The sequence below is a fragment of the Diceros bicornis genome, chromosome 2 (assembly GCF_020826845.1).
Source record: "Diceros bicornis minor isolate mBicDic1 chromosome 2, mDicBic1.mat.cur, whole genome shotgun sequence".
Taxonomy (NCBI): domain Eukaryota; kingdom Metazoa; phylum Chordata; class Mammalia; order Perissodactyla; family Rhinocerotidae; genus Diceros; species Diceros bicornis.
In genome coordinates this window covers 90,656,293-90,781,169 of record NC_080741.1, presented here as the reverse complement: position 1 = coordinate 90,781,169, position 124,877 = coordinate 90,656,293, and the positions used below count along the sequence as shown (strand labels likewise).

Below are 124,877 nucleotides of genomic sequence, written 5' to 3'. Positions count from 1 at the left end.
GCAGAGAGTGAGGAGAAAGACCCCAAAGAGAGCCCTGCCCCCTGGCTGCAGAGGAGGGCATGCTGGGGGGGGGACGTTTGTCTTCTTTGGCTCAAGCAGTGGGACCCAGGCCAAACCCTTTGCCTTCCCCAGAACAAGCCCCTTTGGGGACAGGTCTTCAGCTCCCTGCTCCAATCCAGGACAGATCTGGCACCACCCTGCTGTGGGACCAGGCCTGGAAGCCCTGTGGGGCGGGGGGGGACTGGGGTTCCTGCTTCCCTGTCCTTAGCCACCAATGAGGTGGGCCTTTCCCTTGTAATTAATTAATTAGGCTTTAGAAATGAAACACCAAGGCTCTGGTAAAACTTTGATTTACTTAAGTCCTATACTAATGAAGAATGATTATGGAGGCCAAAACTTGCTTCCTGGAATCTCAGTGTGTGAGTGTGTGTTTCTCTATAAAATGAGGCTTTCTCCTAAATCAAGAGGTGGATGTGGGGGCCAGGCAGGCCTTAGCTTTCTCCTACGCCTGACTGCCAGGACCTCCCAGGGGCCTTGACCTTTCTGAGCCTCAGCTGCACGACAGTAACAACACCAGCGTCACAGTCTAGGGGTGACGTGACTCTGCTTTACTCTCCAAGTTATTAAAAGGGGCCAGATGGAGAGGTGAGTTCCTGCCCGTTTTCTTCTAGCCTTCCCATCTGATGTTGGGACCCGCTCCCTTCCCTGCAAACATGCAGGGCCACGCGGGGAATCAGGCAGAGCCTCCCCTGGAGCAGGACCCTCGGTAGCCCCACCACACTTGCTCGCTGTCCATGCTAAGAGACCCCCTGACCTCACTGTGTAAAGCAGGGCAGTTGTGACCATGCACCCTGTTCTCACTAGTTCCTGGCCTTAGCTCAGCCCCAGGCTGGGCCCACGACAGACTTAAAAATGACTCATCCTAAAGAAAGAATTGAGAAAGAGATGGGGGGACAGGTCTCCCAGGAGCCACGGAAAGCCTGACACATAACCCCTGTCCATGTCTGCAGAGTGGTGGCCAGTCTAGCTGGCTTCTCAGTCCTCAGCTGCTCCACACTGTTCATCTTCCCCCCGGTGCCCATTCTCCCCTTTTCCCATACAAACAAAATCCCTAATCTGTCTGGGCAGCAATGCACCTCATAAAAATGGTCGATTTTCCAGGCTTCCTTGCAATTAGGAGTGACCATCGGCCTACTTCCGGCCTATGAGATGAGGTGGAAGTCTGCTGGGTAGGACTTCTGGGAAAGCTGTTGTTTTCCTAATAAAAATGGACAGATGTGGCTGGATTGCTTTTTGCTTTCGCTGCTTCTTCCTGCTAGAACCTCAGGTGTGATGCCTGGAAGCACAGCAACCACACGAATTTTGTTGAGCGCTAGACGAGGCAACTTGGGGCGGGGCCTGCTTGCCTGGCTTGCATGGCTGACCTTATAAGGCCGCAGGTCCTGTTTTCTGGGGTCAGGTGAGTTTGCTAAAGCTGAGCTGGAGGACTGTGATTGGTGTACGTTAGGTTTCCTTGACAGGCTGACTTAGGTTTAGATTTGCGACATAGGCCAAGCCACTGGGGTGGCCTCCATGTTGTGGGGCCCAATATAGGAATTACATTTATCACCTGTTAAAGCCACCCCAGCCACCAGTGTCTAAATGACCATATCATGGAAAGCACCCTGGTGCATATGTCTGTCTGAACATTCCCTGTTCCTAGGGAGAAACAAAGAAGGTATGTTCAATTTGAAGACGAGGCCCTCCCGTTATCCTCTTCCCATCCAGCACTTTCCATTATTAAGGACAGGCCGGGCTTGAAGCCAGGTTCTGCCCAAGGTCTCAGGTGGCTTCCAGCCATGTGCAGGGGCCTCAGACACCCTCTTGGCTCAGTCATGCCAGTGGGCAGGCTACTTCTCTGGGCCACAGCGCCTCAGCCTGTTGCCAGCTGCCAGCAGAGAGAAGGGACGACTGACACCCAGAGTGGGGGCCCCATGAGGCTCGCTGGGGAGTCGGGCAGCTGACCATGGCCTCAGTAGCCACAGGGTAGATGGAACAGCGTGGCTGTTTGGTGTGTCCAGTTCAGTCTTACTTTTCAGAAAGCAAAGATGTGTGGACCACTTAGAAATGTTTTCATCAAAATGATTAAAATAAGAACCAATTGGCCATCAGGGGCGTGGGCTTCAATTGCCTTGAACGTTTGGGGTTGTGAATGTCTCAGGGCCTCTCCCTGGGTGTCCTCTGCACTCTGTGGACCTGGAGCTCCTGGGCTGCTGACGCTTTCCCTGCTGGCCAGCCCAGGCCATTCAGGAGGGCTCAGCCGGGTGAGGCGCTCTCCCGCGCTGGGCTTTCGGCGTGGGTTCCTGCACTGGGGGCTGCAGACTGGACTAGACCTGCTGTTGCATTTTGTTTGGCCTACCCTCTTTAGACACGTTTTGACTTTGTCACCAATTTTTACAAATTGGAAGATTTCATTTAAAAATCTAGATTTTGAGTTTATTTAAAGAAATCAAAAGATCAGGCAACACTGTGCCCTCACCGTCTCTGTGGCAGCAATCAGCTGGAGGCCTCTTGGAGCTGGGCATGTTTTTTCCAATTTGCCACAGTCCCTACCAGTCTCTACTGTCCAATGTCAAGGCCAAGTCTGTTGTTTATTCTTGGGCATGAGCTGCTGATTCCTTACACCTGCCTGCTTCCCACATTTGTGTTACCTCATGGTCTCTCATGGGATTGGAGTCTGTGTCTATAGACACAGAGGACCCTAGAGAAACAGAACCATTAAGAGATACATCCATACATCTATACACATATAATATAGATATCTATAGATAGATAGATAAAGAGAGATACTATATGTAGAGAGAGGCAGTCCCACGATCTGCCATCTGCAAGCTAGAGACCTAGAAAAGCTGGTGGTGTAATTCAGTCCGAGTCAGAAGGCCTGATGGTGTAAATCCCAGCGCAGGGGCAGGAGAAGATGAGAGAGGTCCCGGCTCAATCTGGAGGCAGGACAAAAGTGGCAAATTCCTCCTTCCTCTGCCTTTTGTTCTATTCAGGCTCTCAACAGATTGCATGATGCCCACCTGCTTTGGGGAGGGCATCTCCTTTACTGAGTCCACCCATTCACATGCTAACCTCATCTGGAAACACTTTCAGAGACACACCAAGAAACAGTGTTTAAAAAAACCCACTCAAAGTAAAACGTAAAATTAACCATCACAGGGATCCCTGCCCAAGAAGTTTCCTCTCACTCTGTGGTACTGTGATTTAGAATAAGAAATATAGGGGCCAGCCCCGTAGCGTAGCGGTTAAGTGCGAGTGCTCCGCTGCTGGCAGCCCAGGTTCGGATCCTGGGCGTGCACTGACGCACTGCTTGTCAGGCCACGCTATGGGTCCCACATAAAGTGGAGGAAGATAGGTACAGATATTAGCTCGGGGCCAGTCTTCCTCAGCAAAAAGGAGAGGATTGGCATGGATGTTAGCTCAAGGCTGATCTTCCTCACACACACACAAAAATAGAATAAGAAATACATATTTTAATCTTCTTCTCGGTTTCTGGTACGGATCCCCTAAAACCCTTGGAATTTCCTAAGTGATAAGAGTGATCACTTAGGATCACTTAGTGATCAAAAGATAAACATCTTTTGATATTCGTAACAAACTCCATTCCATCACACCTGAGTTTATGTTAATGAGGTGACATTTGGAAAGGACCTAAGGATGGGGCTGGTTGCCAGGGGAACCAACCACCTGATTAGAGGGTTGAACTTTCAGTGCCATCCCCTGAACTCCAGGGAGGGGAGAGGGGCTGGAGGTTGAATCAATCACCAATGGCCAGTGAGTTAATCAATCATGCCTGTGTAATGAAGCCTCCATAAAAACCCAAAACCCAAAAGGCATTCGGAGAGCTTCCAGGTTGGTGAACACATGGAGATTTGGGGAGAATGGCACACTCAAAGAGCATGGAATCTCCACACCCTTTCCCCATACCTTGCCCTATGCATCTCTTCCATCTGGCTGTTCCTGAGTTATATCCTTTTATAAACTGGTGATCTAGTGGGTAAAATGTTCCCCTGAGTTCTGTGAGCTGCTCTAACAAATTAATCAAACCCAAGGAGGGGGTTATGGGAACCTCCCATCTATTGCCACTCACTCAGAAGCGCAGGTGACAACCTGAACTTACAACTGGTGTCTGAATCGGGCATGGGGGTGGGGGGGAGCAGTCTTGCAGGACTGAGCCTGTGGGATCTGAAGCTATCTCCAGGCAGACAATGTCAGAATTGAGGTAATTGCTTGGTGATGTTGGGGAAAAGCCACATGGTAGGACTCCCAACCCCAGCCCATGCCCACTCCTGCAAGAGCTTGGGAAGTCCTGCACACTTACGTGGGCAACTCAAAGTCCACTATGATGCCTTTCAGCCCATCAGCAGTGCTGGACATCCACCAACATCGGGCTGGTGGGATTTCTCCCCAAATGCAAACAAGCATGACAAGAGCACGTGTGTTATCTGCTTCTCTTCCCCTGGCTGCCCCAAAACACGTTCTACACACCCCTGCTTGGAGAGTACGGGGTCTGGGTGATTGGGGGTTAACAGGCAGTGCTCTGTGGCCCTCCCAATGTGGGAGGAATCTCTTTAGAATATGGAGTTCCTGTCTCTGCCTGAGACACCACCGGACAATGACAGCAACCCTTCAAGCCCAGCATGCAAGTGAGCACATCTGCCCCTCACTGTAAACCCTGTCATTTGTTGCAGCAACAGAGAACCGAGGGTGGTAGGAAGAGCAAGACAAGTCCTTTCCAAACATTCAATAAGGCCAATTTCACTCATTTAAAATTTTTTAAAAATACATAAGTCACTCTTGAAAAGCTGAAAAACAGAAGAGGAGAAACTCATCCACATTGCCACCAAATGTTTTTCATTAAATTTTTTTTCTTTTTTCTTTTATTGTGGTAAAATACATGACATAAAATTTACCATTTTAACCATTTTTAAGCATGCAGTTCAAAGTGTCATTAAGTAGATTCACGTTACTGTTCAACTATCACCACCATCCATCTCCAGAACTCTTTTCATCTTCCCAAAGTGAAACTCTGTACTAATTAAACACTAACTCCCCGTTGCCCTCCCCCAGCCCGTCAACCCCCATTCTACTTTCTGTCCCTATGAATCTGACTCCTCTAGATACCTCATGTAAGTGAGATCATATAATATTTGTTCTTTTGTGACTGGCTTATTCCACCTGGCATAGTGTCCTCAAGGTTCATCCATGTTGTCACATGTGTTAGAATTTCCTTCCTTTTTAAGGCTGAACAATATTCCACTGTATAGATAGACCACATTTTATTTATCCAGTAATCCTTCAATGGACACTTGGGTTGCTTCCACCTCTTGGCTACCATGAATAACGCTGCTGTGAGCACGGGTGTATGGATATATGCCCAGAAGTGGGATTGCTGGGTCATGTGGTAATTCTATGTTTAGTTTTCTGAGGAACTGCCATTATGCTTCCATAGTGGAAGAAATATTTAATCATAAAAATTACTTTAACAGCACTCATGATCTTTAGATCCCCCCTTACTTCAGAAACAGACACAGGGACTAGCACTATCTTGTGTATCTTTCCAGAAACTTTCTAAGATATGCAAGTATGTGAACATATGTGTAATTTTCCCTCCTATACAATTGGGATCCTCCTAAACAATGTTCTGCATTGATTTTTCCTAACAATATATTTTTAGTGGAGACATATAGAGCATAAAAGTCATCATTTCAGTGGTTTTTAGTCTACTCACTGTTTGTGTACCCATCACTACTGTCTAACTCCAGGACATTTCCATCGTCCCAAAAAGAAACCTCGCAGCTATTAGCAGTCACTCCTAATTCCCGCCCCCTCTCTCTATCACCTGGCAACCATCAATCTCCTTCTGCCTCTAGGGATTTGCCTCTTCTGGACATTTCATGTGGATGGAATCGTACAATATGTGGTCTTTTGTGTCTGGCTTCTTTCCCTTAGCATGTTTTCAAGGTTCATCCATGATATAGCATGTATTGGTACTTATTCCTTTTTGTGGCTGAATAATTTTCCATTGTATGGATATGCCACACTTTGTTTACCCATTCATCTGTTGACGGACGCTTGGTTGTTTCCATTTTTATTATGTAGTATTATGAATAATGCTTCTATGAACATTCATAAGCAAGTTTTTGTGTGGATGTGTTGTCATTTCTCTTGGGTATATGCCTAGGAGTGGAGTTGCTGGGTCATATGGAAATTCTATATTTAATTTTTTGAGGAACTGCCAAGCTTTTTTCCACAGCAGCGTCACCATTTTACTTTCCCACTAGAAATGTATGAGGGTTCCATTTTTTCCACATTCTCACGGACACTTATTCTTTTCCATTTTAGAAAATAGCTATGTTAGTGGGTATGAAGTGTTATCTCATTATGGTTTTGATTTGCATTTCCCTAATGACTAGTGATGTTGAGCATCTTTTTGTGTGCTTACTGACAATTTGTATTTCTTTTTTGGAGAAATGCCCATTGAAATCCTTTGCCTGTTTTTAAATTGGGTTGTCTCTTCGTTGTTGAGTTGTAAGAGTTTTTATGTTTTTAAATATATTCTGGATAGATCATTATCAGATATATGATTTGCAGATTTTTCTCCCATTCTACGGGTCGTCTTTTCACTCTCTTGTTGGTGTTGACCTAAAAGAGTTTTTAATTTTGACAAAGCCCAATTTGTTTCTTTCATTGCTTTTGGTTTCATATCTAAGAAACCATTCCCTAATCCAAGGTCACACAGATTTACACCTGTTTACTCCTAATGATTTTTTAGTTTTTGATCTTACATTTAGGCGTTTGATCCATTTTGAGTTACTTTTCGTGTCTAGTGTGAGGTATGGGTCCAACTTCATTCTTTTGTACGTGGATATCCAGTTGTCCCAGCACTATTTGTTAAAAAGGTTATTCTTTCCTCCATTGAATGGTCTTGGAAAAATATATTTTTGGCATAAATTCATAAAGATGTTTCCCATTTTTTTTTCAATATTATTGATGTACCTTATTTTTAAAGTACTTTTAATAATAAAACATTCATCTATTCAATAAATATTTACTGAGAGTCTTCGACGCTGGTCTCTGGGCATACAGCTGTGAATGAGACCCTGTCCTCGAGGAGGCTATATTCTAGAGGAGCGCACAGTGAATTAGTAGGGAAAGGGACAAATAAAGCAATTGCAACTGGGAGCTATGCGAGGAAACAAGGGGGGAGGAGGCGAGGAGAAGGAGCTGGATGAGGACGTACTTTGGACGAGAAGGCCACCTAAGTCTTCCCAGGGGAATCGGAGACCAGCGGGCAAGGTGCGTGAGGCACAGCCAGTTGGCCCTGTTGGAGAAACTGGGAAACAGATGGGGCAGAGGGGCGAGAAACGCGGGCAAAAAGGCGCGCACTGAGGGAAGACTAGCGAGGCAAGAGCCCCGGGGCGCACGGAGGAGGGGCATAGTTCAGAAGGTCACCAAGTCGGCCTCGGGAGAGAGGACTGGCAGCAGTGAGGCAGGCCGACGACCAGCTGCGAGAACCAGGAGTGACACAGAGGTTTGCGTCCGGTTGCGGGAACAGGAGGAGAAACGCAGGGACAGGCTCAGGGCCCTGCAGGCCAGGTCCGGAGCCGGCGCGGGGCTAGAGCGCAGCAAGCTCGCGGGGGCAGGCGTCCAGCCGGCCGGCAGAAACTAAGTGTCGGAACCCCGGTCCCCTGCTCCCGGCTCTGCGCTCTCCGTGACTCGCTTTCCTCACAGCCGTGAGGGCGAGGACCGCTGGCTGCTACGATTGCTTCCCTACCAAGACAACGGCCAGGACTGACAGGGAACCCGCACAAGCTCTCGAGGGCCCGACCCGCGGAGCGCCGGCGGGGCCGCGCCGGAGCGCCTGACGTCACGAGGCCCAGCAGGCCTCGCGCGACGCACCGCCCCCCGGCTCCCGCGCACGCGCAGCACCTCCCCCCGCCGCCGCCGCCGCCGCCGCCGCCTCCCGCGCACGCGCAGCTCGGGGCCGGACTCCGCGCCGCGCTCCGAGCCGGGCCTTGGCACCGCCCACCGGGGCCACACGGCGTCGCGCACGCCTGGGAGGGGCGGGGCGCGCTTCCTCCGAGGCGGCGGGGCGACGGTGCTGCTGGGCCCAAGATGGAGCTCCCGGCGCTGCTCGCCGCCCCGGCCCCGCGCGGAGCCCAACATGGCGACGGCGGCGGCCCCGGCCAGCAGCGCAGAGGTCCTGCGCCGCCCGGCCCCGGCCCCGCGCGCCGCCGCCTGCTGCTGCTGCGGGGCCCCGAGGACGGCGCGCCGGGGCCGCGGCGCGGGGAGGCCGGGGCGGCGGCGGCGGGCCCCGCGCCCAGCCCGCCCCACGAGGACGGCGGCGACTCCTTCGTGGTGCTGCTGGAGGTGGCGCGCGCCGGCTCGGACGAGGTCCCCGGGCGGCGGGAGCCCGTTCCCGGCGTCGCCGCGAGCCCCGCCCGCCGCCCGCCGCAGGGCCCCACCGGCGCGGCCGCCTCCCCCGGGCCGGGCGGCGACCCCTCGCACGGCCGGGACCTGCTCGTGCGCCTCGACCGCGGCGTCTTCACGCTGGCCGCGCCGCCCGCGCCGCCGCCCCAGGGCCCGCCCGCGCCGCCCAGCGAGGAGGCCGCGAGCCCGGACGCGCGCCGCCGCGGGCCCCCGGGCCCTGGCTACCGCTGCCCCGAGCCGCAGTGCGCGCTCTCCTTCGCCAAGAAGCACCAGCTCAAGGTGCACCTGCTCACGCACGGCGGCAGCCAGGGCCGGCGGCCCTTCAAGTGCCCCCTGGACGGCTGCGGCTGGGCTTTCACCACCTCCTACAAGCTCAAGCGGCACCTGCAGTCGCACGACAAGCTGCGGCCCTTCGGCTGCCCCGTGGGCGGCTGCGGCAAGAAGTTCACCACCGTGTACAACCTCAAGGCGCACATGAAGGGCCACGAGCAGGAGAGCCTGTTCAAGTGCGAGGTGTGCGCCGAGCGCTTCCCCACGCACGCCAAGCTCAGCTCCCACCAGCGCAGCCACTTCGAGCCCGAGCGGCCCTACAAGTGCGACTTTCCCGGTAACCGCGCGCCGCGGGCTGCGGGGGGCCCCGGGGGATCGGGTCCGAGTGGAGTCGCTCGGTTGGGTGCGGCGGCGCCCGCCCCCGGCTGCTCTGCTGGGCAGGATCGGAACTCGGTGGGCCAGGTGTGAGGAGCGGGAACGGAGCACGCTGGTGTTTGTGCTCTTGGTGTTTCCAGCTGATTCGATTTGACACCTTAACCCTGCGGGGGTTTCGACAGCGAGGTAGCACGAATAATCACAGCCGTCCTTCCCCACGGTGAGGACAACAGAGCTCTGAAGGGGCCTCCGGTTAATGAAAGTGATAGCGCATCTTCCCAGTGATTTGAGTTATGAGTCAGGTCTTTCCCTCTGTCTTGTCATTTAAAAATATTCAGTCGTCAGACGCTTACGGGGTGCACACCCCCTCACCCCCGCGAACACGGGAACCCGGGTGAATCTGGCCAGATGCAAGACTGTTAGGCGCTGAGGGCATAATCGCAGGTGCATGGTTCGTCACAGTTTTCTGCTTGTTATACTTTTATTTCCTTTGGACTTCACACTTCTGTGAAGTTCTAAAAATTATCCTGATTTTACAGATGAAGAGACCAATACTGAGCAACGTGGAAAAAATCCAGTGGAGGGTTCTTGCTCCATTGTGATCGCCCCCAGTGTGGGGAATGTGAGGCTCCACACAGAGAGCTCTTCACCAGGATAGGCAGGTGTAGGTGCTCTAAGAGGGAGAGTGTGCCTTCGGAGGAGGAAGAGGAGATTCCTGCCTGGGAAAGAGTTGGTTTGGGGGACTAGGGTGGAAGGCAGTGCTGGTGGGTGAAACCACAGAGCCAAGGCAGGGCATGTGGGCTGTGCTGAGGGCCTGTGGGAAGTGAAGTTGGAAGGGCCAAGTAGAGGGTGAAGGACTTTCCACATCCCGTACATTACAACAGAAACTCAAGTGTGCCCAGCATGCGCCCAACGTGCATATTGATTTGTTACATATATGCAGTTCTGTCCTAATGATGTGTTATGAAATATACTCAAATGTGGGGATTTTGAAAGGGTGAAATGAAAAATATCAACGAGATTTAATATTTTCTTCCTACATGCCCATGCACTGTCTTGTGCGTTCCTCTTTGTGGAGAGCGTGGGTTTAGGCCACTGATTCAAAACCTTTCTTGGTCATATGCTCTGGGAATCTGATGGTGGCTTATAGGCCGCTCCCTAGTAAAATGCACGAAGAGCGTCATTCTGAGTATAATACTGGGAGTCCAGCCTGGTCTAGGGCTTGAGGTCCCCCTGAGGGTTTTGAGTTGGATGGTGAGTGGGGCATCAGCGTTGGAGATGGTAGAAGCAGGAGAGGGACCAGTGAAGCCCACATTAAGTGTTCCAAACCTGAGTTTCCTGAAGGCAGATGTAGGTAGAGGCAGTGGCAATGGTGAGGAGGCAGCATTGAAGGCTGTGATGGTCCATTGTGCGGAGGGTGGTTCTTGCTAAGGCAGAGAGATTTAGCCTGTTCAGATTTACCTGACAGACTGTGTGAATACACCAAAACCCAAAATGGGAGGGGAGGGCGGGCAGATTTATGCAAAAGGGGAGGATTTTAGGGTGTTTAGGAAGGTCAGCATTTCCCAGTTGAGTGTTGCTCGGAAGAGCAGGGCTGCTTGGGCTAGTACTTTTATGCGGTGCTGTGCAGAGTGTGGTTACAGATGCGATGGTAGCATGTTAAAGGCTCTGAGAAGAGCTGTGACAAAGACATCTGATAAACATCTTGTAACGTGACGTTTTCCACCCGATTTGAGCACTGAACCTTTGGGTCAAAGGAGAACTACTGATGTGGGAAGTCTGGAAATTGCTGAGGTAGGCCCCTTTCTGGTGGCTCAGCTGGGGGTTGAAGGTGCAGGTGATGGGAAAGGCCATGTGAGGAAAGATGACCTCGGAAACCTCCTTTGACAGGGCAGGGAACCCTGAGGAAAGGGGCAAGAAGAGAGAGAAGCCCGATGACAGAGGTGGGGCCGCCAGTTGCGGAAGGTGTCAGGGAGGACATTTGTAAGTGTGGGGGATGCAGCATCGCCCCCAGGGGTGGGTGAAAAAGTCTCAGCCTCGCAGTGGTTTGTGGCCCTTCCACACTGAACCCGACCAGACAAAATCTTGTTCCTTAGGATCTGATTTCTCTCATTGCATTTTCATGGGTCTCACGTGGGCAGCGTTGACATTTGAGTTCACAGAACGTATGCAAGATCTGTGCTACAAAATCTGTGCTACGGAACTGGGAGCAGATGGCTGTGATTGGGGGACTTTCTTTTGATCAGTTGCTTCATCTCTAAGTCACATCACAACAGGTGGCCTGAATGTGCCTCTTGGCTGCCCGTAGTCTCTCCTGCTTTAGCCATTACAAAGGCAGACGTCAGTGGTTGTGACTTTCCAGAGGTGTGCTTCTCAGTCATTGTCGTCTTATTGTTCTGCTTCTTGTTGTTCTGCTTCAGTGGCAGCAGTGTCCTGGGGTGGTGACTAGTTGAGCTGTGTTGTGTGATTCTTGTCACTAGTGAGCAGAGTTTGTGTTTTCTTTGTTCAGGCTGCGAGAAGACTTTCATCACAGTGAGTGCTCTGTTTTCCCATAACCGAGCCCACTTCAGGGAACAAGAACTCTTTTCTTGCTCATTTCCTGGATGCAGCAAACAGTATGACAAAGCCTGTCGCCTGAAAATTCACCTGAGAAGTCATACAGGTAATGGCCCGAGGAGGCAATGTCGTTTGGAACCGAGATTTGACTTTATGGTAGCTTGCATTTATAATGATGTGGTGTGATTTTATTTATTTATTTTTTTCCTAAGGTGAAAGACCTTTTATTTGCGACTCGGACAGTTGTGGCTGGACCTTCACTAGCATGTCTAAACTCCTAAGGCACAAAAGGTAATCTTTACATTTTGGTTGAATTGTCAGTTTTGGAAATGAATGAATGGTTTCTCAGTAGCAGAAGCCTATAGATAAGATATCTGTAGATTTTTTTTAAGTTATAGAAAAAGGAGCCCAATGTAATTTGGAAAATTCAGAAAGCTGTTAGAAGAAAACCACTCAGACTCTGATTACCTAAAGGCAGTTTTTCTATATACTTGTTCTTAAACTTAACTGGTATACTTTATATGCAATTCAGTATTTTAAAACGTTGCCGTTGTAGGACAAGCTTTCCTCCTGTCATCACAATCTTTCCATGTGACATGGTGACCTTGGGCTTGGCCTGTGTGCAGGCGATGTTCAGCACTTCTCAAGTATATCTCATTTAATCTTCACGACAACTCTGACTTGGATGTTCTTATTCTCCTGGTTTTGCATTGGGCCTCAGAGAGGTTGAGTGGTTTGTCCCTGCTTACACAGCTGGGGTTTGCTTTAAAAACGTTACTTAGGAAAAGACTGTGTTTATGTATGGGATTGAGAGGGTCTTTTTAGCACTGCAGTCGATTTCCTGTGCACACTTCTCGTTGCCCTCAGTGGCTCGGAAAGCTTGTTTATTATCGGGATTTCTAGACAGTGGAAATAGCTTCATCAATATGTTTGGGATTCAACTGTTCCTCAATTAAAGCAGCACTAATTGTTCTGTATTGGACTCTGGGGTCAGCTTAGGCATTAAGATAGAATTTCTAATTATAGGGTAGCTAACTTGTAAATCTGCCCACATGGGCTAGAGACAGAATTGGGATTTTCTGAAATGTACTGATCATTTTTTTTTAATGTGAAGAATTTGTAGTTTGGTATATTTTGTAGAGTTTTAAACAAAAGAGTCACCTCCGAAGCCTGGTGCCTCCGGGTTGTGTGAGTAATTGCTGTTCCATGTTGTGTTCCGGCAGGAAGCACGACGACGACCGGAGGTTTACCTGCTCTGTGGAGGGCTGTGGGAAGTCGTTCACGAGAGCGGAGCATCTGAAAGGCCACAGCATCACACACCTGGGCACAAAGCCTTTTGAGTGTCCTGTGGAAGGTAGATTTTAGTACATTACTGTGAGCTATAAACTAGCACCACATCCACGTTGATGTTGTAAGTTGAAGTTGTAAGTTGAAGTTGTTTAAAGGTGAGTTTTAGTTGCTTAAAGACAAGGCGAGTGTGAGTTGCAGCACTAGATTTCCTTGGCTGGTTTTTAGGTCAGTGCTTTATCTGGGAGCAGTGTATCGAGAAGAACAGACTTCAGAAGCAGACCTGATTTGACTCGTGGCCCTGCGGTGCACTCGCTAGATCTGTGGCTCTACTTAGTTCCCTGTTTAATTTGGTGCCTGTAAGGATTAGGTGAAATAACATGGCGAAATGCCTCTTTTGCATCTGGCACGTATCACGGACTCAGTAAATGGTAGCTGCTCATGCTGCAATTGGACGGCAGTAAAGCTAGGCTGGCTTTTTTAAAAGGATATTGGGGAGTTTTTTCCTCTAAAACACCGAAGGCCTGATTTATTCACCAAAAGTCTGTCCGTGGCCTGTTCGTGCTGGCCCTGCTCTAGTGCAGCAGATGCACTGGGGTGGTGGATGCAGGTCAGTCTAGGGCTGTGAATTGTGTCCTGGCTCCAGCCCTCCTTAAGTTGGTGACCTCAGGCAAGCCTCTGTGGGCCTCAGTTTCCTTCTCTGGAAAAGGGGATAATAAAGACCCATTTGAAGCTGAGACCACTTCCTGGAATGTAATGAATGTAACACAGATGGTATGACCGAGACACAGTTCCTCCTCTCATCAGAGCTCCAAGTGGGGAGCGACAGGTAGACAGATAACATGCTGCGTGCTGTGGGGCACAGAGGAGGTCACCCAGCTGTTCCGCAGGCATGGAGGCATGGGAATGGCCTCCCAGTCAGTCGAAGAGTGAGAAGAGCTAGCCGGGGGTGGTGGAGACAAAAAGGCCAGCATGGGGACATCTCCCAGAGCTGCAAGAGCAGCAGGCTGAGTGCTGGAGGCAGAGGAGTCATGGGATCCTATTTGCATTTAGGCTCAGTCTGGTTTCCTGGTGCCTGGGCTGGGGTTTGGCGGTGGCAAGGCAGAGAAGGCATAGACGAGAGAGAGGAGTTAGGATTAACTGTGTTTGGTGACAGATTTGGAAGATGGGCCTTGTGGGAGAGGCAGTGGTTGGGGTCAGTATCTCAGTTGAGACCGGGACACAGGGCAGGTGGTTGGAAAAAGAGGCGTTTGGCTTGGACATGCTGCACTTTACGTGTCCACGGGCTTGCTAAGTTCAGATGCTCAGAAGGTGGGGCATATACTGCTGGGGCGGGGTGAGCAGGTGTGCTAGGAGCACACCAGTGATGGGTTAAGCCGTGGCAGGGGAAGTCCTTCTCGAGAAACACTGTCAGCTGGAGAGAGGCAGTGTGGTGTAGTGAATAAAGGCGTGAATGCTCGAGTCAGACTGCCTGGGTTCCGATTTCAAGTCTGCCACTGAAGCAGCTCTGAGAGCTTGGACGAGCAGCTCAAGCTCTGTGCCTCTTTTCCTCGTCTGCAAAGTGGTAATAAAACCTCATAGGGCTGTTGTGAGGGTTCGATTACTGACTAAGTTTAATTAAGGCGTATAAAAACATCAGTAAATGTTCCCTACTGCTGCTGTTACAATTATAAATAAAAAGGCGTAGAACCAAACCCTGGGGACTGTCACACATTCAGGGGGAAAAGTAGCAGGGGAACCCTGGGAGGGGCTGAGAAGGAACGTCGAGAGGTAGAGCTGGTGGCACTGAAGCCCAGAGGAGGATGTTTGGGAAAGGAGGGGAGTCAGTCCCCAGTGCTGGGGTGCTGTGGGAGGGTGAGGGGTGTGCGTGGACTCCTCTGGAAGCTCATGGGGTCTTGCGGAGCGAGGTTCGAGCTTGGGTGGAGTAGCTTGGGCAAAGCCCTGCTCTAGTGCCCTGAGAGGTGGGTAAGGCGAGGCAGGGGGCAGCTGTGCTGACCCTTCTAGAGGTGATTGAAGGAAACAGGAAAGGGCAGAGCTGGCTACAGAGGAGGGACTGTTCGTTTTTGCCTTTTGATAACTACAACCTTGAGAACTTTGAGCAAGTCCAGGTGTTGAGGTGCTGGTAGAGAGATGCGGATAATGGGAGAGGGGTGATTGGGCAGTGATCTCTTGAGAGTGTTTTTCTCAAGGGAATGGAGGTGAAGGCAGGAGTCTGGTGGAGGGACCCCAGAACCCGTCTTTGGATTGGCTGAGAATTGATCATTCTTCAGTCTAGGTGATTATACTATTTTCTCTGCATTTGTAGATGTTTGAAATGTTCCATAATAAAAAGTTAAAAAACAACTACCATCCGCCTTTTCCATAGTAACAGGAGGAGAAGAGGAGGTGGGGCTGTATGGTAGCAGTGTATGTGAGGGAGGGCAGGATGGGGGACTGAGGACAGCCTGTGTGTGATGGGAGCTTCTCCAGGCACATGTGGGGGTATCTCTGCATGTCTAGAATGTCGTGGAGTGCCTCACATGGAGTCAAGGTTGGTAGATGTGTGGTCATCATGTAAATATGTGAGTTGAGCAGATTTCCGTGGAGTTGGGGTTTGGAGGGAAGTTTGTCACTGATGGGCTGCCTCTGCCCCTGGGTCGGGGTAACTTGGTATAAATGTGGGGTGCTGTTGATTAATATCTTTGATTTGTAAGGATCTGACACAAATCTCAGTTTATGTTGCAGTTAGGGAAAGACAGCCATTAACACACGTGGAAAAATAGCCACGCTCCTGGTCATCAAAGGAAATAAAAGTTAAAATGAAATAGATTTTGTTCCCTATTGAATTAGCAAATATTTTTTTAAATGGGAACTCATTGCTGGCAAGAGTGTGGTGGACGTCCCTATTGTGGTTGTTCCCTGTCCTTGCAAAAGCAGTTTGGTAAAAGGTACATTCAGCGCCTCTGCTCTGATTTGCCTCTAGAAATCCATGCTGAGGAGTCCTAGCTGAAAGAGGGAGTCAGGGACATTGCAGGTGCAGGGTGCTCCCACGCCCTGTGGACAGTGCACCTTGGGTGAGACTGCAGGTGTCTCCTCTCTCTCTTGTGTTTTCCAAATGTTCTGTCAGGAGCCTGACCTGGAAACAAGTTTGAAGCTTTGAAAACGAAATAAGTTCAGAACTCCTCTCAGAGGCAGCCAAAGCCCTTACTCATTTGGCCCTTTCCCGTGTATGTAGCCTTTTTTCCTAAAATAGCCCTCGTCCAGGCCCTGGACACCAGCACTGCCACCTTGCAGCCCCGAGAAGGTGCCATAAGCAGAACAATGCTCTTTTCCACTTTCTCAGGCGCTGTGCGAGTACTCTAGTTGATATTGTTCCATTTAGTCCTTGTAAGCCCTGTGAAGTCAGTGTCATTCCCACTTTATGAAAGAGAAAAAGGAGGTCCAGAGAGGATCAATAAGGCCACACAGCTAGGAGGGGGCTCAGCTGGAGTTGGGTCCAGTTACACTAGCTTCAGAGCCCAGGCTCTGCCCACCCTGCCCTGCTGTGCTCGTGGCTTCTGTGCCAGAGATTGGCAGCTCCCTTGGCCTGGACGCCCTTCTGCTCTGCTGTGGGTTGCTCTACCACTTGTCAAGGCCCCGTCACCTAAATGCTACCTGTCTCTTGAGACCTTTTTTGCTCTCAGGAGGTACCCTGTGTCCTCTGCTTCCAGAACACTTCACAGCACTAGCACTGGTTTATTCTGCCCTTTGCTATGACAGCTGGTGCTTGACATGTCCCTACCAGCTCACAGGCATGTAGCTGCCCAGAGCCCTGCTTCCCCTCTGCTGTCCCCACGTGGAGGGCTCCAAGAGTGGGGAATCAGGGTGTGAAGGAAGGGGGCTGTGCTTCTGAATTTGTCTTGTTTTCCTTCTGACACACACGTGCAGGTCTGTGGTCTCACTGACTGTGGCTGAGCAGTTCACTAGTCAGTCAGCAAGGCAGTGCCAGCTTCAGGCTCCACTCATGCCCCTCAGACTGTTTGCTTGGTCCCTCTGGGCATCAGTTTCTCAGTGGTGAAATGAGAGGAATTGGCTTTGGTGATCTCTTGAGATAGTTTCCAACTCTAAATGTCATAGGATTACAGTTGTCTTTATAGCAGTAGCGTAATACAGATGATTAGTATAAATTTTTAGTGCTTGAACGTTGAAGGAGTTGTTAAACACTTAATTTGTCTTCATCTTCCCAGCAGCCCTATGTAGTGAGTGAAGAAACAGGCTCCAAGTTAACTTGTCAAGGTTACGCGTCTTATACACAACCCATGTGGGACATCAAATATCCTTTTTTTTTTTTTTGTGAGGAAGATCAGCCCTGAGCTAACATCCGTGCTAATCCTCCTCTTTTTGCTGAGGAAGACTGGCTCTGAGCTAACATCTATTGCCAATCCTCCTCCTTTTTTTTTTTTTCTTCTCCCCAAAGCCCCAGTAGATAGTTGTATGTCATAGTTGCACATCCTTCTAGTTGCTCTATGTGGGATGCGGTCTCAGCATGGCCGGAGAAGTGGTGAGTCGGTGTGCGCCCGGGATCCGAACCCGGGCCGCCAGTAGTGGAGCGCACGCACTCAACCACTAAGCCATGGGGCCGGCCCTCAAATATCCTTTTAAAAACAGAGTTTGCTTTTGAATTTAATTCCTTGTCATCCTGCTCTGAGGGATATTTGGTGGATGTCCCTTGCCAGTGGCCAAAGCATTGGCCATGCAAAGCTGTAAGCCATGCCTTGTCTTACGATTCTGATGTCAGGAGGAAATGTTGACACTGGTTCCTTGGTAATCCTCAGGTTTAACATTCAGTATTGTTCCAGGGTGCTGTGCGAGATTCTCCGCTCGCAGCAGTCTCTACATCCACTCCAAGAAACACCTACAGGACGTGGGTGCTCCGAAGAGCCGCTGCCCGATCTCCAGCTGTAACCGACTCTTCACCTCCAAGCACAGCATGAAAGCGCATGTGGTCAGACAGCACAGCCGGCGCCCAGGTCTGCTCGATTTATGTCCCTCTTAGAGCGCTACAGAGATATGTAAGCTTAACACATGTCAGAGAAGCAAAAGCGTCGTGTTCCTTCCTTAGCACCTTTCAGAAGTTGTCCAGTTCATAGGTTAAATTAATCTAGTACAGTGAAGCCTTACTAGCCCGTGCACCATGGCTGCCAAGCCTAGTGTCCTGTCTTGGACTCTGTCCTGCCACTTCTTGCCTCTGACCGTCTGATACCTGCCTTGTCTTTGAAGTGCTTTCCTTAACTGATTGGGTGCCTGCCTCTGTCTCTACAGCTGATTCCCACTCTCCCCAGCCCTGAGCTGGTGCTCAGTAATGCCACATACCCGGACCTGCCCTTTGCTCTGCTGTTCCGCTTCCTAACCTGGCCTATTCAAGTCAGCAGCGGCATCGTTTATTCCACATGAGCTTTCCTTCATCTCCGACTGGGTGTGAAAACCTCTTAGATGCTTCTGTAGTGCCTCTGTCTCCTGTGCTTGCATTTATGATGTGACGTTGACTTACTTGTGTGTCGCTCTTCCCTGCCACTTATCAGGGTAGATGACCAGGTGTTGTTCCAGTGCTTGCCTCCTGAGACATAGGTGCTTGGGAGCGTCCATGTATCGTGGACCACCTGTCAGGGGCTCTGCCAGGCCCTGGATTGGCTGTTTGAGTTCCCCTCACAGTGGTCCTAGGGTGGGGGTGCTTACAGCTCTGTAACCGAGGTGGAGAGGAGAAGGACTTGCCCGAGGTCTTACAGGCAAGGAAGTGCTAGAGCGAGGCTCTGTTAATTAATGTTTATTTAATGGTTTTTGGCTATCTGGCCCTTGCGCTTAGCAGGTCTCCAGTAAATATTTGTGGAATTAATGAAATGCTAAATAGGAAATTTATGAGTGAACTGGTATCTCTATTTGCACTGAGATGTTTATTCTTAATCTTTTCATAGGGAACTGAATCTTCAAGATAGTCAAGGGAATTTTGGGGAAAGTTTTGGGAAAGTGACATAGTTTTCCATATTTCATTTCTACAAAGAATCACTGCCATTTTCTTTTGAAATGTTTCATTGGTACTAAGAGATACTTGTTGAAGAAGCAATAACATATTGATCCTATTTTTAAACTTTGAAGTAATGTGACAACTAAAGGTATATTCTGAATCTGGTTTTTTATTTTTGAGGGGTCTAGAATAGATTTCTTTCATAGGTTTGCATTAGAAATACAGTAGGCACTCTGACCAGGCATCCACCACTGGAAAGTATGAGTTTGGGATTATCTGACAGTTGGTATGGGTGGAGTAGAGCCAGAGACCTGCGAGAGCCTTTTCCCTTTGGGTGGGCACTGGCACATTCTAGAAGCTGCAGGTGAAGATTTTTGGGGAAAGACTAGCGTCAAGGCCTTGCTGGGCTCCTTTGCCTAAAGTCTTTGTGCTCCCATATTCCTGTTTGCTTGGTGCTTGAAGAGTCCTAGGGTTTGGGACGATTGGGTGTACTGGTGTATAAACCCCTAACTTGAGTACTCATTGAAATTTTTTTTAAGTATGTTAATGTACACTACTGTACATTAATGTACACCAAGGGTATTCTGATTATTAAATTACTTTATTGAATAACAGACATTTGAAGCGTGTTAAGGCCAACAATTAAAACTGAATGAATTATTTATACTGTAATCATTAACTGTTGCTTAAGAGCCAGGCACTGTACCTGGTGCTGAAGGACAAAGATGGGTCAGACAGTCTGTACCCTCAAGGTGGTCATGGCCTGGGGGAGGGGTGTATTAGAGGTTGGAAATACCACATTGGCGGGGAGGGGTTGCCTTCCAGAGAAGTGCCATGGAGGAAGGACACCACTCCAGAGCTGCTGGGGGCACCTGATGTCCAGTTGTCTGCGACTCCCTTGAGCTGGGGCCTTGATCCCCGTCCAGAGTCAGGCCCACAGGCCAGTTTTTCCCCACTGATCACTCCCAGATGACTCAAATCCATTGTGGAGTGGCAGCTAGTTGTGGAGTGGGGCATAGAGTTTGATGAGACACGAGCTGACACAAACTGATTCCAAAAATATCCCCAGAACCAGAGTTCAGCTTGTGTCCGACCTCTGAAGATTTGTATTCCATGGAAAGTTTTAGTCTTCTTAGGGGTAGCTATTGTGGTATAGCAGAAAACTTATAGGATTTGAAGCCAGAAAGACATGGATTCAAGTCTTGCTTCTTCCTGTTAACCAGTTAATGTGACTTTAAGAAATGTTATTTAGTTTCTTGAGTCATTTCTGTCTGGAGGAATCCCTGTCGTCTCAAGGGTTTAAGACAATGTGTGTAAAATGCCTCACAGTCATCAAGTAGTTCCTTCATTCAGTGTGCGGCGACCTTCCCCGTGCCAGGTGGCAGGTTTAGAAGAGGACAGTAGATGTTGCCTTGATGGGTCGCTTGCTAACATCATGAGCACACGCAAAACATGTTAGTCCTCTGAGGTCCTCGAATAACTAGACTGTTCATTCGTTTTTCAGATCTCTTCCCTCAGCTAGGAGCTCCGAGTTCTCTGACGCCCAGCAGTGAACTGGGCAGCCCAGGCCAAAGCGAGCTCAACAACATAGACCTGGCGGCGCTCTTCTCCGACGCACCTGGCGACGGGGGTAGTGCAGTGGGGGCCTCAGACGAGGCACTGAACTCCGGAATCCTGACTATCGACGTAACTTCTGTGAGCTCCTCTCTTGGGAGGCACCTCCCTGCTAATAATAGTTCCTTAGGGCCAGTGGACCCACTGGTCTTGGTGGCCCACAGTGACACTCCTCCAAGCCTGGACAGCCCTCTTGTTCTCGGGACAGCGTCCACAGTTCTTCAGCAAAGCAGCTTCAGTATGGAGGATGTGCAGACTGTAAGTGCAGGAGCACTAGGCTGTCTGGTAGCTCTGCCTGTGAAGAACTTGGGTCCGGACCCGGGGGCATTGACCTCCAGCAGTAATTTAGCAGCTAACTCCACCACACTGATCTCTTCAAGTGCTCCCCAGGGAAACACCGGTGTCCCAGAGCTGCTGGCTCCGATCAAAGTGGAGCCGGCCTGGCCTCCTGGCCCTGAGGCTGTCAGGCAGCAAGAATGCAGCAGAGGGGCGTCCCCGACTGTGCTCTCCAGCTCTGCGGAGAAGCCCTGTCCTCAGAGAGATGCGGGGCTCAGTGCAGGGACCGGCAACTTATATTTGGTATGAAGTGCTATGTTCGCTCACCACCGTGTAGCTCACTTCTTTTACACTCGATTTTGAGAATGTTCTGGATTAATCACTTAACGCGCAGACATTTCTTACTGGTTGCAAAAGGACGAGCCCTGGACTACAAGTCTGGAAGTCTGAATCCTGATCTTGAGTCGAACTGACTAATTTTTATAACCTTGAGCAAATCACTTACCCTGTCTGAGCCTTAAATTCTCATTTATTTCTAAAGTGAGGGGGTTTGGCTAGATGATTTCTAAAGTCCTTTTGAGTTATTTGATTCTGTGATAATGTGTTTCTTTTCTTGAAAAAAAATTGGGGTATTTCATACTGTTGAAATGTTCTGCCTTTGTGTTTTTCACATAATAACAAGTCCTTAAACTTACTAATGACCAGAGGAAGAGGAATCGTGACATCAACTGTCTTTAAAGGTTTAATGGAAACTTTAAAACCACACACACAAATTTTTTTTAAATTAGAATTAAGGAGAAAAAAGGGAGTGGTTTGTGAGCCTTTGTTTCTGGAGGGTTATAAGAATACTTCTCCAATTTTGAGGCTGACAGTTAATATACTTTAATGATATTTATGCCAGTTATACATTTAATATAATTTAATTTAAAATAATTTAATTGAAGAGTCTTAGGAAAGAGTCTGACTTTTTCCTCTGTCTCAGATGGGAATGATCAAATAGGTTTTTTCTTTGTGGTACAGGTTCAATTTGATGGTGATGTTCAAAATGTTAAATCTTATTTTACCACAATTTTTTTTAAAACATGAAATCCTTTGAATTAGAATCAGTTGTGAGGGAAGTGGTAACCCATTTACCATAGAGCCAGCTTTCATTTCTTTCAGTCTGAGAGAAGCGAGGTCTCTGGTGCATCTCTTCCGGCATCTCGCTTGGTGGCGGCATAGCTCCCCTTGCTAACCTTTGCTTAGGCTGCTGCAGAGGTTGCTAAGTGGGCAGGTGGCTGGGCCGGGAGGGGAGGTGGCCGAGGCTCAGAGATAAGTGGGGAGGCAGTGCCTGTGTGCAGGGCCTTGGTGCCTTGGGAAACTGTAGTTCTCTGGTGCCACCGCCTCTCCGGAGCCATAACGGGGGTGGAGGCAGGAGGAGCTGCCATGATGCCATGACCTTGATGCTGACCCCTTGTTCATTTTCTCGATAGCTGTGTGACGTTGGGCTGCCTCGATTCTCTGAGCACAGATGGTGTGTGGTGAATGGGTTACAGGTATGCCACGAGCTGTGGAGGGCTGTTCTTTTTGTAGTGATGAGTATTAAACTTTTCTTATAAAACATTCACAAATTGACAACAGTTGAAGTCCTGTTTGAGTACTCTTTGGCACCCTCAGTAAACTTCCTGAATTCAGGAACATAATTATTGTCTTGGTGTATGAGACTTTGAGTCGCACCCCTGCCGCCAGAGCGGCCTCTGCAGTGGGTGTGTGAGGTAGGACCTCCCCGGCTCTGCCTTATAAGGATTGTGTGGCATGTTCTGAAAAATGTGGGAAGTGCTGCAGTAAATTAGTCCTGAATTACTGGAGGAAGGCTGGTTATTTGTTTCAGACAGCAGAGAAGTATGTAATTCATTTTATAACAGTTTCTGTGTAAAATATTTTAATATGTTTTAGACTTTGGAGGAATAAACTTTGCTTCTCTGGATAATAAAATTATGTATATTGTTCCAACTCTGATTTCATTTAGCTGTCACTGTGATTGAATGTAGCATTTGATTCTCTGTGAGCCTTTTCTGGAGATCTCAGAGTACTGGACTCTGCCTGTTCAGGAAGCAGCCTTAGTACGTGTCACTAGCTCCCTTGCTACCCTTCCTTTGCTGTTTGCATCGCGTTACTGACACCCTTTTCTTTGGTCTCAGGAAAGTGGGGGCTCAGCAAGAACTGATTCCCGAGCCATTCAACTAGCCAAGAACAAAAAGCAGAAAGGAACTGGGAGCAACGCAGGTGAGGCTGTGTGTGCTGCAGTGCTGGGGAGCGAGGGAGCTGCCAGTCACCTTAGGTTACTTCAGGACAGAAGAAACACACAGAACAGTAGTGTTTCTGTGTGCTGTGTGTTCCTTTTATGCTAAGAACGCCCTTTTATCAACTCCTTGGTTTTATGTAAACTTAAGAAAAAAATCACTAGCAAAGTTCCCCACATCAGTGTGGATATATCTGTCTTACTTAAAAAAGCTGCGTGAAAGTTAGTCGTTGCAAACACCAGTGTCTGTTACCTGGCAGGCTGGTAAGGTAAAGAACAAATGCCAGGTGTCAGATGAGCGAAGGTGGGAACCTGGTCCTGAATGGCTGCTGGCCCCTGACTTTGGCATTGGGAAGACCTTGGGGACATGGCTACCACTGTCCCCAGCATTACATGGAGCCAGCCCCTGGTGGCATGTGTCATTATGGATACCCAGATCCGAGTTATGTTGAAATCTTCTAATTTTAAAATGTCAGCAACTTTTTTGAATTTTTAACACTGAGTGGGCCAGACCAGACCTGCTGGTTTGTCTCCTCATGCATCTGTCCGTCTGTCCTGAAAATGGAATAGTGGGCACAGTGCTTAAAGGAAACTTCGGTAAATCCTTTTGTAAAGGTAACAGTGAATTCTTTTATTGTTATTTTGAATGTTTCATTTCTCTTTTATATTTATCTAAAATTTATTTTAAAAATATCAAGGGGTATGTAGGATTAGTAATACAATTTTATATGTTTCTGTTCTTACAAATATCATGGCTTTTCATTTAGTATAATAATAAGTCTGTTTTCTGTTAATCAGTTTTCTTAAAGCAAATCCTGCCCTATGATAAATGTTGTGCATGTTGGTGTTCACTGTGACTGAGGAAGGGTCACCTCCACAGCTCACGAAGGGCCCAAATGGAACTTGCAGAGTTAATAAAAGAAAGGGTGGTGGTGGTGGTGATGCTGGCAGTTTATAGAATGAAAGAATTCAGCACGTATTAGGCAAAGTTAGCGAAGGAAACTAGATGCGTTTATTTAGCCTGATAGATAATCTCCAGCCTGAAGGAAAAAGAATATGCGAATATTTAGGTATATAATACCTATTATATCCATTGCATTGCTTCAGGTAGCACCTATAGAGGTAGTTTTATTTTATTATTGTTTTTATAAATTTTTCAACATTATCTTTAAAAAAAAATGACACTTAAAAAACATAGCCACTTACTATTATCACTTCTTTAAAAATTAACAGTATTTCCTGAATATGAGTATCTAGCAAGTGTTCAAGTTTTCACTTGTCTCCATGCCATAAATGTCTTTATAACTGTTCGAATCAGAATCCAAGTAAGGGTCACATATTATTATTGGTTGATGCGTTTCTTAGGTCTCTTTTATATCTGTGGGTTCCTCCTTCCGTCTCTCTCCCCTGTCTTTGTTGAAGAACCTGGTGGTTTGTCCTGTCGAGTCAGCAGTCTGGATTTTGCTGATTGCATCACTGTGGTGTAGTTTAATAGGTTCCTCTGTCTTCTGTGTTTCCTATAAATTAGTAATTACATCTAGAGGCTTGATCTGATGGAAATTTGATTCTGTGGGGGCAGGTGGGGGGTTTAGCAAACCAGCTTTGCAGGTGATGGGACTCTCTGATGTCTGGTGGTCAGTCTGTCCTGTGTTGTTAGCAGCCGTTGATAACCAGTGACTGGATCTAGTAATTCCTTAGGGGTTGCAGAAAGATGATATTCTGTCATTCCTTTTTCATTACTAGCTAGGATACAGTAGTCCCCCCTGGTCTGAGGGGGATACATTCCAAGACCCCCACTGGATGCCTGAAACCACAGATAGTACCGAACCCTATATTTACTATGTTTTTTCTATACATACATACCTATGATAAAGTTTAATTTATAAATTAGGCCTAGTAAGAGATTAACAACAATAATAATAAAATAGAACGATTATAACAATATATGTAACAGAAGTTATGTGAGTGTGGTCTTTTTCTCTTTCAAACCTATTCCTGAATCTGTATAACCATCCCTTACTTGCAGTAAATGCCTTGGTGTCACTCATTTTAGGGGATCCCTTGCTAAAGTCTTCGTATAGGCTCCAAGCTTTCTGGCGGACCATCTTGCCATCATTTGGGACACATTTTCTGTTCATGTCTTCCACCCACAAATTTAATGCCTTTTCCATCTTAACTAAGCACTTACCACGCACTGTGGCTGTAACTTTTGCAGTTTGAGGTGCAACTGCAAAACTAGCACGAATTTCTTTTTCCTTCTTCACAATTTCACGGAAAGAAGATTCATTGTTACCATAGATCTTCGCAACTTCAGCATACAATTTATTTTCTTTCCTTATGAAGTCAAGAACTTTCACCTTTTCACTTAAAGGAAGAACTTTACAGCTTCTCTTTGGCATATCTGAATTGCCAGCATCACTACTCCTGCGCTTGGGGGCATTTTTAAGTAAAATAAGGGTGACTTGAACACAAGCACTGTGATACTTCGATAGTCGATCTGATAACTGAGATGGCTACCAAGTCACTAACGGCCAGGTAGCGTTACACAGTGTGCATACGCTGGACAGAGGGATGATTCATGTCCTGGGCGAGACAGCATGAGATTTCATCACGCTACTCAGAACAGCGGGCAATTTAAAACTTATGAATTGTTTATTTCTGGAATTTTCCATTTAATATATTCAGACCAAGGTTGACCACAGGTAACTGAAACTGTGGATAAGGGGGACTACTGTACTTATGTAAAGAGCAGCTTCTCATCCACTCTTTACCCTGAGGTACAGTCCATACAGAAAAGTCAGGATAAATGTCTGTATCTTTCTCTTTATCAGTTTTCAAAATAGTAAGCTGGTTTCTTAGCATTCTCCAATGGTGGTCAGAGTATTTTTATACAGATATTGATTTAAATATTTTATAGACTTTTAAGGGAAACAGAAATCTAGAACCTGCCAAGTATCCAGCTTTCATTATGTGAAGGCAGTGGAAGAATTTTCTTGTAAGTGCAAAGGCTTACGTTTCGCCCCCCACATCTCCTCAAAAAGCCATCTTGAAGTATTGTAACCAGCCAAGAGATAGAGGAATATAAATAAGGCCCATAAGCCCTTTTCCAAAACCCTTGGGGCCAACAGAGTTTATCTACCTGACATTTTATTTTGCTAGAATTTTAGACTTGCAGAAAAAATTGCTTCCCTAGTAGGCAGCACTCTATGCATATTGTCACCTGTTTGTGACCTCCAGTTGTGGTGCCCTTCACCCAGCCTCCTCTCATGTTAACATCTCCCGCAGTCATGGTGCATTTACCAAAGCTAAAAAGGGATCCAGGCCACAGTCCTCTTCACAGTCCTGGTCTGCAGAGTTTATTGGGATTGGGCTGGTTTCCCACTAGTGTCCCTTATCTGTTCCAGGATACCAGGTTGCATTTGGTTATCACCACTCTTTAGTCTTCTGCAGTCTGTGTGGGCCCCTCAACCCTTCCATGATGCTTTTCAAGAGTGCCGGTCCATGAATCTGGAGTGTTCCTCCCTTTGGGTCTGTCTGTTGCTTTCTCTTGATTAGACTGAGGTTATGGACTTTTGGAGCCAGAGTGAGGTGCCCTTCTCATCGCCTCTTATGCAATCCACACATTACAGGTGATGCTAACCTTGATCACTGGGTTAAGGTGTTGTCTGCCAGGTTTCTCCATTGTGACGTTACTATTTTTCTCTTTGTAATTAGTATTTATTTTGAGGTGGATACCCTGAGATGGTGTGCAAATCTCAGGGTTCTACAAGATGACCCCTACTTGTGACACCAACTGCAAGTTCGAGTGTCTCCAAGACCACTCTTAAAGTTCTCTAATTCTCTAGAAGGGCTCAAAACTACGGTTATGGATTATTGCAGTGAAAAAATACAGAATAAAGTCAGCCAAGGGAAGAGGGGCCTAGGACAGGCTCCAGGAGAGTTCCTAGTGTGAAGCATCCAGTTGGCTTCTCCCTGGAGTTGTGGACAGTGCTAACTTCTCCCACCATGTGACGACATACACAGAGTATTGGCAATCAGGGGAGCTCACCCAACCAAGCCTTGCTGTCCAGACATTGATTAGGGCTTGATTGCAAAGACATGGCACCCTCTCCATGTGGCTGGCTTAGTCTCCAGCCCCTCCACAGGTTGAGCTGACACTGACTCAAAGCCTCCACCTAAGTCACATTGTTAGACTCTCTGGAGTGACCCAGGGCCCCAGGTAAACAGAGACACCCCTACCAGGCAGGACATCCCAAGGACCTTGAGATTACTTCCCAGGAGCTGGGGGCAAAGGCCAGACCTCTCCTTGGGCACAGTTAATCCATTCCCACACATTGTGCAAACATCCTGTTTCTCCTCAAACCTCCCACTAATTCAGCACTAAAGGGTGGATTTGCCTGTGGTATTACTGTGGTGTTCTAATGGTGATTTTCTGTTTCCCCCATTCTTGTACATTATTAATTAGAATTCTTCTGTGAGAAAGAGCTGTCACTTTTCTCATTTATTTATTCATTCCGTTATAGCAGTATGGACTCAAAGATATTTATTTATCCTTTAGGTTATTATAATCAATATTGAATTATAATCAATATTATCAGTATTTATTTTGCTGCTCAAATTGTTCCAGCTTTGGCCACTGGGAGCTCTTTTGGTTGGGTTCTTGTGCCCTTTCAACATGCCTCATCTGGTTTTTTGGGAGGACACGTCATTGCTTTCTGGCACCTCCAGGCTCATCTCGTATTATCCCTGCCGCAGCCCTAGAATCAACCACTTCTCCAAGGAGCCCTGTTCCTTTTATGGGAGAATGGTGTTAGGAACCACGGTCTGGGTGCTCAGTGTGCTTGTTGCTCATTGCTGTCAGGGTGTCATTGCGTCTAGGCTCGCTTCAGTGGACAGTGCTAGGAAATATATTTATGCATATTAACCCATGCTAGCTGTGTTTTGAATTCAGAATATTTCACATTTTAGAATGCTGATGTGGTACATATGTTCTTTATTTCTTAACACACCCAGTTATTGCATCGGCATTTTTCAGTGAAATATATTCCCGTGAGTGGGATCAACTGAGATTATAAATAGCTTCACATGAGTTCAGGTCAGGTGTTTACTGCTAAATTATTTTTGGCACTAAACTTAGGGGGAAAAATGTGGGTTTTGGGATTGTGGTGTAATAAGTCAAAGAACAGAGAAGTTGCAGGGTCACAGGACTGTTGGTAGAATTAAGTCATTTGTTTAAATGACACAGTCAAGACCTCATTGTTGTCAATGTAGTTAAGTGCCTTTAAAGTGCACATGTCGATTCTTAGAAAATGTGCAATCTGAATCATTTAAAAAATAAGATATAGGGTCTAAAATCCAAGACTGTTCCCATTGGGTTGCTACTGAGTGTAGAAAATAAAATTGTGCTGTTTTCTTTATCTTGAGTATTGAGGTTCTCCCTTTAGAGTAAACCAAGAATATTTTCTCAACATGAAACGTAAAGAGAAACTTATTCTTGAAGTTGATAGTTAGCAGAATAAGCTTTAAAAAAAATAAATTTAACCAACTGCAGAACTATGGATGGATGTGTTCTTTTTTGCTCTCTAAGGGCAGGGAAAGCAAAGAAAGTACAGTGCTCACCAGAAGAGACAGTAAGTGCCAAACCACGTGTCTCTGTGACGGTAAACATGGAAATATGTGCGACTCCCTGACTCTTTTTTGAATGAGTCAAAAAGCAAAATCCCAACTACATGTTGTCTAGAAGAGGCACATCCTGGAGGGAATATTTAGGATGGTTAAAATTAAGACAAGGTAAAACAAAACACAAAACAAACATCACAAAGCAGAGATTGATACTGATATCAGAAGTATAAAATTCAGAGAGAGACAGTTGGGACAGAGAAGATTTTCCCTGTTGTTAGCTGCTGTTCACATATAATCAATAGCAGAACTGTAATACTTGTGACCATCTATATGAATATTTATATGAGAACTTATAATATTAAACAATCTAAGGGAAAAACTGATGGAAATAGAGGAGAATCGGATAAATAAAAACCTAGCAATGTTGGAAGTGATTAATTTAACTCATTATTTTGCAGATCAAGCAGAGGAAATAGATACGAAAGATGCTATAGTGGGATTAATAGTTAACTTAATAGATCCTCCTCCATGATGATGGAATATTTAGATATTAAACTGAATCAGTTAGGCCATCAGGAAAACCTAACAGTCTTTAGGAAAAACAAAACAGCTTGGCAGTACCTGTTTTTGACCATAATGTGGTAAAATAGAACATAAAAGTTACTTGGAAAACAAAACCTACTAAACTCTTGGGTAGAAGAAATAATAAAGGCTGATTACAAATACTTGCAGAAAAATGAAAAGCTGTGTGGTTATAAGTTTGAGCTCTTGAGCAGGCAGCTTCTCTGTGCTCCAGTTTTCTCCTTTGTAAAATGGTAATAAAAGCACCTACTTAGGCGTCTTGTGGGGAATAGATGAGATGATACAGGGAAGTGCTTTGAAGCACTCAGAATGTCAGCTGATTGTTGTTGTGTATGGAAGGTAGGAGATGGGGGCAAAGCTACCCAGGTGCAAGTCTGTGTTGCAAATGACTTTATTAAATAAGAAGAAGGAAGCTGTTATTTCAAGATAGAAAAAGAACAAACCTAAGAAGAGTCAGAAATCCGGATTTTGATGCTTGTGTGTGACAGCCTGTTCAGATTTAAAAAAACATTCTGTGTGGGCCAAACGGAATATTTGTAAGTGGATATAGCCCTTAGTTTGCCTGTTTCTACCTGAGTCTGAGCAATTTTACCAACAAAAAAGAGAAAGCATAAGTGAATTCCACAGATTGAGTGGAAAGTATTAACTATATGATAATAAATTGGAGTACTTGCAACAAAATGCATAATTTTCCAGGAAAACAAATCACCATTATTCATAAATAAGAGTATAAACAGTTCAAGAACCGAGGGTGAAGTTAGTATTTCCGAGGCTCAAGCCTGTCCTGTGGTTACACAGACAGATTCCACTCCTCCATGGAATGTGTGTGGTGGACACTGTTCCAGAGCTTGGTGGAAAATGGGAACCTTCCTATGAGCTGCATACCAAAGCCTGATGAGGATACCCCCAAAAGGAGAGCTATGGATTGATGGCTTATGAAAACAGGTGGGAATGTTATCAATAAAACACACTTAGGATCTGGCAGTATATTTAATATTCTGACCAAATGGGGTTTAATCAGGTAGCCTGTGAATGATTTAATGTTAGCAAGTCTGTTACTCAGTTTATCACAATAATAGGGCAGTGGAGAACTTTGTTTTCTCAACAGAGTCTGTATTTTAAAAATTGATCTCCGTTACTGATGGAAATAGGAATGTAACAAAGAATTTGTAGTCCAGACCCAGAGCCAGCATCATACTTAGTGGTGAGTTACCAAAGGCGTTCATACGCACGCACGAGTTACTTCATTACCGTTATTAGTATTTAAGGTTGTTCTGGAGGTTCTTAACGTTGAAATTAAACTCCAAAAAAGAAATAAGATAGAACTATAGGGAGGAGACAGATGATAACTTACAGATGATTTGAATGTTTATTGGAAACCCTGAAGGAATCAACTGAAAAATGAGTAGAACATAGAAGATATTTAAGTGGCCAGTTATAAAATAAATGTATACCATCAGGAGTATGCTGTGTGGCAGCAGTAGCAAGTTAGGAAATACAATGGGAGACAATAACCTCATGCACAATAGCAACAAAAATTGTACAATATCCAGGAGGAAATTTCACAGGTGGGCAGAACTAAATGGAGGAGATGACCAAACGTGACTAAGAGACAGAGCTCGAGAGAATGCTCCCACATGGGGTGACTCCTTCCCTTTGATAGAGGGCCGTGCCAGCAGGGACATAGCAGTGAAGAGCACAGACACCACTGCTGGCATTCCTCCGGGGGTGGGCGGGGGCATTCGATAAACAAGGAAAACGGAATCAAATGGTAACTGTGAACACTACAAGGAAAGGGGTCTGTGGTGGTTTGTGCTCTTAAATGGGTAGACAGAGGCCTCACAGAGAAGGCGACACTGGCCGGGGGTGAGGAAGGGAGCCAGGAGCTGCGTGGACAGATCTGGGCGAAGGGACAGTCCTTGTGAGCTTCTGAGGGTGGAGGGTGCTGTCAGCAGAAAGGCCTTTGTTGCCAGAGTGAGAAGCTCAGGGGAGCGTTTTTGGGTGAGCGCTGAGAGAGCTGGTAGGAGGCCATGCTGTTGAGGGCCTCAAGGTCGTCCTCAGAACTTGGACTTTCATGCAGAGTCAGATGGGAAAATATCAGAGGCATAATTAGAAAAGTGACATTTTTTTAAAGGATCATTCCAGCTGCTCTTGGAAAATAAACCATAAGGGGCAAGGAGAGCAGGTAGGGGTTTCTCACGGTCCTCTGGTGAGAGACCAGAGTGGCTGAGCAGTGGGGAGAGTAGATCAGTCCTGGGCCTGTCTTGAAGATAGAGCCGACAAGATTTGCTGACGGCTGTGGGGTGTGAGAAAAGTCATTATTGCAGGCAGGTGAACTCTTCCCACAGAATGTTAGTCATTCCATTTAAAATTCCAGGGATTTCAGAGCACTTGTGTAAGAACCTGTGGGCAAGGATTCCTCAGGAAACAGAAAAACTAGCATAGAGGATTTGCACCGTCTCACAGGCTACAACAATTAAAATGGAACAATTAAAATGGTGGTGGTGCCGGTGCCCCATAGGCAGGCCAGGACACCAGAGTGACGCACACCGAAAGGCAGACCTAAGACCACGCGCCTTTGTGTTTGTATAAAGGTAGCTCTTCCAAGTATCGGCAAATGAGCGATGGCTTTTGGGGAAAAAATATTAAAATTCCATACAGGATAAAGAATGAAGATGAGAGGTTTAAGGTTTTTTAAAAGCGTGGAAACCTGTAATCATAGCCAACACTTAATCTGTTAGCTCCTGTTCGGTCCTCACAGTGACCCTAAGACAAAGCCCTTCTACAGCTGGCCGGCTGAGGCTCCTCTGCCCAGCTGGCTCACCGCTCAGGGGAGGTGGATGCCCAGAGGGGAGCAGAGGCACGGGCCTTGAAGATCGCTTGACGTTGAGAGGTTTCTAAATGAGCAGAAACAGTGTGAAATGATAGCAAGATGAATGTCCCTGAGGAGAATCGGGTACAGGACGTGAGCAAGCACTGCGGAAGGCGGCTGACCAGCACGAGGAAGGGTCTCGTCCACGGTCCGGGCAGCAGAGTGCCCTTGGGCCTCAGAGGCGAGGAGACGCGGAGCGGGCACAGGTGCACGGAGAGTGCGTGCTCGGGCTTTGCTGGGGACAGCCTCACTGGGGATGCAGTGTGACATTTCTGGAGGGTCACTTGGTAATGTTTTCAAGAGCCAAAAAATAGGCGTAATGTTCAGTCTTGCAATAACATTTTTAGAATTTATCTCAAGGAAATATCCAGAGATCTGTGAGAAGTTACCGTGTGCCAGCTGCTGCTCAGTGCGGAAAGATATATTCTTAAATATTTGTAACTCAAAAGTCCACCAATAAAGCTGCATACTCTGTGCATATTTTTGGTAAGTTCGTGTTTGTAAGAAAAGCCGGGTGTGTTGATAGACACATCTGTGTGTGAATTTGCATAGAAACAAAAATGGTAGAGTGTACATCAATGCATGGATAATGGTCTTTTCTGAGTGTTAGGATTATGGATTTTTGGTTATTCCGCCTGGGATGGAGCACCTGGAGGAGGTTTCTTGAGTTGGCCCTGTGGCACTTGGGAGGGCTCCTCAGGTCTCTCACCTGTATGCTGAGACATGTGGTCTAGAATCAGTTTCCCTTCCCAGAAGGGGGGACGCGAGCAGGAGGGAACAGGCAAGGGCCTGGCAGTATGGGGCAGGGGCCCCTGTGACCCCAGCACAGCCAGATTGTCCAGCACTGGGAGGTGGACATGTGGGCGGAGGGCGAGGGGAGACGACTGTGCTTGGTGCCGCTGGTTCAGTCTGCACACCACTGGAATGTTTGAAGGAATGATTGGGCTGAATTAAGCCCTGAATTTAAGTCAATGATCTAATTTTTCTAATTTTTTTTCTACATTAAAACAAAAATCTTTGGGTGTCTGAGTCACAAGATTCTTCCCATTTCTTCCTGTTGCTGCCATGGAGAGAGCAGAAGGGGCCACACTGAACGAGGGTAGGAGGAAGGCCCTTGTGGGGGCTGTCAGTTAACCAGGAGTTGTAGCAGTTGCCAGAAGAGAGTTCTAGTAACATTCACAGAGTTTCTGTCTAAGGACATCAGACCCAAAAGCAGTGGTTTGTGAACTTGAGTGTCGTGAAGCCCCTGGGTGGGTTTGGGTGGGGAGTCTAGACTGCAGCTGGAGAAACCCTGCCCTGGGGTTGTACAGGAAAATGGGTGTCAGAATCGCTCAGGGGGCTTTTTCACACCTCGTGGGCCCCATTTAGGCACACTGGGGGCAGATGTGGCCTGTGATGGGGAGGAAAGCGGATGGCAGACTCGCTGACGTGGGCCGTCTGGTCTGGTCTGGTCTTGTCTTGGCTGTAGATGTGGGGTGATGTTGCTGCAGCAGCGCTGCCCTTCACCTCCCGAGGGCAGAACCCTCAGGTAGGTTAGGGTTTGGGTAAGCACAGCGTCCTGCCTTGAACAGCTGGTGGGAGAGTGGACCTCCCTGCGGTACACTTGCGGGCAAGGCCATGTTTGTCTCTCGTCATGGCTCCCTCAGCACGAGGTTCATTTTGGTCCCTGGACTAGATCTGTGGTTGAGGGCTGGCATAGCCAGAGATCTCCCAAAGCAGGGTAAAAGTGCGTGGTGGCAGCCAACTTCTTGCCGTGGTGGTGGAGAACTGAGTGCCCATCTGTGAGTGGGCTGTGAGTTGAGGTGTCCTGTACCTGGACTGTGAGTGGGTGACAGGGATTCTCTCAGGCCCGGTCATGCAGGCCTGTCCTCTACTGTCAAGGGTCACTCTTGTTTCTGTTAACTTGATGCCTTCATGTGGTTTCTTGTGCTGTTCCTTGCTGGAGTGCGTGTCCCGGCTCCCTTTCTGTCTCCTCGGCAGACGCCTGTTCTCCCTGCAGGTCCAGCTCGTTCTGTGTTCCCTTCCGGTCTTCCCCCCTCGCTGTTGAGTGACTGAGCTTGGAAGTCTGACTCCGGCAGCCTGGCTGAAAGTCCCTCTAAGGCAGGTGAGGTCCCTCTAACCCTTGTGAGGAGGAGGCCTCTGTTTAACATAAAAAATATGATTGGCTGTGCCACACAAAGGAGAGCTGTGCTCTCCATGCTGGTCTCATGAGGCGACTTGTGGTGACAGTGCTGAGATGCAGAGTCTCGGGATTCAAACACCAAGTCCAGGGTCAAGAACGGGCCTGAAGTCTGCTCCTCTAGTTGCAGTGGCCTTGGGCAAACGTCGGACCTCTCCTGTAAGAGGGGTGTAGTATGGCACCTGCCCATTGAGCTGGCTGTGAGGATTACATGAAAGGACTCCTGCCAGACGCTTAGCCCATGGCTGACTAAAAGACCCAGTGACAGGTTTAATTAAATGTATGTTTTGCTCATCACAGTGTCTACTTCTGTACATTCATTCAACATTTTGTTGGAGCAAAATAAGGAAAATAATGGCAGAGCTTTGTGTGTATGTGGTTTCAGGGCCCTGGCCCTTGGAGCTCAGTTGACAAAAGTAAGAACTGTGCCTCAGGACAGAGTCCCCTCTGTGTAGACCGGAGCTTGCTGAGCCTTGGAGCCCAGGCCTGCCGTCCTCTGGCCAGCACGTGCTCTGGTGGTCCTGAGCTCTGAAGAGTGCCGGGGATGTCCTCTATCCCGCACCTGCCCCCGTTTCTCTGTTGCTTTGGGAGCTCCTGTTAAGCCTTTCCATGCGGATTGTCGGATTTGCGCCCCTCCCAGCTGTGCCAGTTTGACTGTCATGTCCCTGGAGACCGTGCTTCTCAGGCTCCCAGCCAGGGTTGGCCAGTGGGAGCATTGGCAGGAGATTAGGCAGAGCGAGGAAGAGGGAACCAGGACCTCGCCTGCACTCTCCCTTGGTAGGAGTTTGATGATGGCTGTGTCTGTGCTGTTGTCCCAGTTCTTGCTGGGCAGCCCGTGATGTAGTTCTGGCTCCTGTGCGCTGTCCCTCTTCTGGAATCTGGCATGGTGGTGCCTTCCTGCTGTGCTGACCAGGGTGTTTGCTCCTTGGTCTGCCTGGAGTCCCTCTGGGTGCAATTCCTAGAATGTTTCTGAGGTCCCAGTGGGACCCTAACTGATCCCCCAACTGTCAACAGCTCTCAAGGGCAGTGACTGCGTTGTGGCCGCTTCTGTATCCCCAGACCTCGCTCGGGGCCTCTTGGTGTTCTCAGTGTACCCTGTACTCCCTCCTCCTTGCATATGGATTGTAGATTTGTCTGTAGGTCCCTGGACTTAGAACACAGCCAGCAGTCGTGAGCCCTGTGGTGAGGATCACCATCATAGCACAGTATCTAGCGTAGGGAAGATGTAGTCAGTATTTGGTGAAAGAACCATAAGGCACGAACAGATCACTGATCACTGCACAAGTTTCAGATAAGAGCGTTCAGTCAGCACACCCAGTGCTAACCCTGACAAAAGCACAACAGCTAACGGAGGCTCCTGCGTCCTGGCGTTGTTCTGAGCTCCTTCATCTCTTGGCTCCTGGAGTCCTCACAGCAACCTGATGACGTGTAGATTGATATCCCCTTTTCTGGAGTAGGAACCTGAGGCACAGAGAGGTGAACTTGATGGGGCTATGTAGCCAGTGGGTGACTGGACCAGGAGTTGAACCCAGGGCAGACTGGCTCCAGAGGCTCCATTGGGCCTGTCAGCACACACACAAGAAAACTATCTCACCGTCAGCAAGTGAAGTGGACATGGACATCTCAGGTGAAATACTAGCACGTGAACTCCAGCTGGTGAGGGCTTGTCTAGGGTTTTGGGAGGGTCGGGGTTAGGCATCTGTCAGCGTGATTTGCCACATCAAAGACCAGAGGAGAACCATATTATCTTCACTGATGCCAAACAAGGCAGTTGATAAAATTCATCATTGCTGGGGCCGGCCTGGTGGCGCAGGTGGTTAAGTGCACGCGCTCCACTCCAGCGGCCCGGGATTCGCTGGTTCAGATCCCGGGCGCGCACCGACGCACTGCTTGTCAGGCCATGCTGTGGCGGCGTCCCATATAAAGTGGAGGAAGATGGGCACGGATGTTAGCCCAGGGCCAGTCTTCCTCAGGAAAAAAAGAGAAGGATTGGCAGATGTTAGCACAGGGCTGATCTCCTCACACACACACACAAAAAATTCATCATTGCTGAATTTTAAAAATCACAAATCTTAATCAACTAGGAACCAAAAAGATTTCCCTAATAATAGCAAGTCAGACTAACAGTCACCTTCATTTTCTGTAGGGAGACACGTTCCCAGTACGGGCCGGATAAAAGGCAACTAAACTAACAGTGCAGTCATGTTGGACACTTTCATGGAAGGTTTAGAGAAAAATAGGTGATCAGATAGGAAGAGGAGATGACTGCTTATCGGTGATGATTATCAGGCCTAGAAAGCCTAAGGGAATTGACTCTAATTAAAAATATGAGGGATAAATAGGTAGCTAATTGCACAATAAATATTTGCATATATCAAATTAGTAGCTTTTCTATTAGAATAATAAGGAAAAAATACTGAAAAATAGATTTCACTCATAATGTCAATAAAAGTAATCAAGTATCTCGAATCACTAGTGACAAATATGTGGGGCCTGTGTAAGATTCTCTTTGAGGCCTATCATGTACTTGGATGGAAACACTCAATTTTTATTGTTAATTTACATCTTTTACGCAGTTCCTTTAAAATCCCAAAGTAACTTAAAAGAAAAAAACACCTGTCAGTTATAAGTTTACCTGGAAGAATAACTTAGTGACAATCTCCATGCAGGCTTCGAAAAAGAGACATCGTGGGGTGGGCGAGTGCTGTGCTGGGGTCTAGGCCTGCTGGGGAGTGTTGCTGGTGAGAGCCCAGCAGTGCCCTAGAGGAGAGCTGGCCGGCGGGACACGGGACCGACGGGAATCGTTCAGCAAGGGATGAGCGTGCAGGAAACGGTTCCAGTAATGTTGGTTTACTCTTTGGAAAAAGTAAGGGTGGGTTTTTAACGCACTTTCCCCTGCAGCTCCTTCACCCAGAGAAAACCGCTTCTCAGGTTCTGATGTTAAACATTTTCCTGTGTGTGCAAACTACATATGCTACTTTTTAAAAGAAATGGTACATATATTTTCATCTGATTTTTGCTATTAACATGAATATTTTTCCTTGTGAATAAGTATGTATATATTTTAAATTATTTTATTGAGATTGTATTGGCTTATAACATTGTGTAAATTTCAGGGTACATTGTTATATATCAGTTTCTGTATAGACTGCATCTGTTCACCACAAATAGTTTAGTTTTTAATCTGTCACCGTACATACGTGCCCCTTTACCCCTTTCGCCTTCCCCCACCTCCTCCCTCTCTGGTAACCACTCATCTGTTTTCCTTATCCATGTGTTTGTTTATCTTCCACATATGAGTGCAATCATACGGTGTTTGTCTTTCTCTGTCTGGCGTATTTCACTTAGCATAATACCCTCAAGGTCCATCCGTGTTGTTGCAAGTGGCGCAATTTTCTCTTTTTTATGGCTGAGTAGTATTCCCTTGTGTATCTATACCACATCTTCTTTATCCATTGATCTCTTGATGGGCACTTGGGTTGCTTCCAAGTCTTGGCTATTTTGAATGATACTGCGATGAACATAGGGGTACATAAATCTCTTTGAATTGCTGATTTCATGTGCTTTGGATAAATAATAAATATATTTTTATAGTACGTCTCCCTAATAGCTATGTAAGACTAGACCCGTCAGGAACTGAGAGAATTAAGTCCCAGTGCCCTCCACTGTCCTTGATGCGTAATGAATCACATCTCCCATTTTTGGGACAATAGTCCCTCATTTCATTTGCTGTGTTCTGTGGTTCAGAGGAAGAATGCTGGTAGAGAAAGACCACATGACTCCAAAGTTATCACCACCCCCTGTGCACAGGCGGGGGAAAGTGGGGCACCTGAGCCAGCGGTGTGGAGGACAGTGGGCCCACACAGTGTCCTTGAGGCCTGAGCCCTCCTCAGTGCAGATCCCTCCTGGGTGAGGATGAGAGGTCGGGGGTTGGCACTGAACTCTGTAGCTGTCAGCATAGGGGCATCTTCGAGAGGTCTTCACAGCGAAGTGCCAGTGTGTGGGGGGCACTTGGTCTGAGCCAGCTCTGCTGTGGGTGTCACTTAATTCTCAGCACGGCTTCATGAGGTAAGGGAGTGCTGTGCCGCAGTTCAGGGAGGAGTCCGTGGGAGCGCAGGGCCCTGTGGCTGCATAGTCTTGCTCACTTGGCTATTTAATGCCCACATGGGAATTATCTGCTTAAGTCTACTTACCAGAAGCTTACTTGCTGATTGGATTTACACTTCTCTCCTGTCTCCACTGCTTAAAATTCTATAACAAAAATCAAATCAACATTTTGGATAAATGCAGAGAATATTGAAGCAAAATTCAGTTCGGTATGAAGAGTACCTTGCCATATACAGGTTTGTGGATTTCCACTGTGGGAAAGGAGCTTTTTACTTTTCGTGTGATTGATTATTAATTAAATTGGCCCTGTTGCATTTAATGCCGTGGCATCTTTCACTCGTGAGGTCTTGGGGGCGTGTGGTCATGGCAGGGTTCCCTGTGGAGACCGTCTGTGTGCTGTAGAGTGCCTTCAAGGATCCATAGATGGAGAGACTTGCTTAGCTAACGCAGGGAGTGTATAGGTGATTTTGAGCCATCTCAAATGTTCATGACACATTACCAGATGGCAAGGTGTGTCATTTGGGATCATGTAACAGAACAGCCTGCCCTGAAGGCTCTGTCAGGTAAAGTTGTTTTTTTCTGTTGAGCAAGGAGTCCAGAGGCTGCCTGCCGGGGCCAGTGGGTGCTCAGCTCGCTGTGGGGCTCAGGTTCCCCTCTCCCTGCCCTGCCTTCTTCCCTCACAGCCTTCTCACAGCGCCACTGGACAGTGTCCAATCTGGGTTCCAGGACCTTGGGTGTAGGAGAATACCTTCAACGGGAGGCAGGCACGGGTAGTTTTAAAGGAATCAGCTTTCAGATCATCCTACGTAATTGTTCCTGAAATTGAATTGCCTGAGAACGTGTGTTTGAGTCCAGGAGTTTTACATGTTCTCCTGTCCACCTTTCCTTTCACAACTGCCTTTTCTACTTTCCAAGAAATTAGTCATATTCCTTAACCCAGCTCTCACCATGGTGCATCACCCTAGGGTGTTTGTGAAAACAAGAGATCTTCAGAGCAGCAGACCCAGGACGTTGAGAGCACTGGTTCCAGGGAAGTGTCTCATGGAGATTAACACGGCCTGAGGGACTGTGGCCAGCCTGCCCTTTCTTGGGCAACGGTTTTTTGAGGGGTAAATATTGAGATGTTCTGAATTGAGATATGTTGTAGAGGGGCTACAGGGGTGTGGACCTTTGTTTAAAGCCCTCACCTTTTCTAACCGTCTGCTGTTGTCAGAGAATGAACTAGTTGCTTTTTATTTTTTTATTTTATTGAGATCATAATAGTTTATAACGTTGTGAAATTTCAGTTGTATGTTGAGAATGAACTGCTTTTAAGAAGAGAGTCCATGAAAACAACAGCGTTGGTAAGTGTAAGTGTGAGCAGGTCTTTTCGGCTACTGACATTTCATCCTCAGGATGTGTTGTTAACTGGGAAGAGAAAGAGCCTCTGAGGGTAGAGCAGTTCCAGTCAACGGCACCAGTTCTTTTAACTGTGTGTCTGCAGGGCTGCCAGATTTTCAGACACTGGATTGAAGGTACAGATTAAGAAGGGAAGTTTGTGTGGTTTTTTTCAGATTGTGTGTACTAATACAGTAGTTAAAACCAATTTAGTTCATCGTATATCATGAAATATTCTAGTTATAGTTGATCTTATATCCTGTTATAAAATTAATGCCTCTACATTCTACTAACAAAAATACAATCATATTCTAGTTACTAACTAGTTTTTTAGCAGTGTATGCTTTAGTCTTTCATTAAGTATAAAGGAAACGTGTGATCATGATGTTTAGCAAAGTTAGTGGAATTATTTCTGATTTTATACACATAACTTTTACATAATTTCCCCGTAGTTGAGTAGCACACATGCTACCACACTTCAGTGAAGGAGCACGAGGTTTTGATCATCTCTCCTGCTTCTTAGATGACTTAGAGTGTGGCTGGCACAGTTGGCATTGAATCATTACAAAATAAATAGTGAGAAATAGCTAGATTTATCTTGTTTTTATGTTATAAAACCAGATTATAAATAGTAGATATACATCATTTAAATCTTGGCTGCTTTTATTTTTTTTTTTATAATTTTATTTATTTATTTATTTTTCCCTCAAAGCCCCAGTAGATAGTTGTATGTCATAGCTGCACATCCTTCTAGTTACTGTATGTGGGCCGCGGCCTCAGCATGGCCGGAGCAGCGGTGTGTCGGTGCGCGCCCGGGATCCGAACCCAGGCCGCCAGCAGCAGAGCGCGCGCACCCAACCACTAAGCCACAGGGCCGGCCCAATCTTGGCTGCTTTTAAAAGTAACCTAAAAAGATACATTATTTATTATTTGATGCCTTCCTTAATTGATTCCACAGTGGTTTTTATAATATTTCCTGAAACATGTTTCAAGATGTTTATTTGAATTAAAAAATGAAGTTGGGGGCCCAGCCCCATGGCGCAGGTGGTTAAGTGCGCGCACTCCGCTGCTGCAGCCCAGGGGTCGCCGGTTCGGATCCCCGGCGTGCACAGACGCACCGCCTGTCAAGCCACGCTGTGGCGGCATCCCATATAAAGTGGAGGAAGATGGGCACGGATGTTAGCCAAGGGCCAGTCTTCCTCAGCAAAAAGAGGAGGATTGGCAGATGTTAGCTCAGGGCTGATCTTAGCTTGGCTGATCGTCTGGACAGTGAGGCCTGACCATGCTGCTTGGGCTTCGTGGCACACAGTGCCCCTAAATCGAGTGAGCTGAGCCTGCAGCTGCAAAGTTGTGATGAAATTTTATTTAAATAAAATGAGCATTTTATTTAAAAATACATTTTTTTAATTGGCAAAAATGTATGCTGACCATGTCTGAGTTTAGCAGTAAGTGGTACACACAGACACGAGAGCTGCCTGGAGAAAGAGTGGTCAGTCACACTCTTCTTGAGATGCATTTTCAGTACAATTTCATGATTATCCATCAAAGTTTCAGTTTTGTTGTTTTGATTGGGTTTGCATTACTAGTAATTGCAATGGTAACTCAATTTTTCAGATGAAAAATTTTAACTCCTAGGAAGTATATCTAAATAAATAAATCAAATTTCAATTTATGTATGTATTTTTATTGCAGGGAAATATTCTAGGGTGATAAAAGACTTCAGAGCATAAGAATGCATTCAGGTAGGATTCCAGAGGTGGTGGAATAGTATACCCATTCATGGAGAGTAGGAAGTAACATCGAATTTCTACCTGTTAGGGAAGAGCGAGTGAATTCTGCACCTCACCTCCTTCCTCACCCTAGTCCCAGCCCGGTTCTGCTGTTTGGAAGCCGTAGAGCAATTAGGAGAAGTGTGGAGAACAGCCAGAGCGAGTCCAGCGTGAGGGTGGTTGGGTTCCATGCGGCGCAGAACTCGGCAGATGGAACAGAAAAGGCCGTACTCAGAAATGCGGTGGAACTGCGTTGCCCTGTGGTGAAGGGGACTGAATCGGTGCTCCTCCGGGAACCGAGACTTGCCGTCACACATCCTCGGTGGTAACTGCACTCCAGAGATAAAGAATTCCTTAGGCATCTAGGAAGAAAACATCAGGCCGTGTGCAGGAAGATGCACTGTAGGTTGTAGGGCCTCCAGAGCCCTTCTGTCGAGGGTCAGGAGCTGTGAGCCAGGAGCTTCATACCAGCTGGGTGCTGCAAGTATGGAGGCCACAGGCATCCATGGGCGTGAAAGCGCTCAGGGCATGCGGGGCTGTGAGAGATGTCGGAGGCATTTGGAGTGAGATGAGCAGGGAAGCAGGCATGGTGCTCGCATGGGGCTCCCGGTCCAGAGTTGGGACCTCTGGGCTCACATCGGCATTGAAACCTTAGAGCAAAACCTGATGTAACAAAAACAGCTCATCCTATGTAGCAGAGTTAACCAGTCCTGTTTAAAATGGAAACTTAGGGAGGGCTGGCCTGGTGGCATAGTGGTTAAGTTCGTGCACTCTGCTTCAGCGGCCCGGGGTTTACAGGTTTGAATCCCCTTACAGTGTGGGGGACTTAGACACTGCTCATCAAGCCATGTTCCTGCATGCCTAGAGCTGTTGGAGTTGGAGGGTAAAAAAGGATCTCTGCCCTCAAGAAATGCACAGCTGGAGTCTGATTGCTGTCTGTCCAAAAGAGACGTATGAGAAGTTTGCTGAACTTTCTAATCAAAATCCTGTTTTATTCACCTCTTAGCTGGTGACTCTCTCTGTTATGTAATGTTAATGTTAAGTCTGTGGGGCGGTGCAGTGACAGCGGGAGGGCTGTGTCCCAGGGTGTGGCCTCAGTGAGGGCAGGCCCTGAGCCGTGCGCTGTACGTCGTGTGTGTTGGTGTGTTTCCTTTTAGGAGCTCCAGGGTCTGCTCAGAGGAAAATGAGAGATGGCAGAGTCAGTCCTACTCACTTCCCTGCGAGCCAGGGCGGGTGGCTGTGCGGGAACCTCGTGGTGCCCAGCGGAGGGCTGCCAGCCCCAGCTGCAGCAGCCAGGGTGCAGTGCGTTCAGGTCCAGCTGCTGCAGGTAAGAGCCGGCAAACCAGAGGAGACGGCCAGGCGAGGGCTGTGGGTGAGGCCTCCGGCCGCGTCTCCCAGCCCGCCCCACTGCCCAGTGCTCCACCCCTGCAGCAAACTGCCCCACCCCACCCCGCTCCTGTGGTACATCCTAAACATCTCCATTACCACAGCTCCTCCTTTCTCCCTGTCCTGTCACTGCCCATTTGTCCGAGCTTGCCCCTCTATTGTAAGGGACACGTCTGCATCCTAACGCTCTCCCTCTGTCTGGCACCCCCTGTGTGGTCTGGCATCTGCATCTCACCTGGAGTTCGTGAGGTGTAGATACCGTGCCCGCTCTTGTTGCTGGCCACTCGGACGCTGTTGGCACCTGACTTCTCACGGCCCTGCCCCTCCCCAGCCCCTGCTTCTCTTTTCAGGGCGGGGGTGAAAGGGCTTCCTCAGCAGCTTGGTCACCCTCATCTCTGGGGACTGCTCACGGTGCACCAGAGGATGTAGCCTTTATATGTTAAAGATGCTGGCTTTTTTTCCTCTTGTCTTCCCTCCCAAACTGAGCCTCTCAAGGGCAGGGCCAGCCACCTCTTAGACTGTGCCTGGGCCCCAGCAGGCGCCTGCAGCTGGCAGCCACTCTGTGGACGCTTCCTGGACACACTCACCTCTGCGGTGCTGTGTACTCCTTCGTTTCCAGTCTCACTTTTGAGGGGCTGGAATAGGGAAGTACAGTAATTGGGGAGGGTTTTGGGAGAGAAGAGGTTTAAAAGCTAAGGATAATGAAGCTGTGACCTGGCCCAATCACGTGCCATCTCTTCACTGAGCATCTTCTGGGCCGCAGAGGACTGTGCAGCCGGGGAGGCACAGAGACATGCTAGGCCTACTGAGCGCTGAGCTGAGTGAAAAGAGGAGGGTGGCCAGATCCATGGGGGTCTGTAGTCCTGGGAGAGGCTGTGGGGCGTCTGTAGGACTCAATAGGGAAAAGAGAGGCAGGAACGGCCTAGGTGGAGCTTGGGGAGGGCCTGGAAGCCGGGCCCAGGGGGCGGCCTCACTCTGGTGGAGAACCAGAAGCCCGTGTGAGGATTTGGTTGGGGCAGGACTTGTCTGCAGAGATGAGCAGGAAAACATGTCCCTTCTTTCCAGGTTTGGGGCCAGGGAGTTGGAGCAGTAAAGAGATAAAGGACTCTCTAAGGTAGCGGCAGTGGAGGCTGAGGGAGGACCTCACGGCCGGCAGGTCAGAAGTGGGGAAGGCAGGAGAAGAGGTTTTGTAATGGACACTACAGGAAAGCTGGCACCATTGGCAGAAAAGGAGCTGGTTAGAAACGGAGTAGTGGCTATTTTTTTAAGAGACACCCAATTAAAGATGTAAGCTTTGAGGCAAGAAATCTGGATTGTAGTTCTTTATCTTTCCCTTACCAGCTTGTGTAGTCTTGGGCAAGTGACTTAAGCACTCTGGGCCTTCGTTTTATCGTCTCTAAAATGGGAGTGATAGTGCCCGGTGCTCGACACAGAAGGTTCTTGTGAAAGGAATGAGAGATGCTGGCGGTGGCGTTAGCACTGGGACTTCAGTGGTGGGGGCTCTAGGTGGCTGTGGGCAGCGGGCTGGCTGTGCAGGTGGAAGGTGAAGTGTCAAACAGTGTCCCTTTTCTTAATTGGACGATTCGGGGTCTGGGAATCTCCCTCTCGGGGAGACCCGCAATCTCCCTGGTCCCTTCCAGCTCAGTTGTGGGCTGGGGCCAGGGCAGAGGTGAGCCTTTCCTTGCGATCTTAGAAGGTCGCTGGAGAGCGGTGAGGGCACTGGTGGCGGGGGTGGGGGGCCCGCTGGGAGCCTCTGCCAGAATTCGGGAACAACCCATAGAAGGGAAATGGTGCTTGGACCGGGAGGTATTTGAGTGTAGGCGAGTTCCAGGAGAAGGGCCTGGGAGGGATGAGCAGCCAGATGGCAGGTGTCCTCAGGCTGGGATCAAGGTGAGAGAAAGGATCAGGAGGAGGGGCAAGCAGCGCCCAGCCCCTGATGCCAACTACTGCTGGGTCCTCAGGCCTCGCCTGCTCAGGTTGTCTCGCCTGCAGTACAGTGGGTGGGGCTGGTTCTACTGCGTATCAGTGACGAGACTAGTCAGCCCCAGGGGGAATGTTGCCGTGCTCAGTTGACACAGCTGTGCTGTTGCCTCCCCAGGATGACCCAGCAGGTGAAGGAGTCTTGCCAGTGGCCCTCAGCCCGCAGCCTTCCACCTTCCACCCCCTGTTCGCAGTCGATTTGCCCGTCTACGTCCTCCAGGTCTGCACGCCTTAGACTCTTTGGGTTTGTTAGTAAGACTCATGAAGGTTTTAGCTCCATGAGGCTTGTCACTGAGGTAGCCCTCGTGTGGAGACTCAGTGGGTTGGTTGCCAGGATGTTTGCTGTTTTCTAGAAAAGGTGGGTAAATGACCAAGAAATAAAGGGCTAAGAAAACTCAGATTTGCTCGTCACTGTAGCTCCTAATTGTAACCAAGGTGAAATTTAATATACTCTTAAAATATTTTAATTTTTTTTTTTTTTTTGGGTGAGGAAGATCAGCCCTGAGCTAACATCCGTGCCAGTCCTCCTCTTTTTGCTGAGGAATATCGGCCCTGAGCTAACATCTATTGCCAATCCTCCTTTTTTTCCCTTTTTCTCCCCAAAGCCACAGTAGATAGTTGTATGTCATAGTTGCATATCCTTCTAGTTGCTGTATGTGGGATGCCGCCTCAGCATGGCCGGACAAGCGGTGCGTCGGTGCGCGCGTGGGATCCAAACCCGGGCTGCCAGTAGTGGAGTGCGCGCACTTAACCACTAAGCCACGGGGCCGGCCCCTTAAAATATTTTATATTTAGAAATTCTAGTCATTTTCTCCTATGGGAAGTAGGTTTGCCAGTTTTTAACCTGTGGCAGAATAAACTCAGACGAATTACAATCATGTGCCGCATCACGACGTTTTGGTCAATGACAGACTGCATATACGACGGTGGTCCCATAAGATTAGCAGCACGTAGCCTAGATGTGTAGTAGGCTATACCATCTAGGTTTGTGTAAGTACAGTCTGAGATGTTCGAATGACAATGAAATCGCCTAACGACACTCCTCGGAATGTGTCCCCTTTGTTAAGTGATGCACAACTGTAAATAGTTTGCTTAAGTAAGTGGTTAAGCTGAGAATAGGTGGCAGTAGATAATTCAGATTTGGATATAAAATAAAGTATGTAGCTTGTCAAATTTCTAACAATTTGGCTTAAATATATATTTTTAAGATCCATACAAATAGTAATTTTAGTTTTGTTGCATTCAAATTGGGCTGTTCAACATTTTCCTTAACATCAAAAATAGACATGGAGTAAAGTGATGGTACGAGGCTGCAGTGGGGGGGCTCCTGGACTGCTGGAGTGGGGTAGATGGGAGGGCAGTTTGGTAACATGTAGCCAGAAACCCCATAAATGTCTGCTCCATTCTCTCTGGCATTCCCACTCATGAGATTGTTCCTAAAGAAATCAGGTAGTATACAAACAGTTAACCCAAAGATGTTCATCATAGTCTCGAATCTAATGCTGTGGGAATGTTTCTTGTAGCAGGAGGACATGGATTAGACAGGTGACGCTGTATCCGTGCGGCTGGAGTCCTGGTCAGTCATTGATGACCAGGCGCATGCCTAATAATTGGGAAAGATGCTTCCTGCATACCAAGTGGGAAAAAGGATTATAGATTAAATAAGGACAATCTCAGTCTTAAGAAGACCCACAGCACAAGTATTGGGTTCATTTTTCCATATTTTTTTTTATAGTAAAAGTTTTTTCTTCAAGGAACCTACATTTAAAATAAGAGGAAACCAAGTTCTTTCTCGTCGAGAAAGGCACACCTTTCCGGCCCCAGGGCTTATGCTGGTGGTTGGTGAGCGGCTGTGAGGCTGCCTTCTGTGAGGTGGTCCTGGCTGCCCCAGCCCTGCACTCCAACCCCTCCTCACTGCTCTGCTTGCTTTTGCAGGAGGTGCTTCCTGCAGCTGGTGGGGCTGCTGGGCCTGAGGACATGCAGTGCCCAGGGAGCACGGTCAACCTACGGGACCTGCAGTGAAAGCTGCCCTCTGCCTGGGGACCAAGGGCAACACCTCCATCTCTGTGCCCCCACAACTCTCTTCCGTGGTCTTGCAGGCCTGGGTGAGACCTTGGTTTCTGCTCACAAGGGCAGAGACTTTTGGGTACACTTATCGAAAATCTTTTTCTTACGTTTTATCAGGAACCAGTTTGGGGCTGTACTATTTGAAACTGCCTTGTACGAGCAGAGTGCTTTGATGAGGCCAGGACTGCCTTCAGAGCAAAGCGCGCCGCTTTTCCGTACTGGGCTGCGCGTGGACATCCCTTGTCTCATTCGATCTGAGCCGTGGAGCACTTGTTCATTTAAAGAAACAAACTGTACAGGAAAATAGGGTAGAGTTGGGTTCCCTAATCAAACACGACTTTCTCTGTAGCAAAACCAAATGGGGTCTTTCAGCTTCTGTGTTGTAGCATCTGACCTGAGAGAGGTGGAGAAACCCTGTCTTCCCTCCTGAGAGCTGTGAATAGGCCATCTCACCACACCTTGGCTGGTGTTCCTAGTCGGGTTGATTTTTGTCACACTGTAGGGCAGAAGTGGTCCCTTTGTCACAGTGAGGCCAAATTCTTATGCATGTTCTGGCAGGCCAGGTGGGCAGCCGGTGTGAGAGGAAAATAATGGGGGGTGACATGGGGCACATTGGGGCCTCTTAACACGTCTTTAGCATAGACCAGATTTAGAGCTCATAGTTTGGGAATGGTAGAGTTAAAACTTTTAAAATTTTCTAAATTCTGTATTTGGGTATTAACATTTAATAATAATTTGACAATGGTTTATAAAATAATGTTCTGAATACTGTAAATTATGTGTAGGACTATAATAATGGCATGTGTCTGTTTTTTATTGTTGAGGTTGAAGATGTGCATATAATACATCACCGTATATTTTTACAGAGTAAGGTCTGTCTTGCAAAAGGAGACGAGTTGATAACCTTGCACATATTTATTTGCTAATTAGCAGACTGGACACACTCAGAAATGTTTTTTTTTTTGCCTTTTGAAGTGTATGTTGATTCAGATGCTGTTTTGGTTCTCAGACTTGGAGTCATCCAAACTGCCCGTTCTGTGTTTCTTCGTTTTGGACTTTGGCTTCTGGGAGTGACCTCAATGTTTGATTGTAATTCCTCTCTCTGTCCCGCTCTGAGGTGCTGTCTGCCCAGGGTGTTTCTCCACCCGGAGGGATCCCAGCCCCATTTGTAAGTGGTTCTTACCCACAGAACTCTGTGCTGTGTCACAGACTAATGTTCTGTGTCCACCTGGCACCTCAGCCTCCAGGTCGTCCAGAACCCCCCTCCCTCTGTGAGGAGCCAGACCTGTCTGCCAGGCTGGCCTTGGGAGCCAGGTGGCCCGGTGACTTGTCACACCACACCGTCCTCCTGGAGGGAGGAGGGTCAGGGCCCCAGGAATGCTGTCTCTTGGGAGCATGTCGCTGGACCTTTCTCCCACACGTGCCCCAGGGAATGTCCACTACGAAGTGATTGGTGCTGGCTGTCAGTTTTCTGGGCGCTGAGGTTGCCTGCTGGCAATGGGCCCAACTCCTAGTGCAAATGAATAAAGGTTTTTGTATAGTCATGCACTGAAGGTTTCATGTGGCTTAATTCAAGGAACCGTGTGTGTAGTGTTGAAATCGTTTTTATCCTTCAGTCGTACTAAGGACCCTTTCGTCTGTCCAGCCTGCTGCTTACTTTCTTGTCGCTGCACTGGGCTAATCGCACAGCACACCACAGCACCCAACTGGCTGGTGCCTCTCAGAGCAGCCGTTTTAGATGAGAGCCAAGCTGGGCCCCTCCCTCGAGCACTTGCCTAGGCTTAAATGACTAAAGAGGGGGACGCGGACATTTGGAAACAGCGTCTTCCTCCTTAAACAGGCCTCCAGGACACCAAAGAGACATGGCATTTATTTCAAGGGAGTGAGGAAATGTACAGCAGGAGGCCTGGGGGCCCCAGCGTGCCTCTGCTTCCTGCTGCCGTCTCTCCTGCGCTGTCAGCAGACCGGCGGCCGGGGAAGGCTAGGTGAAGAAGAACAGCTGCTCCTCCTTGTCCTCGCCCATCAGCACATGCTCAGGCTCCTCCTCTGTTTTCAGAGCCGGGGGCCGGGAGCGGCACACCAGTCTTCTGCCTCTCTGCAGAGGAAGCGAGCTCAGTGAGCCTGTGCTCTGGGCCTCACTGCACCAGGGTGCCACCCAGACGCCGAGATGTCAGACACCCTGCCCCCAGCATGCCAGGAGGCCGCTGAGCTGGACTGTGTGTCCCCGTGGACCGTCCCAGCCTCTCTGGGCACTCCTGGTCAGCCAGCAGGTCAAAGGCTGGAGTTGCCCTGAAATGACCCAGAGTGTGAGTCCATCTCATGTTTACAAAGCCTGTTCCCTGGGGTGCCAGCCCCTAGGTGTGTGTGTGTCAGGGCAGGGGGGTAACACCTGGGAACACACTAGGGATAGCAGCTGAACAGAGGAAGCCCATCTCTTGCTCTGAGGGTTGTGGAGGAGACCCTGCAGTGCCCGCGGTTCCCCCGTGACGACGTGTAGCATGCTGGTCAGTTTAGGGGAAAGCCCGTCGGCCTCGTTTGTCTGTTGGGGGCCGTGTTCAGGTTCAGGCCTGCTTGAGGGACAACCTCCTATTGCCAGGGCCAGAAGGCAAGTGGCTGCTCCAGCCCATTTGCTGTGGGGTGGAGGCCTCAGGACACAGCAGTCGGAGTGACCCCTAGTGACAGCTTGGCCTGGGGTCTGGCTGGAGTGGAGGTGATGTGGTGGGACTCTGGGGCTCAGCCCTTCGTGCCAGCTCTCTGAGCTGAGGCCTGTACCTGGGCAGGGCTTGGAGGGCATGGCCAGGCTGGTCACTGACCAGGAGTATGTGTGCAGGAGGGCCGGCAGCCCCAGAGGAGGGCTTCTGACGGAGGCAGGTCCTGGGGGTGGAGGGCGGCCTTGGGGGCAGCAGGAGACCGTGTTCCACCCTGGCCTTGCTCTGATGGCCCCGTCCCCACCCCAGAACCTTTGCAGTGGCGTCTGCAAAGGGGATGAGCAGGCTTGCTGCAGGCCCTGAGCCCTCCCAGCCCCACTGTGCCAGTGGTGGGACCCTTCCCCAGCAGGAACCCCCCCGGGCCCCCCGCCCACCTTCTTCTTGATCTCGGCCTGGGCCCGAACCCGGGCCCGCTGCAGACGCTCTTCCTGCAGCTGCTTCTGCACCTTGACCTTCTCTTCCCGGAGTCTTGGTGGCAGTGGCAGCAAGAGACAGAGTAAAGACTGGAGGGGCCTGGGAGGTTGCCACAGTCCCTTCCCAGCTCCCTCCCCCGCAGCCCGCAGTCAGCCACAGCCCTCCTCCTCCTGAGCAACTCCCCACCCCTCTCCAGCCTTCCCTGTGGCTCGGGGCCCTGCTTCTGCCCCTGCTTCTTGGGAGTCCCAGCTCTGCGCTCCTGTGGGAGGCCATCGAAGGTTCATCAGCTCGTACCTCCGGGAGGCCCAAGTTCCTGGTCACGGATCCACTGCCCAAGGCTCCTCCATTGTCACCCTTGAAGGCCCAGCCCCCAGCAAGGTCAGGAGCCCTGTCTCCCTGTCTGTACTTGCCGTCATTAAACCTTTGCCCAGTGCCTGCTCCGAGCAGGGTACTGGGGACACAGGAGGAGCCCCTGTGCCTGTGGGAGAGACCGATAGCTGTGTCTAGGGCTCCGCGCTGGAGGGAATGAACCAGGCCGCCCACAGGCCAGAGGACCCTCAGTCCCCAGAGCTCACCTGTGCCCCACTGGGCCTGGGATGGGCCTCTCCTCAGAGGACAGGCCAGCGCCACCCACGTCCAGCATTGTGACACTGCCAGCTGCACCTGCCTGCCCCCGCCACTAACCTCGGGGCTCCCCTCAGCTGTGCCTGGAGTCTGCGCCTCCCTCCTCTTCCCCTCCAGTCCAGCCACGAAAATGGCCACTGCTGTCCCTTGTTCTATCGGGTGAGGCCGTGCTGGCCACACCCTCACTGGCTCCTGGGCTCCCTGACTCCACATCATCCCTCATTCCAGAAGAGGGTCTTGCCTCACTGGGGCTGAGTTTGGTGCCCCCTCTGGATCCCCCCAGACTCCTGGCTTTGGTCTCTCCCAGCATGGAGCCCCAGTTCCTGTCTCCCCTGGTGTGGTCAGGACCGTGTCGGCCCTCTGTCCAGGTGGGGCCCTCACCTCAGGCGCCGTTCCTTCTCCTTGGCCTTCTTGGCCTGCTCCATCTTGGCCTGGGGCACACGCTCCAGGCTCTCGAGCAGCTCGTCCAGCTGGTGCTCGATGATGGCCAGCATGTGCACGGTGCCCAGGCTGGACTCCTGCTGGGTGCTGGCGCACTGCTGGGACACAGCCAGCACCTTGCGCTCCAGGCTCTCCAGCAGCTTGTCCTGTGAGGCAGGAGGGCCTCCAGCGGACTCTCGGCCTGTGCCCGCCCGACTCCATGGCCTGCCAGACCCTGTGCCCTCGCTGCCTCACGGCTGACCTCCCAGGGCCCTGCCCGGCACACGGAGGGTGCTCAGGAAGCATGGGGGACACAGAACTTGGACACCTGGACTTGTCTTGTCCAGAGCTGCCTGATGCGCTTGCCTTCCTGTGGTCAGCCAGATCCTGGGTTCCAGCCCACTGGGGCTCACACCTACGCCTCAGCCCCTCCCTCAGCTGCCTCAGTGTGCCCACCATGGCCCCGTCCCCTCCTCCAGGGAGCCCTCCCTGTTCTGCCCCTGGACTGACCTAAGCTCCCCACAGGACCACATCCTGTGACTGACTTTCTGTGTGGCCCTTGGCCGAGGAACTCCCCTCTCTGAGTCTGTTCTCACATTCAGAAAACAGTTAACACCCCCTGCTGCTTGGAGTGGACGTGAGGCTTAAATGAGGAACAGCAAAAAGGCTCAGGCCAAGCATGGGGCACAGCCAGTGCCCAGTAAAGTCCAGCAGGAGGTGAGGACACACTGGGCTGCTCGTTGTGGCATCCTGTGTCCCTGGCCCAGTGCCTGCACACAGTAGGTGCTCAGCAGTCATTTGAGTGAATTAGGAAGCTGGGCCCACACACGTAGCCCTGAGCGTGCTGTCCGGAAGGGTGTGGCCGAGGCCTGGTCCCGTTGCCTGAAACATCCCTGGCCTTCTCTGCCTTCAGGGTTCTCTAACCCACCCAGCCTGGCTTGGGTCGTGCCTGTCTTCCTCCTAGCACAGGGTCACCTTCTGGACACAGCGTGTGTGTTTAAGAAGCAAATGTAGTTGTTGAATGAAAGAAGGAAGGAATGGAGGAGGTGTGTTGGGCACAGGGCCACAGGGCATAAATACATGGCGTGGCTCTGGGTTGGGGACCAAGGGCCTTCTCTAGCCGGTGCGCCTGGGTCAGGCCCACAGAGCCTAGGGTGGCTAGGGGCCACAGACAGCCACAGAGCACCACTATCCCGCTGTCAGAACTCCAGGCACTGGGCCTCCTCGCAGAAGGTGCCCGTGGTTGGACCCCCCTCCACACCCCCGGCCTGTGCCCAGCCACACTCCTTCTGTGCCCACCACCCACTGGCTGCCGTCCAGGGGCTTACCTCCTGAACACCCTTGTACTCGCCGAAATGGAAGACTCGGGCTTTGAGCTGCAGCTCGGCGGCAGTCTCCTCCTCCTTGGCGATGGACATCATCAGCGTGGTGATCCACTGCTTCAGCTGGTTGACCTCCCTGTCCCTGGAGGGGGAACCGGCAGGGCCCTGCCCACTCAGCGTGGCCCTGGGCACTTCGCTTCTCTGAGCCTGACCGCCCTGCCACTGTCTTGAGGGCTAAGGGACCGTGACTGCAAAGTGTCTGCATGCCCAGGGGTCAAAGATGCTGGTGAGATGCAGGGGTAACATTTAAGATCTTTAACAATCAACACTAAAAAATAGTAACAACTTCATTGAGGTATAATTACATGCCATGAAATTTTTTTCAAATGTACAATTGAGTAGTTTAGTATATTCACAGGGTTGTACAGCCATGACCATAATCCAATTTTAGAACATTTTCATCACCCAGAGAGAAACCCAGTGCCCATTAGTGGTCACTGCGCATTCTTCTTTGCCCCCTCCTTTATGTCTCCTGGACATTTCATGAACGTGGAGTCATACAACATGTGGCCTTTTCTGTCTGGCTCTTTCTCAGTCCATCCATGCTGTGGCGGGTGTCAGAACTTCCTCCCTTTTATGAGTCCATTGTGTGGACAGACCACACTTTGTTGATGTTGATGGACATCTGGGTGGTTTCTACCTTTTGGCTCTTGGGAATAATGCTGCTGGAAACATTCACAGACAGGTTTTTGTGAGGATGTGTTTTCAGTTCTCTTGGGTATGTATTTAGGAATAGAATTGCAACAAACAACTTTCAAATAAAATAATAATAATAATAATAATAATAAATCTCTCACAATCACAATGGCAGACAGTGACCATTGTACATTGGGGTGTCCTGAGTGGGAATCCTGGCTCTGGGGCTGGCATGGGTCCACCCAGTGTAGGCAGCTGCGTGCAAGGCCCACGTGGACATCCGGCCACGCCACCAGCAGTGCCCCAGAGGCCCAGGGGTGCCCTTGCAACCCCACGATGATTTTGTGGTTCTCTCCCCATTTGTTGATAGAGCCTACTGACGTTTTCTCCATCTTAAGCAGAGTGCCATGGGCTGCTGCTCCTCTGCCCACTGGGAGGTCCCATGGCCTGTCACATGCACCACCATAGGCTGCAGCCCCTGTCTGTGGGGCTGCGGGCCAAGGCCAGAAGCCTGTGAGAATGAGGGGTGCTGAGCTGATGTGGCCAGCTTTCCTGAGCTGATGCTCAGAGATGGGTAGCCGCCAGAGGGGCCGCATGCAGCTCGCACACGCACCCCACCTGCCCAGGTGCTGTGGGTGTGCATGCAGGTCGCCTGGGAGGACAACTGACAGCACCTCCTGGGCATCAGGTCCCACCTCCAACCTTGAATGCCCACTGCAGGGGTGAGTGCCATGGGCTCGGGGGTGCATGATTGTATTAGGCTTTAACCTGTTCTTTCATACAGTACTTCCTTCACTTTTCACGCCTTAGCTGTGTAGGATTCCACAGCTGGCACAGCCCTTTGCCTTTGCCCTCCTTTGTTAAGTGGACTCGGCAGTCGGGGTGGAAGGGGTGGTGGTTCTATTTCTTCCCTGGGTAATCGAGATAAAAAGATATACCTTTTCCCCTACTAGTTCTCTGTAAATGTAAAATTGTTGGGTCACTGTCTTTTCTGCTCAACTAGATCCCATCGCCAATTTACAGAAAACGCAGAGGCACAAGGGACACTGCTCAGCACTGGTCCTCTGACCAGCGTGTGTCACCTGCACGTCTGTCAGAAATGCAGAGTCCAGGCCTCCCCCAAGGCCTGCCCAGTCAGAGACTTCATTTAACAAAATCCCTGGGGGATTCCAGCCCACACAGAGTGTGAGGAACACTTCGCTGCCAGAAAAGTGACCTAGTTTCTTCAACAACTGGACTGCAGGGGGACAAGATGGACAGGGAGCCTCTAGATCAAAAGGGATTTAAAGATACAACCAACTGCAAAGTGTGATCTTATTTGAATTCTAATTCAAAGTAACAGTTTAAAAACTCCAACCATTTATGGATTATGGATAATCTATTTTAAGGATTACTGGGTTTTTGTGTGTGTGTGTGAGGAAGATCAGCCTTGAGCTAACATCTGATGCCAATCCTCCTCTTTTTTTTTTTTTACTGAGGAAGACTGGCCCTGGGCTAACATCCGTGCCCATCTTCCTCCACTTTATATGGGATGCCGCCACAGCATGGCTTGACAAGCGGTGCGTCGGTGCACGCCAGGGATCTGAACCGGCGAACCCCGGGCCGCCGAAGGGGAGTGTGCGCACTTAACTGCCTGCGCCACTGGGCTGGCCCCTGGGTTTATTTTTTTTAAAGATGTGATGATGGTCTTGTGGCTATGTTAAAGAGCCCTTATCTTTTTAGAGACGTCTACTGAAATAGTTACAAATGAAATGATACAATGCCTGGAATTTGCTTCAAAATAATATGGGAGATGGGGAAGTGGGTGGAGTCTCAGTGAAAGGAGCTTGGCTGTGAGCTGCTCACTGCTGAAGCTGGTGATGGGACCCTGGGGCTCATTATGCTGTTCTCTCTGGTTTTGTATATTGTTATATGTTTGAAATCTTCTTAGAGCTATTGGGTTGAATTGGAGAAGTTATAAAATGTTTTTTAAAAGGTAACAAAAGGAGGACCCCTTCATAAATACGTGGAGATGTATAACCAGAAAATTTAAAAGAAGAAAAGCAAGCACCACCAAATGTGAATAAGGGTCATTCAAAAGACCAAGCAGAAGACAAAGAGTTACCATATTCCTGCAGACACAGCAGGGAAAGGAACAAAAGTAAACTATTTTGAAGTAGAGGAAGATGGTGGAGTAGGAGGCACCAAGAATGTGTCTCCTACCTCCTCAACAATTGCACTGGCGGAACCTGTCTGATGGAACTCGGGAATCTGCTGAAGACTTGCAACTTCCAGGTGAAGGCAGACTTGGTAAATTGCAGTTAATTCTGGTCAATTTCAGTTCATAGCACAGTAGCACCTACCCTTCCCCAGCCTGTCAGCCTGTGGTAGGCCCCTGTGCATGTGTTCCTGGAGCAGTTTGCACACAGCTCAAGGGAGCTGGAGTGGGTAAAAAGGACCCTGTCCTCCGAATATCAGGGATCTGTGCTCTCTGATCACTGGTTGCTGCTTCTGGTCACAGAGGTGCAGACAAACAGGCAGGCAGCCATTGTTTTTGCACCTCCTCCCGTTGTTGCAAGCCTCTCGCCCTCTGGCTGAATGACTTCAGGGGATTTAAAGGACCAGTACCCTTTTTACTAGCCCCTTCATTTTTTTTTTTTTTCCCTCTGTCAGGAGTCAGACATTAAAGACTAGGTTATTCAGAAACAATTGCATATACAGGGAAAATTAGAAAGTGAGCATGCATGCCTGGGGATAAGATGCTCAGACAAGACCTGCGAAGACCTTAAGTTTACACCTTGGGCTGATTCTCAGCACAGAGATGGCCTACAACATTCAAATAAAAAAAAAATTAAACCAATAATCAATAACAACAATAAACAGAAAACCTTGTGGAAGGAAGAAAATCTGATCTCCACAGTTACCATATTATTAGACTCAAATGTCCAGTTTTCAATGAAAATCACAAAGCATATAAAGAAACAGGAAGGTATAGCCCAATCAAGGAAAAAAATAAGTTAATAGAAACTGTCTCTGAAAAAGACCTGAGGGCAGATATACTAGACAAAGACTTTAAAACAACTGTCTTAAAGATGCTCAAAAACTAAACAAAAATGTGGAGAAAGTCAAGAAAACAATGTGTGAACAAAATGGAAATATCAATAAAGAGATGGAAACCCAAAAAGAAACCAAAAAGAAATGCTGGAACTGAAAAGTACAATAATTGAAATGGAAATTTTGCTAGAGGGATTCAAAGGTAGATTTGAGAAAGAATCAGTAATCTTGAAGACAGAACAGTGGAAATTATCAAGTCTGAGGAACAGAAAGAAAAAGGCTGAAGAAAAGCAAACAGAGCCTAAGGAACCTGTGGGACACCATCAAGAGATGCATCAAATACACATTATGGGAGTCTCAGAAGGAGAAGAGAGAAAGGGGCAGAGAGAATATTTGAAGAAATAATGGCTGAAAACTTCCCAGATTGGATGAAAGACATGAATATAAACATTCAAGAAGCTCAAACAACTCCAAGTAGGAGGAAATCAAAGAGACTTATGCTGAGACACATTATAATCAAACTCTCACAGGATAATCAAAAGCCAAAGCCAAAGCATCTTGAAAGCACCAAGAGAGAAGGAAATCATCACATACAAAAGATCTTCAATAAGATTATCTGCAGATTTCTCGTCAGAGACTTTGGAGGCCAGAAGACAGTGAGCCAATATATTCAAAGTGCACAAAGGAAAAAAAAACCTGTCAACCAAGAATTCTATATTTGGCAAAACTGTCCTTCAAAAGTGAGGGAGAAGTTAACACATTCCCAGATAAACAAAAGCTGAGGGAGTTCATGACCACTGAGACCTGCCTGCAAGAAATGCTCAGGGGAGTCCTGCAAAGTGAAATGCAAGGACACTAGGTAGTTGACAGGACACTAGATAGTCAAAGCTGTATGATGAAATAAAGATCTCAATAAAGGTAAATATATGGGCAATTATAAAAGTTAGTATAAATGTAACATTGGTTTATGACTGTACTTTTTTCTATGTGATTTAAGAGACTGATACATTTAAAGACCAAAAAAAAAAAAAAAACAGTTATTAGTGTAAAAGCTAGTATTACTGTGACTTTTTTGTTTGTAACTCCAAATCTTGTTTTTTTTACATAATTTAAGAGACTAATATATTTAAAAGAATTATGACTTTGTGTTTGGGGCACACAATATATGAAGATGTAATTTTGTGACATCAGCAACCAAAAGAGGTGGGGAAAGATCTGTAAAGGAGCAGAGTTTTTGTATGCCATTGAAGTTAAGGTGGTATAGATTCAAATTAGAGTTATAACTTTCGGATATTAAATGTAATCCCCATGGTAACCACAAGAAAATAGCTACAGATTATACACAAAAGAAAATGAGAAAGGAATTTAAACATTTGCTACCAAAAAAAATCAACTAAACACAAAAGAAGACAGTAATGCAGGAAATGAGGGACAAAAAAAGCTATAGGGCATATAAAAAACAAATAGCATGATGACAGAAGTCCCTCCTTATCAGTAATTACTTTAAATGTAAGTGGATTACACTCTCCAGAAGACAGAGATTGGCAGAATGGATAAAAACATGATTCAACAATATGTTGTTTACAAGATATTCACTTTGTTACCCTGCCCACCAACTCCATAAGACATTAACCACAACCCTGCTCAGAATAAGCCTAACATGTTCTCTTTAGCTTACAGGAAACCATCAAAAGAGGAAGGAGAAGATGGCTGAGACATATGGTCAAAACCAGTTAAAACTGGTTGAAGGCAACAGTGCCATCCGTTTTGACCTGACATAGACCCTACAGCTTATTATCTGTTCATTGTAATACATTACCATACTAAATAACACACCCACCCACCGCCATGTCAGGAAACACCAGACCAAATAAGGGAGGAAAAGAGATGGCACCCCATGTCCCAGAAAAGCCTGCCCATTTCTCCAAATAACTATGAATATTCTTCCCCTTCATCACCTTGACCACTTATAACAGTTGCTTAATCGCCCCAAGAGTTGAGAAGTTGATTTGTGAACTTAGTTCCTGCTTCTCCATTCTTTGGCCATTGAATAAAGCTTGTGCTGTTGAACACTCAGCTTTGGTCTTGCCTCAAATTTGCGAAACAAAACAGAAAAAAGGCCCCTCTGAGGAAGGGAGGGACTGTGGGTTCAAGGCCCAACCATGGGTTTTTCCTCAGAGTCCCTCTGATTGTGGGTTAGAGTCCCACCAGAGTGAGGCTAAATTGCTAACAGAATTGGCATCCAATTGTGGTTTGAGTCCCACTGAAGTGAAATTGGTAACAACTTGAGATCCAAAGATACAAAACAGGTTGAAAGTGAAAAGGTGGAAAAAGATATTCCATGCAAATAGTAACCAAAAGAGAACAGGGGTGGCACTACTATTATCAGACAGACTTTAAATCAGAAAAGGTTAGGAGAGAGAATAAAAGACTCAATATAGCAATAAGATATAACAATTATAAACATTTATACACCTAACAATAGATGATTAAAATATATGAAGCAAAACCTGACAGAATGGAAGAGAGAAACAGTTCTACAATAATAGTTGCAGGAGTGACGGCAGCATCATGGCGGAGAGTTGTTCCCTTTGTCTCTCCTCTCTAGGTTACAACCAATCAGGCATCCATTGACCAACAAAGGACTCCCTACACAGCACAACAGGCCTAAGAGATCCATGCATCTATACATCTGAAGGTGGGCAGACTGGACCCCCAGGAGGCAGTGGAACTAGGCGAGCAGCTTCCTCCCCTCCCCCAGCAGCAGCTGTCCACGGCATGGGGCCTCATGCTGGCATATGTGCCTGTGAACAGAGGCTGCAGGGGCAGAAAGGGCAGGTGTGGCTTAGCCCTCGCCCCCCCCCCCCAGCACTGGCAGGTGGCACACACACCCTGAGAATTCAGGACACAGAGCAGAGCCAATGACCCCGCCCCTTCCCTCTCCCCCTGCAGTGGCCTGGTCTTTCCAACAGTGGGGACAGTATACAAAACTCTGATTTTCTCAGCTCGGGCGAGGTGCCCTGACCTGAGATTTCAAAACACACCCGCTTACACCAGAGACCAGAGGCCGCACGAGCAAGAAGCAAAAACAATCTCTCCTTGCTTAGCCCCCACCCCTGCTGCAGTGGTGACAGGTGGAACCTACAACCAGAGGCTTCAGGAACCACAGCAGAACCAGTGACCCAGCCCCCAGTGGTGGCACCTTTGACGCTGGCTGTACCAGCAGTGGGGGCTGCGTACAAGTCCCTGGGTCCCTGGGCTCCCAGCAGTGACAGCAACACCCATGAACCCAGCACCCCCAGACAACCCAGGAGCAGCAGCACAGATGGTGCATGGGGCTGCAGCATCTGAGCTCGTGGAGAGCCAGTGGGGGAACACAAGACCCAGGTGGCCCCAGAAGCAGCAGAAATGCTCACAGCCTGGTGATCTCAGTGGCGACACCCATGACAGCTGTAACATCACAAGCAGCAAGGCACCAGCAACCTCAAAGTCACGAGCAGCACAAGGAGGGCAATGATGACACCTCTGGCAGAGGCAGTGGAGGGTGGAAAGTGCAGGCTCTCATATACAACCAGAAGCAGCTCAGAACCAAAGTAACCAAAGCCGTACCCAAATAAGAAAGGTGGTTACTACCACAAATGTGCCAGCAGGGGCACAACTGATCAAGCACTCTGAAGAACTACAGTAACACGGTAGCACAAAAAGAAAATGACAACTCTTTGGAAACCAAACTTGAAGTCACAGAAGATTACAATCTGACAGAGAATTCAAAATACATGTCATGAAGAAACTCAGTGAGTTACAAGAAAGACAATTCAATGAGCTCAGGAATAAAATTAATGAACCAAAGGAGTACTTCACCAAAGAGATTGAAACTGGAAAAAAAAAAAAAAAGTTGGAGACATCAATACCTCCCTTGCAATAATGGATAGAACAACCAGAAAGAAGATAAGTAGGAAATAGAGGATTTAAACATTTATTTATTTATTTTAATTTTATTTATTTTTCCCCCCAAAGCCCCAGTAGATAGTTGTATGTCGTAGTTGCACATCCTTCTAGTTGCTGTATGTGGGACGTGGCCTCAGCATGGCTGGAGAAGCGGTGCGTCGGTGCTTGCCCGGGATCCGAACCTGGGCCGCCAGTAGCGGAGCGCGTGCACTTAACCGCTAAGCCACCGGGCCGGCCCAAGGATTTAAACATTTAAATAGAGGATTGTAACAGACATACACAGAACACTCTACCCAACAACAGCAGCATACACATTCTCTCAAGTGCACATGGGACATTTGCTAGGATAGACTATATGTTAGGCCACAAATTAAGTCTCAATAGATTTAAAAAGATAGATATCATACAAACTATCTTCTCTGTCAACAATTGGATGAAGTTAGAAATCAATAACGAAAGTAAAACTAGAAAATTCATAAAACTGTGGAAATTAAAGAACACACTTTAAAACAACCAATGGATCAAAGAAGAAATCACAAGAGAAATTAGAAAAAAATTAGAGATGGAAAAAATAAAAAACACAATATACCAAAACTTATGGGATACAGTAAAACTGATGCTAAGGGGGACATTTATAACTATAAACACATTTAAAAAAAAGATCTCAAATCAACAACCTAACTTTACAACTTAAGAAACATCTAGAAAAAGAACAAACTAAACCTTAAGCTAGCAGAAGGAAGGAATTAAGATTAGAGGAGAAAACAAAAGAGAGAATAGCAAAACAATTGGTTCTTTGAAAAGATCAACAAAATTGACAAACCTTTGGCTTAGACACTATAAGAAAAGAAACTGCAGACCAATATCTCTTAGGAACATTCATGCAAAAAGCTTCAACAAAATATTAGCATATAGAATTCAGGAGCATATTAAAAGGATTATACAACATGAGCAAGTGGGACTTATTCCTGGAATGCAAGGATGTTTTGACATACAAAAATGAATCAATGTAATATACCACATTAACAGAATGATCATCTCAATTAATGCAGAAAAAGTATTTGGCAAAATTCAACATCCTTTTATGATAAAACTCTCAAAAAATAGGAATAGAAAGAAACTACCTCCACATAATAAAAGCCGTATATGAAAAACCCACCCACAAATATCCTCAGTGGTGAAAGACTGAAAGCTTTTCCTCTAAGATCAGGAACATGGTATGGATGCCCACTTTCCCCATTTGTATTTAACATAGTACTGAAAGTTCTAGCCAGAGCAATTAGGTGAGAGAAATAAAAGGCATCCAAATTGGAAAGGAAAAAGTAAATTTATCTCTGCAGATGATATGATCTTATATGTAGAAAACCCTCAAGACTCCACAACAAAGCCATTAAAGTTAATAAATGAATTCAACAAAGTAGCAGGATACAAAGTCAACAAAATCAGTTGCATTTCTATACAAAAATAATGAACAATCTGAAAAGGAAAACACAGAAACAATTCCATTTACAATAGCATTAAAAAAAAGAAAATACTTAGAAATTAACTAAGAAGGTGAAAGACTTGTACAATGAAAACTACAAAACACTGCTAAAAGAAATTAAAGAACTCTGAATAAAATGGGTATAGAAGGAAAGTATCTCAACATAATAAAGACCATATATGAGAAACCCACAGCTAATATCATCCTCAATGGTGAAAAACTGAAAGCCATCCCTCTAAGAACAGGAACCAGACAAGGATGCCCACTGTCACCACTCCTATTTAACACAGTACTGGAAGTCCTAGCCAGAGCAATCAGGCAAGAGAAAGAAATAAAAGGGATCCAAATTGGAAAGGAAGAAGTGAAACTGTCACTATTTGCAGATGACATGATTTTATATATAGAAAACCCTAAAGAATCCACCAGAAAACTTTTAGAAGTAATAAACGAATATGGTCAAGTTGCAGGATACAAAATCACCATACAAAAATCAGTTGCATTTCTGTACACTAACAATGAAGTAGCAGAAAGAGAAATTAAGAATACCATCCCATTTACAATTGCAACAAAAAGAATAAAATACCTAGGAATAAACTTAACCAAAGAGGTGAAAGATCTGTACACCGAAAACTATAAAACATTTCTGAAAGAAATTGAAGAAGACACAAAGAAATGGAAAGATATTCCGTGCTCTTGGATTGGAAGAATTAACATAGTTAAGATGTCCATACTTCCTAAAGCCATCTATAGATTCAATGCAATCCCTATCAAAGTTCCAACAACATTTTTCACAGAAATAGAACAAAGAATCCTAAAAGTTATATGGAACAACAAAAGACCCCGAATAGCTAAAGGAATCCTGAGAAAAAAGAACAAAGCTGGAAGTATCACACTCCCTGATTTCAAAATATACTACAAAGCTATAGTAACCAAAACAGCATGGTACTGGCACAAAAACAGACACACAGATCAATGGAATAGAATCGAAAGCCCAGAAATAAACCCACACATCTATGGACAGCTAATCTTTGACAAAGGAGCCAAGAACATACAATCGGGAAAAGAAAGTCTCTTCAACAAATGGTGTTGGGAAAACTGGATAGCCGCATGCAAAAAAATGAAAGTAGACCCTTACCTTACACCATACACAAAAATTAACTCCAAATGGATTAAACACTTGAAGGTAAGACCTGAAACTATGAAACTTCTAGAAGAAAACATAGGCAGTACACTCTTCGACATCGGTCTTAGCAACATCTTTTCAAACACCACGTCTGACCGGGCAAGAGAAACAATAGAAAAAATAAACAAATGGGACTACATCAAACTAAAAAGCTTCTTCACAGCAAAGGAAACCATCAACAAAACGAAAAGACAACCTAACAATTGGGAGAAGATATTTGCAAACCATACTTCTGATAAGGGCTTAATCTCCAAAATATATAAAGAACTCACGCATCTCAACAACAAAAAAACTAACAACCCAATTGAAAAATGGGCAAAAGATCTGAACAGACATTTCTCCAAAGAAGATATACAGATGGCCAACAGACACATGAAAAGATGTTCAAAATCACTAACTATCAGGGAAATGCAAATCAAAACTACAATGAGATATCACCTCACGCCTGTCAGAATGGCTATAATTAACAAGACAGGAAACAACATGTGTTGGAGAGGATGTGGAGAGAAGGGAACTCTCATACACTGCTGGTGGGAGTGCAAACTGGTGCAGCCACTATGGAAAACAGTATGGAGATTCCTCAAAAAATCAAGGATAGAATTAACATATGATCCAGCTATTCCACTGTTGGGAATTTATCCAAAGAACATGAAAACACGAACACGTAAAGATACATGCACCCCTGTGTTCATTGCAGCATTATTCACAATAGCCAAGACTTGGAAGCAACCTAAGTGCCCATCAAGGGTCGAATGGATAAAGAAGATGTGGTATATATACACAATGGAATACTACTCAGCCATAAGAAACGATGAAATCCAGCCATTTGTGACAACATGGATGGACATTGAGGGTATAATGCAAAGTGAAATAAGTCAGAGGGAGAAGGTCAAATACCGTATGATTTCCTTCATTAAGTAGTAGATAATAACAACAATAAACAAACACATAGGGACAGAGATTGGATTGGTGGTTACCAGAGGGGAAGGGGGGAGGGAGGAGGGTGAAAGGGATAATTCGGTACATGTGTGTGGTGATGGGTTGTAATTAGTATTTTGGTGGTGAACATGATGTAATCTATGCAGAAATAGAAGTACAATGATGTACACCTGAAATTTTTACAATGTCGTAAACCAATGTTACTGCAATAAACAAAAAATTAAAAAAACAAAAGACATAAATAAATGGAAACACATTCCATGTTCATCGATTAGAAGATAATATTGCTGGGCCAGCCCCGTGGCTTAGCGGTTAAGTGCGTGCGCTCTGCTGCTGGAGGCCGGGGTTCGGATCCCGGGCGCACACCAACGGGCTGCTTCTCTGGCCATGCTGAGGCCGCGTCCCACATACAGCAACTAGAAGGATGTGCAGCTATGACATACAACTATCTACTGGGGCTTTGGGGGGATAAATAAATAAATAAATAAATAAATAAAAAGAAGATAATATTGTTAAAATGTCCATACTACCCAAAGCGATCTACAGATTCAAGGGAATCCCTATCAAAATTCCAATGACTTTTTTGCAGAAATAGAAAAACTTATCCTAAAATTCATATGGGAATCTCAAGGGACCCCAAATAGCCAAAACAATCTTAAAAAAGAAGAACAAAACTGGAGGACTCATACTTCCTGATTTCAAAACTTACTACAAAGCTACAGCAATCAAAGCAGTGTGGTACTGGCACAAAGACAGACATATAAACCAATGAAACAAGAGTAGAGACCCCAGAAATAAATCTTCACATATGTGGTAAAATGAATTTGTCCATGGTGCCAAGATCATTCTATGGGGAAAGGACAGTCTTTTCAACAAATGGTGCTGGGAAAACAATATCCACATGCAAAAGAATGAAGTTGGACCCTTACCTAAAACCACATCCAAAAAGTCACTCAAAATGGATTAAGGACCTAAATGTAAGACCTAAAACAATAAAACTCTTAGAGGAAAACAGGACAAAAGCTTCACGGCATTGGATTTGGCAGTGATTTCTTGGATATGACACCAAAGGCACAGGCAACAAAATAAAAAAATAGACCAATTGGACTTCATGAAAATTAGAAAATTTTGTGCGTCAGAAGACACTATCCATGGGGCCAGCCCTGTGGCCTAGTGGTTAAGTTCAGCATGCTCTGCTTCAGCAGCCCGGGTTCTTGGGTTTGGATCCTGGGCACGGACCTACACCACTCGGCAGCCATGCTGTGGCAGCGACCCACATACAAAATAGAGGAGGAATGGGGCCAGCCTGGTGGTGCAGGTAGGTGGTTAAGTGCACGCGCTCCACTTTGGCGTCCCGGGGGTTTGCAGGTTCGGATCCCAGGTGCGCAATGACGCACCACTTGTCAAGCCATGCTGTGGCGGCATCCCATATAAAGTAGAGGAAGATGGCCATGGATGTTAGCCCAGGGCCAATCTTCCTCAGCAAAAAAAGAGGAGAATTGGGATCAGAGGTTAGCTCAGGGCTGACCTTCCTCACACACAAAAAAACAAAAACAAAAAACAAAATAGAGGAGGAGGATTGGCACAGATGTTAGCTCAGGGCCAGTCTTCCTCAAGCAAAAAGAGGAGGATTGGCAACGGACGTTAACTCAGGGTGAATCTTCCTCAGCAAAAAAAAGACACCATCCACAGATTAAAAAGACAGCCCACTGAATGGGAGAAAATATTTGCAAATCACTTATCTGTTCAGGTATTAATATCCAGAATATATAGATAACTCTTAAAACTCAACAACAACAAAAAAACCCGATTCAAAAATGGGCAAAGGTCTTGAATAGACATGTCTGCAGAGAATATATACAAATGGCCAATAAGCACATGAAAATTAGGGAAATGTAAATCAAAACTACAATGAGATAGCACCTCATACCCATTAGGATGGCTACTATGAAAAAAACAGAAAACAAGTTTTGGTGAGGATGTGGAGAAACTGAAACCCTTCTGCACTATTAATGGGAATGTAAAATGGTGCAGCTGCTGTAGAAAAACTGTATGGTGATTCCTCAAAAAGTTAAAAACAGAATTACCATATGATTCAGCAATTGGACTTCTGAGTAGATACCCAAAAAAATTGAAAGCAGAGTTTTGAAGAAATATTTGTACACCATGTTCATAGCAGCATTATTCCTAATAGCTAAAATATGGAAGCAATTCAAGTATCCATTGTTGGATGAATGGATAAGCAAAATGCAGTATATACATACAATGGAATGTTATTCAGCCTTAAAAAGAAAGGGAATTCTGACACATACAACAACATGGATGAACCTTGAGGACATCATGCTCAGTTAAATAAGCCAGTCACAAAAGGACAAATACTGCCTGATCCCATTTACATGAGATACTTGGAGTCGTCAAATCCACAGAGACAGAAAGTGTAACGGCTAGATCTTAGGTTAGCATGAGGGAAGCCATCTTAGGGAAAGGAAGCAATACTGTAACTGTGGTCTTGACTCACTAGTCTCTGAGGATGCACTCTAGCCTGCACGTAGCCTAGATGATTAAGCACCTCTCACGTTTGCAAAATACATGATCTGCTAGTTCTATGAGTCTTGCTCACGTATATCTCCCAGCTGTGATAAGGATAACTTTGTTCTCTGAGTCCCCCAGGAACGTGACGACATCCAGAAAGAAAAACTGTGTTGGTGCCTAACATAGATGACAGAAGAAAGAGATAATGAGGTGCCTTGAAGTTCATCACACCGGATGATCGACATCCCTAATCCCCTCCTTCCCTGGCCATTTCCCCTATATAACGGCCTCGAGATTCTGTACGACTTTTAAGACGGTTCTTTAGGACACTAGTCCACCACCTTCTGATTATGCTGGCTAATTGTATAAATTCTCCTTTCTCAACCACCGACTCATTTACAATCGACTGACACTGGATTGCGGCGGGCAGAACAGGCCCTTTTTTGCTCTGTTACAAAAGTAGAATGGTGGGTGCCAGGGGCTGGGGGAGGGGCATGGGGAGTTAGTGTTTAATGGGGACAGAGCTTTAGTTTTACAAGGTGAACAGAGTTCTGGGGTTGGATAGTGGTGACGGCTGCACAACAATCTGAATGTACTTAATACCCCTGAAGTGTACACTTTGAAACGTTTAAGATGGTAAATTTTATGTTATGTGGATTTTACCACAATAAAAAAGAAAAAAAAGAAACATAGACCCTTCTCACCCCACAAACTCGAGAGTGATGTGCCACTAGACCCTGGAATATGGGATTCTGGAGGAAATGGGCGACTCACACTTGGCTCTGGTTCCTTTACAGGTCCCTGATGTTCTGTTTGTTTTCCTTGTCTGCTTTGGCGTCACGGCTTTTTCTTCTCACTCTTAAATCCCATGGGAGGTGTCCAGCGTGAGCCCCTCTCCCTGCACTTTGGCCTGGCCTTTGTTTCAGTCCAGGGCAGTTTTCATCTGCCATTGAGTGGGCTGTTACTTCTCCTCCCTCTGTCTCTTGTCATCTCCTGGAATTCCTTCCCTGCACCTGCGCGGCACCTGCATGCATTCTCCCTGGGGTCCTCACCTTTCTCCTGTTTCATTTCCTTGTCCTTTTCTTGGCGTTCTGGGAGCTGTCCCCAGCTTATCATTGTCCCCTTTCTGACCTGATTGCTGGCTGTGACTGGTCCTCATTGTGATCTTAACCCCTGTGGACTCTCTCGCACCCAGACGGGTCTGTCTGGTGGCAGGGGTATAGCCTCTTGAGAGAGGAATTAAGACATTTCTCCTAACTCTTGCAGTATCAACATATACTTGGGTTTCTCAAACTCGTCCCCTTAATGAATGTATTTTCTCATGTTTCTGGTGACATTTTTCTGTTGGCTTGTCCTTAGAGCCGGAAGTCAGTGCAAGTCCAGTACCGGGGACCTAACACACATTGTGCCACTTTAATTGAGTGTCAGAATGGAGACTTGGCTGGAGGTGGATGCACAGGCTGGTTTTCTCCCAAGCCATGGAGTCTCATTTCCATGTCTGAGTGGCAGCCATGGGTTGCAGGTACTCAGCACGGCTGCCAATACTCAGCCTACACAAGCTCTCGCCTCAGCCAGAGGTCGGCACTGGCAAATACTCTCTGCTGGTTGTGGCGCCTCCTCTGAGGCTGGCCTTGTTATGGTGGCCCCAACTGCTGCATACTGATCCTCACCTCCACCTCTGGCTCGCTGCAGCAATCGGGTGTCTGGGGTTCTGCTGAGTTCCTTCTCGCTCATTTTCTGACTTACTGGTTGCGCTGATCTTCCTGGAGGAAGGTTTGCATGGTTTCCAGAAATGGATTCAGGCTTAATTTCTCTTTTCTGTTCTCCTGGCCATTGTGGCAGAATCGGGGAGGGGCTGGATGCCCATACTCAGGTTTCATCTCACTTGAGCACCTCTGCTCACCTCCTTCTCCTCGCTCCCATCACCTCTACTCTCCTGGCTGCTGGAAGCACAGAACTCACGCTGGTGCTTAGGCTCATAGCTTACCAGCCTGTCCTGGTATCCTCCTGTCCTCTTCTGTGGCCAATGGTCCATCTTCCTGATCCGGGCTCCCCTTGGCCCTCACTGGAGGGACTGGGAAGTGAGCCTCAACCAAGTCACAGCAAGGTGGGCAGAAAGCAGGGCTGGGACCCGTGGCAGGAGGCCAACCAGGCACCTGCACACGCAATTCAAAGAAGTGGTCACCCTCGGGGGTGCACACACACCTCCCTGAATGTTGTGCCCTGGGCGCCTCACCCGCCTCTCCCCAGGCCTCCTTGCCCGAGAATAAATGATGCCCTGTCCTCTCATCCATGGAGGCAGGAGATGGCTTGTTCTACAACCCTTATGCACCCAGTCAATGTACAGAGGCAAGGGACAAAGTCAGCCTTAAAAAGTCCTAAATTTGCCAAATAATATTTTGTTATTGAGGTTTAATTAACATATCATAAAATGTACCTGTTTTATGTGTGTCATTTCCTGAGGTTTGACAAATTTATACACCTGTGTAAGGACCAGCATAATCAAGATGTGCAACCTTTTCATCACCACAAAAGATTCCTCTTGCCCCTCTGTATCAACTCCCTCCCCTTCCCTAGCCACAGGCACTCAATGGGCTGATGTTGCCCTTAGGGGAGGACCTCTAAGACGGCCCCTGTGACACCTGCCTCCTCCATGGTATTGTCACCCTTGAACGCGGGCTGAACCCAGCAACTTGCTTCTGATCGATGGAACGTGGGATAGGATGTCACTTCTGTGATTGGGTTACAAAAGATCGTGACTTCCATCTTGCCAGCACTCTCTCTGTTTGCTTTTTGGCTTGCACACTTTGAAAAAGCAAGCTGCCATATCAGATAGCCTGTCGCAAGGGACTGAGGGTGGCCTTTGGCCTACAGCCAGTAAGGAACTGGATCCTGCCAATAGGCACGTAGGTGATCACGGACGCGCTCCTTTCCCGAGTGCAGTCTGGGGATGACTGCAGCCCAGCCACCACCTGGACAGCAGTCTGGAAGGCCCCGCAGCAGAGGAGCCAGCCTTGCTGTGCCTGGATTCCTGATCCACAGAAAGTGTGAGATAATAAACGTGTGTTATATCAAGCCACCAAGATTTGGAGTAATTTGTTATGTAGCAATAGATGACTAACACAGCTGGTTCTAGCACTTCAAATTAACAATATAGTAGGTATTCTTTGGTGGCTGGCTTCTTTTCCGCAGCATGTTTGTGAGGTGCATCCATGCGGTTGCCTGTGTTAACAGTTTGTTCCTTTTTATTGCTGAGTAGATTTCTATGGTATGTAATAGCCCCCCCTTACATGTCCAGGTCCTAATCCTGGGAACCTATGAATATATTACATTACTTGGCAGGTGGAATTAAGGTTGCTAACCAGTTGACCTTGAGATGGGGAGATGATCCTGGATTATCCAGTTGGGCCCAGTGTAATCACAAGGGTCCTTATAAATGGAAGAGGGAGGCGCGAAAGAGGATCAAGAGTGATGTGAGGTGGAAAGACTCAAATGGCTTTGCTGGTTTGAAAATGGGAGGCCAAGGTGACATCCAGAAGCTGGAAAGCGCAAAAAAAGTATTCTCCCTAACAGCCTCCAGAAAGGAAGGCAGCCCTGCCAATAGGTTGATTTTAGCCCAGTGAGACCCATTTCGGAATTCTGGCCTCCAGAACTGTAAGAGAATAAATTTGTGTGGTTTTAAGCCACTCTGTTTGCAGTAATTTGTCACAGCAGCAATAGACATCTGATGCACACGGTATGGATATACCACATTCTCTTTATCCACTCACCTGCTGATGGACACGTGGGTTGTTTCCAGTTTTCGGCTATTATGAATAACTTTGCTGTATGCCTTCTGGATTTTTTGGTACACCATCTCTAACACAGCCACTATTTCTTCCACTGTTGGCACAGACTGCTCATTTGTTGCGTATATATATATATATATATATTTTTTTTTTTAAAAAAAACAATTCTTTTATAGCACTTTCATGCTATTGGTTTTGTTTTTTTTTTTTTTTTTGCAGGGAAGAATTCACCCTGAGCTAACATCTGTTGCCAATCTTCCTCTTTTTTTTCTTTCTCCCCAAAGCCCCAGTGCGTAGTTATATATCCTAGTTGTAAGTCCTTCTAGTCCTTCCATGAGAGCTCCTGCCACAGCATGGCTACTGACAGATGGGTGGTGTGGTTCCATGACCAGGAAGCAAACCTGGGCTGCCAAAGCAGAGCACCCGAAACTTTAACCACTAGACCATCAGGGCTGGTTCTGCTGTATATATTTTTTAAGAGAGACTTCATTTTTTAAAGCAGTTTTAGGTTCACAGCAAAATAGAGCAGAAGGTATAGAGATTTCCCAAATATATTCTGCCCCTCACAGCTTCCCCCACACTCTACTTCCTGCACCAGAAAGGTACATTTTTCAGAATCAATGAACCTGCACTGACACATCATAATCACCCAAAGTCCATAGTTTACGTTAGGGTTCACTCTCGGTGTTGTACATTCCATGGGTTTGGACAAATGACATGTATCCATCACGATGGTTTCATACAGAGTATTTTCACTGCCTAAAAATCCTCTGGGCTCGACCTATTCATCCTGCCTCCCCCAACCCCTGGCAACCACTGGCCCTTTCATTGTCTCCATAGTTTTGCCTTTTCCAGAATGTCCTATAGTTGGAATCATACAGTTTGTAGCCTTTTCAGATTGACTTCTTTCACTCAGTAATATGCATTTAAGGTTCTTCCATGTCATTTCGTGGCTTAACAGCTCATTTCTTTTTAGTGCTGATTAATATTCCATTGCCTGGATGTACCACGGTATATTTACCATTTACCTAATGAAGGATGTCTTGGTTGCTTCTAAGTTTTGGTGATTACGAATAAAGCTGCCATAAACATCTGTTTGCAGGTTTTTGAGTGGAGATAAGTTTTCCACTGCTTTGGGTAAATACCCAGGAATGTAGTTACTGGATCATACAGTAAGAGTATGTTTAGTTTTGTAAGAAACTTTCTTCCAAAGTGGCTGTATCATTTTTTCATTCCCACCAGCAATGAATGAGAGTTCCGGTTGCTCGACATCCTCGCTAGCATTTAGTGTTGTCAGTGTCCTGGATTTGTGACATTGGACATGGTGTATGTAGTAGTATCTCGTTGTTGTTTTAAGTAGCAATTCCTTAATGACATCTGATGTGGAGCCTCTTTTCATATGCTTGCCATCTGTATATCTTCCTTGATGAGGTATCTGTTCAGGTCTTTGGCCCATTTTTTAATTAGGTTTTTCATTTTCTTATTGTTAAATTTTAAGAGTTCTTTGTATATTTTGGGTAAGAGTCCTTTATCAGATATGTATTTTGCAAATATTTTCTCCCCCTCTGTAGCTTGTCTTCTCATTCTCTTGACATTGCTTTTCACAAAGCAGAATTTTTTAATTTTAATGAAGTCCAAATTATCAATTCTTTCATGAACTGTTGCTTTGATATTGAATCTAAAAAGTCATCACCACAACCAAGATCATCTAGGTTTTCTCCTATGTTATCTTCTAGGATTTTTATGGTTTTATGTTTTACGTTTAGGTCTATGATCCATTTTGAGGTAGTTTTTGTGAAGGGTGTAAGGTCTGTGTCTAGATTCTTCTTCTTCTTCTTCTTCTTTTTTTTTTTGCCTGTGGATTTCCAATTGTTCCAGTTTCATTTACTGAAAATACTATCTTCACTCCATTGTATTGCCTTTGATCCTTTGTCAAAGATCAGTTGAATACATTTATTACAGTCTGTTTCTGAGCTCTCTAGTCTGTCTGTTGATCTACTTGTCTGTTCTTTTGCTGATACCACACTGTCTTCATTGCTGTAGCTTTACAGGAAGTCCTGAAGTCAGGTAGTGTAGGTCCTTGGACTTTGTTCTTCTGCTTCAATATTTTGTTAGCTATTCTGGGTCTTGTTCCTCTCAATATAAACTTTAGAATCAGTTTGTCAATATCCACAAATAACTTGCTTGGATTTTGATTGGGATTGCATTGAATCATAGATCAAATTGGGAAGAACTGATATCTTGACAATATTGAGTCTTCCTGTCCATGAACATGGACTATCTCTCCATTTATTTAGTTCCTCTTTGATTTCACTCATCAGAATTTTATAGTTTCCTCATATAGATCTTGTACATGTTTTGTTAGAGTCATATCTAAGCATTTCATTTTGGGGAATGCTAATGTAAATGGTACAGGTATAGCTTGTTTTATCGCACTTTGCTTTATTGTGCTTCACAGATTAAATTACATTTTTACAAATTGAAGGTTTGTGGCAACCCTGAGTTGAACACGTCTATTGGCATCATTTTTGCAACTGCGTTTGCTCATTTCCTGCCTGTGTCACATTTTGGTAATTCTTGCAATATTTCAAACTTTTTCATTATTATTATATTTCTCATGGTGATCTGTTGTCAGTGATCTTTGATGTTACTGTTGTAACTGTTTTGGGGCGCCATGAACTATGCCCATATAAGACAGTGAACTTAACTGATAACTGTTGTGTGTGCTCTGATGGCTCCACCGACTGGCGGAATCCCCGTCTCTCCCCCTCTCCTCAGGCCTCCCTCTTCCCTGAAACACAACAATATTGAAATTAGGGCAATTAATAACCCTGCAATGGCCTCTAAGTGTTAAGTGAAAGGAAGAGTCGCACATCTCTCACTTTAAACAAAACCTAGAAATGATGAAACTTAGTGAGGAAGGCAGGTCAAAAGCTCAGATAGGTTGAAAGCTGGGCCTCTTTCACCAAACAGTTAGCCAAGTTGTGAATGCAAAGGAAAAGTCCTTGAAGGAAATTAAAAGTGCTGCTCCAGTGAACACACAAATGATAATAAAGTGAAACAGCCTTATTGCTGTTGGGGAAAGTTTTAGTGGTCTGGATAGAAGATCAAACCATTCCCTTAAGCCAGAGCCTACTCCAGAGCAAAGCACTGACTCTCTTCAATTCTGTGAAGGCTGAGAGAGGAGAGGAAGCTGCAGAAGAGAAGTTTGAAGCCAGCAGAGGTTGGTTCATGAGGTTCAAGGAAAGAAGCCAACTCCATGACATAAAAGTGCAAGGGGAAGCAGCAAGTGCTGATGTAGAAGCTGCAGCAAATCATCCAGATCTAAGTAAGATAATCAATGAAGGTGACTACACTAAACAACAGATTTGCAATATAGACAAAAACAGCGTTCTATTGAAAGATGCCATCTAGGACTTGCACAGCTAGAGAGGAGAAGTCAGTGCCTGGCTTCAAAGCTTCAAAGGACAGGCTGACTCTCTTGTTAGGGGCTAATGCAGCTGGTGACTCTAAGTTGAAACAAGCGCTCATTTACCATGCCAAAAATCTTGGGGCCCTCACAAATTATGCTAAATCTATTCTGCCTCTGCTCTGTGAATGGAATGACAAAACCTGGATGACAGCACACCTCTTTACAACATGGTTTACTGAATATTTTAAGCCCACTGTTATTACACAATATTACACAATATTTTAAGACCTACTGCTCAGAAAAAAAGATTACTGTTTTCAAAATATTACTGTTCAATGACAATGCACCTGGTCACCCAAGAGCTCTGATGGAGATATACAACGAGATTAACGTTGTTTTAATACCTGCTAACACAACATCCATTCTGCAGCCCAGAGATCAAGGAGTAACTTTGACTTTCAAGTCTTTTTTTTTTTTTTGAGGAAGATCGGCCCTGAGCTAACATCTGCCAATCCTCCTCTTTTTGCTGAGGAAGACTGGCCCTGGGCTAACATCCATGCCCATCTTCCTCCACTTTATATGGGACACCACCACAGCATGGCTTGCAAAGCAGTGATCGGTGCGCACCCGGAATCTGAACCAGCAAACCCTGGGCCGCCACAGCAGAGTGCACGCATTTAACCACTTGCGCCACCAGGCCAGCCCCAACTTTCAAGTCTTGTTATTTAAGAAATACATTTCGTAAGGCTATAGCTGCCTTAGATAGTGATTCCTCTGATGGATCTGGGCAAAATAAGTTGAAAACCTTCCGGAAAGGATTCAACATTCTAGATGCCATTAAGAACATTTGTGATTCATGGGAAGAGGTCAAAATACCAACATTAACAGGATTTGGAAGAAGTTGATTCCAACCCTCATGGATGACTTTGAGGGGTTCAAGTCTTCAGTGGAGGAAATAACTGCAGATGTGGTGGAAACAGCAAGAGAACTGGAATTAGAAGAGGAGCCTGAAGATGTGACTGAATGGCTGCAGTCTCAGGATCAAACTTTATGGGATGAGGAGGTGCTTCTTATGGATGAGTGAAGAAAGGGGTTTCTTGACATGGAATCTTCTCCTGGTGAAGATGCTGTGAAGATCGTTGAAATGACAACAAAGGATTCAGAATATCACATGAACTTAGTTGATAAAGCAGCAGCAGGGTTTGAGGGACTGACTCCAATTTTGAAAGAAGTCCTACTGTGGGTAAAATGCTATCCAACAGCATCACATGCTGCAGAGAAATTGCTCGTGAAAGGAAGAGTCAATGGATGCAGCAAACTTCATTGTTGTCTTATTTTAAGAAATTGCCAGAGCCACCCCAACCTCCAGCAACCACCACCCTGATCAGTCAGCAGCCATCGACATCGAGGCAAGACCCTCCACCAGCCAAAAGATGATGACTCGCTGAAGGCTCGGGTGATGGTTAGCATTTTTTAGCAATACAGTGTTTTTAAATTAAGGTATGTCCATTTTTTTTTAGACATAATGCTATTGCACATTTAGTAGACTACAGTATAGTGTAAACATAACTTTTATATGCACTGGGAAACCAAAAAATTTGCGTGACTTGCTTTATTGTGATATTTGCTTTACTGCAGTGACCTGGAACTGAACCCAAAATATCTCTGACATATGCCTGTATTGTATTTTCAATGTCAAATTCCACTTGTTCATTGCTGGTATATAGCAAAAACATTGCTGGATTGACTTTTGTCAATCTTGTATTCTGTATTCTGTTACTCTGCTATAACAGCTTACTAGTTCCAGGAGTTTTTTTGTTGATTTTTTCAGATTTTCTACTTAGATGGTCATGTCATCTGTGAACAAAGATGGTTTTATTTTTTCCTTCCCAATCTGTAAACATTTTATTTCTTTTTCTTGTCTTATTGCATTAGCTAGGATTCCCGGGCTGATGCCAAAAAGGAGTCATAAGGGAGGACATCCTTGTCTTGTTTCTGATCTTAGCAGGAAAGCTTTAAGTGATGTTAGCTGTAGGGTTTTTGTAGATGTCTTTGATCAAGTTCCCCTCTATTCCTCGTTTCTTGAGAGTTTTTATTATGAATGGGTATTAGATTTTATCAAATGCCTTTTCTGCATCTATTGATATGATCATGTGATTTTTCTTCTTTAGCTTGTTGATGTGATGGATTACATTGGCTGATTTTCAAATGTTGAACCAGCCCTGCATAACTGGAAAAAAATCCCACTTGGTCATGGTGTATAATTCTTTTTATACATTGTTGAATTCAATTTGCTAGTATTTTGTTGAGGATTTCTACATCTACATTCATGTAGATTTTTTTCTTATAATGTCTTTGTCTGATTTTGGTATTAGGTTAATGCTGGTCTTATAAAATGAATAGGAAGTATTCCCTCTGTTTCTATCATCTGGAAGAGATTGTACAGAACTGGTATAATTTCTTCCTTAAATGTTTGGTAGAATTCACCAGTAAACCCATCTAGGGTCTGGTGCTTTCCTTTTTGGAAGGTTATTAACTACTGATTCAATTTTATTAATATATAGGTCTATTCAGATTGTTTATTTGTTGTCTATTTTTTTAAAAGTGTATTATTATTTTTTGCTGAGAAAGGGTGGTTGAGTTCATGGAAGTTAAATGCATATGTGCCGTGACTTCTCTGGAAATAAAGTGTTGGTGCTCTCAGGGACGGCTCAGCAGTTGAAGTGGCTCAGCTGGCTGAAGAACAGCTACGGGACAGCATCTCCCGGATTCCGTGATGAGCTGTATGTGTGTACGCGTGTGTCTTCTCACCAGGTTCTTGGAATCTGGGAGGCTGCTTGCCTCTCCCCAGCCCATCTCTCTCTGTGTCTCTGCTACCTCTCAGCTTTCTAGGAAACACAGTCTTGCCTGAGAGCTAGTGGTTTCACATCATTCTGGAGACTCCCAGCAGGAGACTCTCCATATCGGGACATGGGCCAAAAAGACATGGGTACTCAAGAACATGGTCCCCATGGGGCATCAAAGCCTTGGGCTGGCTACCACCTCAGGGCCTTTGCACTTGGTTTCCTTCTGCCTGGAACCCTCTTCCCCTAGATCTGTGTGGCTTCCATCACTCAGGAAGTGCCTGGCTCAAATGACACCTTCCGCCAGAAGCCTCTCCGGCCCCCTCTCACCTGCTGCCGCCCTCCACTTCAGCCCCCTTCTCACATCAGTCTTCTTATTTTCCTCCTAGCCCATGTCAGTATCTTCAAGTCAAGTCTCTGGGCCTCTCTGTCGTTTGTCTGCCCCCATCGAACATCAGCTCCATGAGGCAGGGCCTTGCCTTATCCTTGGAAGACCTAGACCCAGGCCTGACCCAGAATAGGTGTTCAGTCAGTGTTTGTGAATGAATAGATGATTCCTGGCTCTGGACAGGCCTCACCTAGTGCCCGGCCAGACCCTGCCGAGCCCAGCTCTGCTGGGCCTGGTGTCAGCAGAAGCCACCTGGGCAGAAGGTCCTTGGAGATGTCCCCTCTAGCTGCAGACTGCTTCAGGGTGGGCAGGGGACTAGCCTCGTGTGGCTCCACCCACCTGGCGTACTCTCATTCAGAGCGCCCTTGCCCAAGAGGACATGCTTCCTCCCCAGACCCAAGCCTATCTGACTTCAAATGGAACTTTCCAGACAACTGAAGCCAAGGCAGGGCCGGGGCTGTGGATGGGGAGGGTGGAGGGCCGCCCAGCCCAGCTCCCAGGGCTGTGGGGGTCCCAGGATGACAGCCAGTGACGGAGACCACCCCCACCTGCCTGGGCAGCCGGGCATGGGACCTACATGCGGATCTGGGTGTTTTTCAGGGCGGAGCTCAGCTCCTCCAGGGTCTCCTCCATCTCCTGCATGTTCTGGATCAGCGAGAGGTTCTGCTCCTCCAGCTCCGTGAAGACGTCCAGGAGCTGCTGGGGCTCCGTGAAGTACAGCGCCAGCTCCTGCAACCAAGGCCACGTGTGGGGGCTCAGCCATGCTGCGGGGGTGGGGGGGGGCGGGGAGCTGGGTGGGGCCACTGACCTCCCTGTCGCTGTCTGGGTCCCCCTGCACCGGGAGGGCAGAGCTCGACCTGCGGAGAGACGCGTGGTGAGGGCGCCGTGGCCGAGCCTGGAGAGCGGCAGTCTGAGGGCATCCTGCCCCTCCAGTGGTGAAGACCCTGGCATTGCCAGAGCACCTCCACACGCAGGACCCCTCGCCCCCTCCTCCGTCCCACAGTTGCACCAGCTTCCTCTTGGCCCCCTGGCTGTCACACAGAAGCCAGGGGATAGTTTCAAAATTCAGTTAGCTCTTCTTACTCCAGTTAGAATAAAATTTGGCTTTCTGGCAGGAGCCTGTGAGGTTCCAGTGCCCTCTCAGCACTAGCCTTCCCCATCCTCGAGGTTACTTTGCTCATCCTAGCAGCTCTTCCCGCCTCTCCAGGTGCTGTCCCTACCTCAGGGCCTTTGCATCTGCAGCTCCCACTGCCAGGGTGCCCCTGCCCACTTGCCATTCTATTTCTAAGATCACTCTCGGGCCTCCTCTGCCTACCTCCCTGTCTGTATTTGGCCCTGGCCCTTGTCCTTGACAGCCCCACTCACAGCTGTTGTGACTCATGGCCCCTGTGACTGACCCTGAGCACCCCACAGGGGTGGGGTCGGTCCCGGGCCAGCCCACAGGGGCACAGGAAAGGCTCTGTGGGCTTTGGGCAGGCAGTGTGGGCCCTGGAAGGCCTCACCGGATGGGAACCCGACTCAGGCTGACATGCAAACCTGCCATCACCACCCCTCCTGCCTCTCCAGCCTGGGCCCTGCCCTGGATGTGCAAGTGCTGGGGGCTGAGGGCTGGGCAGGGCAGGCTCACAGCCAGAGGAGCCTGGGCTGAGGCCTGAGACTCCGGCCCCCGCCCTCCCTGAAGTGGAGAGGTGACCAGTGTAGGGCCCTGTGGGAGGGGCCACAGGAACAACCACAGCCCCCCAGGCCGGCGCCTCACATTGTATACACACTGATGCCCATTTGGCAAAAGAGAGAGCGAGTTATCTGACCCAGGTCACCTGCAGGGCACTGCTGGCCCACAGGGTGCCTTTCCAAGAATCCACCCTCCAGATGGATGTAGCCTGGGGGGTGGGCTGGACTTCAGCCCCCACTTGCTCTCCTTGTGCAGTCCACAACCTGCCCAACTGTACTTAGCAACCCTGGTCACATGACTAACAGATGGAGGGGCCCAGATGCAAACCCAGGCCAGTATGCTCCCAGAGGTCTATTCTCAGGGATTTTCCTAACACATGGCCTGACGGTGGGAGCTCCAAGGCTGAGGTGCAGCCTAGGCAGAGGAAGCATGCATTTCTAAGCTCTTAGAGCCTCTTTTAAACACTGAACTGGAAATAATGGTCCCCACCAGCTGGAGCTGCAGGGATCCGAGTGAACCTGCTGCACATGTGTGGCCCGCTGATGGTGGCTGGTCTTCTCCACAAGTCGTGACGTGATGCATGAAGATGCAAGTGAGTTTGGAAATTGGTAGTGCTCGGGTCCCCTTCTAGCACGAGCAGCATCAGTTCTGGACATGGGAGGTTGAGTGCGGAGAACACCTAAGCAGGGGACGCCCATGTGTGTGGAGCTCAGGAAGAATAGGGGACAAAACCATGGGAGGGAGTGGCCAGGCTGTCACAGAGAAGGAAGGACAGAGGACAGGGCACCTAAGGGATGAGCAGAAGATACAGACCCTGTGAAGGAGGGGGGTGGGTGGCGCGGTGGAGAGAGTGAGGGGAGGGGTGAGGTGTGGCGAGAGAGGGAGGGGGCGAGAGGGAGGGGAGGCCCTGAACCCCAGGCCACCCACCCTCCCATCCTTACCACCACCAGCAGCCTCATCCCAGCTGATCAACCATAAAGCTTCCAGAAGAAAGCATAGGAGAATACTTTAGTGACTTTGACAAAGACTTCTTAAGTAGGACACAAAAGGCAGCAACCATAAAAGCAAAGATTTGTAAATTGGACTCCAAAGATAACTTCAAGAGACTCAAGATAACTTCAGTAGGGCAGGAGGCAGACGGGGCGAAGATATTTCTACTACGCTTATTACATGAAGGACTGGCATCCAGAACATGGAGAGAACTAAGAGAAAATCAGAGGAAGAAGGCCAATGATCCAATAATTGAACACACTTCACAAAGGAGGATACCCTAACGCCCACCATATTGGTCATCATGAAAACGTCACTAAAACCACAGTGAGACACCACTCTACCCCACATTAACCTTGTCTTTCGTTCTCTGGGTTCTGATGTTTTGACGCCTGGGGCCATGCTGACCCTGGAGGGCGTCCCTCCCAGGGCTGGGCACTTCTTGGAGGGAGTGTAGGACGCACCCTTGGACACACCTTTCAAATGCAAACCAGCCAATCCAGAGCCCACCCCGCAAGCTCACCCTGGGGCCACCAGCCCTGGCCCTGACCCCCGGGGCTGGTGCTGGACAGCTGGGGCAGCCCAGTGCCCCCAGCCCGAAATGACTGCAACCAGCCAGTCCTACGCCTGCTTACCCTGCCTGCAGAACCCACAGTAAAGGCTTCTGCCTCCTGACCCCCGGGGCTTCCCCGTGTGGCCCTCCTCTCAGGCTGGGAATCACCAACCGTCTTTTCAATGGCGTCCTCTTCTGATCTCTTGGCCTCACTGAACCTCAAATTTTCTAACGATACACTATTTTAAAAGCACCCTGCCAGCACTCCTAGAAGGCAAGGAGTGCTGATACTGCGATGTGGCGAGGGTGCGGGGCAGCTGGAACTCTCAGGCCTGCTGGCCTGCGTGTACAATGGGGCAGCCCCTGCGGGGGCTGTTTGACAGTGGCGACTAAAGCTAAACGTGTGCCCACCCTACGAACCAGCAATTCCACCCCCATTTCCAACAGAAACAGCGCTCACGCCAGACCAGTCCTCACATACACAGCTACGGGATTGTTGGCCACAGCTTCAATCAAAACGGCCAAGGCAGAAAACAACCCAAATGGCACCAACAGGAGAGGACAGAGACGGGGGCTTACTCACACAGTGGGTGCAAAGAGCAACAGCCAGAAGCGGCTGCGGGCGGCTAGGCGGGTGTGGCGCGAGAGAAGCCAGACCCAAAGGGCACGCTGCGTGGTCCTCCGTGCATTGACTTTAAGAACAGGGAAAGTGTCCCAGGGCGAGGGACCCAAATCATGGTCACCTGCCCGGGGGGTGTGACTGGGAACGGGCATGAGGGGGTTCCGGGCACTGGGAGTGTTGTATATCTGCTCTGGGTGTGGTTACATGGGTATATATGTGTGTAAAAATTCACGCCTTCACTTCAGATTTGTTCATTTTGTGATATGTTGATAACATCTCAACGTAAGAGGAAAAAAAGTAAAAGAAGACCTCAGTCTGATCAGGTCACTGCTTTGCTGAAACTTCCCAGCCTCTGCAGGCCGGGGCCCCAGGGTGGACTCGGAGCCAGAGCCCAGGGTTCCAGCCCCACCTGGCCGCTCTGGCCTGTCTCCCTGCCTGTCACGGGGGTGGCCCCCAGCACGTGCTGGGGTTTGGGGTGGCTGAGACGGAGGAGCAAGAGGACAGGGGGCAGCAAGGGCAGTGGTGAGGGGACGGGTCAGCGTGAAGACAGGGGGCAGGGGCTGGGGAGAGCGGTGGGGCAGGAGGAGATCTGTCCTGTGTCACTTGTCACAGCTGGAGAACACAGGGGTGTGTGGGGGGTCTCAGGGGCATTGCAGGAAGAAATCCAGAAGATGTCTGAGAGGTACTTGGTGGTCCTGGACGTGGGTGCTGGAGGGGCCCCGGGGCAAGAGTCACTGGAGCTGCAACCTGCCCCCGGAAGGAGGCCTGGCCCTCAGCGGGAGGGTCCAGGCTGACTGATGGAGCTCTCAGACACTGAAACGATTCTGTGTGGCGGCAGACCCAGCCCTGAGCCCCTGTGATGGTGGAGTTTATGTGTCCACTTGGCTAGGTCAAACGTTACTCTAGATGTTTCCATGAAGGTGTTTTTTAGATGAGACTAACAATTATATCAGCAGACTTAGAGTCAAGTAGATGACCCTTTATCATGTGGGTGGGCCACATCCGATCAGTTGAAGGCGTGAATAGTAAAATACTAAAACGAAGACGGGATTCTGCCAGCCGACTGCCTTCAGACTCCTGCTGCAGCAGCTGCTCTTCTTTGCTGGTTCTCCAGCCGCCCGCCTGCCCTCAGACTGTGGCTTCACAGCCCCACAATCACACGAGCCCATCAGTCTCTCTCTCTCCCTGCCGGGGGTCCAGACTCCATGGGACAGGTCAGTGCCCTGGCAGCGGGCCTGGCACTGTGAAGGCAAATGCCCGATGGCCGTCTGAGACTATGGTCAGCGCCCCTCCCCCATTCACATGTTGAGGCCAGGGGCTGGCCAGGCCATGGAGGGCAAGCTGGAACCCAGGTGAGAAGGGCGGCACCGCTGGCTATGCCGCTAATGGAGATGTGCAGGGTCAGCTCCCTGTGAAGGGAGGATGGGCACAGAAAATTGCCTTGGCTCCTACTGAGGTCGAATCCTAAAGACATGCCAGGACTCTTGACCTACAAAACAGCAACTTCAAAGGTTCAACATGTTATTTGCATAAAAGGGGCTGGAAGGATATGCAGGAGATAACAAAACTCACCTCTGTGCTGTGTGTGGCTTCTGGGACCAGCAGTCTGGGTGGAGAGGGGGGTGGAAGGAGGGGCAGGGCCTGGGGGTAAGACTTCTCAGCTTACACCTTTCTAGAGAGCTGTGATTTCTGTGAATGCACTATGTGGGAGATCAAGATTTGGCCACCCTGAAATATATCTCTTTACCTTGATTGTTTTCTCTGAGGGACATTTGACCTCCCCCACTAACTGCCTAAAGAATTTGACATGGTGGCTCCTTCCTGGAACAGATCTCCTGTCATGATGGCTGTAATGATAATGTAAGGTAGATGTTACAATGGGAGGGGCACCAAGCCTCTTTTATCAAAAAACTCTATCTCTCCCGACCACATTATCTAAAGATGACCCTGAAAAGAATTGTCTTCTTGCCCTCTGAAGTCCCAGACCATCACCCACCCCCAACACCTTCCTCGCCTTTAGCTGCAATACTTAAGCAAGCAGCTTAGACAGAGGGACGACTTGCTCATTTCTGAGTTTCTCCCATGTATACATGTTATTAAACTTGGTATTATTTTCTCCTGCTAACCTGTCTTGTTGATTATTTGGCCAGCCAGAAGAACCTTAAGGGAAAGGGCAGAGGGGGAGATTCTCCCTCTCCCCACAACTATCTACCACAAAATTAAATCAAAAAAATTTTCAGTGAGGGAGGAGTAACTGCTGGTGACCCAGCAGCGGGGGTGAGACAGGAACCAGCCTAACAAGACAGGGCTGCCTGCAAGCCCCCTGGCCTAACAGGATAAGGCCCCTAACCAATCTGCAGGCTAAGAGAATCAGACCGTGGACCAAGATCCACGGTCCACAGTTTGGGGACTTTCCCAGGCTTACGCATGCGCCCTGGCACCCAGGAGTCCACCGAAGGTGACCCTAGCCCCATTAGCACAGTAAAAATGACACCCAGGGGTGGAGAGCTAGCACGCTAATGATACATGCGTCGCATGTAGTAGCACGCTACACGACAGCACGGGAGCAAGCACAACCCGCCTCTACATGCCATGACAGGGCTCCTCCCCAGCCTTTGCCTAACAAAAGCCCCACAGGCCCGCTCTGTAAGGAGCCAGTCACTCGCCCTTTCCTTTCCGCACCAGCTCCCCTGTGCCTCTCCTGTGCACAAGCTAATGAACTTTCACTTTTCTACTCTTGTTTGTTGTCTCCCTTGATTTCCACGCTGGGGGACAACAAGGACCCAGTGTTCAGTAACGGGGGTTGGGGGGCTCTGGCTTTGCAGGTGGAGGGATTGTTGAATGGGGTGGAGGGAACAGCTTTGCACTGGTACACGGATTTGTTTGGGGTTGCTGTTTGTCCCTCATCATGTTTTTTAAAAGATTTAAAAGTAACTGTCACACTTAAATCTGGGTAATTTTATATGAAAACCCAGACTTCCAGTTCCTCTTGGGAGGCTCTGGAGCTCTGGTCCCCTGGGCCAGCACTTTCTGGGTGGCGGGGCACGTGCTGTCCAGCTCCCTGCGCCCGCCTGGCTGCCCCGTGAGCACCCGACTGGGCCGCTCCAGGCTTACGGTTACCCAATCAGGCAGAAATAAACCTTTGTTTAGAAAACATCTTGATTTCGGGCTGAAGTCATACGGTACACGCTCCAGGTTGGGAGCAGCCCCGCCTCAGGTCACCATCTAGGTGCCTGGGAACTCAAGGGCGGTTGGAAAGCATTAAGTTTTTCCAAATTGTTTTTTTCCTTTTGTATGTTAAGGAGATGCAACCACCAACCACCCTGAACCAGACCAAGCCTCACCACAAGAGCTACGCCCATGACCTTTGCCTTATTTTTAACGCTAAGGTCTCTGCAAAAGGAGCTTAGGCCTCACTACCGTAACCTACAGCGTGTGTGGAGGCGCATTTTCCAACTAAGCCTGCACAGGCCAATACTCGCGTCTCCCTTTTGAATATTCTTTCCCCACCAGAAATAAAAGCTCCCTGCTTCCCTTAGTTGGAGGAGAGCCCTGACTTAGGAAATGACTCCGCATGGTCTCCTATTTACTGCAAATATACCTTACTTTGTGACAACTGCTTCTGGTGGAGAGTCTGATTTAACTGGCCAGGAGGCAAGCCCACTGTGGCTTCGGTAACATGCTCCCCTCCTGAGAGAGGCTGGGCCTACCCTGGGCGTCCCTGGCCTGGAACCATTGGGGAGCACTCCCGACCAGGCCCCACCACCTCCACACCCCTCAAGCCCACTCACCCTTTGGGGTCCAAGCCACCAGTCCCTCTGGACTGGCTGCCCTGCTGGAGGCTGACGGTGCTAGCCAGGCTCTGCCCCAGCCGGATCACTGGCAGACACTTCGAGGGCTCCTTTGAGCCCTGCCCGTCTGGAGGAAACAGAGGAATGGTTCCCCTGTGCCCCGGCCCGAATGGGGGGCCCCCAGCCTGGAGCAGCCACATACCTCTGGGGCTGGTCCTGCCCTTGATCCCTGGTCCTACCGGAAGCAAGGGAGGGAACGGTTAGGGTTTAGGGCTAGGGTTAGGATCTTGGCTGGAGCCAGGCCTCCGGTGACAGTGCTCTGGGGCACTGGGTTCCCTGGGACCCTCCCAACTGTCTCCCCCTCAGCTGCAGAAGGGAGCGCACAGGACGACAGCCCCTTGGGTTTGAGTTGAGGGCTGGCCCCATCTTCCCTGAGCGAATGCTTCGGCTGAGGCACGAGTGACTAAGGGGCGGCTGCTGGCCTCAGCGGGGACTCTGCAAGGTATGGAAGGGCCTAGCCCGCGGCTTGGACGCCTCTGAGGCCCCTGCCCGCTGGGCACAGGGTCCAGGGGTACCTGGGGACCTGCTTTCTCCTTTCTGCTACCTTTGTCCCCTAGTGTGGAGGACACAGCGTTCTCTTCGGGGGCGTCGGCCCCCTCATTGGCCTTTTTGAGAACCAAGCGCGTCTTCTGTTCTTCCCACCACTCCTTGGGCGACAGCTTGTATAGGAAATCCTTGTAGACCTTGTAATGGTGCAGTGTGTCTTCAAGTTTGGAGATTTCGCTAGATTCGAGGAGGGGACAAAAGTTCAGGCTCTGCCCGCTGGTCCAGAGGGGACCACCTCTGCACCCTGGCCAGCCTGAGGTGCTCCTTGTCCTCTGGGAGACAGGCCCAGGAAAACAGTGGTGCTGGGGAAAGAAGGCCACCCTGCAGGGGACCGACGTGGGTTGGAGCTCCCCAAGTGACAGCCCTCTGTGACTCTGTCCACCCCGCCCCTCTCAGGGTGGAGCCCTGCCTCCCGGTGGAAGTCACTGAGTCTCTCTTGGCCTCAGTCAGCTGGTAGGTAAGCAGGGCTTCAGTCCCTGAGGTGTTTAGATTTCAGAGGGAAAATGATGAGGTCTGCATCGTGTGGGGTCCCTTTGGTTCTGGGAAAGCGCTGGAGGGAAGTGGCAGACAGCCTGGGGCCCAGCTTGCCCTCTGACCTCACCGTCTAATATTCATGATCTGGGTGGTCAGGTCTCGGATCTCCATGATTTTCTCCACCTTTTCTTCGGTCTCCTTCTCAGCGCTGGAGGGTGGGGTGGGGGTAGGGAGCCAATTGCAGACTGCTAAGGAGGGGCGTCCACACTGCCCTCAGGCCAGGCTGGAGGTGGGGGAGCTGCCAGGGGCCTGGGGCGGGGTCAGGGGGCGGGGTCAGGGGTGGGGGCGGGGGCCGGGTCGGGTCCAGGCAGGGTTGGGCGGGGGAGCACAGGCCCAGGGCACCCTGGGGTGGCACCGGCCAGCTAGCCCCGGCCGCGGGCTCACGCTCTCAGGGCTTGCCCGGAGCTGCGCTCCTTCTCCCGGAGGAACTCCTCGAACAGCGCCGCGTCCTTCTCCAGGGACCTCTCGGCCCGCTCCAGCGCCGCCTCCTCCTTGGTGGCCAGCACCTCCAGCCGCCCGATCTCGCTCCGCTTCACATCCAGGGCATACTGAGGGCCACCGGAGCGGAGTCACGCTCCTCACTGGGACAGCCTGCCTGGCTCCCGTGGCCGCAGCCGGGCCTACCTGGATGAGGAACTTCTGCCGCTGCTGGTTGACGTAGCTCTTGATGCCATCAGATCCCGCCTTCTTTTCTGCAATGAGGGGGAGGCATCTGGGGGTGGGCAGGCAGTGGGAGAGACCCCTGGCCACGGGGAGGATGGGCACACAGTCAGTTGGAGCCAGTCGGGTGGTCCTGTGCTGTGCTCTGCTGCGAGGCGCAGGTCATTACAGGGGCCTGGGAGATGGAGCTCTATCACCAGCAAAAGCAGAGAAGGCTCTGCTGCTCCATTACATTCTCCGTGGCGGGAGACCGGACCAGGTGGGAAGTCCTTTCATATGTCTGACTGGAGCCTCTCATGCTATAGCACTCTTCTCACCTGGAATGAGACTCTAGACCCCCTTACCCTGGAAGTTTCACCCAGCTGGACATAATAACGAAAGACCTATTGGCCAGGACCTGAGTGGGGGGGGGTGTGAGAGAAAAATGGGGCAGCAAGATCTCTACTTGGGGTCCCCTAAACCCCAATTCAGGGCCCAATTCAGGCAGCAGCTAAGTCTACACTGCCAGGGTTTAAGTCAGGCAGGAGGAAATGAAGGTGGGCATCCGGATGACCTTCCGGAGTGCAAGCAGAGAGGCAGTTGGGGCCCAGGGCCACGGGGCCTCTTTCCCTGGCCTTTCTGGAGAGGAAGGCCTGGACGCTCCCCAACTTGGGAGAGCCCGGAGGCTGTGAAAAGGGCTGTGGAACCGTGTGGCTCTCTACCTTGTCCTCAACTCCTCTTTTCCAGAAGCACCTGGGTGGTGCAGGACTCCTGTTTTGAGTCTGGATGTCTAGCAGAGAGTCCGGCTCTGCCCCTGCCTACCCGGCCTCCCGGGAAGGCTTTGGGAAGGCTTTGCCCTCAAGGAGACGCGGCTCCTCACTGGAAGTCAAAGCTGGGACACTGATGAGTTTTGCACCCAAACCCACGGGTCAGCCTCCCGCATCCAACGCAACCTGCTTCTCCCAGGTCTTAGCAATGGAGGGTGAAGGCAGAAACGACCAAGGTGTGGTGCTGCTCCCCTCTGGCCGAGCTCTGCACACAGATGGTCAGAGCTCAGGGCTTCTCTCCAAGCAGAGTGCCCAGCGGCAGGGGTGGAGGCGAGGGGTCCCTTTCTGTTATAGTCACTAAGTACGCCTGTAGTCGCACTGAGGTCCAGGACTCTGACCCCAACTGCTGCTTTCCAGCTTAGGGATACTATACTATACCATCTGGGCTGGTGGAATAGTAATGTGTACTTAATACTTGAGATTCCTACTGGGTCATCCTAATGAGTCACGCACACACAGTTCTTGCTCACTGCCTGCAGTGTAGTGAATTCCACAACCCACGAGGCTGGTACTGTCATTGGCCAGGAGAGGAGCTGCTGTGACAGGAGTTAAGTAACTTGCCCAGGAAGGCGAAGCCATTACATGCTGAAGCTGAGATCTGAACCCAGGAAATCTAGTTCCAGATTGACACTCTTTACTACCAAGTTAAATGCCTGCATTTCATACATTGTACCGCCTACATTCACTGGGCACGGTCAACATTCAAAATGCACGCGGTGTCGGGATTCAAAGGCCCTTAGATTTGCAATCCATCTGGAATTGACCTTTGTGAGGTGGGCAGCAGGGATCAGACACAGAAACCATCCCCCTTCCCCACTGCAGCTTGGAGCAGCCGCACCGCTCCAAGCACTGTAAAGCAGCCCCTTGAATGCACGAAGGAAAGAGCGGCCCTGGGCAGAGGGCGCGCGGCACCTTGGGTCATGGAGAGCTTCCAGGCCGCGCCGTCGCGGAGGGCGCGCAGCTGCTCGGCCGCCCCGCGTGCCGCCTGGTCCTCCGCCTCGTCCTCCAGCTGCAGCTCGCGCCGCAGTCTGCTGTGCTTGGCCTTCAGCCTGGACGAGTAGGTCATCTTCTCGTGCACGCGCAGCGTCTTCTCCTGCTCCCGCTCCTGGTGGCGGGGGTGTGGGGGTCAGGCGGAGTCGGGCAGGCCAGTCTCCCCCCTTACCCCCTGCCTCGCAGCCCCTCGCCGCACCGCACCCGGGAACAGTCTGCTCCCCTCCGCGTTGCCTCAGGTGCGCGCGGGCTGGAGGGGGTGCGCACGGGGGCTGGGGGGTGCACAGGCGCCGCGCGCGCGGAGCGTGTGGAGCTATGTGCCTTTGGGGGCGCCCCGGGGCCCTGAGCTCAACTGCCCAGGGATTGAGAAGGAGGTGGGCAGGACGCGCCTCCGGAGAGCTGGGGTGCAGGCAGGGTCGCCTGATGAAGTACAAGATGCCAACCCAGTCAGATGTGCATTCCGGATCAGTAGTGTGGGGACATACTCACTAAAAGAAGATTCCTCATTTATCTGCAATTCACACTTAGTTAAACTGAGTGTCTTGTATTGTGATTTGCTAACTCTGACACCCTCAGGTTCAGGAAAACTAGATCTTCTGAGTTTCCAAAAGAAACTCGAAATCCCGAGTTTGATCTGCAAGCTCCGTAGTCAGTGTTGGCGGCTGCGCGCTGATGGGGATCTGCCCTCCCCGCCCGTTCTCCACCCTGGCCTGGTCTGGCCTGCAGGCTCCCAGGGCTGCATCCCGCCGCAGCCCTTCACTTGGGAAGATCCCAGGATGGGGTGAGGGAGGGGACTCTTCTCCCCAGAGGCCTAGTGCCGGTCCCAGGCTGCCGGGCCATCCTGCCCCTCCTGCTGTCCAGGCCCTGGGGTGTCCACGTCCATCACGCGATCAGACAGGCCCTCCCATGGACTCTTCATTTGGCCTTTCCTGGGTCAGTTCTATTTCCTGCTGGGCGTGCCGGGGGTGGGGTGGCGTGGGGGTGAGGGTGCAACAACCACTTAAGCCTGTAAGAACACCACATAGGGAAAACGCATCTGTGGCGGAATCCAGCCGGAGCCCGAGGGGGAGTTTGCACGTCCGGGTATATTCACGTCGTGAATTGTCACCTGCTAGAATCCCAGGGGCAGAAGGTCTGCATTTCAGTGTGAGGTTGGGGGCTCTGCTGGGGGAGCGGGAGGAGTGTGAGGTTGAGGGGCTCTGCTGGGGGAGGAGGGGAGGAGTGTGAGGTTGGGGGGCTCTGCTGCAGGAAGAGGGGAGGAGTGTGAGGTTGGGGGGCTCTGCTGCGGGAAGAGGGGAGGAGTGTGAGGTTGGGGGCTCTGCTGGGGGGGAGTGTGAGGTTTGGGGGGCTCTCCTGGGGGGGCAGGGGAGAGCGTCAGGTTGGGGGCTCTATTGGGGGAGGAGGGGGAGGAGTGTAAAGTTGTGGGGCTCTCCTGGGGGGCAGGGGGAGCATGAGGTTGGGGGCTCTGCTGCAGGGGGGGGGTGTCTGTGAAGTTGGGGGCTGTAGGAGGAAGGCAGAGGCAGCCCTGAAGCTGAGCCAGCCTGAGAGAAGAACGTCCTGTCCTCCTGCGAGGAAAGGGAAAGGCTGTAGGTCACGTCTGGGAAGTTGCATGTGTGTTTGCTGTGGTTCCTGCTCTGGAGGCCTCAGGGAAGTGTGTGTTGCTCGTGGGCTTTGGGTGAGTGCCTCTTCCTTCCAGGGCGTGAGTGGTGCGCAGCATGGCAGGAGGGTGGGGAACTGGGGGTGGTGGCCGTCCCTTGGGTCACTAGATGGGAGTCTGGGGTGGGGCTGGAGGATGTGCATTTCCACGTGGTGTTGGTCATTGGTCGGGCCACAGTGGGAGCGTTGTTCTCAGGAATCTCAGAACCTGAGCCCTGAGTTGGGGTGGACAGGGTCAGTCCAGGAGGCAGCCCAGGATGCGGGCCAGCCTGTGCGTCTGAGAGTGTGTCCCAGAAACACGGCCCGTGCTGGCCACTTCCCAGGGGAGATGCCCACTGGGTGAGTCCTCCCTGAGCCGGGGTCTGCGGGGCTTCTCTGGCTGTGCTGCTGGGAGCCGTGCGCTGTCCTGAGCTCTGGTGCTGGTGCTCTCAGGATGGGGAGGCAAGAGAGCCTCTGCTGGGGTGCAGACAAGGTACGGGCTGGGGGTCAGGGCTGGCCCTGAGACTCCCAGGCACTGCCGAGGGGCGTGTGTGTGTGTGTGTGTGTGTGCACGTGCACATATGTACATGTCTGTGTGCTTATCTAGCCTCCAAGAATTCCAACGAGAGGGGACTGTACAAGGCTGGAGCAGTCAGGGGGGTTTCCTGGAGGAGGTGAGAGGGTCCCTGAGGCCTGAGATGGGCCTTGAAGGCCAGGGGGTCTCAGGAGGGATGGCATCTTGTGCAGAGGACAACAGAAGCGAAGCATGGTGGCTGAGGCTGTGGCCACAGCAGCTCCAAGGAGCCCACCATGACGAAGGTCCAGGACCAGTGGTGATGAAACTGAGTAAGACCATGGGACAGGTCAGAGATCCTAGAGTGAGGCAGAGTTTCGAGTTCATTTTGTAGCAAATGGTGAGCCGTTGACTATTCTAGAGTGAGAGAATGACCTGGGGAAGGTGCTGCTTTGAGAAGGGCAATCTGGTTGCTGCTTGTGTGAGGGAGGAAAGAGCTGGGGCCAGGCCTCAGTCCTGGATACTCACTGAGCGAGACTTATTCCGCTCCTGATCTCTGAGCAAGAAGAAATCCACGTCCCCAGACATGTGGAAAGCATTAGCTGAGCGGTTGGAAACAATTGCAGACACTAGGGAGGGAGATACCTGGTTGGAGAGATGAGCCAGCTCTTCTAAGCGGTGGTCTATGCCTCCGGGGTCTCAGCGCCCTCCCAGCCCAGCACGGAGAGGTTCCGTGAAAGCGTGAGCAAGTGGCGAATGTTCTCTTGGATCCGGTTGTGCCTGAAGTCCTCCGCTTGACCTTCTAGCTTCATAAACTCACCTGCTTTAACCTAGCCGGACTTGGGTTTCTGTCCCTGGCATCTGAAAGAGACCTTGTGGCCACAGCTCCTCCTGAGTCTTAGACATCTACTATGCCCCTGGTCCTCTGTCCTCTTTCATTTAAAGTCTCGGAAGCCCCACTCCGTAGAGGAGGGAAGCGAGAGTCTGCCGTTTGTAAGTGGTGGAGCCGGCTGACGGGGTCTGCTGACTCTGGAGCTGAGGCGCCTGCCTGAAGTGGCCAGCGGGCAGCGGGCACTTTAGGTCTTTGCAGGAGTCTTCACGAGCCTCCCAGGGCCGAAGACTCCATGTGACTTAATTTTCATGACAACCCTATGAGGTGGGAATGCTTGGTACCCCGAGTGAGGAAACCAAGGCACAGAGAGGTACAGAGCTTACCCAAGGCCACAGAGCTGTAAATAACTATGTGGAGACCAGCTTCTGAAAACAGAATTTGCGTTTGCAGTTAGGTGAGAAGGGAATGTTTAGAGTTAATGTGCAGGTGAGCCCACAACCAAGGATGGCAATCATTGGAAGCAGATCATTCCAGAAGTACAAAGTCGGTTTAACATTTATAAACCAATCAATGTAATGTACCTCATTAACAGAATAAGGGAGAAAATTATATGATCATTTCAATAGATGCAGTAAGAATATTTGGAGCCAGCCCTGATGGCCTAGTGGTTAAGTTTGACGGGCTCCACTTCGGTGGCCCGGGTTCGGTTCCCAGTCACGGAACCACAGCACTTGTCTGTCAGTACCCATGCTGTGGCAGCAGCTCACATAGAAGAACTAGAAGAACTTACAACTAGAATATACAAGCATGCACTGGGGCTTTGGGGAGGAAAAAAAAGAAGATTGGCAACAGACATTAGCTCAGGGCGAATCTTTTCCAGCAAAAAAAGAAAAAAAAAATATTTGATAAAATTCAGAACTTAACATTGAATAAAATTCTTAGCAACCTAGGACTGGAAGGGGACTTCCCCAGTCTGATAAAGGGAAGTGCAGCTGAGTAATGGCCTCCAAAGATGACTGAGTCCTACTCCCAGAACCTGTGACTGTCCTCTTGCATGGTAAAGGGGCCTTTGCAGGTGTGATTAAGTTAAGGACCTTGAGACGTGAGATGATCCTGGATTATCCAGATGGGCTCAATGTAATCACAAGATCCTTATAAGAGGGAGCAGTTGGGTGTGAAGCAGAGGTTGGAGTGATGTGACGGAGACTAGAAGACCCCTCACTGCTGGCTTTGGAGATGGAGGAAGGGCCACCAGCCAGGGAACACAGGAAAAGGAGAGGAAACAGATTCGCCCTTGAGCCTCCAGCAGAAACGCAGCCCTGGAGGCACTGTGAGTCCACCCCTCTAAGATTCACTTCAGATTTCTGGCCTCCAGAGCTGTGAGATCATGTATTTGTGTGGTTTTAAGCCACTGAGTTTGTGGTAATTTGTTACAGCAGCCATAGGAAATGAATACAGATATCTACGAGAAACCTCTGGGGGACATCTTGAATGTTTCCCCCGAGACCAGGAACAAGGCCTGGATGCCTATCTTAGCACTTCTAGTCAATGTCACAGTCAAGAAAAAGAAAGAAAAAGTATAGGATTGGGAAGGGGGGAAAATAACGTCACCTCAAGATGACGCGGTTATATAGTGGGAAATCCAAAGAATCTACAAACAAAATAGTTACAATTAGGTTAGAGATGGTTTATAGATCTTATTGTGAAATGAAAACAAAATTTGTAGAAGATACAATAGACAGATATCTTTATGACCTTTGGGGTAAGCAAAGAGTTTTAAGACGGGACATAAAAAGTACTAACCAGAAGGAAATGATTGGTAAATTGAACTACATTAAAATTAGGAACTTTTGTTCATTAAAAGGCACAACAAGAGAGTGAAAATGGGATCCACAGAATGGGGGAAGGTATTTGCAATACTTAGAACTGGTGAATGACTTATATCCAGAATATGTAAAGAGCTCCTAGAAATCATTAAAATAAGGAGTCAGACATCCAAAAGAAAAGTGGGCTGAAGACAGCAACAGGTGTGGGAGATCAAAATTGGCCACCCCAAAATATGTCTCTTTACCTTGATTATTTTCTCTGAGACATTTGACCTCCCCCACTAATTGCCTAAATGATTTTAACTCTGGGTGTGGATAATTTACATTTGTAAGGGAAATCTCCATTTGTAAATGTATCTCCCTCTCTGTTCTGGGAAGAGGGGGGGATGACCTTATCTCTAGAAACTCTTATCAGTACTGAAGGAGAGGACTTAAATCCGAATACTCTTGATTACTGGGATTTCTGTCTCCCTCCCCACCCCTAACATCCTCCTTTGTCTTTATCTAAATCTATTTCAGGTGAAAACCTCTGCCATTTGTTGAGAAACTCAGTTTTCCTGGTTTCTCCCGTGTATACATGTTATTACACTTTGATTTTTTTCCTGCCATTCGGTCTCATGTCAATTTAATTTGTAGCCCAGCCAGGAAGGACCCAGAGTGGGTGGAGGACACTCTTCCTCCCCTTCACAGGCACTTCCCAACAGAGAGTCATCAGTCCCATAAACATATGACACACCAGGGAACCTAAGGGGCTGATACATGTCAAAAGGACCAGGTGACATTAAAGCATCGACACTGTGCCAAGTGTTGGAGAGGACGTGGAGAAGTGGAGTGCTCACACCTGCTGGCGGGACTGTGAACTGGTGCAGTGGCTCTGGATACCTGCTCAGCTGCATCTACTGAAGGTGAACCAACGACCAGCAGCTCCACTCCTTCACGTACGCCCAGGGGAAATGAGTACTGTGTCCTCACAATGGCATGCACGAGTACATTCCTAGCAGTATTTGTAATGGCTAAAAACTGGAAACAACCCAAACGTTCCTCAACCCTGGAAAGAATAAGTACCTTGCCGGCATGTGCACCCAGGAGAGGACACACAGCGACCACCAAGAAGGGCCTCCTACTCCACGCATCTCACAGACGCAATGCTGGCCACGAAGCCAGGGCTCAGAGGGCACAGCGGGCCACTCCACTTATATGAGGGTCAACAACAGACAAAGTGATCCTGTGGTGATGGCAGAGCATCGGCTGCCTCTGGGGGAAACGGAGTTTCCAGGCAGATGCACAGGTTTTAGATGGCGAATGGAGTGGAGTTTACAAAGTTGTATACGTTTGTCAAAACTTATGAAGCTGTATACTTGAGACTTGTGCACTTCACTGTATATGAATTGTACCTCGTGAAGAAACCAAACCAAACCCCGGCCCCTCCCCCTTGATGTGACAATCAGTTCAGCACAAGCATCCACAGATAGAAGAAACTGGGGTGAGTGGCTGATGGGAACCTGCGGCGGGGGTCGGGTGTCGCCACACAGCCACCGGCGGGGCGGCTAGATACGCGGGTTCCTTCTGAGGGGTGGTGAGCAGCACACAGCCCGCCTGGGAGGAGTCTGTGGACAAAGTGGACCAGGGATCCTACCAAGCATGGAGGATTAATGTCCAATTAAGGGAGATGCAGGGGACAGAGAAACAGTTTCCACAACAGCTCCAGGGCGCAGATAGACAGACATCACCAGGGGCCGTCGACAGGGGCATTATCACCACTTCTCAGCAAGGCAAGGCACAGAAAATGAAAGGCCATGGGGAGGGCTGTGCTAGATTAAGAGACACTGAAGATGTTCAGATCTCATCAGAATCCCGATTAGAACAAATCTTCTATAGGGAGACGTTTCTGAGATAATTGGGGAAATCTGATGATGGTTTGGTGAACTTCACTGTGGGCTTGTAAGAGAACGTCCTCCCCCCCCCGCTTTTTTTTTTGCTGAGGAAGATTGGCCCTGAGCTAACATCTGGGCCAGTCCTCCTCTATTTTGTACATGGGATGCCACCACAGCATGGCTGATGAGTGGTGTAGGTCTGTGCCCAGGATCTGGGCCCTGGAACCCGGGCCACTGAGGCAGAGCACACCAAACCCAACCACAACCCCACCTGCCGGCTCCCTGAGAACAGCCCTATTTTTGAGAAATGCACGTTGAGGTGCATAGGGATGAAATGGCCTCTGGATTTTACTTTAAAATACTCTGGCCAAGACCAAAAAGAAAAAGAGAAAAAGGATAGATGAGGCACATGGGGCCGCCTCTTGCCCGCTGTCCAGTCTGGTGACTGGACGGGAGTTCACTGGCCTTTAGTCTCTGCTTCAGGCACGTTTGTATTTTCATAATTAAAAGAAAAGGACACAGCGGTGCGGGGAGGGCTGAGGGCTGGGAGCCAGGCCTGTGAAGGACAGGCCCAGGACGCGTGCACATCTGCACCTCTGCAGAAGGGGCAGACCGTAAGCCTGGGGTGGAGGGCTGGGGCAGCTCGGGAACAGGAGGGAATCGAGGAAGCCAAGGCATGGAGCCATAGAGCAGGGGCGCGGAGGATGAGACGGTGCAGCTAGCTGCCCACCCTCCTTTCTTCTAACAGGTGGCAGCCATGTGCCTAGTTGAAAAGCTACACCTCTCAGCCTCCCTTGCAGATACTGATGGCCCCATGACAAATGGAATATAGGCAGAAATTGTTGGGAGGGCTTCTGGGAAGGATCTTTTCCCACGGAGGCTGGAGTTAGCAGGTGGGCAGTTTTGACCTTCCCTTTGCTCCTTCTCTCTGTCTGGAATCAGATGCACGGCTGGAAATGCAGCAGCCACTTTGTGACCATGTGACAACCTTGTGATTGAAAGTGCCAATGATAAAGAGGGTAGAGCAGAAAGACTTGGGACCATGGATGAGTTTGTAGGGCTGCTGTTGAGGGGGCCTCATGGAGCCCTGGACTGCCTCCCACATTTCCCATTACTGGAGGAAAAATAAATCCTATTTTGTTTATGTCCCTGTTATTTCAGGTCTCAGTAGCCCAGTTCCTAATGGAAACAGAGGCATTTCCTCAGCCCTCTGCACTGGAGACTAGGTCTGAAGGCATCTAGTGGCTGAGGGAGAGAGTTTGCCTCCTGCCAACTGGGACTTCAGCTCCCAGCTCCAGAGTTACCTTTGCCTTTGCATGTTTCTTTTTTCCTTCAATGACTGAAGAAGAACTCTTGTCCATGGATTCCAGGCTGTGCTCTGCGGAGACACAAAAGTGAGGCCACATCAAGTGACGCCTGGGCTCAGGACAGCTGTGAACACAGCATGAGGCTGGGGAGAGACTCCAGACCCACTGGGGCTCCAGTCCCAGGTCCTTGCCTGCCTGTTGGGCAGGCTGGGTAAGACACTCGGCTTCTCTGAGCCTCAGTTTCCACATCTGAGATGACCAGGCTGACTTTGCTGGGAGGTTGTGAGAACTGTGCAAGAAAATGGCCACTGAAGTTCCTAGCACACGTGCCCGGCACACAGAAGGTGTTTGGTGCCTTCCCTTTCACGTCCTTCCATTTGTTCCTTAAGACCACTGCAGGACCATTTTACAGGGGGTCGTAGCCCTAAGCCTCTGACTCCCAGCCCTGCCCAGCCAGGCCTTTTGCTGCCGGCCTCCCAGGGCTTCCCTCAGGGCTGGAACAGGAGACGCAGACCCCCATTTCCTGGTTGTTCTCTCTTCAACTGATACCCACACGGAAGTGGGCATTTGACCCCATACTTCCTCCCACCCCAACTCAGGAATCATTTGTTGCTTGAAGATTCCAGTCTACACCAGCCTGGGAGAGCAGCCAGCCCAGGAGGGCAGATGGGGGCTGCCAGAGAGCCCTGAGGTGGGCAGCTCAGGGAGCCAGTTCTCCTGGACCAGCATGGAGGAGGGTGAGCTGGGATGATGAGGGGGCAGTCAGGGCCTGGGAGGTGGGGGATACCATACCAAGGGCCAGGTGAGCAGATGAATGATGGGATGTGGGAAGAGTGAGGAAGAGAGGATGAGTCCTGGGGGACTGGCAGGAAGTTCAGGGCCTGGGGCTGAAAACTCAAATGCCTTCAGGGCCAAGCAGAATATATAATGGTAAAGGGAGAGGAGGAAGTAGGGAGTGGTGAGGCCTGTGGAGAACTCAGGAGTGCAGGTTGCTGAAATCTTTATTATTTTCTAACTATCTTTCTTAGTGGCTATCAGGTTAAATTTCCAGGTAGTAAACTTTAATTAACAATATCATAGAAATCAGAAGATACCACTGCTATTTGAAAAGACTAAAACCCAAAACAAGCCAAAACCCTAATAAAATTTAACTTTTTTCTTAATTGAAAAAGCAATGCACATACATAGCAAATTTTTCTAACAATGCAGATTTGATGTGTTGTATGATGAACATTGATATGACATGTTGCTGTGATGAGAAATCCTTACCTGAAGGCCTCACTACTGACAGATTATTGTATATCTAACCAGAGGTATTTCACGCAGACACACACTTAAAGGCTTCTTGCTTTATCACTAAAAATGCATCTGCTTATACGCTCAACATAGATAAACCTTGAGGACATCATGCTCAGTGAAACAAGCCAGTCACGAAAGGACAAATACTGCATGATTCCATTTATACGAGGCCCCTAGAGGAGTCAGATTCATAGAGACAGAAAGAATGGGGGTTGCCGGTGGTTGGGGGGGGTGTGGAATGGGGAATTAGTGTTTCATGGGGACAGAGTTTCAGTTTGGGAAGATGAAAAAGTTCCAGAGATGGATGGTGCTGATGGTTGCACAACAATGTGAATGTACTTAATGCCACTGAACTGCACGCAAAAATAAAAAATTGTAAAATTTGTTATGTATATTTTACCACAGTTTTTAAAAACTTAAAAAAAATCCCCATACATGCTCACACACGAGTCTCATCACTACCTGGCCAGGTCCCCTGGTGGACCCGAGGTTATGTCCAAGCTTCTGCAATGGTCACTCTCCATCACCACGTTGAGCTGGGCTGTTTCCCACACACCTGGAGCACTGTCAATCTGATAGGTGATAAATGGCAGCTCCGTTTTAACTTGCATTTCTTAATTATGGATGAGATTGTGTATCTTTTCAGGTGTTAATCATCCATTTGCTTTTCTCTTTCTGTTGGTATCCTTTGCCCATTTTTCTGTTGGGATGTTGTAGTTTTTAAATGATTCTTGAGAATCTTTATGTATTAAAGGACACTGGCTCATTCGTTTGTCAGAGCTGCTGAAAATACCCTTCCTCCAGGTGATTCATCAATTACCTTTGAACGGCTTATCATATATTTTCCTTACAGGACATTTTAATATTTGCTTAGTGAAATGCTTTGGGCTTTTGTGTCTTGCTTAGAAAAGCATTCCACATCTGAAGGTTAAAGCCATTTAAATAAAAATTCCTGTGTTTTCTTCTAGTACTTTAACGAAATTAATTTTTTTTTAATTAAAAAGTTTTTAAAAGGTAAGCTTATTTTCAGAATAACTTTCCAGGAGAAATAGCGAAAAGTGTGCTGGGTGCAAAATATCCTCATAAAAAGTGATAAAACACACACACACCCTGGGCAGCAGGAGATTTGGCATCAGAAGGTCCTTGGCACCTCCTGAATCACCTGTGCATTGTGGAATTGCTGCTCATGGGGGACCCATGAGGAGAGGAGACACCAGCTCTCAGAGAAAGCCACTCCTCATGCCTCCTGCCAACCTGCAGACCTAGTCCTCCTCACCCGGACATCTCTCCTCACTCTACTCCCCAGAGCCACCTTCTCTGTGCTCTGGGGGCTGCAGCCTCTAACTGCAAGAGGGGTGGGTCACCACAGTGGGACCCAGTTCTCAGCCATCGTCCTCTTTCACTCTGAGACTTACTCATGTGAAATTAGTAAAAGGAACCTTAACTAAATTGGAGTCGGGAAGGCCTGTAGGGGGAGCTCTCCCCCCATCACACATGGTCAATGCCACCAAACAGGAAGAGAGGGACACTTGCGTCTTTGGCAGGAAGTACAACTACTTTACTACCCAGGGAAGATTTCTCTCCCCACCCGGCAACAGCCCAGCCAATGAGAAACCCCACAGCTCAGCCAACAAGAAGCACTGCTGCCCTGAACTGTTACCTCCCCCAGTGGCCCTTCCTTTAGAACAGCCCTGCCCTGCTCCCCCTTTTCCTCTATAAAAGCAGCTCTCCTCCTGTGTTTTCCAGATTTGCCTATGGTTCACCATAGCACACTCATCCCGAATTGCAATTCTTTTTGCTATTCCTGAATAAACTTGTTTTGAGGGTAAAATAACAGGCAAATTTGCTTTTTAAGTTGACATACATGGTGTCAAAAAAGTGGGATCTGAAGGAGGCAACCCGCAAGAGACAGGGACCCCCAGAATTGAGCAAGGTACTCACACGAGCCCCTTGCTCATCGCTTCTGTGAGTTGCCACCTGCTTTTGGTTTGGTGAGTCTCCTCTTGGATTCCAAACTCGGCTCTCCTTGTGTTTTGAGCTCTCTGACTTTATTCCAGATCAGGAGAGGCTTTGTCTTCTCAAGGGAGGAACTTTGTCCTCCTGGTTCAAGGCTGTGTCCTTGGGTTCAAGGCATCATCCTTGGTGACTATTCAGTTGTGTTTTGAAGGTAGCGCAGTTCCTTTTGGGGCTTAGGCTTGCTGAGAATCCAGGAGTTTTTCTTTGTTTTTTAGATTTCTTTTGGCATCAGGGCTGGGAGTCTAGCAACTTTCTTGGGTTTTCAGAGGAAATTTCAGTAATGGGATCCCAGTCATCTAAATGTTCTGAGGGAAACTCTCCTTCAGGGACCCCAGCCAGGTTTATGTTTGAGAACTTTGGGCCCCCTACACGCACATTTTTAACTAAGTGGGCCAAAATGACCAAGAGTAGTCCAGAATTACAATGGCCATTATGGGGAACTTTCTGTGTCCCCAAACTAGCTTTTCTTAAAACTAAATCTAAAATTAAGCAAAATGAATGGTATGTCTATTTTCATTGGTACTTGGAGGCTTCTGGACACACACAAAGCTCCAAAATCACCTCAGTACAAGATGTCTTGTCTAAATTAGCCAAAACAATTGAAAAAATGAAGAACAAAATGGCTTCTGAAACCTTGTGTTCCCCTCCCCCTTTCTTCTTTGTCTCAGCTGCCATCTTATTTGTCTTGCCAGACTCCTTTATCTCAGTCTCCCCTCTGATGCCATCTTCTCTTCCCCTCTGCAAAAACCTGAGCCTTTCAAATCAGACCCTCTGAGGGTTCAATTGCTAAACTCCTAATTACTATTTCTAAGTTAACTGGAGCAAATAAACAACCAGAAAGAAAAATTTAAATAGCAATTACCCTAGCCTTTTGATAATGGACAAAAGGATTCCAAAAATAGCCCTAAAAGAACCCTTACAGCATGCACATAAAAATCTTTAGTGAAAGACTTTGGCCATCTGAACAAGTAACCTTAACTAAGTCCATCTGCCAGAAATACAATTTGGATCCAACTATTCTTTTGAGTTTCATACTATTGTCCGTGAGACATAGCTAAAGTTTTAAAATAAAAGCTATGAGATCTCTGTTTATGTCTGTCTATGTGTCTATGTGTGTATGTTATAGAGATGTGATATTTTTCTACCTCTGGATGGTATTGCTAGAATTGTTTTGCAAAAAGCTCTTTTTAATTGGCTTGAAATTAAGCACTTATAAATTAAGCATTTTTAAATCTCAGAAATATAATAGAAACTAACTCAAATGCTTTCAAATTTATGTGATCTAGCATTAATCTTTAGAAATAAAGGCTAGCTTAAGGTTGTTGATGTATATAAAAAACAGGCATGTCTTCAGAGTTGTTAGTATTGGGTGTAATGCAAATGTGCAACTTTTTCTCTGCTGCGTTTCCTAGTCAAGAAGGCCCATGCTGTCTCTGTTTCACAATTTGTCATCAAGAAAGTAACTTAATAGCTATTGGCTATTCAATGTTGAATACAAGCATGATTGTTAAAAGCAAGTAATTAAAATAAATGTAAATAAGATCAAAGTTTATACTAAGTTAAACTACAGAACAGATAGTCATTGAATACCTCGATCATTTTCTAAACAAGGCAAAATACTAAAACATTAATTACTGAACATAGTTCATCTACTTTTGGCTTCCTGATGCAAAGAAACATAAATTTGGGTCTGTTGTTGACCATGTCTTGTGTCACATTGAAAGACTGCACTATTCAAAAGGGCATGTACTCCTAGAAATTATGAAATGTACTTATAAATCTGCCAGTCCACAATTGCTTAATTCTTAGATTTTAGTAGGTATTAGGGATTCTAAGGGTTAAGAGTTCTAATATATGTAACTAAAGCTACTAGAAATAAAAAGGAAAACATCTCCATATGCATGGAAAGCAGGATGTGTGTTTTGGTAAAAGAAGGTATGAGGAATGTAAATGCATTTTGTTGAGGAAAAAGAAAGTAATTTTGTCCTAAAGAGAGGCTGGTTATTTCAGAATGGGAAAAAGAGAAACAGGACAGAATCTGAACATAAAAAGAAAGTTGTAGAAGGTTTACGGAAAGGAAACTTGGGAACAGAATTTTATGAGTGGTCAGAACTGGCTGAGACTGGAATGAATGAATTATAATATCAAAATAAGCTGATGCAAACTTAAAATTTGGCTTTCCTTTCTGTTAAAAGGTCAAGGTTTTCTTGGGCTATTAGGCTGTTGTAAAAGCTTCTTTACCTTTAAGTAATATGCCTAGAAAACAGAGATTTTTATGTTTTCTCAAAATAATATCCTGTAGTTTTTTTTTTTCAAAAAAAAGCAGATCTTTGGAAAACTGAGTCATCTTAATATTGAAGAAGTTAAGTTTTGCATACAACCATGTAACCTTTTATATTTGCCTTTGAAACCTGTTATTGTTACTTTGGTCAACTAGATACTTAAGTGCCATTTCATAATGATCTGTGATCCTATTTGGTCAAGTGTTCAAACCTTTTGATATTTGTGACAAGCTTCGCAAAATATTCAAATTCTAGACCACATATTTTCAACCTGGATGTAACTTTGGGATTTTCCAGAGGGCACCTAGGACATCTCAAAGGATTTATTTCCTCTCCTTATAAAAAGAGAGACATTACACTAATTAGACTTATTTGGTATGTCAAATTACATGAGGCACATGGTCAAATAAGTGATAATAAACCTTTTTAGGTTATATTGTATGGATGAATGTTACCAAAACTGTTTAGAAATTGCATAAAAATTCCTAAAAATCTGACATATTCTAATATAATATTATTACCTGTAATTCTAGTTACTATCTAAAATGTATGTCACAAAAATACCTAAATTTCCTTGTCAATTGCATTCACCCATTGCCTTTTTTGTCTTTTGTCAGTTCCAGACAGTTATTGTTTTACTCTGATGCTGTTACAAATATGTTTCATTTTCAAAGAGATTCGTGGAAAAGACTTTGACAAGTACTCTGGAATACAGGTCTTGATAAGATCATAACACTGAACTGGGTGGGAAGTTCTGGAACTCGGGTGGAGGACTGATTGCTTTGATGTTTTATTTTCCAGATGTAAAGCACCCCTTTTCTCCTCTCCTTTAAGCTATCTATAACTTACAGCAATTTGGTAAAGTGTATCTTTGCAACAAAGGTTGAAACATTTATCTTTTTCTCTCTACCTGACCCCTCCAGAATTTGGGATCTCTTAAGTATTCTTTTCATGACAATATATGTTTTCCCATGGGTTCAATGAAAGTTTGTTCTCCTTGTAACAGGACACAATTGGAAATACTGGCTACATTACCAAAGCTTTGACTAGAATGTTATATTCAAGAAAGATGTACACAGACTCAGAAATGACCAGACAGCTTTAAGGAACTGCTTGAAAGATCAGCCTAGTACCTTGCTTACAAGGTCCCAGCAAAGCAATCTTAAAAAAGAGCTTGTATGTCAATCACTGTTCTTGTTGCATTTATGTAAATAATCAGGCCAAGTTTAATACAAACAAGTTAGTTTTACTATGATTATCTTTTATAAAAATGAAGGTAACCGTGGAGAGAGAAATTATGCTTGCACCTTTGTAGATACTGAATTCTAATCCTATTAATTGTCTTTAAGGTTTTTATACCTGTAAGCTGGACTGGTCCTAAATTCTTCTAGTTTCCTTAAATGTCTGGCTATGACTCTCCAAACCGATGTTTTGAATTTTACTGCTTTTGAGATCTCCTTGGAAGGGACTGTATCAGGTCCTCCTCACTACCCAGATGGCAGCCAAACTTCAGGGACTCGAGCCTTGGGTACACATGTCACAGCTGAAGAAGGCTCCAGCTGACGTCTGGTCCTGAACAAACACTGGAGGCCTCAAATCAAAGTGACCAGGAAGAGAAGCAGCCGACATCTGAGGCAGACAGCTTTCCAGGGATGTCTGGACCAGGCTGTACACCCTCTTCCCACTGTTGTTTCTTACGTTACCTTCTCCCTCCCTTTCCTGGAAGGACAATGCCCTTGCCTACATTTCCCAATCCCTTGCAAAAAGGGGGAAACTCTCTGATTGCTGGATTTGCCATTAGAAACTTCAGTCTGTCCAAGACAGTAATGACCCCTTAGTTCACCCTATAAGTAACTTCACTGGGATTCCAGAAGCTGTTGTTGGTCTAAATTGCTCTGCTGGCCCCTTTTACTGACTCAGGGTGCAAAGCCCGCCTAAACTCATGTATTGCTTTGATTTAACCCCAGCCTTGGAAGGGGAAAACAAGAGCTTTTGAATATTTGTATGAAAAATTTTGTGGGACCGTCAATGTGAGTCGAATTGTTTGTATATTTCTTAACATGTCCTTGTATTTAGGCAACGTCTCAGTATGTAACAACAGTATCTGAGCCTTGGTTGTATAATGCTAGTGTCTCTATGTCGATGAATGAGTCTATAGATAATGTCATTCATGTGGGGGCTTTATGTGCACCCCATGGTTACGTCTTCATCTGTGGAGGTTTCAGTAATGGCCTTTATGCTTGGGCAATTCATTGCCTTGACAGCTGGAGAACACAGGGACGGTGTGCCCTTGCGGTATTCACTCTCCTATTCTCTCTACATAACCAAATAGAGGCCTCTCATTGGTCTCCCATTGAATCTCCATAGTTGCTGTAAATGAGAACTTCCAGGAGGCGTATGTGACTCTGCATTTACCTCTGTGGGAAGAGCTTTCTTCCCTTGGATCAGAGTGAGTGCCAACGAAGAAATAATCAGGAATCTCTCCCTGACACTAGAAGAGTTGGCTGACTCCACAGCCAAAGCAGTTGCAACCCAACAACCGTTGCTTAACTCATTGGCCAGAGTAGTTTCAGATACTTACTTGCTGAGCAGAGAAGTGTCTGCAGTAACAAACACCTCCTGTCGCACATGGCTAAATAACTCTGGGGAAATGGAGACCCAATTACATAGGATTAGAGAGCAAGCACATTGGCTGCAAGAGATTTTATCTAACAATCCACTGTCTTTTGATTTGTTCAGCTGCTTACCTTCAAGTCTGGGCTCCTGGTTTGGAACCATCCTGCAGACTGGGCTTATAGTATTGCTCTTAATCTTATCCTATATACTTGTTGTAAACTTCTATACCTATTACCTGTCAAACCTCTGAAAAAAAATGACGTGCCCAATAAGGTGATGCTGGCTCAGCACTTTGAGATGACCTCCAATGCCTGCCACCTTGGAGAAATATAGACTTTATGATGCCGGCCCTGATATCTGTTCCCCCACGTTGAACCCAGCATATATGGGGTTAAAACCAAAAAGCACTCCTTCCCCCTTCCCTGCTTCTCTAAGTTACATTCACAGGTAGATAATTGGTTGTTTTATCCTTTGTGTCCCTGAATTCCACAAGACAGGTGGAGGTAATAAATTGTTAAAAGCCCAGGTGGCTACAAACTGAAACTCTGGCTAATTACGAGTTCTTGTGGTTTGTTACAGGGAGACTGAGATCTCGAAATTATCAAGAAGCTGAAGCTCCCCAACTCCCGGTTCCTGGGGCTGAATCCACCCTTCATCACAGGGACAGACAAACGCCTAACTGCAAAGCCGCAGCAGCCCCCCTCCCCCACCTAAAACCTTGTCAACTTTGTAATCGCTAATTGGCGGCAGTTGCCGTCCACTCCCCAAGGCCAAATTTCAGGTGATGAGAGAAGATTGGTTGATGGAGCCCTACACCTCCTGCTGTAGATAGAGACAACAGCCAGCTTGGCCCAGAAGTCACCAAGGGTACATTCTTTCCCACAGACTTTCCTTTAAAAACCCCAACTCCTAATGCCTCAGGAGGACTGTGGATTTTGGGGCATGAGTCCGTCCACCGCAGCCTCATTTTGCTGCCAAAGTTAAACCATTTTTCTTTTCCTTGATCCCTGGTCATTGTGTTCATTGATTTGGCTACAGTGACAGGGTCCCAGGTTTTTCTGGCTACATTTAGGTGGGAAATGCCTGAGAATTCTCCCTCTTAATCTTTCTTGTTACTCACATGTGACCTAAATGGTTTCCAACTGCCATGCCCTTTCCCTCCAACAAGGGACACGACAACCAGGAGAGGTCCTTCCTGGCACCGAGGGACAAGAGCACAGCGTGCAGGGAACCTGACTGTTGATCAGTGATGTGTTTGCAGAAAGAGCTTGATCGAAAGGGGAAATGTGAAATGAATAAGGGAAACCTTCACTGACTTGGATCAGGAAGGCCTGTAGGGAGAGCTCTCATGTCCTATCACACATCGTCAATCACTCCAAACAGGAAGAGATGGCCGCTTGCTGACAGGAAGTACAACTTTACTCTAAAGGAAGATTTCTCTCCCCAGCCAGCCACGGACCAGCCAAAGAGAAACACCGCAGCTCAGCCAATGAGAAGCTGTTGCCACCCTGAACTGTTACTTTCTCCCAATGAACTTTCATCTAGAATAGTCCCTCCCTCCCCCTTTTTCTTTATAAAAGCAGCTCCCCTCCTTTGTTTTCTGGATTTGCCTTTGGTTCACCATAGCATGCAAATGCTGAGTTGCAATTCTTTCCGACATTCCCAAATATACTCATTTTGAGGGTAAAATAATAGGCACCTTTGCTTTTTAAGTTGACAAGCAGCACCTCAATAGCACACCAGGTGAGCCCATCCTCCCCACTGCCAGCACCCTCCTGTCTCCTACTTCTCAGGCCACCTGCCCTCTCCCCAGCTTGGTGGGGCCTTGTCTGGCCTCCTTGACCCCCTGCCACCATCCCAGCAAAGGATTTGGGTACTTTTCACCAGGGTGCTCCATAAAATATTTCCTCCACCTCTGGGACGTCAAGCTCTTCAGAGCTGCTCCCTCTTTCTCTCTGGGCTGGAAATGTGACCAGGTAGGTCCTCCAGATCCAAAAAAAAGCTCTCCCAGCAGCATCACCATCTCCCAGAATTGGGGAGAAGTGAAGAAGCCCAGGCCACCGCAGACCTACTGAATCAGAGTCTGCATCTTGACAAGCTTCTCAGGCAATTTGAATGCACGATGAAGTCTGAGAATTTTTTGAGCACTGCTTATGTGCCTAGCCCAGGCTAGGGGCTAGAATACACAGAGGCAATACGAATTTAATATGATAGAACTTTGTCCAGCAGCATCTAACCAGTTGTAACTGGGAAAAAAATGAAAGAAAAGAAGGAATGAAGAAAGGAAGGGGGGGAGAGGAAGAGAGGGAGGGAGGGAAGGAAGAAAAGAGAGGGTGGGAGGAAGAAGAAGGACCGGAGGACTGGAGGGAGGAGAAGGTAGGGAGGGTGAGAAGGGAAGGGAGGGAGAGAGGAAGGAAGGGAGGGAGAGAGGAAGGAACGGAGAGAGAGGGAGGGAGGGAGAGGAAAGGGAGGTAGAGGGAGAGAGGGAGAGGAGGGAAGGAGGGATGGAAAGGGAGAGGTAGGAAGGGAGGAAGAGAGAGACAGAGAGAGGGATAGGGAGGGAGAGGAAGGGAGGGAGGGATGGAGAGGGAGAGATAGGCAGGGAGAGAGGGAGAGGGAGGAACAGAGGGAGAGGGAGGAAGGTAGAGGGAGGGAGAGGAGAGGGAGGGAGATGGAGACAGGGAGAGGGGAAGGGAGAGGGAGGCAGGGAGAGATGGGGAGGTAGAGGGAGGAGGAGGGAGAGGGAGGCAGGGAGAGAAGGGGACAGAGGGAGAGGGAGGGAGGGGAGGGAGGCAGGGAGAGAAGGGGAGGGAGGGAGAGGGAGGCAGAGAGGGGAAGGGAGAGGGAGGCACGGAGGGAGGGTGAGGGAGAGGGAGGCAGTGGGGGAGGGTGAGGGAGAGAAAGGCTGGGGGGGAGGCAGAGGGAGGCAGGGGGGAGGGAGAGGGAGTGGGAGGCAAGGAGGGTGGGAGAAGGAGAAGGAGGCAGGGAGGGTGGGGGAGGGAGAAGGAGGTGGAGAGGGTGGCAGAGAGGGAGGGGGAGGGTGAGGAAGGTGGGGAGGGAGGGGGAGGGAGATGGAGGCAGAGGGAGGGCTGCAGGGAGGGCATGGGAGGGAGGGAGTGAGGGGGAGGAAGAGGGAGGCAGGGAGAGGGAGGGAGGGGGAGGGAGGTAAGGAGGGGAGGGAGACGGGGGCAGGAAGGGACAGGGAGGGAGTAGGGGCCAGGGAAGGAGGGGGAGGGAAAGGGAGGAAGGGTGGGAGAGGGTGGCAGGGAGGGAGGGGGAGAGGGGGGCAGGGAGGGAGAGGGAGGGAGAGGGACTTAGGGAGGGAGAGAGAGGGAGAGGGAGGCCTGGAGGCAGAGGGAGGGAGTGGGAGGCTGGTAGGGTTGGGGAGGCAGAGGGAGGAAGGGAGGGAGGTGTAGGGAAAGGGATACAGGGAGGCTGGTGGAGGGGGACAGAGGAAGGGTGGGAGAGGGTGGCAGGGAGGGAGGGGGAGACAGGGATGAGGGGAAGGGAGAGGGAATCAGGGAGGGAGAAGGAGGCAGGGAGGGAGGGGGAGGGAGAGGGAGGCGGGGAGGGAGAGGGAGGCGGGGAGGGAGAGGGAGGCGGGGAGGGAGAGGGAGACAGGGAGGGAGAGGGAGGCAGGGAGGGGAGAGGAAGGGCAAGGGAGGCAGGGAGGCAGAGAAAGGGAATGGGAGGCTGGGAGGGTGGAGGAGGGAGAGGGAGGCAGGGAGAGAGGTGGAGGGAGGGAGGGGGAGGCAGGGAGAGAGGTGGAGGGAGGGAGGGGGAGGCAGGGTGGTAGGGAGGGTGAGGAAGGCAGGGAGAGAGGGGGAAGTAAGAGTGAGTCAGGGAGAGACAGGGTGGGAAAGGGAGGTAGAGAGAGAGTGGGTGGGAAAGGGAGGCAGAGGGAGGGCAAGGGAGAGTCAGTGAGGGGCAGGGAGAGGGAGGCTGGGAGGGAGGGGAAAGGGGAGAGCAGGGAGAGAGGTGGCAGGAGAGGGAGGCAGGGAGGGAGGGGGAGAGGGCCACAGGGAGGGACAGTGAGGGAGAGGGTGGCAGGGAGGGAATGAGAGGGAGAGGGTGGCAGAGGGAGGGCTGCAGGGAGAGCAAGGGCTGGAGGTAGTGAGGGGGAGGAAGAAGGAGGCAGGGAGGGATGGGGAGGGTGACTGGGGCGCGGAGGGAGGGGGAGGGAGAGGGAGGCAGGTTGGCACGGGGAGGAAAAGGGAGGCAGGGAGGGATGGGGAGGGTGACTGGGGCACGGAGGGAGAGGGAGGGAGAGGGAGGCAGACGGAGGCAGTGGGAGGGAGAGTGAGGGTGAGGGAGGCAGACAGAGGGAAAGGCAGGGAGAGGGAGGGAGAGGGAGGGAGTTGGAGGCCTGGAGGGTGGGAGAGGGAGAGGGAGGCAGGGAAGGAGGGAGAGGAAGAGGGAGGCAGGGAGAGAGTGGGAAGTGAGAGTGAGGCAGGGAGAGACTGGGCAGGAAAGGGAGGCAGGGAGGTAGTGGGTGGCAGAGGAAGGGTAAGGGAGGGAGTCAGTGAGCGGGAGTGAGAGGAAGGCTGGGAGGCAGGGGGAGGGAGAGGGAGGTAGGGAGTGAGGGGGAGGGAGGGAGAGGCAGGGAAGGAGAGGGAGGGAGTGGAGAGGGAGGCAGGGAGGGAGGGGGAGGGAGAGGGGAGGAAGTGGGAGGGAGATGGAGGCGGGGGAGGAGGAGGGAGAGGGAGAGAGTGGGAGGGAGAGGGAGGTCTGGAGGGAGAGGGAGGGAGAGGGAGGCAGGAAGGGTGAGGGAGGGAGTAGGAGGCCAGGAGGGAGGAGGAGGGAGAGAAGGGGAGGCAGGCTGGGAGGGGTGAGGGAGGGAGAGAGGGGGAGCTGCCATTCTCCCTGGAGAGAGGGATAAGCAAGGTAAGTGAGGAAAGGTGAGGCAGGTGATGGTGGCAAGTGTCCAGGAGAAACCCGGCAGAGAAGAGCAACAAGGAATGCAGGCGGGGGCAGTGAGTGAAGTGGACATACGGGGGGGGGGGGGGGGCTCAGTGAGAAGGTGGCAGTGAATGCACTCCTGAAGGAAGTGAAGGAGGCAGCCACGGGGAAGTCTAGGGGGAGAGCATTCTGGGCAGAGGGGACAGCCTTGCCCAGACGCTGAGGGGAGTGTGCCTGGCCTGTCCAAGGAACACAGGCGGCCAGAGTGGCAGGGATGGAGCAAGCACAGAGGGGACAGCTGTTTTTTACATCTCTCCAAACTCTCTGAGAATGAGCACTGCCTCTGCACTGACTTCTGCACCCCCAGCCTAGCACAGTGCCTGACACATGGTAGGTGTGGCCTCCTCCCACCCAGCCACCAGGCTGGGCTTCAGATGGCCCCATTTTGCAGCTCCCCAGATGAAGGTCGGGTTACTTAAAACCACGTTTCCTAAAATTGCCAAATTAAGCTACTGTATCCAGGCTTCCCCCATGCCCAGTGTGGGGAATGTGGACCTGAGGACAGCACGCATGCCTGCTCTGTGTGCTCCAGGTCCATGTCTGCACCTGGCGAGAGAGGGTCCTTCGGCAGGATGGACCTTCCGAGCCTCCTCCTCCTCCCATGCCTGGCCTCTTGGGAAATACTTTCAGCCACTCAACGAACACCCCCACCCCCATGAGGCTCAGGCTGGGTTCTGGCCTGGATGTTAAGGGCCCCAGAGATGGAGGGACCAGCTGCAGGCCGATCTCCCTGAACTGGCTCTCCACTTGGGCAAGGTGTGGAGGGTATGCGGGCCAGAGCTGGGGGCAGGTCCTGCAGCCCTCACCCCCACCAGCCCTAACTGGGAAGCGCTGGGGCCCACTCTGGGCTTTCCCTGGCTCCTCCGCCTGGGCAAGGTCTCTACTAAGTGTCCTCTGTCCTCTGCACCAAGAGTGAGGCCTTGCCCGGGGTCTTGAGGGAGGCTGTGGGCAAACCAGCCCCTCTGCCCGTGTTGTAGGGAATGGAGCCCCCAGTTATAAAAGTCATAAAAACCAGAAACTGGGCAATCTCTGGCTTAACCTCTTCCCATCATCTCAACAAAACTGAATAGTCCTCCCCATGGCCCACAAGGCCCTACCCATTGGGTCCACACTGGCCTTCTGTCTCGTCCTCCAACAGTCCAAGCTCATTCCCATCTCAGGGCCCTTGCTGGGCCTCCCCACCGCCTTGAATACTCTTCCCCCATTCTATCATTCTTCAGGATTGTTACTGATAGGTATCAAAAGTCACCTCCTCCTAGAGGCCTTCCCTGACCACCCCTGCCGTTTAAATTACCCCCTGCCAGCAGCTCAAAGCTTTCAGTTGTTTTCCTTCCCCCCACTTCTTGGCTGTTGTAAGATAGATCGGTCACTGTTTTCCAATGCCTGCTTCCCTCGCTGCAATGTAAGTCCCAGGAGGAGGACTCCATCGGTTTCCCTCACCCCTGAATCCCCAACGCCCAGAATACAGCTGGCACTTAATAAGTGTTTGTGAATAAAAAGCAAACCCAGAGCTCACCCCTCTGATGTCAAATTCCAGCTGAGACTTTGCCTAAACCCCCAACCGCCCCCCGTCCTGCACTCTCAGCGTCTCCCTCCGACTCCGGCTTCACACACTGGGAGAGCAGCCCAGGCCCTAGAGGTGGGGTGGCGGGTGTGGGAACAGTGCAGTGGAGACACAGCAGCACATCAATAAGCCTCCTGTGGTAAGGCACGTACGAGACAGCACTCACGCTGTGCTGGCATCGTGCCAAGCCCCACACCTCACAGGGACCCCAGGGAAGAGAGATCGCTCCCATTCCACAGATGAGGCCGCTGAGGCTCACAGAGGCGACACCTTCGACCAGGTGTGTCTGCCCCCCGCCCTCCAGCTGGGGCTGGGGTCCAGACGTCCTATCTGCACCTGGCCCAGACTTGGAGCTTGGTGTCCCCAAGCCCCTCACCCCTGGGGGGCTCAGTCTTCCTGGCCCCCACCTTAGTCCCCAGCTCCTGTAGCTGACCCCAGGACATTGGGCTCGCACTCCTCCTGGCTTGAGTCCCTGGCTTGATGCACCCTCACCCAGGCCGACTTCACTCACCTGCCCGCCTCGGCGCCCCTGCCCAGCCTGGCCTGCCAATGCCCTGGGTCTGTCCACTCGGCTGTGCTTGCCTGGCCTGGTTCCCCCACAAATACACAGCCCTTCCCTCAAACCAGACCAGGCCTCTCAGCTCAGGGAGGCCTCCTGTTTGCATGTCACCTCCAAGGGAGGTGATACACCCAATGCTGAAGGTCACAGGGTACCCCCTATCTAGCTAAAATTCTGGTACCACAGGATGAATCCATATAGTTTACAAATTCTTCAGTTGTCTTGTGACAGTACAATTGTGCTGCCTTGTTTTGTATGTGTGTGTGTTTAGAGTTGATGTGTTATCTGTAAACATTTCAAAACAACCTTTTTTTTTTGGTAACCCTATTTCAGCCTTTCTTCACTTGTCAGTATACTCTGGAGCAGAGTGAGCGAGTGAACACACCAGTGTAGTGGTGGGGACAGCTGTTGATGGCAGCACGCATTGTTTTGAAACAAGCTAAGTGCCCTTTAACAGTGGCCTGGTTAAATAAATTGTGATACTTCCACACTATGGATTACTATTCTGCTCAAAACACTAAAAGTGCAAGAGAACTCTTGCTGTCTTGATAAGGAATAGTCTCCACAATGTGAGGGTTAATGGAAAAGAGCAAGGTGCCAGAGTGTTGTCACTGTATGGCCGTCTGTGTGAGAAAAGGACAAATTGCATCTACCCGTATCTGCTTGTATGTGCACGGAGCAGGCCTGGAGAGATATGAGACACTAGTGATGCTGGCCACCTCTGAGGAGGGGACAGTGGGTGTCCGGGGACAGGGTGGGGGTGGGTAGGCCCTTCACAAAGGGCCAAAAGTGAACACACTTTTGAATTTTGAACCATGGGAATACTTCACCTATTCAAACACAAATTAAATTAAAAGCTGAAGGTGACTGAGAGCCCCCAGATGACAGTGGATGCTATTGCCCATTCGCCCACCTCAGCCCAGGTGGCCTCCGGCTGTGCCTTGGCAGCCTCCGTCCCTGCCGGCCGTGGGAGCACCTGGCAGCCTGCCGTGGCTCCAGAGGGGGGAGATGTCTCACACAAGGGCCTGGGGCCAGCTGGCACCTCCTCTGGGCTCCGCCCGGTAGCCATGGCTGCAGGAAAGCTGAGACAAGCCACCTCCACTGTGATATCTTCCTCAAGGCCTGTTGGGGGTGAATTGTGTCCCCCCTAAATTAATGTTTTTGAATATTTGAAATCCTAACTCCCAGCACCTCAGAATGTAACCTTGTTTGAAAATAGGGTCATTGCAGACGTAATCAAGATGAGGTCATGCTGGAGTACTGTGGGCGCTGTGAAAATTAATAAACAGAAACCTCATTTAAACTGGAGTTGGGAGACCAGAAACGGGATGTGACCTCAATAGGTTTCCAGTCTGTGCACTTTCCCTCTGAAGTGGGACACAACACCCAGGAAAGTTCCTTCCTGGCATGGAGGGACACAAGGCTGACAAAATTGGAAAAACCTGACTCTTTTTTTTTTTTTTGTGAGGAGATCAGCACTGTGCTAACATCTGCCAATCCTCCTCTGTTTTTTTGCTGAGGAAGACTCACCCTGGGCTAACACCCATGCCCATCTTCCTCCACTTTATATGAGACGCCTCCACAGCACAGCTTGCCAAGCGGTGCGTCGGTGCGCGCCCGGGATCCAAACTGGCGAACCCCGGGCCGACGCAGCGGAGCGCATGCACTTAACTGCTTGCGCCACCAGGCTGGCCCCGGAAAAACCTGACTGTTAATCAACGATGCTTTCAGAGAAAGATCTCAATCAAAAGGGGAAAATGTGGAAATTAATAAACAGAAACCTCACTAAAACACAGTCAGGGGGCTGGCCTGGTGGCGTAGTGGTTAAGTTCATGTGCTCTGCTTTGGCAGCCTGGGTTCACAGGTTCAGATCCTGGATGTGGACCTACACACCGCTTGTCAAGCCATGCTGTGGCAGGCGTCCCACATAAAGTGGAAGAAGATGGGCACGGATGTTAGCCCAGGGCCAGTCTTCCTCAGCAAAAAGAGGAGGATTGACAACAGACGTTAGCTCAGGGCTAATCTTCCTCGCCAAAACAAAACAAAACAAAAAATGCAATCAGGAGGCCAGAAGGGGGAAGCTCTCATACCTTATGAAGACGGCAGAGCCCAACAGGAAGAAGAAAGACTTCCTTTTCTTGATCAGCAAGAAGCTCAGCCAATGAGAGACTGTCACAGCTCAGCCAATGAAGAACCACTACATCTGGGACCCCCAGTCTCCTCCCATACACTCTCTGTTTACAATAGCCCTCCCAGCCTCCTTTTTCCCTCTATGAAAGAGTTTCTCCTCCTCGTGTTGAATGGGACTTGCACATGGCTTGCCAGGATTGCAGACCACGAACTGCAATTTTTTGTTGCTCCTGAATAAACCCATTTTTGCTGGAGAAGTAACTGGCCGTCTATTTGTTTAAGGTCAACAGCACCTAATCCAATATGACTCCTGTCCTTAATACGAAGGGGAAATTTGGAACACACACACACACACACACACACACCACACCACACACACACAGGCAGACCGCCATGTGAGGATGAAGGCAGAGATTGAGGCGATGCTTCTACAAGCCAAGGAACAGCAAAGATGACCAGCAAACCACCAGAAGCTAGGAGGGAGGCTGGAACATACTCTCCCTCACGGCCCTCAGAAGGAACCAACCCTGCCAGCGACACTTTGATCTTGGACTTCCAGCCCCCAGAACTGAGACAATAAATCTCTGTTACTTAAGCCACCAGTCTGAAGTGGCACTTTGTTACAGCAGCCCCAGGAAACTAACACGCAGAGTTCCTAGGGAACCTCATGGCCTGATTTAGAACCACCTTAACCCTTAGCCCTCACTGTCCCAGGCTCCCAAGGCTGTCTCTGATCTCTGAGAGCGCACCCCAGCCGGGTACTGACTGTGGTACGTCACGTCCTTGGAGACCACAGTAGACCATATCTTGGACACCTGGGCAGAGGAACAACGGCTTGCTGCAAAACTTGACCTCGGCTAAAGGAGATTCCAGCCGGCGGAGCAACACAGTGCTTGAGCCAGATGGTCCCCAGGCCCACAGCCCCCCTCGCCCGCCCTGGGGTGGCTGAGAACAGCAGGCATTTAGGAGGCTCACCATGTGGCCAACACCTGCAGCTCCCTGCCACTTCCCCCTCCATCCTCTCTCCCCTCCTTGACTTGGTTCCAGCTGCCCCGCCCAATCTTCCTGTTCCTAGAACACGCCAACCTTGGTCTGCCTCAGCGCCTTATGCATTTGCTGCCCCCTCAGCCAAAAAATGTTCTTCCCTACCCAGCTGGGGATAGGAGAGTCCTCCCCCTTCAGATCTGAGCTCAAATGTCACCCTTTCAGAGAAGCCTTCCCTCACCACCCCATCCAAAGTGGGTTCTTTCTTCCCACTCCCAGATGATCTCACTTCATTTTCTTCTCTGCAGTTACCCACTATCTGATTTATCACTTTTTTTTTTTTTTTTGGTGAAGGAGATCAGCCCCGAGCTAACATCCGTGCTAATCCTCCTCTTTTTGCTGAGGAAGACCGGCTCTGAGCTAACATCTATTGCCAATCCTCCTCCTTTTTTTTTTCCCCCAAAGCCCCAGTAGATAGTTGCATGTCATAGCTGCACATCCTTCTAGTTGCTGGACGTGGGACGCCGCCTCACCATGGCCGGACAAGCCCTGCGTTGGTGCGCACAGGGATCCTAACCCAGGCCACCAGTAGCGGAGCACGCGCACTTAACCGCCAAGCCACCCGCCGGCCCAGATTTACCACTTCAAAATATCGGTTTATTGCTTATTTCTCCCTAGAATGTAAGCTCCAGGAGAACAGGGGTCTTTTCTGATTTGTAGCAGATGCGCTCATCAAAGCGCCTGGCATGTCCTTAACTACTCATGGAATGAGTTTTCATTTTGCAGAGGAGGAACCAAAGTAGAGATTCAGCGGAGCGTCCAACGTCACACAGCCAGGAAGGGCCATAGCTGGGATTCCAGCCTTGACATTCCATTCCTTGACTCCAAAGCTTGCGCGCTTCCGGCCACATTCCTGCTACAGCCCACGGAGAGGAGTCCGGCTGTCCGGGAGGCCTAGGTTAGCAGGGCCCGCCACGAACCACCGCCAGCCCGGGAGACGCGCCCTCGGGCCACATAACAAGGGTGCACCGGGGATAGAGGGGTGGGGGATGGCTAGATGGCTCGCTAGGTGATAAAGCAGGTACAGAAACGAGTAAAGATAAGGCAGGGAACCTTGCAAAGGGCTAATTTAATACATTAATGTACCCACCGGCCGCGCGCCTGGGCTCGCTCACAAGCTTCCGCGCCGCGGTTCCCAGCTCCATTCGCCGCGGGGCCCTCCGTTTACGTCGCCATGGCAACCACTCTCCCGGCCGACAACGGCGGTGACGTCACAAAGGCCGCGGAGGCTGGCGGCGTGGGGGTGGGGCCTCAGGGCCGCGGCGCGGGCGCCGCCCGGACAGCGGCCGGCCCGGGATGGGGCCCGGTGGGCGGGAGTCTCCTTCCTCCCTCCTTGGTTATTCCGCACTCCTCCCGCTCTTCTTTCATTCTCCGATTCATTTATTCGACGTGCACCTCGGGATGCATGTGGTGCAGAAATAGACCCAGTCCTTTCTGCGGAGTGCACCTCACTTTCTAGACGGGGGGGGGGGGGGGGGGGGGGCGGTTCTTAAAGGGTGGTCCTGGGGCCAGCGGCGTCAGACACGCTGGGAACTCGTTAGGAAAGCGAACGTTTGGCCCCACGCCTGAAGCAGAAACTTTGGGGTGAGCCGGCAATCTGGGTTGTAACAAGCCCTCCCCAGGATTCTGATGCCGGCTGTGGCTTGGGAACCCCCGCTCCAGAGGGTGCGTGAGACATAGAGTACAGACCCAGAGTGACAAGTTCTATCAGGAGACAGAGGGGAGGGGATGAGAGGACAAAGAGCTGGGATCCAGTTTAGATGGCCGAGATTCAGCTGTTGTGGCCACGGGCGCCAGGGTCTGCCCTCTGGCCCTCCCCTCCCGCTCGAGACCCGTGTTCTCCCAAAGGAGCAGGAGACCCTCCTTGAATTCTGACTGTGGTCACCAGATTTTCCCACCCAGCTGGGGGAATTATAGATTGACAGAGGCTGCTTGGAGCTGGCGGCACAGTCAGGACTCTGTCTTTTTAGGGACGCTGAGGGGTCCCTGGGGGACCCAGGAAGAGTCTGCAGGCCAGTAACGTGGCGCCAGTGAGAATCCCAGCAGCTCCTGGCTCTGTCCAGGGCAGGTGTAGTGGGTGGGGAGACAGTTCCACGGAGAGTGGAGGGGCTCCCTGGGGTGGTAGGAGCGGGGTCCCTGCATCACCCCTGGAGGACAAAGTCCCAACTGCGGTAACCATACTGGCCTTTGTACAAGGGAGGAAGGAAGTTTTATTGTCTTAAGCCATTTATGTGATTTGTGCATGTGTGTGGGGGGTTAGTATTTGTTACAGCAGCTAGCATTAAATACTTGGAAGGGACAAGTGGCTCCTGTTTACTCCCGGGATAGAGGCCCCTTGCATTGCCATTCAAAGTCCTAAACGGTCTGGCTCCTGCCAGTCTCTGCAGCCTTCCCTCCCTACTGAAGGGAACAGCAGAATAAAGAGCTGTGCAGTGGAGTGAGGTTTCAGCAAGCCAGAGAGGTGCTTTCTTCATTAGTGACTGAGGTAGGAAAGCAAACGGTTGTGAAATGGTTTCTCTCAAACACCAGGAGTTCTAATGAGACTTTTAGGAATCTAGAAAATAGGCCACCCAAAGAGAGAGAAAAGCTACTGAGCATACTACCAATTTGTTGTTATCAGCAGGTAAGTTTATGAACCATCGTGAACTTTCCATTAACCTGTACAGAGTGTTTCCACGTGCCAGGCCCTGTTCTCTGTGCTCTGCACAGATGAGCCCATTTAACGCAGGCCACCCTGTGAAGTTCACATGAGGAGACCGGGTCACCGCGACCCTAAGAACATGCCCAGCAGAGGTGGGGAGCGCCAGAGAGAGGCTGTACGGCCTCTCTTAGCCAGACACACACTGCTCCTCACAGGAATTGTTTTATAATTTTATGCGGTTATGCAAAACAATGATGCATACACGTGGAAAAAGCCCAAGAAGACCAAAGGTGCCCTTCACAGTGAAGACAGTTCCCAGGTCAAGTTGTGCATTTTTGTCTCTGCTTTGGCTGTCAGTTATTTAGAAGGTTCGAAAGAAAACCATCCAGAAAATGTGGCCTGCTGTGGAACTTTTAACCTTGGCCTAACAAATCTAACTAGAAACACAATTTGCAGATTAAAAGCTAGTTTTAAAAATAAGATGGATTGCTGGAGGGGTGGATAGGTGGATAGCTAGGTGAGAAAGCCAGTATAGTGATGTGTAACTTGTAGAACCTTGGTGCTGGGTACCTGGCTGTTCGCTGCAAAATTCTTTCAATATTTCTGTCTGAAGTCTGAAAATTTTCATAATAAAATGTTTTTGGGAAAAGCCGAAGATCCTCTTAAAGGGGAAATTTGTATTTCTGATTTTGTACTTTCCTCCTCAAAGGTGTATCAGTCAGGGTTCTCAGGAATAGACAACAGAAATCAACTCTAGCCATCTGAGGGGGAAAAGGACATGGGGGGTCCCCGAATCTGCAGGGGGACGGGGGGCCAGGCTGGGAGATGGTGTGGCCAGGAGCAGATCCCCAAGCTGGCTGCAGGGGGGCCCTGTGGAGCCCCTGTGGCCTTGACTCAGGGTCCCGCTGCATGACTCTGACTGGCAGAACTTGTCCCCTTGTGTCTCACAGGCAGGAGCCGCAGGGGCCCTGCACCCATGGGGCTGCAGGGGAGCCTTTGAGAGGTCTTCTGCAGGGTGAAGAGGGGACTGCCCCAACCAGGAAGCGGGTGCGGAGGTGCAGCGGTCTGCGGGAGGACGGGCGTGCATGAGAGCGGCTTGTGTCAGTCCTCCAGGGCACCAGGGCTCCGGCTACTCCTGCCACACTGACTCCACGCCTGTGTTTCTCCTGCTCCCTGTTTCCGGAGTGACCTTTATGCTGCTGACAAATTCATACTCTTCTCTCAAGATTCAGTTCACGGGTCGTGTCCCTGGGAAGCATCCCTGTAACAGACCCCTGCGTGCTCTGTGGTCACAGTCTGCCTCCTCCAGATCCAGCCCCTGATATTTCCCAGGCCCCTTGCCACTGGGGGCTGGGTAGGTCCCTGGGTGGGAGATTGAGGGCTGGAGACACGGGGGCCAGGGCTCTGTCCTCTCCCTCTGCGTCCTGGGGCTTCTCCACTGGGGCTGCCCTGGGTGGGCCTGCTGTGGGTCCAGCCTCGTCAGGAGCCCTGGCTCCTGCCCTGAGACGCCACCTCCTCCCTCCATCTGCAGCCGCTCTGATGGCCTCGCCATTCCTATTTTGGCATCTAGATCTTCCATCACGTGTGTGTCGGGGAAGAGGGAAAAGCCCCCTCTGCCCTTTCCCTTAAGGTTCTTATGGCTCGACAAATAATTAAAAGACAGGTTAGCAGGAGAAAATAATACCAATTTTAATAACATGTATACGTGGGAGAAACCTGAGAAACTGAGTTTCTCAACAAAATGGCAGAGATTCTCATCGTAAATACTTCAGCTAAAGACAAAGGAGGATGTTGGGGGTGGGGGTAGTCAGTTATGGGAGATTACCAGAAAAGCACAGTAAACAAGAGTATGCAGATTTAAGGCCTCACTTTCCACATTGATAAGTTTCCAGAGATGAGGTCATCCCCCCTCTTCCCAGTACGGAGAGGGAGATACCTTTACAAATGGAGATTTCCCTTATAAATGTAAATGTTTGTCTGGCAGCTCTTTTCGGGGCCACCTAGAGAATGTGGCCTGGGAGAGACAGAATTTTTGATGAGAGGGGCTTGGTGCCTTTCCTATTGTAACATCTATTTTACATTATACTACAGCCATCATATGGTGGTGGCTCCTTCCTGAAACAGGCCTTCTATGTTAAATTCTTTAGGCAGTTTGGGGGAGGTCAAATGTCCGTCAGAGAAAATAATCAAGGTAAAGAGATATTTCAGGGTGGTCAATTTTGATCTCCTACATGTGTAACCAATTCCCCGTATTAAATCCCCTCTCTTTTAAACTTCTTGAGGGCTTGTGTTTTCAGACTGAAGCCTGACTGTCACCCTTTGGACAGGCAGGACAGTATGGTGGCCAAGAGAATGGGCTGTGGCATCTGCCGGGCTGGGTCCAAATCCCAGTGAGCTTCCTCACTGGCTGTGTGATGTTGGACAAGTCCTGAAGTGCTCTGGGCCTCAGTTTCCTCATCTAAAAAGTGGTAAGAATAATCATGACTGGGAGGTATGTTGTGTGGTTAGCACAGAGCCTGCCACCTAGTTGGGCCTCAAATAATGCTTGCCTGCCAGTATTCGAGTGCGGCCTGAGCGGCACGTCTGCCTAAGGGAGGGCCGTCTGCAGGCCTTGTCCCTTGCACACAGGCCTGCAGGGCGTCCTGGGCTGCAGCGGGCTCTGTGAGGAAGCTGAGTGTCGGAGGCAGGAAGCCCAAGGCCATGGGGTGGGCAGAACTGGGATTCAAACGCAGGCAGTCTGACTCCACAGCCCAGGCCATTAACCGCCACCCTGTGTCTCTTCCCACTGGCCTGGCGAGAGCGGGGTGCGGCCGGCTGTGGGGGCGAGGCGGTGGGGCCTGGGGCTGGAGACGGACTCTGTCGATTGCTCAGCCAGGCCGTGTCCGTGCCTAGCCCTACCAGTGCTTGTGGGCCTTGGGTGGCCTGATGTCTGGGCCCACGTAACTCAGCTGACTTTAGAACCTCTGTCCCCGGTGTGGTGCCGCTCGTCACAGTCAGCAGACCTAGACGACGTGCAGCACATCCACTGATGCTTCTCGGGCATCTGCAGGCTTCCTGTGGAAGCAGAAACGCTGGAGGATCCCGTCACCTCCCACTCGGCAGGGATGGGCACCTGGCAGAGAGGCCGTCCAGCCCAGGCCTCTCACATCTGGATCTCCTTTTGCTCCTTCCTTCAGGCTCAGAGGTGGCAGGATACGGACAGGGACTAAAACATGTCTGCTCGGCTTTTCGGTGAGTCAGGGCTTTTTTTTTGTTTTTAATTGAGGTATAATTAACATACAACAGTATATCAGTTCCATGTGTACAACATAACGTTTTGATATTTGTCTTTATTGCAAAATGATCAGCATAGTAAGTCTAGTTAACATCACCACACGTAGTTACAAAATGTTTTTCTCTTGTGATGAGAACTTTTAATACCTACTCTCTTAGGAACTTTCAAATATACAATATAGAGTTATTAACTATAGTCACCATGCTGCACATCACATCCCCAGGACTTATTTATTTTGTAACTGCAAGTTTGAACCTTTTGACCCCCTTCATCCATTTTGCCCACCTCCACCCCCTCTGGCAACCACCAATCTGTTCTCTGTATCCATGAGCTCATTATTATTATTTTTTTTTGGATTCCACATATAAGTGAGATCATATAGTATTTGTCTTTTTCTGTCTGACTTATTTCACTTAGGACAATGCCCTCAAGGTCCATCCATGCTGTTGCACATGGAAAGATTTCCTTCTTTTTTATGGCTGAATAATATTCATATATGTCTACATAATATATATAGATACCATATTTTCTTTATCCATTCATCCATCGATAGACATTTTAGGTTGTTTCCATGTCTTGCTATTGTGAATAATGCTATAATGAACTTGGGGGTACAGATATCTTTTTGAATTAGTGTTTTTGTTTCCTTCAGATAATACCAGAAGTGGAATTGCTGGATCATATACTGGTTCTATTTTTAATTTTTTCTTATTGCAGTAACATTGGTTTATAACATTATATAAATTTCAGGTGTACAGAATTATATTTCGATTTCTTTATAGATTACATCATGTTCACCACCCAAAGACTAATTATAATCCATCACCACACACATGTGCCTAATCATCCTTTTCACCCTCCTCCCTCCCCCCTTCCCCTCTGGTAACCACCAATCCAATCTCTGTCTCTAAGTGTTTGTTTGTTGTTGTTTTTATCTTCTATTTATGGATGAGATCATACGGTATTTGACTTTCTCCCTCTGACTTATTTCGCTTAGCATAATACCCTCAATGTCCATCCATGTTGTCACAAATGGCTGGATTTCATCGTTTCTTATGGCTGAGTAGTATTCCATTGTGTATATATACCACATCTTCTTTATCCATTCGTCCCTTGATGGGCACTTAGGTTGCTTCCAAGTCTTGGCTATTGTGAATAATGCTGCAATGAACACAGGGGTGCATGTATCTTTACGTGTTCGTGTTTTCATGTTCTTTGGATAAATACCCAGCGGAATGGCTGGATTGTATGGTAGTTCTGTTCTTAATTTTTTGAGGAATCTCCATACTGTTTTCCATAGTGGCTGCACCAGGTTGCACTCCTACCAGCAGTGTATGAGAGTTTCCTTTTCTCTACATCCTCTCCAACACTTGTTATTTCCTGCCTTATTAATTATAGCCATTTTGACTGGCATGGGGTGATATTTCATTGTAGTTTTTATTTGCATTTCGCTAATTAGTATATTGAACATTTTTTCATGTGTCTGTTGGCCATCTCTGTGTCTTCTTTGGAGAAATATCTGTTCAGATCTTTTGCCCATTTTTTAATTGCGTTGTTAGTTTTTTCGTTGTTGAGATGTATGAGTTCTTTATATATTTTAGAGATTAACCCCTTATCAGATATATGGTTTGCAAATATTTTCTCCCAATTTTTAGGTTGTCTTTTTGTTTTGTTGATGGTTTCCTTCGCTGTGCAGAAGCTTTTTAGTTTGATGTAGTCCCATTGGTTTATTTTTTTCTATTGTTTCCCTTGCCCGGTGAGACATGGTACTTGAAACTACGCTGCTAAGACCGATGTTGAAGAGTGTACTGCCTATGTTTTCTTCTAGAAGTTTCATGGTTTCAGGTCTTACATTCAAGTCTTTAGTCCATTTTGAGTTAATTTTTGTGTATGGTGCAAGATAATGGTCTATTTTCATTCTTTGGCATGTGGCTATCCAGTTTTCCCAGCACCATTTGTTGAAGAGACTTTCCTTTCTCCATTGTATGTTCTTAGCTCCCTTGTCAAAAATTAGCTGTCCTGGGGGCCGCCCAGTAGCGCAGCGGTTAAGTGCATGCGCTGCACTTCGGCAGCCCGGGGTTCACAAGTTCACATCCTGGGCGCATGCTGACCCACCGCTTGTCAAGCCATGCTGTGGCGGCGTGCCACATAAAGTAGAGGAAGATGGGCACGGATGTTAGCCCAGGGCCAGTGTTCCTCAGCAAAAAGAGGAGGATTGGCATGGATGTTACCTCAGGGCAAGTCCTCCTCACCAAAAAAAAAAAAAAAAAAAGATTAGCTGTCCATAGATGTGTGGGTTTATTTCTGGGCTCTCAATTTTGTTCCATTGATCTGTGTGTCTGTTTTTGTGCCAGTACCATGTTTTGATTAGTATAGCTTTGTAGTATATTTTGAAATCAGGGAGTGTGAGACCTCCAGCTTTGTTCTGTTTTCTCAGGATTGCTTTAGGTATTTGGGGTCTTTTGTTGTTCCATGTAAGTTTTAGGGTTCTTTTTCTATTTCTGTGAATAATGTCATTGGAACATTGATAGGGATTGCATTGAATCTGTAGATTGCTTTAGGAAGTATGGACATTTTAACTATACTAATTCTTGCAATCCAAGAGCACGGAATATCTTTCCATTTCTTTGTGTCGTCTTCAATTTCTTTCAACAATGTTTTATAGTTTTCAATGTACAGATCTTTCACCTCTTTGATTAAGTTTATTCCTAGCTATTTTTTTCTTTTTGTTACAATTGTAAATGAGATTGTATTCTTAGTTTCTCTTTCTGCTACTTCGTTGTTAGTGTATAGAAATACAACTGATTTTTGTATGTTGATTTTGTATCCTGCAACTTTACCGTATGTATTTATTATTTCTAAAAGTTTTTTGGTGGATTCTTTAGAGTTTTCTATATATAAAATCATGTCATCTGCAAATAGTGACAGTTTCACTTCTTCCTTTCCAATTTGGATCCCTTTTATTTCTTTCTCTTGCCTGATTTCTCTGGCTAGGACTTCCAGTACTATGTTAAACAGGAGTGGTGAGAGTGGGCGTCCTAGTCTGGTTCCTGTTCTTAGAGAGATATCTTTCAGTTTTTCTCCATTAAGAATGATATTAACTTTGGGTTTGTCATACACGGCCTTTATTATGCTGAGGTACTTTCCTTCTATACCCATTTTATTCAGAGTTTTTATCCATTTATGCTTTCTCTACATCTATTGAGATGATCATGTGATTTTTATTCTTCATTTTGTTAGTGTGATGTATCAAGTTGATTGATTTGTGGATGTTGAACCATCCCTGCATCCCTGGAATAAATCCCACTTGATCACGGTGTATGATCTTTTTAACGTATTGTTGTATTTGATTTGCTAGTATTTTGTTAAGGATTTTTGCATCGATGTTCATCAGTGATATTGGCCTATAATTTTCTTTTTTTTTGTGTGTTGTCCTTGTCTCGTTTTGGTATCAGGGTAGTGTCGGCTTTGTAGAATGAGTTAGGAAGCTTCCCTTCCTCTTCAATTTTTTGGAAGAGTTTGAGAAGGATAGGTATTAAGTCTTCTCTGAATGTTTGGTAGAATTCACCAGGGAAGCCATCTGGTCCTGGACTTTTATTTTTGGGAAAGTTTTTGATTACTGTTTTGATCTCCTTACTGGTGATTGGTCTAGTCAGATTCTCTGTTTCTTCTTGATTCAGTTTTGGAAGGTTATATGATTCTAAGAATTTATCTATTTCTTCTAGATTATCCAATTTGTTGGCGTATAGCTTTTCATAGTATTCTCTTATAATCTTTTGATTTCTGAGGTGTCCATTGTAATTTCCCCTCTTTCATTTCTGATTTTATTTATTTGAGCCTTCTCTCTTTTTTTCTTGGTGAGTCTAGCTAAAGGTTTGTCCATTTTGTTTATCTTTTCAAAGAACTAGCTCTTAGTTTCATTGATTTTTTTAGTCTCTATTTCATTTATTACTGCTCTGATTTTTATGTTCTTCTACTGATTTTGGGCTTAGTTTGTTCTTCTCTTTCTAGTTCCTTTAGGTGCACTGTTAAATTGTTTATTTGAGATTTTTCTTGTTTGTTGAGATAGGCCTGTATTGCTATAAACTTCCCTCTTAGAACTGCTTTTGCTGTATCCCATAAATTCTGGCATGTTGTATTTTCATTTTCATTTGTCTCCAGGTATTTTTTGATGTCTCCTTAGATTTCTTTGTTGATCCAGTCGTTGTTCAGTAGCATTTTGTTTAATCGCCATATATTTGTGGCTTTTCTGATTTTCTTCCTGTAGTTGATTTCTAGTTTCATACCATTGTGGTCAGAAAAGATGTTTGGTATTACTTCAATCTTCTTCAATTTATTGAGACTTGTTTTGTGGCCTAATATGTGATCTATCCTGGAGAATGTTCCATGTGAATTTGAAACAAATGTTTATTCTCTGGTTTTGGGATGGAATGTTCTATATATATCTACAAAGTCCATCTGGTCTAATGTGTCGTTTAATGCCAATGTTTCCT

The 124,877-nt window shown here is 48.5% G+C and overlaps 2 protein-coding genes across 5 annotated transcripts; one reads left to right on the top strand and one right to left on the bottom strand.

Annotated features, from left to right (window-relative positions):
* Window positions 1-8,118: 8,118 nt before the first annotated feature.
* On the top strand, window positions 8,119-48,603 carry ZXDC (ZXD family zinc finger C). Of its 4 annotated transcripts, none has more exons than XM_058566595.1 (11): window positions 8,119-9,082; window positions 11,630-11,782; window positions 11,889-11,967; window positions 12,900-13,030; window positions 17,781-17,951; window positions 20,448-20,638; window positions 22,306-22,368; window positions 23,014-23,098; window positions 42,780-42,949; window positions 45,107-45,208; window positions 46,924-48,603. In XM_058566595.1, exons 1-11 carry the CDS (start codon window positions 8,161-8,163, stop codon window positions 47,008-47,010), a joined length of 2,154 nt encoding a protein of 717 aa, XP_058422578.1. In that variant the 5' UTR covers window positions 8,119-8,160; the 3' UTR covers window positions 47,011-48,603. The 4 variants fall into 4 exon arrangements, with proteins under 4 accessions (XP_058422578.1, XP_058422561.1, XP_058422570.1 ...); XM_058566578.1 differs by having other exon boundaries at window positions 8,121-9,082; window positions 20,448-20,815; XM_058566569.1 differs by having other exon boundaries at window positions 8,123-9,082; window positions 20,448-21,136.
* A 286-nt stretch (window positions 48,604-48,889) lies between these two features.
* On the bottom strand, window positions 48,890-115,614 carry CFAP100 (cilia and flagella associated protein 100). The gene is made up of 15 exons (XM_058568086.1): window positions 115,560-115,614; window positions 90,690-90,859; window positions 87,935-88,127; window positions 86,181-86,248; window positions 85,941-86,104; window positions 85,624-85,704; window positions 85,021-85,199; window positions 84,595-84,651; window positions 84,417-84,543; window positions 77,597-77,645; window positions 77,366-77,517; window positions 52,550-52,685; window positions 51,183-51,388; window positions 50,138-50,231; window positions 48,890-49,150 (listed from the first exon to the last, which is right to left on the bottom strand). The coding sequence occupies exons 1-15, from the start codon at window positions 115,612-115,614 to the stop codon at window positions 49,037-49,039; spliced, it is 1,845 nt and encodes a 614-aa protein (XP_058424069.1). The 3' UTR covers window positions 48,890-49,036.
* Window positions 115,615-124,877: the final 9,263 nt, after the last annotated feature.

What these genes read in the sequence shown, in the direction of transcription:
- ZXDC (XM_058566569.1), top strand. Translation starts at nt 8,161, where the DNA reads ATGGAGCTCCCGGCGCTGCTCGCCGCCCCGGCCCCGCGCGGAGCCCAA. An exon ending in GGACCGGCAACTTATATTTG is followed by an intron (nt 21,137 to 22,305) that starts GTATGAAGTGCT and finishes TTTTCTCGATAG; the next exon opens with CTGTGTGACGTTGGGCTGCC. An exon ending in TGCCCGTCTACGTCCTCCAG is followed by an intron (nt 45,209 to 46,923) that starts GTCTGCACGCCT and finishes TTGCTTTTGCAG; the next exon opens with GAGGTGCTTCCTGCAGCTGG.
- CFAP100 (XM_058568086.1), bottom strand. Translation starts at nt 115,614, where the DNA reads ATGGAGCTGGGAACCGCGGCGCGGAAGCTTGTGAGCGAGCCCAGGCGC. An exon ending in CTCCACACTAGGGGACAAAG is followed by an intron (nt 84,652 to 85,020) that starts GTAGCAGAAAGG and finishes TGCTTCCGGTAG; the next exon opens with GACCAGGGATCAAGGGCAGG. An exon ending in AAAAACACCCAGATCCGCAT is followed by an intron (nt 52,686 to 77,365) that starts GTAGGTCCCATG and finishes TTCCCCCTCCAG; the next exon opens with GGACAGGGAGGTCAACCAGC.